This window comes from Struthio camelus, chromosome 1 (genome assembly GCF_040807025.1).
Source record: "Struthio camelus isolate bStrCam1 chromosome 1, bStrCam1.hap1, whole genome shotgun sequence".
In the NCBI taxonomy this organism is placed as follows: domain Eukaryota; kingdom Metazoa; phylum Chordata; class Aves; order Struthioniformes; family Struthionidae; genus Struthio; species Struthio camelus.
Genome location: NC_090942.1, coordinates 80,124,333 through 80,268,511, shown reverse-complemented (window position 1 = coordinate 80,268,511; position 144,179 = coordinate 80,124,333). Strand labels below are relative to the sequence as shown.

The 144,179-nt window shown below is 42.5% G+C and overlaps 1 protein-coding gene and 1 long non-coding RNA gene across 4 annotated transcripts; one reads left to right on the top strand and one right to left on the bottom strand.

Moving 5' to 3' along the window:
- Positions 1-29,397: 29,397 nt before the first annotated feature.
- Positions 29,398-130,813, bottom strand: LOC104146623 (uncharacterized). Its single transcript, XR_011142514.1, has 20 exons — positions 130,007-130,813; positions 118,054-118,254; positions 117,161-117,216; positions 115,379-115,522; positions 107,225-107,345; positions 102,077-102,189; positions 101,197-101,289; positions 93,862-94,014; positions 88,039-88,237; positions 84,176-87,385; positions 83,413-83,577; positions 81,971-82,949; positions 81,037-81,220; positions 73,301-73,551; positions 71,856-72,047; positions 42,206-42,942; positions 41,966-42,114; positions 37,127-37,223; positions 30,790-30,822; positions 29,398-30,565 (listed from the first exon to the last, which is right to left on the bottom strand). It is a non-coding gene; the product is annotated as an uncharacterized lncRNA (long non-coding RNA).
- WNT7B (Wnt family member 7B) lies at positions 31,493-123,524 on the top strand. Of its 3 annotated transcripts, none has more exons than XM_009678730.2 (4): positions 31,493-32,074; positions 80,061-80,287; positions 108,771-109,042; positions 120,235-123,524. In XM_009678730.2, exons 1-4 carry the CDS (start codon positions 31,992-31,994, stop codon positions 120,712-120,714), a joined length of 1,062 nt encoding a protein of 353 aa, XP_009677025.1. In that variant the 5' UTR covers positions 31,493-31,991; the 3' UTR covers positions 120,715-123,524. The 3 variants fall into 3 exon arrangements, with proteins under 3 accessions (XP_009677025.1, XP_068808304.1, XP_009677026.1); XM_068952203.1 differs by lacking the exon at positions 31,493-32,074 and adding an exon at positions 32,288-32,331; XM_009678731.2 differs by lacking the exon at positions 31,493-32,074 and adding an exon at positions 35,315-35,335.
- Positions 130,814-144,179: the final 13,366 nt, after the last annotated feature.

Sequence of the window (144,179 nt, the reverse complement as noted above, 5' to 3'; positions counted from 1 at the left end):
ACCTCTCCCTCTGTTAAAAATTTTGCCCACGCAGCATTAATACCGATAGGCTGCTCTTGCACCTTTGGGGCACAAACGTGAGCAACGCAGGTGTTAAAGCGAAAGCGCTTGGAACATTTTACTTGCTTATTCCTTCGGTGTCGTGCTTCAATGTTATTCTCTTTAAAGAGCCCTAAGTGACCCTTTAAGCTTAAGCACAGCCAGACAAACCTTTAGCCCAGACGATTATGAGGGAAAACACGGTAATGTCACGCAAACGTGATCCAGTGCCTTAATGAGAACCAAGTCAGCAGAGACAGAGAGAAGCTGTAAATCTCCCGAGACTCCTTTTGGGGCTGCTGCAGGAGGCTTGAAGCCCTCGCAGCACTGTGAAAGCTCGCCACACAAGGGTGGCACAATAAAATAAAATAAAATGATTTTTAAAGAGGGCTTTCAGCGAAAAGCTGTTCGAATAGCGGCGGTATATTTTCAAAGGAGAAGTATATTTTTCACGGAAGCGTGAAAAAGCCACCAGGGCGAGAAACCAAAGAGTTAATTTCCAGCAACACTTGAAAGCACAAACGCCAGACACGCAGCAGACACCAGCCTGGGAAGGAGCCCGGCGCCCTCTGGTGCGAAAGAGCAGCAGCAGTGGAAATTTCCTTCAGAAACCAGCTTTGTTGGGAAGTTCAGGCAGATTAAAACGACTCTTAAACGTGCCGCGGGGACGAGGGTTCACCGCGCCGAGGGAGCTCGCCGGTCCGCCGGGGCCGCAGCGCCTGGCGCGGCGGTGATGGGCACCCAGCCCCCCCCCCCCCCCCCCCGCGCAAGGGGCGACTGGCAGGGGGCTGCCGGGGGGAGGGGTGCTGCTTTTTTTTTCTCTCTCTCCCTTTGTTTTTGTTTGTTTGTTTGATTTCTGCTCCTGAGTCTCCAGTTGATAGGAGAAGAGGAGCCGTAGGAAAAAAAAAAAAAAACAGGCAGCGCACGAAAACATCGCAGGCTGCTCGGAATAATGGTTGCAGCGCGACAAACATCTCAAAGCCGTGCCCGCCTGCTTCCCTCCGCTCTGCAGTTTCAAGGGGAAACCTAAACGCGCCCAGAGCAGAAATATGCTCCGTCTGCATGGCGTTAATACTAAACGGGAAGGCTCTAAAACAGGCATTACCGAATTCGAGCACCATCGACCAGTTCTGCCTAATTCCAGGTGGTACCCTTATTTTGACTGCCGTGAGAGCGAGAGGGTCTCTCCGCTACCAGGCTGAGAACCCGTATTTTTCCATCTTTAAAACGAAAGCCGGAGCGGATAAAAGCAAGTGAGCTGGAGCTACTTTTCAGAAACAAACACATACATACACACACAAAAAAAAGCCTACCTACGAACGATAAAGGGCGGAGAGAACAAAACGAGAGAGCAAACCGCAGGATTATTCCTCTAGGTACCTCATAAGGAAACGCACCCTGGTTTTAACAAAAAAAAAAGGAGGGGGGGAGTGGAAGAAGAGCGGGAGCGCATGGAGACAGTTTTCCCCGCTCCTCTTTCCCAGCTGTTTCTCGTTCACTCCCAATGCCGGGGAACAACCCATTTTTCCGCGGATGCACCCTCCACTCCTCAGCAGACCTGGCAAAAAGCAGGTAGCGCTTTTCCACGGGGGCGGCCCCCCCATAGCAGCCAGGCTGTTGGGGAGGGGGGGGCGGCTGCGGGCCCGCCCCCGCGGAGCCACCCGCGGAGCTGCGCGGCGCCCGTCGGTCCCCGCCGCACCTGGGGACTGGTGATGCTGCTAACGGAGGTTTTCAGCTCGCCGCTGTTCGCATTTCTTCCCCTCCTCACGCTTAGTTTCTCCTTCGGTTAGGGACAAATTTGCCTTTAAAAGGGGGGCTTTTAAACAAGCGCTTTCACCTTCTCTTCTGATACCGCTCGAGGAAGTTTGGGGGGAAAACAGGCACCAAGTCCCTTACGGCCACTCTGCTTTTTGCATACCCTGCATCACGTTTCCTGCGAAAAAGCGGGGTTTCTCTAAGGAAAACCAGCAGGCTCCTGCTGGCAGCGTGCGGAGGATGCTCCGCACCTCACCTGCTTGGTAGGCGTACGCGCAATGGCTCTTCTGCCCCCATCGGACTGCCTCAGAAGGGGAAAGAGATTTTTTTAATTAACGGACCCATTTTGCAGCCAGCAGTAAGTCAAAGCAAACTGTCACCGAATATATGTAGGAAGGGTCATGTGAAAGTAAATTTGTCCTATTAATAGGACACAGGAAAAGACGGGAGAACAAACGCCTGCCCTGGAGACAATGTGGGGTGTTATTTGGGGTAACGGATTAAGGACAGGCTTCGGAGAGCACCGCTTAGTGGATGCGCAAACACGTCGATATTTCGTGTTAAGTAGCATTTTAGAACCAGCTACGTCGGCTTTGCTGGAAGGAAGCGGGGTTATTTGGAGGCAGTAATAAAATGGGGGGGGGGGGGCGAATCCGACAGCTCCCTGTTGGGAAGCTAATCAATATTATAGATTGTAAACTATCAAGGGCTGCTTTGCCACAATTAGTTTTAAATCATGAACATATGAATACAGGAACTGAATACAAGACCACATCGGAGTTTTATCTAAAAATGACTAGGAAGTAAAAGTGGCTGTATCTTACAGTGAACCCTGTTGATACTAAATGGTCGACTACAAAAAAATGTGTGGAGGGGAGAAACTAATGTCCCCAGGCTTACTGCGCAACACCTCATACGTTTCTAAAAACGCCGATCGGCTAACTGGTATTTTTTTCTAGTTAAATGTTACAAAATAGAGATTGAAATTGCAGATGTTAAAGATCTGCCAGTAACACGTTACTGTAGATGCAAAAGAACATTTAAAATACCACCTCAGCAGATCAAGAAGTAAACATTTTACACAGGAAGACCACGCTAGCTATTCATTTTCCCTAATTGGAAATAATTGATTTTTAATGAAATGTTCTTACAACAGAGACTTCACAAAACAAGATTTCAGTATTTTGGCTTAGAAGTATTTTTTCGAACTCCGGCTCCTACTGTTTTTCCTTAGTGCCCACTTTGTGTTCGTGTTTATTGCTACTTGCAAGAATTTCTGGAAGGGAAAAAAATTGTACAAGAGGACGAGGGGCCCGACCGTACTCCTTTACTGAAGCCAAAGACAAAATTTCTATAGACTTAAATGGGAACAGAATGAAGCCCCCCCCCCCCCGAGAATTATTGCTGGATGTCCCCTGTTAAAGAGCTGCGTTTATTTCCCCTTCTCACTTCAGCCTTGAGCGAACAGACTGACGGCCAAGCCACATACATATTACCTGCCTCTTCCATGCGGGTGCATTATTACTATCGTTTGCAGCTTGGAGGCGATGACACCTTTCCAAGGAAAGAGCTGTTACACCGGCGAGAAGTGCCGCTCGTTTCCGGATCTGGGCGACCCAGTCCGAAAAATGAGCGTGATCTTTCCCTACCTTCTCCGCAAGCATCTTTGGCTTGTGCGGTCCTGGGGGAGCGGAGCGGGGGGCACGCGAGGCAGCTGCCCGCTGCAGCGTTTGTCACCTCCGTGTGCACGGAGCATAGCGTGATCCCCTGACAGCCGGACCGACGGACACGTGTGTCAGCAGGCTCACACACCTGCCTGCTCACTGGTTTCTTACTAAGCGAGTGTTTCCATACAGGGGAAACAAGCTAGTTGCTTTGCAACTGTTCTCACCAAGCCGGAGTTAAAAGAAACTTAAACTGAATTAGCAAGTACCCCGAAATATTTTGCTTCCATTCGTGTTTCTGATAATTTTGTTAACGACCCATTAACTGTTTTAATGATCCATATAATTTCCTCACCATTGCTCCGTGAAAATTATTATTCATCTGAAACTTCATCGCAATTTCCAGTCACTCTCCACTTACCGGGGGTATAATGTATTCTGTAAGGAATGCAAGAGTGCTCACAAACAGAAAAACCCAGAGTGGGTCCAAACATATTGAAAGACGAACACCACACTTACACTCTCAGTTCCGTTTATACTGTACAAACAAAAAGTATTTTCCTACTTGCTGAGCACTCACTACTCCATGTTTATCTCAGCAGGAGCTGCTGTGTACTCACCTCTTACGAAAAAACAGGCCACCTCTCAATAAAGGCCTAACTATGGATTTAAACAGCCTAACTTTAAGTACCTACATTAACAAACAAGAAACCCTAACGACTTCATTTCAATCCCCAATTCACTGTACCACGCTCCGAAGATGACATAAACAGATGTGAGCACTGTAGAAACAGTGTGCGAAAGTGGAAGTGTAAAGAAGTAGGCTATCACATACGATAAATGATTTTAGGGGATGTTAGCACAGTGACAGCTGCACTTTATAGTAAGATCTGCAAACCCCTTCATTCCCTTTTTAAACACTGGGAGTCTATCCCTAGAGTGGCTCTAAAAATATATATTCAGCGTGTTGAATGCGTTTGCAAATCGCTACAGAATCGGGACCTACCTGCGGGCGGGGGACTTACAGAATAAGGGGCATCAACTAAGTATCGCACGGAAAAACTGCTGGGGGCCGAGAATCAAGTAATGCCGGCCGACACCGACAATTTCTTTCCGTGCGGGTCTGGCCTTTGCAACGGATCGGATTTTTGCTCCAAGGCGGGGCATAAATAAAACCTCGGTCTCCAAACGCTTAACTGTGATGTGTCTGGAATCCAGTCCTGAGCCTAGCCTGCGTCTTTCAAATGCAGTAAAACAAACTAAGCTCCCGCGGGCAGTGCAGAAAGCACAGCCCGAACCGCTTTGCAGGGTAACATCGAGAGCTGCCCGCGCTCCCCGCGCCTCCTGCCTCCGCTCGTGTCGGTGCGGCTGCGCCAAATCGCAGGATCGGGCCCGGCCACTTTGTTTCCTGACTGTTAAACTAGCAACACAAATAGTTAAAAAAAAGGAGACGAGACCTAAAGAGAAAAGAATTACTCCTGTTACGATCCCAGGAAATAAAAAAGGGGAAAAAGAAAGAAAGAAAGAAAAAAGATTAGGACCAGAGAACAGCAACACAATACTGCATGATTAATTAGTAATCACCTAATTACCGCCCTGAACTGTTGCTTCTCTTTTCTTCCACTACGTTCCCACCACAGAGGGAACGAACCTTTGCTCGCCTTTTTTCTGCAATTGCTGTTAAATTCCCTACACGAGGCAGGAATCACATAGCCCTGTGCTAGGCCTCTTACAACGTCCTAAAATAGTTCAATGTTTAAATAACGGGTACACCGAGGATTGAGATATTTTGACTGACATTTATGTGATTAAAATTGCATCTTGCTCAATATATCGGGACAAATTAGTCCCGGGGCAATGCAAAATCAGTAACAGAAGAAGTTTTTCTAGGCAGACACTGTCTTATTTCTGGTATGTACAGTGCTTAGTAAAATGCATTAAACACAGAGATCCCTCAGCGAATCTGAGCCATATGATAAAGTACAGTGATAAAATATGACTGTACTATTCCTCACATACTACCTCCAAACTCTTTTATAATGGTGCATTCCTTAGTTATTAAGTATTTTCATGACTAACGACTGCAAGGTTGGCAGAATTAAAATGCACGGCCTAACCGAGGAAAAGTTTTAGATTGTGATAGAGAAAAATCCCAGTAATGACCTACCTCTTCCAAAACATGCAAAGCTTAAGAGATTTACACATCGTCCCCTCTACCAACGAGCTCTGAAAAAAATTGCAACATGGCAGCAATATACGTGCTTTTAAACGATATCATTTTAGCAACCTTGTCTTTAAAACATTCTTCAAGGGTCCCTGAAGACTTGGGAGGTAAAGGGCAGGTAGCACCACTCTGAATGCTGGTACTTTTGTAATTTGTTAGAATTAACGAGCTAAAAAAGGGAAAGAGGTAAAGAAACGGGGGAAAAAAGGGAGTCCTTCCACACAAGCAGCCGGAAGGCATCCTTGCAATTTTAAGACAGTTCACGCGTAGGCCCGGCTTCTGCATTTCCTGCACGCTGAAAACAGTAATATTCACAGCGGCGGGTATGACTACAGCAGCTAGCAACGAAAGCATTAATTCTGGCGTTTCGAAGGAGCCCAGTAACGACTAAGGCGGCGACGCGACTTCTTCGCGCTGCCTCCTGCCTGCCTTGGCCGCGTTTAGCGAGAGCGGGGCGCAGGCCTCGGCCCTGGCCCTGAGCAGCCGGCCGCGGGCGCGCAGGTTGCGCCGGGGCGAGGCGGCTCGGGGGCCGGCGGCGCCCGCGCAACGGCCGCCGCGGCGGGCGGCCAACGCCCCTGCCGGCGGGATGAAGGCGGGTGATGCCGCACAGCAGTTTCTGTCACGCGGCGCCTCGGTAACCACGAGTGGCCGCGAAGGAGGAGAGAAGGGGGATGTAACTGTCTTTTCTACGCGCGCGGAAAGACACTCATGGCTCGGCTCCCCCCCCCCCCGCCTTCAGCGCAAGCTTTCCACACGAGCGCTGGAGTTTCAAAGCGCGGAAAATTACTTCCCCCCCCCCAAAAAAAAAAAAAAAAAAAAACGAAGGCAGGAAATCGACCCGCTCACGTCTTCACTCCAGAGAGCAGCCCTGACAAGAAAAGGAGGCTGTCACCTAACCTGGCGGAGGGGGAGGGAGGGTAAGAAAGTGAGGAGAGCGACAATAAAGATGTCTGCGTTGTTGCTTCGGATCGCCCAAGCGGCGCGGAGGGTTTGTGGGGTTGGGCGCCGCGGCTGCTTTGGATGGCCACGGGGTGTTTGTGTGGTGGTGGTGGAGGACAGACAGACCCGCGACAGCTCCGCACCGCTCAACCGCTATCCCCCTCCCCGCCCCCCCTTCAAGGTGCCCGCCTCCCCTCGGCGCGTTGGCGGCCGCCGCCCCGCTGCTCCGCGCCGAGCAGGTGGTCCGTTATGCGCCGGGTGGCGCGCGCTAACGGCAGCGCGAGGCGCCTCGCGCTTGCGGCGGCGGCGGCGGGGGGGAGGGCACCTGCCCGCTGCCCGGCACCCGGCGGGCCCCGCCGCCCTCCCGGTGCCTGCCCTGACGCCCCTCTCAGCCCTCCACCGCCCCCCCCCCCACCCGAGAGAAAGGGCGGGCTCGGCGCGGCCGCGTCCTCCCCTCTGTGCGTGCGTGCGGCTGGGGCAGACATCTGCCTGCTCGCTGCAGCTTTCGCCGACACGCAGGGAGCGGGGAAGGCAGGGCAACGCAAAGGTCGAGGAAAGCCCCGAGCAGGCGAGGGGTGGGGAAAAGAAAATGGAGGAAGGCGAAAAGAAGGCGGGCCGGGGGCCGGCTGCGAGCCTGGCGGCGGCGGTGGCGGCAGCTGCGCCAGGTCCTGCAGCTGCATGGCGGCGGGCAGCGCGGCACCGGGGAGAGCAGTGGCGGAGCCGGGGAGAAAAAGGGCGGCACCGTCGCCCACCGTTTCTTTTCCGCCTCCTGAGGAGAACCGGGGGGGGGGGGGGTCCAGCTGGCAGCGAAGCGATCGCTGCTTCGTGCCAAGCGGAGAGATGATGGAGCCTCCTCCCCCCCGCCCGCCTACCCGCGCTACTCACACGCTCCCCCACGCAACTGGTTTTCGGGCTGAGCTTACAACGTCGTAGCAACATCCCTCCACTCCCCCCCCCCCGCCGCGCTGCGCTGGGGGTGGGGATGGATGGGGGGGGGGAAGCTCGGGGCTGGCTCTGTGTGACCCCCCGATCACCCGCGGGGGACGGGGCACAGGTGGAGGCAGCACACGGGCGGCGGTGCCTCCCCGCTTCCGCGGGTGCGGGCCGGCAGAGAGCAGGCGGCGCGCCCTAAGCCCGGCCCGATACGGTTAAACCTTCCTCCACCCCCCCCCCCCCCGCGGGGAACGCACTCTGGGACGGGCAAAGTAAACAGCCGCTTCCAGAATATTCTCTGCGCGCTGACTGACAGGCGCCGGCAACGTGCGGCGGGCGCCGCGCGCCCTCTGCCGGTCGCCGCGCTGCCGCACCGGCCTCGCCCGCCGCTCCCCGCACGGGTCGGGGCCGTGGGCCGTGGGCCGTGGGCCGGCCCGGCCCCCGTGGGCGGCGGCGGCGAGGACGCTGTGCCCGGGAGTCCTGCCTGCCGCTGCCCGGGGCCCGTGCGACCGGGGGGCCGGGCAGGCATGCTGGCTGAGGGGAAAACGACCGTTAAAAAAAGCCCTCACAGTTTGGGGGTTGGGGACAAGAAAATACACAGCTATTAAGGCTGATTAGGTGAGTTCTTCCCCCCACCCCCACCCCAACTCCCCTCACTGGCCGTTCCTGTAATTTTTCTCAACATGGAAACAGGTTGGCCTTTTACCTTCTTTCCTTTTCCAACCGGGGCATTTTAAGACAAAAACGCTGAATTTCTGGCTGAGGAAGCTAAAACTAGGCCGATGAGAAAAAATCAGTTTAGAATTTTATGTTCTTCTTAAAAATACATACCCAGTTTATCAAGTCTTTCTGGGCTGTTCGTAGTTCCTTTGAAAGGGCTTTGATTATGTCAGGTTGCAAATACCAAAAACATGTAAATTCAGCCTGTCTAGTCCATAATTTAAGATTTTGTTATGATGTCACAAAATTATGGCTTATAAAATGTTTTCATTTAATTAGAAAGTACTAAGGATTTCATCAAGGAAAAAATTGAGGAAACTCGGTTTGAATTATTTATGTGCTGTGAACTACCATGATTTCTGCAGAGGCTTTTCAAGTATGAAAATGCAGGCTTTACTCGGTTTTAATTTTTAGGCCCTAAAAATTATTTGGGCATGCAAATTCATGTGGACAAGTATTAATTATGCAGGTTATCAGGGTTTTATTTCAGGATTACTCTGCAAAGCTTATTTGATACTATGTATATTATTCCTAAAACTTTCCTATGCACAAGCTCAGTAAATAGTATTTTAAAGTACATATTGTTTTGGAATCACAGGAAAGCAAAAAGGGGTTTGTGTGAATTTGCACCCTTCATAAACTAAAGAACACAGTTTCAGTATCACTATGGTCAGTTAGAAAAACACTTCTCCACAACAGATAGTAACAACCGCAGTCTGGATATAGTACTCATTATTCACTCCTTTTTGCAGTGATGTGTACAAAAAGATGTACCACATCTTATGCCATGAAAAATGCTGGAAGGTCAGCGCTGTTCTAGACTGCGGAGAGCTAGGAGGAAGACCCTTAATTCCGAATATTTTGAAAGCTGAGCTGACCTCTATCTTTGGATGCCATCCAATACTTTCAGAATCTATCTCCTGCAAAAAGGACTTATTGCACAGCACCGTAGCACTTTATTTTGCTACCCTGTTCCCTCGTACTTCACTAGCACTCAGAAACTGAAATAGCCTTACGAATCCCCATTTAGGAGCCAAAGCACAGAAATCTAGCAGTTTTGCAGCTGTAATCATAATCATATCCTGCGATGAGCAATCCCTTACTCAAAAGTTACACCAGTATAGTTTCCAGATACAGAAGTGTCACTGTGTCTATAGTATGACTTATTCCAGTAGAGCTACATAACAAATGGTTTTCTCCCGACCCTCAGACTAATATATTTTAATGTAGAGCTCAGCTCAAGTCCCTTAAAATAGTAAGAATTAGAAGAGTAAGTGGTGGAAACCTCACAACTTCCAGTATGTATTGCACAGCTTTCCAAAATTCTTGCTTCGGGTAATCTGCAGCGCCACCTTGTGTGAAAGGATGGACAAGTTACTATTACCTATTTTGATGATTGCCTGTGTCACTTGCAAGCTGTCAATCACTTCAGTGTTTCTGGCTTTAAGATATGATAAGTTATAAAATCAGCATGTATGAATTGACATATTTTGAATACTGCTTAATCATCAGCCCCTTCAATAAGTTAAGGAAATAAAACCACACTACAAAAGAATGCTTTTTTGTAGTAGGAGAAAGGGAATTGTTGTATGTCACTGTCAGAAGAATTGGATTTGAAGAATAAGGAGTAACGCTACTTTATTCGTGGTCCAAGGAGAAGTAAATCACTTTTTACAATACCAAATGAATATTTTAAAATGTTATGACAAGAGTTAGAGACCTGTGAAATTAGTAGTCCTAGTAGAGTTCTTTGGAGGCTTGGTGAATCTTTCATTTTCCTTCCCCCACTGAATTTTAGTACCATTCCAATTGTTACAGACAGCCTTCAGGCAACAGGGAGTGGTCCATGCCATTAAAAATTCAGACTGACAAAAACGTACCCCATCAACGAGTCTCATGGCACATACAGCAACGAAGAAAATCTTTTAGCTCCTTTCTACCAAAGTAACTTCTTCAAGTCTCCCGCAACGGCCACTCCTTAAAGCAGAAAATACAAACAAACAAACCAACCCCCAAAGCACCTTTCCCACACCAACCGGTGCTGGCAGATATCCGAAAGGAGAAATGGACCTCCCACTTTGAGGTTTTAGTCTCTTAACTCACTAACAAGACTGATAGTTTAGCAGCATTTAGAGCGTGTCAGTATTAGAAGGAAAAGACACCATAGGGGCTACTGGAACAGCAGGGAAAAAGTCTAAGCATTTTCTACACTTAATCAAATTCAGTTAGAAGAACATTGTAAAGCAATTAATAATTGAGGTTTCATTGTTAGGGGCCTAGGCAGCCATAACTTCTCAAAAGCATAGAAATAGCACTTTTAGTACTAACTAGTTTCTGCTTAGTAGTTTTTAGGCAGCTTATAATATGGAAGTTTTCCTTTGGAAAAACTTCCAAGATATCCTGTTATGAACAGAACATACAAGGCCAAGTTCATTCTTTGGTCTAAAGATAATTTTTGCAGTCTCGGAAAAAGTGCCCAGAAAACGAACGTTATTAAAAGAAGTCACCACTAGAGAACCTGCACACTTGCATCTTCTGGTGACGTTTTCTTGAGATATGAAAGGAAGGGGAGAATGAAGAAGAAGGAGATTAAGCCTGCTAAAGAAAGTCTGATTCAACACATTATTTGTGAAAAGAGATGAAATGATAGAAAATACACACAAAATAACAAAACATCAGTATTTCATTCCCTTTGCTTCACTGCAAGGGGAAGGTATCATATACTATCCTGCTTTTAGGACAGTTTACAGATGATTTATAGAATGCAGACACTTTGGTCTTGCAAGCCCTAGGGCTGGATGCTGTGCTGCAGTTAAATCAACATAGCCACCATGGTGTAAATCCCATGTAGATATGTATGTAGTATGTGACTTCTAAATAAACTTCCTGTCTAGGGAGAAAAGAGGGGGACCAGACATCCCTTCTTCCTCACATGGTATTCAGTTTATACGCATTATTTTTCCTGCCCCAGGGCTGCAAGCCAATGCCAGCCAAGGATCTGACCTTCGATTGTATAGAGTGAACAGCAACAGATGGAGAAGCAGGAGACAAATGAATTGTTCCTTCCCTTCCCTTTCTGGATCCTTTTCTGGATTTAATTATCAAGGCAGTTTGTAGCTGTCAACTGATGGATGTGCAATATACAAGTGCCTGCTGGCTAATCCACTTTTAGGATGTATTAGATTGGCTGAAAAAAAGATTAGACCAGGTTGGATTAAGTAATTGGATTAATTAATTGGATTAGAATAATATTCTTCTGTAACATAAAACAATAGCGGCAGAATGAGGAAGGCTATGGAAGAAGTACTAAAATTATTATTTTAGTATCCAGTCTTTGTGAAGGGAGTAGAAATGGCCACTGAACGTTGAGGCCTTGTACTTCCACAAAATTCCCTGCCAACAGTGATTCAGGGAATCTCAGCACATCTCCAAAGCATATATGGGGTCTTCAGCAAGGCTCATCTTGTTTCTGTCTCTAGAGGGAAACAGTAATTTTTCCCCATTTGACCCATATCGGTAATTATACAGATAAAGAAAGATACTGCTTAGGTCAGTATGTGAGAATATCCGCAGCAGCATTCTCCTCCTTTCCCTATAAAGAGCTGCAATTGTTGCGGTCACCAGCACGTAGAGATGGCTTCTTCAGGAGCGCCCTCGTTGCAAGTTGCCTAAGACTGGCCAATACCTTGCCCTTTATCTAGGAAAGCATTAATAATCTTGTCAGTAATAACATCAAAACATCCCTGCTGTTCTTTGCAAGCCATGAAGACAGAGTTCACAGCTCACAGTTTTGGCAAAACCGTCAAACATCAAATGTTCAGCAAAACCATCTCAAACATCCAAAGATGGTATATTTATATCCTTTGGCTTTGTTATTGCTCCTTTTATATCAACCAAATCTACTGGACCCATTTAGGTTTTTCACAGCTAATGATACCGCCGCTGTCTTTCGTTGCCCTATTTATGAGCAGATTGGAAAGCATGTAGAGAAGGAACTAGCATCAGCATCCTCAACTGCTAGCTGAGGCAGGAGGCGGTGATGGAAATAACTCTCATGAAATCATTCAGGAGGCCAGTGATTCAGTGAAGAGCAGCACTGGGCATGTCAAAGTCAGTACAGTGCCCCTTCTTTCCAGAGAAGATTTCATTAATGTCATGACCAAGGATATGAGCAATGATTAGTTGAGGTAACCTGTGAGGAAGAAATGTGAGGTAGAAGACACCCACTTGCCAGTCTTTTGCGGTCTGTGAGTAAGGGAAGTATTATTTCACGACATTCTCAGCGGAAAAGTCTGAGAGACAAAGAAGGTAATACATTTAAAACAACTGCAACTGAGTTGGTCTACCAGCATCTACAAGATGACCATTAGAAAAAGCCACACCAGTCTGAAGGAGAGGTGACAGATTCTGATTTCAGAAAGGGAGCTAGCTATGGAAAATTATCACTGGAAACAGGGCCTTCTAGGACTACTGAATTTGCTATAGGATTACACTCTCGAACCTAAGCTTTCACTTTTATTTATTAAAAACGATTGAGCTATTGAGTTAAAAATAAATTCCTAGAAATACCAAAGAAGTGCCTTATTTCTTGTGTATTTTTAATATAGCGGTTCTTTTTACCAGAGTGCTTCTCTTCCAAAAATCTATCTTTCCTTCACTCCCATTCCAAGTAACACATCTATTTTCTTTTCATTGCTTGGCGACTCTATTCTCCACTGCGTTTTGCTATTGTATCACTGTTCTTTCCTCGTTTCTCCGAAAATTATTATCTTACATTTTCTGCTCTTACAGTCTTTTTTGTCAATCAGTAAGTAGGTAGAAAGCCCTTTGAATACTTATTGCCCTATATCAAATTCTTCCAAAGCATATACTTATGCTACATATAGAAAACAGATTGCTCTGTATTACGCCACCAAAAAGTACAATTTATTAATAGTGCAATCTCTACAAGAGCTGACACAATTCACTTCTAAGGATTGACAGACGATTAAGATTAGGCTTCCACATTACAAAGGAGAAGCACCCATAAGACAATAGGAAAGTTGAAGATAAAGTTCTAGAAAATTGCATGTCATTAAAAGTAAATGGACACCTACAGCTGTCAGCCCAAAGCAGGTTTTTTTTTTTCCTCTACCTTTATGCCCTGTTGATTGTGAGAGACATTGTCTGTAGACAAAGCGGAACATTGCCTTTACAATCAAACCAAGTTACAACTTTCTAAAATAAGGAAAAAGGAGTGAAAAATTCTGATAAGCGGAGATTCAGCCAAGACTCTCTGTTCAGTAAAAGCAATAAAAGAATTTTAATTTATGGCTCATGGAGCATCAATAAACAATAGACAGCGTAACAATCAGTTCTGGTATGGAAGATGCCTATTATGCCAAGCAAAGAGCAAAAGGCAAAAGACAATATTAGCTCCGGCATGCACACAGACAATATAAGCCCGTAATGATACTGTGAATGAAGCTTTATATCACTTGGGAGAGAACAATTTACCCAACCTAAGGCTCCCCTGCCTGCAGAGACTGTGCAGAGCAAACGTGAAGTCGGTGAGGAACGTTTTGCAGTGCAGCTCCAGCCTCCTGGGCCCCCTGCGCGGTCTAGAAGGAGAGAGGGAACTCATCACCTGTGCCTGAGAACCAGCACTCCTCTATTCGGGTGCCAGTTCGGGGGGGAGGAGGAGGAGGAGGAGGAGGAGACAGGATTCCTAAATTCTTGCCTGCAGTTGTTCTGTCTGCCCCAGACAATAAAGAACCGTAAAGAAAAAGGAAGAATTAACAATGGCTTACATGTATTTGCATATATGCAGAGACTGTATCAAACCATTTCCTAGCATGAGTTACGTTAGATTCATATTGATCAGTTTTCTTTGTTTAGGGCCCAGTAAACAAGTATAACTACTTCATAGCTATTCTTTTTTATATAAGAAATCTCCATGGACAGATGATATTGTCTCATCATTTTGTTACCAGTATATATGAGCAACAGAATCAGTAGCATTCCTTATTTATATATATATATATATAAAAAATAGTATCATGTAAAAGTCACAAAGAATTTAGTCTCCTATTTGCTAGCCCTTGTTTGAACATGTAGAAAAACTCATTGCCTGCACTCAAAAAACAGGGAAAGAATTTTGTTTATCTCTTGGTATGAAACCTGTCTGTCCTCCACTTTCTCCAAAGATCCTGTAATTCTTGACTTTTCTGGAGGCACACGTGGCAGGTGCACAGGCACAAGCACAGAGGCGACTACGCTTGTTTTGCCCTCTCTGTTAAAAAAGCAAAAAGAAGCCTTGATTCTAGACACCACAGAGAGCAGAAGGCTTCGTGGTTAGGCAGAGTCTTGGCGACCTTGTTTGCGGAATTCGTTAAATAACCGATACCTGCTCAGTATTTACGTCTTTCCCCATCATGGTATCACGGGAGCCCATTCTGAAGGCAAACCTGGGTAGCACATGAGTGCTTTCCCCAGCACCTGCCAGCCCAGTGGCTTACAGGATTTGTTTTGCATGCTCCCATAGGTCATCTGCTGCCCGGCTTTGCAGCTTTCAGGTGGGCACATCATGTGGGCAATGGAGGCAGGGCCGCACAACGAATTCATATAACCCTGGAGTGCAAGTGTCGTGCCAGACAGGCAGAATGTGGGAGCTGCTGCCCTTTTGGGCCTCTGCCCAGTAAATCCATGCCAGGTTTGGAAATAATTTTTTTCACGTTTTTCGTAATGCCTGTAAGGTATGTTAGGGCCGCATTCAAAAAGAAGAAGCTTCAGCTCCAGTGAAGGTGATGAAAGAGTAGAGGCAGTCAACACCACTTAGGATTTAAACCCAGGTCTCTACAGAAATCTTGTACTAAGATTAATCAGACACTGGATCCAAGCAAAGAGTTAAACCTGAAAGCTCAAGTGTGCACTTTTAAATGTCTCATAAATTGCTTATAACTGCACAAAGTACTGCAGGGTGCGTATGAGCACCCCCACATGTAGCTGAACTGCAGCCAGATAAAATATCCTGCAGCCTTTGCTGATAAAACTGATGAAAGAGATGCCTATTGTAAGAGAAAGAAGATGTAGGAAAGATTTGTAGAGAAGTGATCATTATAATTCAGTGACCTTAAATTGGATGCCTGTTGTGGGGGGAGGGTATATAACACAGACACAATTATCTGATGAATCGTTTAAAACTTAAGGAAAGAGTGGCAAACCTTTCCAGATTGTTTCCAAAACGGTCGTTTCTATATAGCTAAGTTAATAGATGTGATACGGTTATATGACAGAACTACAGTGCGACAACACAGCTAGGTTAGTAAAACTAAGAACTGATACACAGAGGCAAAGATTAAAACGTCAATGCAAAAGGGAACAAAAGTTTTGGAAAAGAGACACAAGGACGAGTAAAAGTAAAAAAAAAACTGCGTTGGACACGGCTTTGTAAAACAGTACTCACAAGACATTGTCTTCATCCAGAAACCTGTTTGATGGGACAGACTTTTTACGTTTAAGACACTGGAAACAGACTGATGTCTCAAGAAGTAGACTAATGAAGTGTGCCTCTGTACTGTCATTACGGTACCTTTAAATTAAATGCCCTTCTTTCTAGGTAGGAGCAGTAGATGGCCCTTGATGATGGCTGAGTGGAAGAGACAGGAAACAAAACAGAGGAATAGTCTCAGGTTTTAGGTTGACAGCATTAGTATCATCAGTCCTATGCTTTCAAAAATAATGCCTGGACTCTCCTTCCTCCCAGTCCCATTATTAGATTTACTTATAAAAATCAGGATAATTAAACAAAAAATTGATATGCGCTTTCTTTTCTTAGAGGGCCGTAGTTTCTGAGAGGAGGGGAAAAAAAATCACATTTGGTAGTTTTTCTTGGCAACGCACATCTAGGAAAAAAAAATTCCAGAGGTTCTCATCTAATCTTTTGTTTAAAAACAGCAAGCATTAAAAGGCATGCAATTGGTTTTTGAAATCTGACAGCAATGTTCTGTCAAGTGTATATTAATATGGGTCATCAGAGTCATTTTTAAAAACAGCATACATAAAACTGAAAGATGACACTTTTATTCCAAACGGGAGGAAACACACTGATACAGATTTACCTCCAAATGATAAGTGATATATAATAAAAAATTAGTAGTTTAAATGTGGGCGTGAATAAAGCTGATAAAGGCCTCTGTTTTTATGCAGAGATGATTATCAGGTCCTTTAATTAGCCATTCTCAGGAAAAAAAAATGTTTAAAAGCACAGTTGCAAGGTATATAATATGATCCAAACATATGGCTGCTGTTACAAAACTTCTTACTGATTGCTGAAACTTGGTGAATATTTACTTGATGTGAGAGAAAAAAGATGCTTGTTATATGTTTTCCTGTACTGAATGTGCTCCTCAGAATAGCTGCCTGATGCAAAACTGCACCTGACAGCTTTCCTATGAGAGAGCTGTGCACTTTGACTCTAGACTTGAGCTTTCTGGGAAATGTAGTTTAGAGATCAGAAAGAAAAAAAGGCAGCTCCTGATACGCTCGTTTGCAATTACTTAAATTACAACATTTTTGTATGCTTAAATTCAATGATGACTTCCATAATGATTTACTTATCTGCTTGCAATTCCACAGGGAGCTGACAGAAAAGCATTTATCAGTTTATCCGGGAGATTATGGATAATGTCTTGGAAAGCAATGAGATGAACTGCTAAGGAGTATTCACATGATTAAGCTGTAGCACCAGCAGTATATTCATAGATAAATGGGGTAAACTCATCTGGTTTGTGAATGAAAAGGCCAATGAAAAGTGAGTAAGCTTTGTATTGCTCACTTTACGAATGGTACGTTCTGCTTGTCCTTTCACGATCTAGCAGTGGGAAAAGGGACATAAATGGGAAGAGATAAGGCAAGGTGGAAACATCACTGCACCCTGGAGCTCCAAATGTTGAAATCTGATCCACTTGAAGAAGAGTGCCTTACAATGAGCGGTACTGTTTTATTTATCGCCATTGCTTTCTTTTTTTTTTTTTTTTTGCCCCTACATTTCTCTTGTTTATTTTTAAGTGAGTATTCCTACCGTATGCCTTTCACGATTTGTACTAAGATGCCTCTTATGATGAAAAGTACCTCCTTAGTGCGCTACCTTGGGAGGGAATCTAAAAGGCCTGCAGCTCTAGATTCAGAGCCTAACCACGTGTAACAGGGATGAAGCTAACACTGCATGAGGGCACAGCTGCAGTGGCAGAAAGAATTTAGTAGCAACCACTGTTTTCCATTCAGGAACTTAAGGAGAAGAATATTTCTCTCATATTTCTGCAAGGAAACAGAATTTCCCCTTAGAAGTGGTTGAAAGGTGCTGCGTTCCCATCCACAGTGTCATCCTTTCTCTCGCCACCGCGGGCCCCCTGGCCTTATCTACACCGGGATGCTGCCCCATTTATGCGCACTGTACATGTCTCCCTGGACCTGCACCGAGGCAAACATACTGTTTGCCTTAGTGAGGTTTCTTGTGATGCAAACAGTAATTTCTAAGCCATATTTGAAACTTACAGTAATGCAATTTCACTGGGTCAAGAAATCAGACCAAATACCCAGCAAATGGCTCTAGTCTTCAGAGGTGGACTGGCAATACTTACTTGTGTGTAACTCTTAGGAGCCAGGAAGAATTTTGCATGAGATGGAGTAGGGCTACACCAGAAGAAGATCAGTTAGGAAAACAAACTTGCTCCTATAGATTGCTTAAAAATTTGTAGTTTTCTTTTTATTGTTATAAAATCTCCAAGACAGCATACTCAAGAAAAAATAGCTTAATATATCATTCAGCTGTCATAAAACTATTTATCCAGTCACCTTGTTTTTGAAAATAGCATTTTAAGTACAATCTAAAAAGAACATAACATCTTTTGTCCTCCTCTTTTGAAAACATAGATGAATTAAAAAGATGTTTGCCCATCTGGACATTTCTGAGAATATGACTAGAAAACTTACCTGGAGCGTGTCAATCACAACAAAATTTACCCCCGAGTCTTGATTTTCCTAGGCTGCATCATAGGTAATTGCTGAGCTAGAGACCCACAATAGTTCCTAGAAGAAGGAAAGAGAAAGATTTCCTCTTTAAATAACATGAAAACAATGGTAGAAGGTTGTGGTGACTGCAGATTAGAATACTGGACTGAATTTATTTTATCTTGATTCCAGTATAATCCTTGCTAAACTCCATATTCTGCTTTGCATTCAGGTTGGCTGCCTTCGGCAGACAGTAGATTGGGTCAATGAAGTTGCCTCGCTGTAATGCATTACTTGAAATAGGGAAGAAAAATTGTCCATAAAGTTTCAAAAGTTTCAAAACCTGGAATTTCAACCCCTAAATCTCTGAACTGCTGACCCAATTAAAAATGTGCAAGGACTCCTTTTATTAGACATTTTCTGTGTGAGGACCAGTGAGAGCACTTCTTGCTGCAGTATTTGGATGAAATAGTTCACTTCGTGAAACACGCTTTAGAGACACCCACTCGGATACAAACTACATCTCTTTTGGCCAAGCTAGATACTTTCTGGAACTCTTCCAGGATAAGTCAGGCAGGCATGTTTCACATCTTGCCATGCCTTATGAAAGAGAATAGAATTTTCTCAGCACAGTGGTTGAAAACAGTCATATAATCATAGGCGCTATGGCTAAACGGGCCCTTGAGGCTTGTAGCTTGAGGCAGGATCTTATACTGCAAAACAATTTCTTGTAGATGTTTGCCTAACCTGATCTAAAAAGCAATCAGTAATAAAACTTCTATAGCTTCTTTCCTCAAGCTATCATATCCTTATTTAACTTTTATTGTTGGGAAGATTTTTCCTAATTTTTAAGCTAATTTTATCTAACTGCAGCTTAAATCCATTTATCCATTTAAATCCATCCCCACCCCCCCACCCCACAGCAATGTATTATCTTACCATCTCTGCAGTATGTTTTTACACATCTGAAGACTTACTATTCTCTCTCAGCTCAGTCTCCTTTTCTGTAAAATAAACACAGCTGATTCAGCTTTTCTTCATGGGTCATGTCTCCTGCATATCTTCCTGTTGTTCACCTCTGGGCCATCTCCAGTTGATCTGTATCTTTCTCGAAGCGTGCTGCCCAGAAGGAGACACAGTCCACCAGCCTAGGCTTACCACTGCTGCAAAGAATAAAAGGATACTCACATACAACATGCCAGTTTATTCAGACCAGTTGGATTTAATTTTTTTGACACTATATAGCATTGCTTATTCATGTTTCAGTTTAACAACTGAATCTTCTGCAGAAAATCTTTTAGACTGACATAGTCAATGTAGATAAGGAGACAGTCATGAAGAACAGAAGAAAGGAGCTAAAATTACATTAAGCCCAGTGCAACAAAGCCTGTAAATATCCATCTCGGAAGGGAGGGGTTAGTGAGAAATTCTGTTAAGTCCATGTGGTGCTAGTGCTTCACACCCGTGCAATGTACCCAATTATACATTCCTGTGGTTTGAGCAGTGTCTCTCAGCTTTGATGAAAAAGAAAATAGACACAAATTTTCAAAGCAGGAATAACCTGAGAATGCAAAATATGTGCAGTGACTGAGCATGGACACCTGTGATCATTATTAATCTAATTTGGTGTCTGCTAAACTGATGAAATGTTAGCAGCCTTAGGTATTATGGGAGGACAGACACCTTGAGAGGTAGAATATACTGCAAGTAAGGAGGTATAAAAGGGAGAAAAGGAGAGAGGTAGAAATAGGGAAAAGCAAAACAGGACAGAAAAAGAAACAAAGGCCAGTAGTAACCAAGGCCGAAGAGTTTAACTTGCCCCCTGCCATCAAATGAGTTTCATACCCTTCTGATGAATCAAAGCTCAAGGACTTTGATCCGGAATTGGATTCAGCATCAGACGCTCGATGCAGTGGCAGATAGTGGGGTTGATGGTCTCACAGGAAGTATGGCCATCTTAGACCTAGGGACCAGTTGGGTAAATGGGAGAGAATCATCAAGCAAAAGACTTGGTGTGCAAAGGCCTGGCAACATTCCTATAAAATACTAAGGAGTAGTGGTAAATACATATAATCAACATATACATTTGTTAAGAACTCATGCAAATTGCATAGTTTAAGGTCATCAGGTAGAAGATACCTCTCCTTCTTGGAGGTTTCTTATTTTCATTTTTCTTCTTTTAGTTCTTTTCCTCTCTTTCATTTTCAACCCCATATTCTCTGTATATTTTTCCTGAGGAGCATTTTCACACGTTTTTGTTTTCTTAGATGGTTTTTCATCTGCCACTGTGTGGAGCAACAGTGCCAGCCAGTGGCTGGCTGGGATAAAGCGCCCTTTGGGAGCCGTGACAAGCATACTGGTTACCTGTGATTGCTCTGAGAAGTAAGGAAAAGAAGAGGACGGCATGTAAAGAAGGTGTTGCAGAGTACTCACTCCTCTTGCCTGCATTCCCTGGGAATTTCACAGGATTTGTCCTGTTTTTGAACACTATACTTGGAAACTAGCTCCGCAGCAAATAATGTGAACTGTGACTGATGGTTTGCAATTCCCTTTCCCCAGCCACACTGCTCATTTGTCTAGTCATAGAGCTGGGGTATATGAAAAACTTGTACGTGAGCTGATTTGGGTCCCAGCGGGCTCTTCCCTCCTTGTACTCTGAGGATCCCACCTCATCGCAAGGCAGAGTCTTCCCCCTGTAAGGCCCTGCAGGCATGGTGGTTGAGGCCAGATCAACAGTACTGTGTCCTCTGTGGCACAGCATGCTTGATGCGCAGTCTGGAATAAAATGAGACCAGTGTCCATGCAAGTGAATCTCGCTCCTGGCATCTCCTTTTTATTTAGATTGGGTAACTGAGCACCCAGCTGAGTAACTGAGTTAGCTACTGTTAAACTAAGCTCCGGACAAACTCGCAGGCTGACTGAATGTGTGCTGGCTTCTGAAGGTTACTGGGGGTCCTGCACTTGTGTGCAGGAAAAGCCTCTCCAGCTGGAGGGAATCTGGGTACACGCATTTGTAATAGATTGTGAAAGCTGAAGTCCAACGGGCCTTTGAAATATTTTACCACTGGAACCATGTTATCAAGAAGCCGTGGGGAAGCATGGGGAGCAGACACCAGTGTGCTATGGATGACCTTTCCTTCTGTGGGTTTGCAGGAGCAAATATCAAGCTTTGTCAGCAGAGGGTAAATGGGCAGAAAAAAATGAATTGCTGGCTTTTCAGTCCCCTGTGTGGATGTAATGGGCCATGCCCCTTATTTTGGGAGAGTAATAAATAATAATCGTGCACCACAAGAGAATTCGTCAAATGTTTTCAATCCATTTCTACCAATTATTTTGTGTTTATGTATATTACCTTACTTTCAAGAAGTCTTCTAACACTACTGAATTGAGGTTTGTTTAATATAGTTCAACAAGCTTTGCATGCTTTGCCTATAAAGTTAAAGTAACTGTGACTTTCTGAATACTAACGTGAGAATTACCTATTTTAATATTCTAGCGATTTTTTTTTATTTATAGAATTATTCAGCTTCATGAAATGTTGCTGTCCTCAGCCTAAGCTTTCGCCTATATTTAAACTGCTATTTAAAGGAAGGAATTCTATCATTTTCCCCCAGTCCAGTGTCTGCAAATCAATTAACCAGAGATAAGAGTGGAGTAAGGGGTCAGGAATAAAAAAGATTTTGCCCTGAAAACGTGGTTATCTCCAAGCTACTTCAGACACAATCTCGTTTAGTTTCGTCTGTTGACACTTTGGTTTGCACAGGAACCTGAAAAAGACTCACCAGTTCAAAGAAGTAAGTGGGAGGCTTTAGCCTGATGATGAGGACCCCTTTGTTTGAGGGGACGGAGGTAATCGGAATTCCAGTCCTACTTCCACAGATTGTTTCTGTATTTTGTGGAGAAAAAGAACAAAAATAAAAATAAAAATAAAAGTATGAGATTACATGTGAGAAACAATCTTTAGAGAGGAAATCTAACTGTTAATCATTCTGCTACTGAACCCCTCACTCCTTCTTAATCCCCTTGACCCAACGAGTGTCTAATTCCCATAAACAAAACGGAACGGCAAAAAGAAAAGAGCGAGAGAGGACCTTCCTGCGCCTTTTCAAACCCTTCCCCTCATTTCCGTGCTGGTGCGGGAGGCTGCAGAGGCCAGGGAGGCAGCTCGCCGTGCAGACCCGCTCTTACCACCCTGGCAAGATGTTGCCCTGCACCAGCAGCCCGGCAGGGCTCGGGCGGCTGCCGGGCTCGGGCTTAGGCACCTCGGCGGTGTCCAAACCCGCCCGGGGAGGGCTCCGGCCCCCGCCGGGGACACCTCGACGGCCGCCCGGCGCGGGGAAGGCGGCGCGGCGGGGCCGCGGCCCGCCCCTGGGTGGCGGTGTTACCCCGCGGGACGGGACGGCACGGCACGGCACGGCACGGCACGGCACGGCACGGCACGGGACGCTGCCCCTCGCCTCGGGCTCGGCCTTTGGTGCCGCGGTGGTGGGCGAGGGCGCCGGGGCGAGACCTCGCCTGCCAAAGCCGACGGGAAAAGGAGGGAAAGAGGGTGGTGGTGGTGTGGGAGTCAGCTGCCTCTCGAATAACCTGTGGGTGGGGGGGGGGTGAAGACTCGGGATGGGGGAGCTCTGGGTGAAGATAAGGAGACTGGAGAAATGGTGTTGCCCTTCGGAGTTTTCCGAAGGAGAAAGATGGCCTCTCTTGCAAAAAAAAAAAAAAAAAAAAAAAAAGTGAAAATAGTGAGGATGGAAACAGTGGTATTGTGTCCGAGAAAAAAAAAAAAAAGGGAATAAAGAACATTCAAAAGGAGAAAGCAGGAAGGAGAAACCTCAACATTTTAAAAAGAGAAATTATCCATAATTAAGCGTTAGGAAAAACGTAGCAGAAGCGGTCTGGAGAAGGGCTGGTTGCCTGCGAGAGCCAGAGCGGTGATTATTGAAGACTAAAACGTGAGAGCGCTGCGGGCTGCTGGGGAGCGGGTAGCCTCGGCCGTGCCTGCCTTGCCTGCCTGTCACACAAGGGACTCCAGCTTCTCCCCTGGCTCCGCATGAGTTACCCCAAATCAGGGCCATTCTTTTTTTCCTCGTCGCTTCTGCTTCCCTTTCCCAGGGAACAGCTCAGGATCTCTTCACTGGGCTCCGAGGAGACCCTGTTTTCGGGAGCTGGTGGGTGATGACAGGGCGCTCGCGGCGCTGACTAGAGGAGTCATCTCAAAACGACCTGCAATTTCACACTGCATCTCTTCAACCACGGCAGGCTGATGGGGCTTTAAAAAAAATCCTTTGTTTTCTCAGTCAAGATAGATACCTTACGACGAAATTCTGTGTTCAGCCTCTTTTGCTTGCTTGTCACTGCCTGCTTTCCTTTCAACCTTTATTGGTGTGTATTTAGCTGTTTCTCTTTAAGAGATGCCTAGAGCTATCTATATTTATTGTTATTACATGTATATGACGGTAAGTGTGTAAGTGGGCATAGGTGCACAGGTTTGTGCATCCGTATCTTTATAACTTACCACAGTTCACAAGCGTTATGTGAGTGCTATTTAAACGTGCATATTCTTGCAAATCTATGCCTCCAGACAGGCACACATTGTGTAGCAGACTGGAAGAGATAATTCCCCAGACCGTAGGAATAAACTGAACAGCTCTAAAATTAGTGAAAAGAAAAAGAAAAAAGAAAAAAGCCTTATAAACAGGCTTGCCTGTTAGTATCGGACCACGAAGTGAGGAATTTTCGTCTCGCCGATTAATCTCCCTAGGAACACTAAACTCAGTAGGCTAAACTTGCGTTGAAAGCCGTGTATATCTGTTTCTTAAAGGAGGAAGAATATTTTCTTACTCTGGAAAATGAAACAATTCGGTTTAGTGACAGGCGTTTGTAAGTGTACAACAGCGTCGGAATGACCAGACAGTCTAGACACTCACACAGACACACAGACACACACACACACACAGACACACACACGCACACGGTGTCTCATTTTAGGATACGGAGCTACTAGGAAACAGGGGTTAACGCCTGCCTCTTTTCGATTAAATAGAAGGTGGGGGGGAACCACTCCGAACAATCTTTTTTTGCGAAGTCAATGCGTTACACATCCAGCCGCGTTCCCGTACTAGAGGAAATGAAAAAATGCTTCGGTCTGAGACGACTAGTCCTTTATTTCCCTTATTGGATACGTTTCATGTGTTTTCCTAAACACTCAGGCTTAAGGACATGCCTTCTGAAACACAGATACACTCATAACTCGCACACGCACATGCACACGGACAGATAAGATATGTGTTAGATCCTGACACATACCGGGTGGGGGGAAGAGCAGGAGAGAGAGCGAGAGGGAGAGAGAGAGAGAGAGCGAGAGAGAGAGAGATCCTCCTACCTGGAGCCACAGATTGCAAGATACGTAGTGTTACCTGGGGAAGTCAGAACAAGTAAAAACACATTGAACTTCAGGGCTCTATGAGGCAGTTGATCAAGATCAGTGCTTGCTCATTTTCTCCCTCAGACTGTCTGTCTTGGGTTTTTGTTTTACCGTTTTGAGCAGCTCTTTCCATTTTCTTCCCTCTTTAGCTTTAATATCAGAGCCGCCTTTGGTCACCATGGCTCTGGGAAGAGCTGCTTATCTGCCCGTTGTCGATTTTTTACAGTTCGGCCGGCTTTGCTTCTGGGTAGCTTCAGAAATGCTCTTGCCTGGGATTTAACCGACAGGATCAGTTCAACTTTTTGTGCGATTCTTTTTTTTATGGCTCAGTCCATTCTCTAGATCATGCACAGAAACTTTCGGAAGTGGATTTTCTACGTGTTTCTATGCTTTGGAGTCATCTATGTCAAATTAGGGTAAGTCCTTGTGCACGACAAATCTCCTTTAAAAAGTCTTTTGGGTCACGTTATTACAGAGTTGCGAACAAATCTGTTGCAAAGGAAGAAAAAAAATAGGAAAAGAACCAAAAAAAAAAAGGAAGACAAAAAAAAGAGAAAGAGGTCTTATTTCGCTGTCCGCCGTGTGTCCGAGGGAGGCAGCCCCGCGGAGGGCTGCGCTGCTGGCGAGGCGGCGGGCAGAGCCGCCCGGCGAGCGGGCGCTGCCGCCGCCGCGCTCAGCCTGGAGGGAGCCGGTCGCGGGTGATGACGGATCCTTTTATTTGGGACTGCTTAAGCGAACTTAAATATTATCTCTGGCGTACAGTACCCTCGGAAAAAAAAAAAAAAAAAAAAGGCCTGACAGAGTTAACTCAGCCGCTGCTGAGGAGACAATAGAGCAGAGCTTAAGTATTAAAAAAAGGAGCAGGGGGGCGGGAGGAGGGGAATCCCTGCTCTGAACCTGCGCTCGGGGATTTGTTTTATGCAGGCCTAGACACAATTTGCGCTTGTATCCATCACACGGACGTGTTGAAATTAGCTTGACAACTGGTCCGGCTGCCTCGGCGGTAAAGCAGCCGGGCACCGGGCCGGCTCCGGGCCGCCCGGCCGGGCCCGGCCGCAGGGACCCGCTGCGAGGGCCCATAGCGAGGGCTACGGCCAAGCCCGGCGTTTGCTCCGCGTTAGTTGGTCACAGCCATCTCGATCGCTCTGATATTTCAGTTGCCAAGTTTCTCCCTCTGTCTCTCCCCCCCTTACCTGTATGCCCTTATTAATATTGCTCGTCGCAGTAGGCTGACTTGAGTTGAATTTCCACATTCCTGAGCCCCAGCCGAGTCCTTACCTGTCGAGCTACAAACTCTTTAAAGATCCTGTCTTTGCATAGCTGCGGGATTTTTTTTTTTTAATGATCAAGAATGCATAAGGTGAGTTGCAATCTCAAAACGCTTCCTTCCCGCCTTGAAATCAATGCGGCGATGTATGGGGGGAGGACGACACGAAAGGGCAGCTCGCCGAGACGAGGAGCGATGCCCGGGAGGGCCAGGCAGGCCTGCCAGCGGCGCAGCACCCCGTCCGGGGCAGGGGCCGGGGCAGGGGCGGCGGCGGGGACGAGCGCGGAGCTGCCGGGGGCGCAGCCCCGGGCCCGGGGGGCGGCGAGGAGGGCGCTGGAGGGGGCAGGGAGGGAACCTGCGGGCTGAGGGGGGTGGGAAGCGCCCAGGAGCCCAGGGATAAGGTTGCACCGTCGGTGAAAGCTGCCCTCCGCAGGGTCCCCAGCAGGTTGCTCGGCGGGCACCAGCTGGCCTTTATTTACATTTATTTCTTCGCTTGATTTTTCTTGGCGCGGCCTTGAGCGCGCCCCGAGGGCCGCAGGTGCCGGTGCGGGGGCTGGCGGCGCACGGCCACCCGCGGCGGCTGCGCGGCTGCGGGAGCGGGCGGCGCCCTCCGCGCTGCCCGGCGCCCTGCCCCGCTGCGGAGCCCGTGTGTCCCCCCTCCCCGGGCCGGGCGCGGCCCTGGGGGGTGGCCTGGGCTCCCGTAACATGCCTGCTGCAGACAGGAGGGTGTTTCGGGGTGTCTCCGCCGGGCTTCATACCCGCTCTGCCTTGGGCTGCGACCAGCGAGGGCCGGCTCTGTCCCCCTCCAAGCTCAGGTCTGCAGGCGTTTAAATGCGGAGCGAGTTTGATGAGGCTGCGTGCGCGTAGATTAAGTGCCACGCTGACGAGGGCACCCCATCCTCTTGGGCAGCTGGAGGACTGCATGCAGCACATCCCTGGCGGAGGGGCAGAGCAGCTCCGAGAAAATGGTTTGCAAAATAAGGGTATTGCTATTCGCTTTCCCTGCGGTTTTATTTTTAAAGGGAACAGAAGTTTGGGCACATGCTACAGTCTGGAAGGCAGATTTCTTTTCGAAATTGAGTGTGGCTATTCTAGAAGGGGACTCAGAGCAAAAAATCACAAGAATGTTGTTGAACTGAGCCTGGCAGTAAAACCGAGTGGACAGCAGAAACAGTGAAAGCCCTTACAGAAACCCCATCAGATCCATCACCATGCCTGTAAGGCGATGAGGATACTTCACTTTCTCTGAACAATAAGAGAGAAATTTCCTCTGAGATCCAGGGCTACTTCTAGGCTAGACATGTGGGATGCAATTATTTCCTCTTTCATCAGCCACTGGAACTACCATTTTGTTGAAACCATATCCTTTGAGTGTAATGATACCTTTTCTAGTGCGCTCTTTGCATAGAAAAGAGCGGGGGAGAGATGAAGTGAGATAAAATGTAGTTTGTCTTCCAGTGCATTAGCCTTAATTTGCAGGCTGAAGGAGAGAGCCATTGTGTCAGCAATAGCGAAGACTTCAGATTTTGCAGTTATTTTCCGTGCTACGGAGGACATGTTCATAAAAACGTGGCGAAAGCTCCACTTTCTGGCTGGACAGTGGCGAACACGAGCCTGAGGGCAGAGAAAATAAAGCAGTACACAAGTGTGCACCCAGCTGTTGAACGGGGACATGGTGTGACACGATAGGGTCCCAGTGTCAGCTTAGCATAAAGAAGCTGCTATTTCCAATTAGGAGGTGAGAGTAAGCCCCCGATTAGCTAGTCCTCCCTCGCACCAAATTCCCATTATTCTCATTTCTATTTTGTATCCTGAGGGGGGAGCCTTGCCAGAGAGGGAGAGAGAGAGAGAGAGAGGCAGGAGGCGGAGAGGCAGGAGGCATCTCCTAATATTTCCCTCGGTGATGAGTCTGTCCCCATGCTGTCTAACCCAAAGGAGGGGACACGGGGGACAGCTGCGGTACTCTCCGCGTTGTATTTTAAACGTTATTGCCTTCTGATGGTGTCCAGCAGCAGAAAAGACGCCCCCACGGAGCAGACTTTGACTAGCAATTTACGTCCAGGCACTGAAACGTAAAGCGCCTGCGACCTTGCTAGCTCCGAATATCTCCTCGCGAAAATAGATTAAATCAAATACTGACCTCGGCCAGCAGCAGGATTGAAACAGAAATGTTCCCTGCGAAGATTGCGGAGCAGACAGCTCCAGTTTGATTAATAAATATCTCAGACGTTAAAAATCACAGCTGCACCACAGATGCAAATCACAGCGGATGCTCTGAGGCTGACTGATGTGACCACTGGAAAGATGGCTGTGCCCAGAGCAGGGCTCTGGGGCAAAACACACCGTTTTCCTTCTTTTCTGGAGGAGGGAAAGAAGGGGGGGAATTAGACCACGCTGGGGCTGGGGGGGCGGCGGAGAGGACTGACTGCTGAGGGCAGGTCAAGGTGCTGCTCGAGCGATGCTCGAGGGATGCCGGAGGTGGGAGCTGGCACTTCCCAAGGAAGCAACGAAAGGCACTTGGGTCTCTTTTTGGGGGGGGGAGGGGGGAGGCGCCTTAACTTTTGCCGCATTTGCCGCAAACGCCAACGAAATCCCGCTGCTCTTGCGCCCCGCCGGGGCCGCCGCCGCGAGGAGCCCGGGCTCCCGGCCCCGGCGGGTGACCCCCAGCCTTGCCCGAAGTCACCGGGGGGCCCGGCCCGACCCGATCCGGCCCAATCCGGTCCGACCCATCGGGGCAGAGCAGCCGCCGGGCCGGAGCGGCGCCGGGCCGGGGGGGGACGGGCGGGCTCTCCTCGACGGCGGCCCCACGTGGCGAGCGGGGCCGGCGGGGCCCGGGGCGAGCTGAGCTCAGCCCCGTGCTGCCTCCAGCCTCCCCGGCCGGGGACCCTCTCCCCAGCCCCTGCCAGCGCTGCAGCCCACCCCCCCTCTCCCCTCTCCCGGCCAAACCCGTTGCGCAGCCCCCCGCGTCCTCACGTTTCTCGCCAGCCAGCCGCCCGCTCGTCTAAGCGGCTCTTCTTCTCGCCCTCCTGCTTGTCCCTTGCACTAGACTTCGCACTCTGCGAAGCCACGATATATCTCGATATACCTGGTGACGACCAGGCAGGGGCCCGGAGCGTCGCGCCCTGGACGTGCCGAGGTGCTCTTCTGCCGGCCACCCCGCAGGTCTGGGGCAAGACAGAAGCCGTAGCTGGGAATGGACAGATAAAAGAAAAAGGGAAATACTTTCTTCGGCTTCACCTGCCGTCTATCGCGCCGTGTCGGCAACCATTTCACTGCCGCTCTGCCTGTTTTATCCAGGATTTATGTGCTGGCGGAAGAAGAAACGACAGATGCTGAAATGGCCATATTAGGTGTTACTGATCGTACAGGCGCCTACAGTGCCACACCGTTTTCCTCACGGGAGTACATTCAAATGAAAACACGACAACAAGTGCATTTCTCGCTGTCTCACACTGCCATACAGATGGAAAGAAGCTGTATGAAATTTAATAACGTTATTAACATTCTTATTATTGATTTCCAACGTAAACACTGGCCCGTGTCTTTAGAGTAAAATTTAATTTCCCCAGAGCAAACGGCACGATTGGTTTATTTTCTGCAATTTTACTCCCTCTACATAGTTAAGCTGTGGGTAAAATCAGCTTCGTTCCGAAGCCATGGAGAATGGCAAACCGTGTTCGTTTCAGCTAGACCAAGTCAAACTCTACCAGCCTCATTTCGAGGTTTTCCAGCTCCAGCATTTACTTTTCATTTTGAGAATTCATTTTTTTTTCCCCGCCAGGCACATCTTTAAAAGCGGATGCACATTTTAAAATATATCTGAAGCCAAACAAATGCCAGAAATGAAACACCAAAAATTGTTACCAGTTCTTCTAGTTCGTGTTCAACACAGCTGCCCCAACCGCATTCTACATATCTGAGAGGGAGAACGGGCGTTAGAGGAGATACTCACCCACATATATATATACACATATATATACAGTATATCTAACTATCTGTCTATCGCTACATAAACACACACGTACACACTGAAGGAAGTATAAAGAAATACGACGATTATAGGATCGCAAAGAAGAATAAAGAAATAGGACGTTGCTAGGATCTAAATAATCACAACAAGCCTTAAACCTCCATCCCTTGTTAATCAAGATTAACGTTTTCCAAAATGACGTCCGCTGAACAAGCGTGCGCTCCTCGACTTGCAGATGAAAGGCATTCAATGAAACAAAACCCAGTAAAGACTCTTATCGTACAGTCAGGGGGAGACAACATTTTTACACGAATTCTATAATTTCAATTCCATCTGAAGGGATATTTCGTTACAGCGCAGAGACAGCTGCGCCCGTGCCATGGGAATGGTTAAGCAGAGGAGGTGTTCCCAAGATGCTTGGCCGAGAAAACTCCTTCGGTCATTAGGCAAATAACCTGAGACGAACATTTACTAACCCTACGGAGCGAGAAGACTTCGGAGACCGCTGCTGGCTGGTGGCACTCGCCTTAAATTGTCCACCGCGCACATTGCTCTTTCGCTGTCGTTGAGTCGTTGTCAAACCCTAACCCCTGGCAGCCGAAGTGCGCGGCTTTCCGACAGCTCTCCCATCTCTCCAACTTTTCTTCCGGAAAAAACAAACAAAGAAACAAACAAAAAAAACTGAAATACGCAACGAGGCGAAGAGGAAGAGCGAATCTCTCCTACCCGGTTTCGCTGCGGCATCGTTTGCGGCTCCACTGGGTGAAGCGGCCCCGGGCCAGCGCCTCCCGCCCGGCCCCTCACCGCGGCCCCGGGGCGGCAACCGCCCGGAGCGGAGGAAAGGCACAGACAGGAGTGAGAACTAACCTTCAGGGAAACGTCTCTTCAGCTTTGCGTCTTCTAGGGAAAAAGAAAATAAAAAGAGGGAGAGAAAAAGAGAAAAGAGAAGAGAAAGCGGCTCTGCCCCCGAGAGCAGCGCGGTGCGGGGACCCGGGAGAGGCTCCCGCCGGCGAGGCGCTGCGCCCCCCGCTCGCACCGATACCCCCGCTCCTTCACACCAGCCCTTTTCCACCCCTTCTCTCTCGCGACATCCAACCCCGCCAGGAAGCTACGCGTGTGCATAGGTCTTTATTTCTCACTCCGGCGGGCTACGACAACATATACGTCTTTTTGTTTTTTTTTCTTTCTTTCTTGGAAAGGACCCCCCTGAAACCAGAGCTTAATTTTTCAACACCAGGCGCAACCGCAGCCAAAGCCCCGGCCGAGCGCGGAGCCCTTCAGGGGAACTGGGGCAGCCTCCCATAATAAAGCCATTAACCGAGACTGGGGCTGGGAGCTGCCAGCTCCCTTTAGGATGTCTCCCAAGGCGAGCCGAAGGGTGCCAGCCCACACGCCCGCGGCGAGCAGCCCGCCGAGCGCAGGGGCAGCACTTTAAAAATGCACCATGAAGCGGGCGAGGATTGCTCGCAGAGCGGGACGTACAGAGAGGGCTCGGCCAGGGAGCACGGCTTCATTGCAGCCCGGGCTAGATCAGTGTCTTTCCATTGTCATCCTCCCCTTTAAAAAAAAAAAAAAAAAAGCGAGAGAGCGAGAGCGAGCGAGAGAGAGAGCGAAAAAAAGTAGGCGGATTGCAGTGACTGACTGCCCAATGGCAGCCCCGAGTCTCAGGAGAGTTACAGAGAGAGGGAGAGAGAGAGAGAGAGAGCGAGGCACTTTCTGCCATCCAAATCCCTTAAACCATCCTCATTCCAACACGAGAACCCACTGTAACAACTTCCAACCACTGAGACATGACAGGCAGGAGCCCAGAGGCAGCAGCAGCAGCGAGAGCAGCAGCAGCAGCACATACTCTGCACAGGGAGCAGCATTAGCACCAGGGGAATCCTAGACCCAACAATACAAACAAACAAACAAACAAACAGACAAAGCCCCCCCAAGCCCAAGGGACTGGATTCCAACTCAGATTCAAGCCACAGCTGACACCAAAAAGGGTGGGGAATTACGACCAGGGGGGGCCAGAAAGGAATAACCAAGGAAGCGAACTCCACGAGTGTAAACGGGATTCAGCCATGATCCTTTTTTCATCTCGCAGTGTGTTACTCTCAGTGTATTACCCTCAGATTTTCCTCATCCTTACCAGTGGGAGTTACCTGTAAGTGATCCAGTTTTTTTTTTTTTTTTTTTTTGGTTCTCAAATACTGTTTGAAATGACCCCGCTAGCTACCTAGGGGCAAACTGGCAAAGCAAAGCAGAGGGAGCCGGGACCAGCCAGCACGGGCGGCAGCTCCGTGCGATGCGCGGTGGTGAGGATGGATGGATGGATGGATGGATGGATGAATGGATGGATGGCGGCGGCGGCGGCGGCGGAGGCGCTGGTCGGACCCTGCCAGGGGACGGGGGCACCGCCAGGTAACTGCCGGGGCTGCCCCGCGGGCGGGCGGGCGGGCGGGCGGGCGGGCGGCGTCGGCGGGGCCGGGGCCGGGGCTGGAGCCGGGGCGCGGAGCCGCCCGCCCGCGGGGCCCGGCGCGCCCGCAGCGGGGCGGCGGCGGCGGGCAGCGGGGCGAGGGGCGGCCGGCGGCTCCCCGGGGGGACCGCGGCCCCGGCTCCTCCTCCTCCTCGCCCAGCCGGACACCGCGGCGGCTTTGCCGCTCGCTGGGGCAAAGCGCGTTTCCGCGCCCAGCTGCCGGGCGGCGGCAGCGCCGGCTCGCAGCCCCGGAGCCGCGGGCGGGCCGGGCCGGGCCGGGCCGGGCGGCGGCGGCGGCGGCAGCGGCGGCGGCGGCGGCGGAGACGCTTGCGAGCCGGGTGCTTTGCTCAGGAAGGGCTCGACACTCCGGCAGTTAGAGCTGGCTCCAGGAGCTTTTCCTTGTGAGGAAGGGGGTGGAGGTAGGGGTGGGGGAAATGAGAGTCGGTGGGTGGGACTGCAAGGAGTTTCGGGCTCTTTTTTTAATATCTATATCTGTATCTAACGTTGCGGTGCACAAGTAGCGTCTGCGATGCCGCGCGGGCTGTGGAGAGGGTGTCCGCCGTGGCGCTGCCGCGGGCTCCCCCGGCAGGTCCCCGTGCCCGTGCCCGTCCCCGCCGGGCGCCGCCGAGCCCGGCTGCCCCGCGGCGCTGCGCGGAGGGGCTGCGCGGGAGCTGTCAAGCGCTTCTCGCAGTCCAGGCAAGGCGTGAGCACGTTTTGGGGCAGCCGTGGGGACAGGAGGGCGCTGGGGCAGCAGTTCCCGGGCTTGCGGAGCTGGGTTAAAGCCTACTCCCGGCTCCCTCCCTCGAGCATCCTTCCCCCCCTCCCTGCCCCGTGCTCCGTGGCCGTGGGAACTGGCGTGTCCCTCCACGCAGGGCCCGGGAGCAGGGCTGGGAAGGGCAGCGGGAGGGTCCGATGGGCGCTTCGGGGTCTGCCTGGCCAGAGGGGCTCAGCTCTGCTGCATCAGAGGACTGTGATGGGAAAAACCGGCTTCACTACCATTGGCCTCGCCTTCACCTCGTCTTTGGGGTCCGCACGGATTTCTCTTCTTTTCCACCCTCATGGCGAGCGCACACTTTTTTTTTCCCCCCTCGGAGGGTGCAAAATTTAAGCTCCTACCCTTGAGCTGGATGTGGCTGTATATAAATATATATATATATACATATACGTACCTTTTCTCTCCGTATGCATGCATGTGAGCACATGCACACGCACATAAACAAGCACGCGTGCTCCTCTGTGTGTGTGCGTATGTGTATTTTTTTTGCGGGCTACGGAAAAATATAGCCTACCGCTAGGCAAGAAGAGTAGGCATAAACACACCCATAAAAAGAAACTTAAACGCCTATTTCTACATTCTTAATTCTTAATGAAATGCACATGCCTGGGCTACTGATTTTTAAAGGCGCTCGATTTATGGAACCATGTTAAGTTTAATTTAGTGGGATGCTATTGATTAAACCAAATAGCCAGAGCCGTCTGTTTCTATTCATAGGCGGGATACGTCTGCTGGTAGGTGACCACTTGTCTGCAAAAAAGTTGCAATGCTATCTTCTTTTTTAAGTAGGGGGAAAGAGTTGTAATAAATAAATAAATATACCCTTTTAATATAAACGCAGCCATATTTTTCTCAAAACCGTAGGAAATTACTATCCTACAAAGTTTTCCTTCTATAAATAGTTCGAATCTTGAAACAAAAGTTTTAAACCGCACACCAGATGCTGGGATGCTAGCGGTTTCCCTTGCTGTGTGACATAATTATAAGGTCCGAAAGCAAAAGCTATAGAAGTATAATAATAATACTAAGGCGACTGCTGAGGGGGGAAATACAAGGGAAGCAATGCCTGCTTTATTTAGAGCTAACTGCTCGGAGAGCTTTGGAGCGCCGGTCGGCGACAACGCGACTTTGTCGCGGGTAAAGAGCGCCTTTCCCTGTGCCAGGGCCAGCGCATCCCGCCGCGGGCAGGTCGCTGCGAGCCGGGCTGGCGGGGCCGGAGCCGGAGCCGGAGCCGGAGCTGGAGCCGGAGCCGGAGCCGGAGCCGGAGCCGGCAGGGCCATGGCAGCCCAGCAGAGCAGAAAGCAAAGGGATCAGGGCGTGAAGCGGCACAAAGCGGAGCCCGAAACCAGCAGCGCGGCGGCCCGGAGCCGGGCACCTCCCCGAGGGAGGCAGCCGCCAGCCCGGGCCCGGCGGGGGCACCCGCCGCCGCCGCCCTCCCTCCCTCCTCCGCGCCCCTCCGCGGGCCTCGGGGCCGGGGCTCGCTGCGGCTCAGCCCTCGCCCTCCGCCAAACGCGGAGCCGTCAGGCAGCGAGAGCTGGGCACGCCGCGCTGCTGCGCCTTCCTCGCGTTTCAAAGTTAAAAGAGAGAAGTTATTTCAGTGCTTAATGGATAGTAGCCTAGCGAACTTGTGGTGTTTATCTTGTGGGTAAATATACTTCTCTGGCTTACTAATGGTAGCTTTTGAAGATTAAAGCATAGTAGAGCCGGTTCGAGTATTATCTTCTGGTGTCTGTTTCTGCTAGCCCTCGCTCTCTGGAGGGGAGGATGCTTCCCAAGCTGCTGTTTAGTCAACTCTCAGGGACCGTCAATGGCTACGCTAATCTTGCCCGAGATCTCGATCGTCTTTTGGCTCTGCGAACAACTCCTCATCTTCGGAGCTGCTGGTACTTTAGTGATAAAAAAGCTAAACCAAACCGGGGAATTTGCAGTGGACGCGCAAACGGAGCGCGGGGTTTCCGTGCGCCGCCTGCGCCGGTGCGTGTGAGCGGCGGGGAACGGCTCGTTTATTCTGCTGAAAAAGCTGGAAAACAAAAATCCCTTCGTCGGAATGAAAAAAGCACCGGGGCCTCAGTGTTTTGCGTGCGACAGCCGGGTAGAAAGTGAAATTATAATAGACAACCCCCCCAGAATTAATTTCAAGAAACACACTCCTTTACAAAATCGGTTTCTATACTGTAAGTACGCTATCTGGAAAAGTCATCTTTTTCGGTGCGCTTGCCTACTAACCTTTGGCCCTCTGAGCCACTGTAAACATTTTTACAACTAGAAGCAATTAGTCTATGACTTTTTGAAAAAGAAAACTGACTACAGATAAAATAGCTGGTTGTAGGATGATTGATGCGTTTTAATGCTCTGGACATATTTTGGTAATCCAATTACATATTTGAAGTATAAAACTGACATTTAATAATATCGATGTAATTAGTATAAAGGTCTAAAAAACAGGATTATACATAATACAGTTTGGCACCATTTCTTGCAGTGCATGTTCGAGTGTGCATGTGTCTATACACATATATAGATATATATTTAGCTTCTTCTAAAGAAGATGGTGCTACTCTAACTTTCCATTTGTGTACGCCTTTCACTGTTCATCTTCCGTAGGGTTGGATGCATTCACTAGCAACATGAGATTCCGTTCTTAAGAAGCTTATTTGGGGGATTATCCACTGGTATATAGACAGAGTTAATTCATTTATTTGCTAAAAAGTGATTGGGAATAACCCGTAGAAGAGAGAGCCTGTGTGTACATAGCAATAGCAGCACAACTCTTCAAAGCAACTACATATTCTAGCACAAAAATATAGTAAATAATGTGAATTAAGGAGCAGACTGTCTGTACCAGCTGGTTACAAAAATGCAGAGGGAGAAAAATGCATCTCTGTTTTGGATTTGTTCTGTTGATGCTCTCATGTCTGTACTAAATCCACCTTACAAGAGGGGCTTCTCCACACTCGTGGGAAGTGGGTTAGAAGGAATATGTGTTTTTCATGTGCCTTCAGGAAAATACTCTTGCTTAATCCCTAAAGATTAGGGCTGCTGGAGGCAGTCCCTGAACCTTGTCTTTCGATCTGTGCAGGGCAGAAGGGAGGGAGCCGCACAAACAGAGAAGGGACAGCATGCTCCTAAGTGCAGCCCCCTCAAGAGGACGGTGGGCTCTTTACAGCATCCCCTTTAACACCAATCCGTGTGACGGACGCAACAGTAGTCATGGCTACACCATCTGGCCCACTCTTCCCATCCCTGTTAGATCAGGGCTATCTCCACCTCTGTGACAAAATTGGCTGGTTTTGGGACTGGCCTTGGCCCTGGCTCTGTCACTGGACTGCAGTGTAACTCCCGCCAAGCTGCTTCACCTCGTTTCCTTGCTCTCACACCTTGTTCAGCTCATCAGCTGAAGCTGTGTGCTCTTTAGGGCAAGCTGTCTCTCTCTTCAGCCCTATTTGTGCAGTGTCCAGGGCACAAGGAGAACTCTGTTGGGATCTCTACTGTTTCTACGTGAAACTATAATAATAAGCATTTATAAGAGGATTTGGAATAGGACTTCAACTCTAGTGTCCCCCAGAGATGTGTTGGCTTAGAGACAGAACAGGTGAAACTCATAAGCATATGGACTATTTCCAGGATAACCTAAAATTAAGGCTTTTTCTCAGGGGGAACAAAAAGGATGAAGAAGACTTGCACATTGGGCTGTCAAAGTCGTCGTGAGCTTGGCTCATCTGTCTGACACAGGCTCTTCGCATGCATCAAAGCTACCCCACAGTAGAGTGATGGTGACAGAGATATGGCTTCTAGGTAGCTTTAAAGGTTATGTCCATTATTTCTCTGAGACGTAGGCCCGAAACAAAACTCCCTGTCCAAAACCTTAGAGCTTTTGTTCAGCTCAGACCTCACGGTTTGTATCCCGACTATAAACATCTGATGGGCAGGCCCTCTCCCTAGTGTGGTCTAGGCCAAATACTCACATTCTGAATATCCTTGAATTCAAACGCATCTGGACGTAGCTGCCTTTCTCCTTCCTTTGTGGCGAGCAGATTTGGGTGGTTAGATTTCTAGTACACCCTAAAAAAAAAAGTAAAAAGTAAAAAGTCATGATTTAAGTAATTACTAATAAAGGCGGCATGCAGAATCCAGAATTGGTAGGATGACAACTTGCAATTATTACATATGTTGCTTTACTAACGTAACATTACAAATGGGTGTAAAGTAACATTAAATATTCAGATGAATGGGTAAGATGAATTGCAGATATGCTAGCATATTAAACAAAGAACAAGGCTAATCCCCCAGAAGAAAATCTTTCAAAGGAGGTGTTAAAGCGCTAAACAAAGCAAGCTGCAATTATACAGTTAGACTGACAAATACATTTTATGCAACTGGAAAGATATGCCACGCATACCTGGCAATATGGCTTTCTAAAGGGAGAATGATTCCAAGTGTTTTCTCAGTCCGTAGGGCTGCATAATTTAGACTGAAACACTGTCGGAAAGATTCCTAACCCCCAAAATACAGTCTAACCTCTTAGTCCTCCCAGGTCACTGCAAGCAACAGAAAACTGGGAAGAGCTATAGATCAAAGGCGTTTGCAGATGCGCTGACACCCTGCATTACAGAACGGGTCAATGTTGCGAGCCCAATTTCTTCAGCTCATAACCTTTTGCACGTCATTTCACCCTCAGTGGACTCTCACCAGTGTATCTTCCACACATGCTCGCCAAACACCTCTACTTGCACCTGACAGGTGGCTTTTTGCACCTCAAGGTCCGTCTGTCTGCTTGATTCTTTTCATTCTTTTTGTTCTTCCTTCCTCCTTGACGCTTCACGAGCCGTCTCTGCAACACTACCCCGACCTGCCTGAGTTCAAGCATATACCTTTCCTAGTGTTATGTTAGCAATTGTCATGGAAGAGCTATGGAAAAAACCCAAAAAGCAACAACAACAAAACCCCACCCAGACTCCTTCTCTGCAGTCTTAGAATGGGACTGGGCACTAGCCAGGCCTTTAGTCATGAGAACGGTGGATCCCAGAATATCCACGCCAAAGAAAAATATCCATGGCTTCTGGGCTCTGGGGTTTTGCTGTGCACATGTGAATACGTTGGCAAGGAGCTGAACAAACGCGTCACTGGCTGCTGCAGATTTACAAGCCCAGAATCACTTGGGAGGCTCAGAAAGATCGAGAGCTCAGGGGCAGAAGCGCTGTGGAAGGAAAGCCAGGGATGGCGGCCTCCCAGAGAGTCTTTTTCAGTCCTTTAAGGGCTATTAGCGCTCTCTCTCTTTTACTCTCAGTTCAATCCTCCCCAAAAGGTAAAAGGATACATTTCCCCCCAACTGTGGAGAACTGCATAGCACTTGGTGGCTACTTCTCGTCAAGACAGCTCCTATGCATTTGCTCTTGCCAAAATCATGCAGTGGGAGCATTACAAATACTTTGATTTATGCAAATGTGAAGAAATTCAAGATACAGGAGGTCCAAGTATTTTCTTAGGATAGTTGTCTGCCCGTATGCAATATAGTTCTGCGACTTCTGTTACTGTCTAAAAGTTGTTCGGATCAATCTTCATACAAAGCCCGAAATGATCTTTTCCATACGTTTCTCTTAGGCTTTATCGCCCCTTCTAGAAGGCAGTTTTCTTGACACTGCAATGAAGCTGAAAGTTAGCTACCTCACTCAGCTCTAACCAAGTATAGACAGCTTTCTAAAATTAAGCCAGCTAAGGCCAAAGTAGTTGCTCTCATCATTAGAAACAAACAACAAAAAAAGTTATTCCACTAGGATTTGACAGCAAGGCAATTATCACCTATTAATTATTTTACAGCAAAATCGTACCTTCTTTAGGCAATCTGAAGACAGGCTAAATTAGAGAGTTATTGTATCTTTTTCTGGAAATAATAGTACATACAGTTTGTACCCATGTAGTAGCTACAGTTGTGAATATTTATTTTCTTTTCAGCCTATGCCTGTGGATCAGATTTCCTTGGTGGCAGAAACCCACAAAGGATAAAATTCACGTTTATGCAAAAATCCCACTTAATCATCGCAGTCTTTGTTCCAGCTCTTTGTCCAAGGTCAAATTTCACCCTGAGTTCCTAAGTAATTAGGAAAAAGGACAACCAGTGGTATTGCAAGTGTGCAGCTGAGGGCAAGAGCTAGCCTCATATGTTTAAAATGTGGCATAGGAACTTTCCTCTGTGAAGTGCCACCAAGTCCACTGGTGACCGTACTGTGTCTCCCAAACTGTTTGTTTGCGATATAGCCACCCTGCTGCTAATCAGTGGCATCATTTTCAAAACTGCATGAACTCCAGGCACTTCACTGGCAGATTTGTGGTTTCAGTACGGAGAGATGCAAAATGCAACGATGACACTGATGATTTGCTTCTTCCATCTGGACGTATCTGGAGTGCATCACAAAGTCATTCACAAATATTTTCTTCTGGAAAGCCATCGCTTTAAATTTGTGCAGTATTTTGGGCACGTTCTTATACCTTGCCTTTTCAGGCCCGAAGGCGCCTCTCACTGAGGGTTACTTCCACAGTCCAGTAAGCTACTAAAGCGGGAGCGACTCTGCTGAAGTCAACAGAGTAACTCTGGTGCAAGCGAGAGGAGAGTCAAACATGAAGCCAGCACAAGTCTTGTTCTTCCAGTATCCATTCTAGTAGAGCCTTGGCACAGGCTACCATATTACGCAATTTAAAGGGAATGTGGCCATATTTCCCAAGAAAATACAGCGAAAGCAATATTAATAGGAGGCTATTCCTCCATGTCAGACAAAACCCAAAATCAGTTCTATGGGCTATTGAAAGAATCATTATGGCCTCTGGTGCCAGTAAGAGCTGACATAAAAACAAAACATTATTTATTTTTTGAGGGGAGAAGCACTTCAAAAGCGCTGCGGCATTTGCTTGTTATGTGCAAGGCATTGTGGGGCAGCCCAGCTTTCAAATCTGGAAGTAAGCATAAGCCATAAAGATAGAAACCACTGCCTGCCTGCAAGTAGGGCCTGGAAAACAGTTTGAGGTGTATTTAATTTAAAATTGTTTAAGCACAGCAGTTCTGGAACCGGATATCATACCCATCCTCCTAATCTGGCCGAAGTGAGACATAACTATAAAATGTGACTACTATTTAATAATAGCGTCTTTCATTCAGGGATGGTAAGTGAATTAATCCTCCCAACGTTCAGGTGAACCGGGCAAGGATCATTTCACTCACCACTGGGGTGGATTGCAGCAGCTGCCTAATGGCGCGCAGCAGAGCTGTGTGTGCACACAGGACCAGAGCTGCTCCTGGCAGCCCCAGCAGCCGCCCGAGGAAGCACCTGGCGAAGCCCACGTCCGTCTCTAATTGAGCTGGAGCCTGGCCAGGGCAGCGGGATAGCCCCTCTACAGGTTACGCTTTTCGGGGGCGAGTTTTGTTGTGCAGTGAAGACAGGCAAGCTTTGAGATTGAATGGATGCCTCCGACGCTGAACAGCACTAGCTTAACTTTTGCTCGCCTCAGTTTCCCACAGCTCTAATGGGGCAATAACAAGGACGGCATAGCTGGCATAGCTTGGGAACAGGGGAGGGGCTGGGGAACGAAAGCTGCCGCAGCACTTTGCGAGCAGAAAATGCAGCCTAAGTGCCGCGTAATGACTTTCAGCGACTCTTTTCTGACCGCGAGCAGCAGAGACGACATGACTGCGTCTCATCTGAAACATGGCATTGCTACCAGCCACCGTGCCAGCCTGGCCGGTGTGGCCGTCTGGCCTCAGAGAGCAGGCAGGGGGGAAGGAGCCACGTACCAAAGTCGTAAGCGACTTTGTGTTAGGGCCTCCTCCTTCCACGGACTATCCATCCGTCCACCCGTGGGCACTGTCAGGTGGAGCTTGGCAGAGGAGAGCCGCTGGCATCGGGCTGCGAGGTGGCTGGTAGCAGCCAGGGCAGCAGGCAGGACACGGTTAAGGGAGCGTGGAGGGGAATGGCAGCATCTCTCATGACTCCTTTGGCTGCCCGCCAAGGAGCCATGTGACTGGTTGGTTAAAAGAGTCCTCTCAACCATGAGATACTTTTTTTCCCCCCTCTGGTTGTACCTTTTCTTTTCTGAACTTAAAAGAAAACAAAACATACCCACAAAACTTTCCACATTCAAGTTATACTGTAGACTGATGACTCAGGGTGAGAAATTCAAGGGGAATGAAGAGTAAGGGGAACATTTCTGAATCAGACCTGTTGTGCTGAGCCTTAAAGGAGAGGAGGATTTGCTGGATGGAGAACAGCACTGCTGTACAGCACAGTGAACAGGGAAAAAAGAACGGGGCTTAAATCTATTCCCTGCTGCTGGGGGCTAAATCTGTCAGGGTAACTTCATATACAGTGGACTTAGATGCTATCATAAGGGCCAAAGGTTAGGGTGCAAATAAACAGGGCTTCTTCTGATTCATAGCAAAACCCTTTTTCTCCACTCCCATGGCCTAAAGGGTACATCATCTAGCTTTACAGTTTGGAGTTGTTTTCTTTAATTGGCACCTCTCATCACAGTATCTGAGCACCGCCCATAATAATGAGATTGGCACATCCCTAGTAGACTTCCTGGAGTCTTTTGTTCTTTCCTCCTCTGTCTTGGGGAAGCTCTGTTGAGGGTAGGTGCTTTTGAGGGGAGGGCTGGGGTCAAGTTATTGTTGTTAATGTCATTCTGGTTATGTTGCAAAAGATATATCAAAGAGGAAGTTCTTGCACTGTGACCTAAGGTCATCAGAGTCTGGATTAGTCTAATCTCTGAAAGTTTGTTCCCCAGACAGATCCTTTCGACCGAGAGTAACTTACCTCTGGGCTCAGAGCTTTGTCTTGTGTTTTACGATCTTCGTTGCTCCAGAGAAGCTCAACAGGCTTGGCAGAGGCAGAGGTTTGGTCTTCCTGCTGTTGCCGGGCCATGATCTGCTAACTGCTGTAGAGGTTAGGCCTCATGCCTTGAACTGGGGATGAAAGAGAAGGGGAGAGGTGGGAAGGACTTGCATGCAGAGACATCATGCACAGAGTAACCTAACCTGGACACATGCCACCTACCTTGAAGTCTATGTGCTGTTTTCATGGTCAGACCACTTTGGTACTCATAAAGCCTGTGTCTCACTTTGCCTTTGTCCTCTTTTGGGAGGAAAGGGCAAAACATTTTGAAAATTGCCAGCAGGGAGTTCATCCACCTCCTTGGAGCCTCTTGTAGACTGCACCGAGTGGTTGGAAAAACTATGGCTGGAGAGTGACAACTTCAGGGTCGCTGTGGCTGATGTAATGATCCCCAGTAACACACAATGCAACCTGCACTGAGGATGTGAGGGGTGCAGGACAGGATCTAGAAACAACATTTTGCTCCTCTGTAACTCCCAAGCACAGCTAGGCTTCTGAGCTGAACCAAGACACCATCGCCGTGTAAATACTTGATGTTAAGGAATGCACTTGGGATAAGTGTATATGCTGGCCCTGGTGTGCTCGTCTCCCCACCCCAAGCTTGCAGTGTGCCAGAGCCAGTTCCTCAGCAACAAGACTTGGCAGGTGGCCCCTGATGAGATAATCATGCCCCTGGGGCATGAGGAGGCATGAGGTGCAGCCAGGTGCTCCTAATCTGTCCATGGGTGTGATTTTCTGTGGTAACCACACCCTCAAGTGTTGTCTTACTGCAATTAGGAAATTTGTTCAGTTTAGGTCAAGTACTCATATTAGGGTGCTCTTCACATCTGACATGTGTTGGCACAGCAGGAGCGTGTGGATGTCCCTGGTCAGGCAATGCATGGTGCTAGGCTGCATACCTGCAAAGAACAGAGAAAACATTCCAATTCTCATCCCTTTGTTCTGTGCTTATTTCCAAACCTGGACCTTCCCTTTCTGTTTCCTCTCATGAAGACCCACCAATCCGAGCAGTCAGGCACAAATAAACAAATGGGAATGGATCCCTGGGACCAGACACTCCATCTAAGGCGTGCCACGGACGAGTAACCTTTCAAGAGTTTGAGACTTTTGCTTCCCAGAATTTCCACTTTACAGGGAATGCCTTAGAAAACCAAAATGCACAAACACTGCACTGCAATGAAGACCAAATGGCCGTGCCTTCTTGTAGGCAGGAAATGCGTTGCTTGCGTAGGCTGGCTTCCATTTCAGTCTCACTATAGGCAGGCATAGAAGCTATGTGTTGCAATCAGTCAGGCAGGGAAAAACAGTAGACAGATATTCACACAGGTTCCTATCTTCTTATTAAAGACTTGGTGTTATAAACCCTCCAAGGTGATGAGGTTTCCTGGCTACCACTGAGGTGAATAGGAAGCAGGGAGCAGCTGCTTGCAGAGTTGCTTCCCCATGTCTTTTCTTGGGCAGAGCTGCTTGCCACATCTCCTGTAGTATGGAAAGATGTATAAAGGAGAAACAGCTCAGACCTGGCTTTGAATTCCAGTGCTGCCGAGGTCCCTCGCAACGTCTTTGGAGAAATCTTTCACCCTGCGCGGTGCGGTTCCTACTCCAACCTTGCCTGCTTAGGCTGCGAGAAGGGGATGATCTCTCGTTATACCTTTGTACAGAGAAACATGTGCAAAGTTTGTGCGATTTGCCCTCTACTCAGCCGGTTAAGTGCTGCCCCATACACATAATTGTAAATTTTGGCTCTGTTCAAACTTTGCCTGAGTGACTGCAGGATTTGGCTTGCAGCACTTTGCTAAGACACTGCTATTTATTGGAAAGCAATGATATAAGTCCATCAGCTCACTGGGGAAGATCTCCCCTGTTGGGTAAGGATAAACAGAGAGTATTTTACCGCTCTGAAAATAGAAACACTTTCAGTGGTAACAAAAGTCCTCAGTTTGCTTTTCTTCATACGGCATAAATATGTTTTCTGAGGTGTATCAGATCTTTGCTTACATGCTAGTTTCTATTGTACAGAAATCACCTCTAGCTTTCTGACAATAGCTGGCATAGATTATGTTCACTCTAAGACATCTTGTGAGATAATTATAGCGATGACTGACAACACGGCACAGTGAAAGGAATGTGTCTCAAAGTGGAGCCACTTTTACAGGTTGCTTGTACATATTTTGTTAAATGCAACCCCAGTATAACTACCCTGACTTTGATGAATTCCCCAGGAATGAATGTAGCCCCTTGTGTTTTTGAGAGCTAATCCTGTAAATCTCTCCGTTTCTGATTCCTTTTCAAATTCGTGTTTAAACACATGTACATGAATATAGCGTTCACGAAGGGTGCCTGAATCACAGCCCTGGAAAATGAATTCCTCTCCTTAGCCACAAAACCAGTACAGCACAAGCAGAGGGTGTGTGAGCTTCCCCACTCCACCCCATCGTTGTGTCTCATCCATGACCTAGAGGGGCAACCTCTAGCTAGGCAAAAGCGGGTGGCTCAGTCTCTGTACTTATTTAATCCTTGGCCAGCCTGCTAAGACTGCCAACAAGGGTGCCAATTGTGGTGGTGGTTTCTGTGATGTGGATAGTTGTCCACTGGGAACTGGATTAAGACCATCAACTCATTTCAAATACTCTAGGCCACAAAGGATCTGCCAAACGGTAACCATTTTTTTGGTCACTACTGACTTGGGTCATGTTTGGATCAGCGATGAAAGGCTCCATATCCCAATACCAATCCCCTGAGCCATACAGTTTCCCGGAATAATTTTTTTTTAAAGAAGGAAAACATTATTTATTGTCCTAAATTCCCCTTTGATCTGCTGTTTCTCAGTGTGCAGATTAGCCCTTTAAGGTGTATAATCTTTACTACCTCATTACAGGCAATTCAGGCACAGGGAGAGATTTTGGGAAGATGGCAGGTGGCAGATCCATGCATTATGTTACAAAATGAGCTCTCAAAGATAGGAGAGACGCACTCCAGTTGGCTATATCTGATCTTACACCTCCACACTTACTGAACAGTCCTTCAGCAGGGAAACTATCGTTAAACTGAAGATCTCACTTCTTCCTTCTTTGCTCCTATTCTTTCCAAGATACTTAGACATCTGTGTCAGATCTATGGCATCAGCTAACTTTGCTGGTAGATCTTCCAGCTATTGCTTATATTGTCTGTGGTGCCTCTGACTACAGTCTCTGAGCGCATTACAAGATTTAGCACCACAGGTTGTAGTGAAATGCCTTGTTTCACAGATACTGAAGTGCAGGAGGCAGAGACTCATTGAGCATTTGGCTCAAATCACGCAGGCCAGCAGGCTAGGGAACTGGAGTGGAGTTTTCCTGATTGCAGCCTAACCCCCAAGCCATTATGGGGTCTTTCTCCTTAGCATACCTGAAAGCAGAGCTAGGGCCAGTAGAAATTCTTAATTTCATTGGCAGTGAGTATTATTGCCTCCTTTAGCTGCATGTGGATGCTCAAAAGAGACTTCATCTGAGAAAATGTCTAGGGTAAGAACCACACGGTCAGCACGCCGCAGAAATGTCATTCTGACCCTTCTTGCCTAGTATGAAGCTGTATACAGTATTGCCACCACCTCCCCTGAGCTGAAGTAAACCTGAAGAGGTGACTGCTTTTGTTTTTGTTTTTTGTTTTTTTTCCTAGGGAGTAATTTACACTTATGCTAGAGCTAGGGCACTGCTTTGCTTGCATTAGTTATTCAGAACAATGAGTCACCTACCATCTTCCCTATACTATGTGGAAGTTAAGCATACTGCCATATCAAAGGAGTGACTGTTAGGATAGAAAATCCTGGGTTGAACCATTACAGCTATGCATGATCAGATGCAGGACTCAGAGGAAAAAAAATGATAAGCTGTATTAGGCATGGAGTTAACTGCGAGGCCCTGGTAGAATCTGCTTTCTATCACACAAGAAAAGTGCCAGGAACATATGTGTAGATATCTCACAGTGGTTTATTGCTATTAGACTGTGAAACTTATATTTTAGACTTCCTTTTATTTTGTTTAAAACAATACGCAAAAAATCATTTTATTCAATGTATCCTTCCACTGCAAAAAGTTGTTTCTATTAAGAGAAATAAAAGAAGCTGGAAGGAGAAGGGAAAAGATTAGGTTTGAAAGATTATAGACAGAGATATAGATATGTATGGAATACATAATTCTTTAATTAAAAAAAAAATAAATGTATCACTAAAAGGCCCTCTCCTTTTAGGTTTCTCTGCTTATTTGGAGTCCTTTTATCATCAGTTTCTATTTTCAGAACAGAAACTTCCCTTTCAATAGCAGCTGAGGCTCAAATTCAGGAAAGCACATGGAGAAATCTAAGCATGCTAGCTTAAGAGAACTTGTAGTTACAGGCATGCATTTAGGCAGACCACTACCCAAATCTAGAAAACATAGGATGTATGCAGTGCCCAGCACCCTTGTATGCTCTTCCCTGAATACAAAGGGATTTCAACACATGATTAACCCCTTACTAAACTAGGTCTTAAACACAGGTGGTAGCTCTCAGTTTCACTTTTCCACTAGCAAACACACACACATGAAAAATGAGCTAAAAGAGCTGAAAGCAAACAGTATTAGTGAAATTTCAGCTTGGATCTATATGAGTTTATATATGGCAGTTTTTTCCTTTCAGCCTTTTGGCTGTGTACAAAGGACCAAACTTAGTGTCTCAAGAGCTTAGGCATGGCGTGAGAGGGGAGTGAGGGATAGCAAGCCCAGGGATAACAAGGGCCGGGGACCAGCATATTCCCTGTGTGGAAGACGGAACGGAGAGAAGTGTGGGGTGGAAAGCAGCGTGAGTGAGCAAATTAGAAAAAAAAAGGAAAGGAGACAAAGTGCAATAGCAGAAAGGAAGAAAATTGGAAATCGGGAAACTATGAAAACCAGAAAAGACAGAGCTGGAGAATGAAATGGGCTTTAGGATGGCTGCCAGAGACGGAGAGGCAATTCTTGGGAAGTTCGGCTTCTAGCCTAATCATCGTTTAACCTGTGTATTGGCCAAAGCCACGGCCCTGTTAATTGATCTGAAGTTTAACTACCTGGGAGCACATTTTTGCTACTCAGCATCAGGATCGTAGCCTGGAAAGGAGCATAGTCTGGAACCAGGAGACAAGCACAGAGCTAGGAAATACAAGCAGAAAGCAGGAGCAGAGCAGCTCAAGAAACTGATCTCATCCAAGAGACGCTTGGCTCCGCCGCTGCCGCTGAATCGTCCCTCAGGAGGGATGTGACTGACCATCGCTGGGGAGCAAGAGAAACAACAAAGGCCAGAGCAGACTACTTAGAGGGCTAATTTCAGTAAGCAAAGGATGATCCCCTTTCGTGGAGGGAGGGAGGGGGCAGAGGTGCAGGAGAGGGAATGTAAAAGAGGTGAGAGACAAAGCACAGTTTACATCAATAAGAGAATTTGGCTTTGGAAGAAGATTTTCTGCGTGGCTGCTCCACATAAATTGTGCTTAGCTCTATGGTTGCAGGATTTGGGGGTCTCTGAAAGGCTCTTGAATATAAACTCTCAAGGACAATTTTACCATTTAGCATCCCAATACCCTATCACCCACTAAACCGAAAGTCTCAGTGTCTTACAAAGGTGCACTTTGAAGTTTAGAAATGCAGTAATGATACAATTATAATAGGGGCATGGATTAAAGACCGTTTACAAGATTTCATTTGTGAGTATCGGGGTACTAGGGAGAAAATGCAGTTTTTAAGCTGAGATTCCAGAAATGTCGTGCATAATGTGAATACATACTGTCACAATTCTTCAGGCACAGCAAGCACTGTGTAATACTGGTGTGCGAGCGTGAACTCAGACAGTCTGAGGGATGCTCCGTGTTTCCTTCTTCTAGGGCGTGAATTCACTACACAAACCAAGCTTTCAGAGGGTATAGCATTGTTTGTGCGCAGCCAAACCATGATTTCTTCTCAAATTAAAGTCAGCTCCTTTCTTCCCATCTCTAGAATTCTCTTGAATATTTCAGCTGACTAGGTTCCAGTTTTTTAAATATATATAAGAGTTATTGCTTGGCACACGACAGAGACCTTGGCTTTTAGTTTAGTCTCTTACTTCTTAAAGTCTTTTGGGGTATACCTTTATTTATATAAAACTAAGTTCAGTACCATGCATCTTTCACAACTTTTTCTTCTTTTCTGTTGCTTTCCTGATGGACACAGATATATATAAGGGGTTTAGAAGCTACAGAAAGACTCAGAAGAAGGCATTTTATTAATTGGAGTGATTTTTGGATATTCTTGTTTGCCTTGTTTAAAATTCTCCTTCCAAAGTTTCATCCAGTTTTAGCTGAAATGGATGCCTCATGCACGCATGTATTATTTCAATATATGCCTTACAAGTCTGATTCTCAAGATTTCACTCAGCAGTTTTCACTAAGGACTTATATGCACACACCTAAAACCAGGCAGATGTGAATGTAAGCTGGCTATTTTATCTCATCCTTTTGAGGAGCTTAAATTAAAGTCCTTGAGATGAACAGAGCCAGGTTGTCATCTGAAGCAAACTATTTCACCAAAGCTAATCTCAGTGTAGCTATGCCAGTTTGAATCTCGTCCCCTATCATAAAAATCACAAAACTGCATTTTTCTCTTTCCTTCTCCTCTCCATCCCCTCCATCATTTTTTCTAAAATAAAACGATTAAGGAAGGAGGTACCTGACAGAGAGCCACCCAGAGCTGAAATGAGGCTCAGAAACCACCTACAATCCATATCAGTGGATTCTGCTCTTTTGGATAAACCTGAAGTCATCCACTCTCACTTAGACGTGAATGCAGAGCTATGCTTCCCAGAGACTAGGAAGCACAGTCTAAATACCTAGAGAGAGACTCACGCACACGTCCAGCAACACACGCTTGCACACACGTGCAGTCACCCAAGCAGAAGAGTAAATGCTAGCTCCAGTGCTTCCAAGCTGAGAACACATATCTGGGCAAACATAGGTTATTATAACTCTGGACAGCAAACCACAAAGGCATTCAAAGAATCACCACCACAACATTTTGCAGAATATTATTACAACTGTCACCAGTAGTTCTATCAAAAATCTGAAAATTGCAAAGGACAAAATTTAACTACTGAGAGGCAAGGAATTTTCAAAAATTGCCTGGTGGTAGGCGGGCACATTTCAGACCAGATAGATAGAAAAATGCTGGGCTTTGCTGCTAACCACCCTGCAAAGCACAAAGGCATAACTAATATCAAAATGATACTCGTCTGCAGCTCTTTCTTTAAGACGCTGTCTATACACAGTCTCATTAGTATTTATATGTCTGCTTTCTCTCTCCCTCTGTATTGCACCACCTCTGGAGTTGGACTAGCTCCAAGGACTAACTCTAACACAGCCCTTTGTCAAAATCTCCAGTCTCACTAGAGCTGTAACTTTGGAAACAGGTTTGAATTTTATGAGAGAGGAAATAATGGCGTGGATAGGCTCATCTGGCCTATACTTGCAGCAGCACAGGGAGGTTGCAGTTGCCTGTAAATACATCCCAGTATCAGTGGTACATTGCAGGTAAACTCCATAAGAGACCTAGCTGTATACGGCCTCTTAGGCGATTAAAAGGCTTATTTTGTGAATTTATAGATTCTCTATTATAGATATATAAATTACACACTATTTTGTGTTGCTCTAGATTTTCATTATGCAATATTAACCTTTTCCCTTGTCTCCCTAATGTGAGACGGTGTCAGAGGACAAGTAGAGGTTTGGACATAGGGATATAGAAGTTGGAGCTTCAGGAATCTGGGAAGCTTCCCCAGGAAATGTTTTTGGTGGCTCAAACCTTTTGGACACCTCCTAGAGAGGAGGTGGAGCCCGGCTGTTGCACAAAGGTGCAGAACTTGAATCCTTTCTTTCAATCCCACAACCAGCCACAGTGCTAAGGAACCTCCCCATTCTGCACCCATTTTAGCTGCTACTTCAACCAAACATGATCTAGAAGCACATTGTCTAAAAGTTTCTGATTATATTATTAGGAGTGAAATGCTTAAGCGCACCAATTGCCATTTTTCAGGACAAGCAGATTTAAAAACAAACTAGGAGGCTCCCGTTTCTCTGAGTGCGATTGTTTCAGCCTCTTTGCAGACTTGAAGTACAGGCGAGGTTACAGTATTTTGAAGGGCTAATGAAATAAATATATTCAGGATCAGAATGGCATTGCAGTTCCCAAATAATGAGCAAGGGCACATCAATGTAGGTGGCCCCAATCACTGCCTATGTGAGAACCTGCCAATGTATGTGCACAGTATTGCTGGGTGTGTGTAAGCTTTTGCCAGCAAAGCCTTGTTGCCATTATCTGTACGTGTTGCAGGGATGCCTTTCCTGGAGCCCCGCATATGGGCATGAGCAGATACAGGAGTATCCTGTATCCTGCGACGGGATTGTAGCCTGACAGTGCCTGATACCGTGGCTGGGTCTGCCCTCTGCATGATGCCTTGCACAGAGAGGGATTTATCCCAGAATTATCCGAGAGATTTATAAAATATATTCTTTTTACTACTGGCCATGAACTGTTTTTTTGTTTTTGTTTTTGTTTTTTAATATCATGAATTCAGGTACTTTTCTGTACTCCAGCACTGGCATTGTGTTTGAATCCAATTCAGAGAAATTCATTCAGCTGACACTACCCTGACAACATGGCAATTAGCGCAGATCAGGAAAGTGAAGTTCAGCTTCACATCATCCCACCTTCTGGTGAGATGCCACACAATGTGCGATGTGATATTTTGTTATCTAGTGTAATTGTTGGCAACCACACTAAAATGCAATTAGCTTTTTGTATGGGTAAACAAGCTCTTACTGCACAGGGCAGAGCAAGAATGAAAAGATGTCATTAACAGGAGAACTCCTCTTGAGGCAATCTAAGAGAGCTACCTCTACAAAGCCCAGAAATAACGATGTATAAAGGCCTAGAAACGGCCAGAAGAAAAATCCTAGCTCCTTGGGGGTAAAACACACCGATTTCTAGTGGTAATGACTTATAAGATATTACATATCAAGCCTGTCAATGGTCCAAGGCTGACTGTTGCATCTCTGACGTGGGAAATGCCATATCTATCTATCTGGGGGAAACATGTTTATTTATGTGCCAGTGGTTTTATAACTGTTGCTTAGGTTAGGAATTTTAGAAGTTGCTCCAGCAAGCCTGCATTAATGGACTGAAAGTATGAGAGGTGCAGGATAAATAATGCATAAGGTAGTTCTGCAGCTTAGCAGTTGATATCGCCGCAGCGTAAGTGATATCAATGTGTGTGCTGAACAAAGTAATCTTTATATCAGGTTCCCGCCTAGCTCAGTTCTGCAGGAGGCCGACGTTTTGTGGCCTAATTTCAGCAAAGTACTTAAACCTGGGAGTATCCCCTTGACCCTGATTTGAACTCAGTGGGAACACATACATGTTTAAAATTTTCCACACACTCTTAAGAGCATGTCTAAAGTCCATACCTAGTGTGCTCCATGGGGCAAGAATCAAAAATCTGAGGGTCGTCAGCAACCACTGGTGACGTGTGTGCTTCAGTCACAGCGCACTCCCCAGGGCGGGCTGTTGCTTCACCAGACTGTTTTCAGTTACATTTTTTTCTTCTGACCAAGACCAGTCAGTTTGTCCCTTTGCTCTCAGACCTTTGCTTGGACAGTTTGGGTCATATATTTAAGAGCTGCAGGGGTTCAGACCTCTTTGGCAAATCTGCCTGCAATTATCAAAACGGAATGGGACAGACCTGAATGTGCAATATTCGGAATATGTAACATTACTCAGATGCCAAAGTGAGATATGAGCTCTTTAGGAACTCAGATTGCTCTTGTGCTGGAAATCTGGCTTTCAACTCTTTGGCAAATCTGGGTGATAGACAGACTTCCTTTTAATAATCTCTCTCTGCTATCATCCCTGGCACTGTCAAAAGCTTAATGAAGGTAATCATTTTCACTGAAAGCCTGGAGAATATTCATTCACTCATGTGTGTGTGCTACTGTCTGTACATCTAGCTGAAGATGTATGCAGTTCCTGGCTACGCTTTATAGTGCTGTCTCCGTTGCCAGTGCCTCATCTGACAGAGATGCATCCATCTCATCACACCATTAAATTTGGCTTCGCCCTTTATTTTCTGTCCTCTCCAGCTCTGCTCGAGGGAAAGTCACTCCTTCTCCTCCCTATTGCGAGTTCCCAAAAGCTGGAACCGTTCATTGTCATTCTAGCATTTGGTATTTCTTTATTTTTAAGCTGGACCTCTGCTACGTGACCACCCAGGCAAAGTAACTTCCAGCAGGGCTAATCACTAGCACCAGTGAAGTTCATCATCTGCAACCCAACTGCTTGCTGATCTAGCACAGAAGGAAAGGGAAAAACGTGCACACAGGCACGGTGCTGTGCAGGACAGGGATACTAAGACAACCTCAGTGAGAGCTGATACTGACCTCAGTTTCCTATATACATATTGCCAGGCAACTACTGCAAGGAGGACAGTCATTTCTTTGGAGTCCTCAGAGACTCCTGTAGACTTAAAAAGACTTTGGATAAGGCCACATTTGTTTGATACAATCATTTGCTTTAATGGGGTGAGTCAAATTACTCCAGTTCCCTCCCAGTTTGAGACACAGCTGATTGATGTGGAGGGTGGGGAGGTTGCAGAGGGAGGGAGAGAGAGGGAATAGTCTCCTTTGAAAGCAAATAAATGCTACCACTTCTGCTAATTGCATAAAAGTCAAAAGCTAAGCCATAAATGGTAGTGCAAGTCTGAGATTACTCGACAGCCCTGTTATTCAAATGCAGAATGCTGTATGAGGCAGATATAGAAGAGCTTAGTGCTAGAAAAGGCTCTTATCTTCACTTGTTAAACCACTCATGTGTTATGACAAGTCATCCCCAGCCTAACAAATGAAGATTAGCGCACCAAAAGCAGCCTTAAAAAGTAGAGATACTAGAAAGTGCAACAGCGGGCCCAAATGGCCCCTGATCTTTGGGGAGCTGACACCTCAATCCAGTCTTGGCTCAGGCTCCTTTCTCATGGAAAGTCTGAAATCCACCTGTCTGTCATGTACTGATGAACATGCAAAGTAATTTTTTGATACGAGAACTGACCCCCCAGTCCAATTAACCTAGTGAAAAGACTCCCGCTGATTTCAATAGGCTTTGGACCAAGCCCAGGAGTGGCTGATAATGTGCACAGAGCATTAACATGCCCCAGAAGGATGGCAGATATCACAGCTTCTGCTCATATTTGGTAGCTCCTATTAAAGCAGGCGGCCCAGGCATTCCAGAGAGGCTCCTCAGAAATGACTTGCTGTGGAGCGGCAGAAAATTGGCCTCAGTGTTAATATCCGGAGCTGTTTTCAAAAGTGAACTGGAATACATATTTGTGTGTGTAGGATTTTTCCTTTGAAAAATTCAATATATGGAAACCACAATTACTCCATGATAAGAGGTTAACAAAGAGAAGAACAAAAGGAGCTATCAAAGGCAGCTGTGTCTTGCAATCCATTTGAAAGTTTATCTGTAGTGACATGCAGAGGTGGATTCATACAACCAAATTGAGGCAACTAAGCGAGGCATTCAAGGTAGGAGCCTGGTCTTCCTGGGTACCTTGTGTAGTTAATAGAGAAACAGACAGGTCCGGGGGTGGGGGTCGGGGTAATTCAGTCCACCTCTGTTCTGAATCACCCCAGGAAGTGGCTAACTCTTTCCTTCGTGGCAGAGGGAACCTAGGGCACCCGGTTGCCTAACTCAGACATCACCGGCAGCATTGTGGACAGCACAGAAAATGGGGCTCAATACAAGGCCACCAAATATCTTTGTTAAATTCCTGTTGAAATGAATCCGACCCACCTGGCATGGTGAGATGCAAGAGAGCCAGAAGGCAGCAAATAGGAAGCTACAGAGGCAGAGGCCCACGCTCTGCTCTGTGCCCCTGTAGAGATTCAGGACAGCACATGGATGCCAGGCAATGGAGGCAAAATGCTGCACTGACAGTCTTGTGCTGCCTGGATTTTTGCATTGATAAACAGGAGACCCAGCATAAATTACAGTAGTTCTGCTGTGCTGCTCCAGCGGCACCCTTCTTTAGGCTATTGGGCAGAGGAGAGTGTTGATGGTGTTAAAAAGCAACATTTCTTGGAAGGCGGGATAGTGAAGACCCACTTATACCAGTCCATATATAGTCTTCCTGAAGCAAAGCGATTTCTCAGTATTTGTTACAGGTTACCAACACCAGGGTCAATGTACAGTTGAGGAGGAGGCAGAACAAACTTGTTCTCTAATTAAGGTTAAAGGATTTGGCAGCAATACGGGGAGAGAGAACACAATCCCTAGAGCTGCCTAAGTACGCTTGGGACTTCCATGCAACAAGACTGAGTCACAGGGTGGGACAGGGAGAGAGAAAGAGAAGCAAGCTCAGATTGGGAAGGTGGAGAGTGGGTGGAAGGCAAATATCATGGACGAGCAGAAAGCTGCTGTATGAGTCAACTGAATCCTATAGATACTAATATTTATCATAAATACCAAAGAGGTTTTAGAAACCATTAACCCAGTAAGTAGTAAATCACAACTGTTTCTTGTGGTTAGAAGAACAAGAGAGGAGGACGTGAGTGAAGGAAAAAGAGATAACAGGACTGCGAACATAAGGGAAAGGGTATTGTGGAAGATGACATAATGGAATATAGATTAGCAGCAATTATGTGGCATGGACAATAAGATCAAATGATTAGCCTTTCCAGAAAGATGCTGTGCTGTTTTTTCTGGTAATCCTTTCTTAAAAGGGTGCTAGAATGCATGAACAACACAAGAAAAATACTTCTTATTGTAGTGGCTTTTCTTTCCATAACTCCGTTAAGTTTTTCATATAAAGCGTTGCATTGCAGGATACTTTTTTAAAAGTGCTATTTCATGCTAGTATGATGTTGCTTCCTTGTTTTGCCTTTTACATGGCACTGAAAATGAGGCTTACAATCTATGCAGAAACACTTTAAATCTAAAAGTTGCTTTGGGGGAGCTCTGTCAATGTGGTGATCATGGTTTACTATTTTTTACTTCACAGCAACATAACTCTTAAAAGAGGTAAGGTATTTTTTTGAAGAATTCACTGCAGTGAATTTCAAATATAATTATCAGTGCTGGACTCCAAACTTTCTCAGGTAGTTTCACCAAAATCTACAGGTTTAGAGTACTATTCCAAAGGGATATAGGGGTGAGAATCTGGGCCATAATTGCTATCAGTTAGTACAATACATACGAGCTAATGGAGAGAGGGATAATTTTTACTTGAAGTTATAGGAGGGGCTGTTACTCTGGCTGAACTTCAACCAGTTGTGTTGGAACGATTCCTCTTATGTGATTGCCTCCCCAATTTCAGACAAGACAGTTCAGAATAATCTCAGAAAAAGGCTACAGAAAAGAATACTGCATTCACCTTTGTGTTGACTTGTCTTCACCACTGTTTCTTTCATAAACCCTAGAGTGCTCTTGAACAGGTATTCGCAATTGGAATCAGGGTTATGCCCAACCTGGCATTTAAAAGCTCCAAGATTAGGAGCTAAATTTTCCAGAGAGCTGCCTACGAATCCTCAGTGTGGTTTCTGTCTGAGTGTACATTAGCATATCGTCTTTAATTTCATGGCTGCATTTTTCTACAGGATCCCTGCCTCAGCAGCGTACACTCTGGGGAGTTTACTGAAAGTGCCTTTGGGTGTGTAGGACCTCCTTCATGGGTTGCTGAAAAGGAGAGGTGTGTTGGATGAGCGCAGGATTGTGGGAGGGGAGAGGGAAGGTCTTGGGAGTGAATGGTTTGAAGGTTGCTGCTGGGAGCTCCTTTCTTTTCCTTCCCCTATCCTGACTCTCCATGTATTGCTAGTCCTGTCATTTAGACATTGTTTTTCAGTTAAGAGTAGTAGCTGTTCCCCATATTTGAGTGCTTAATTTGGATTCCTAGGATGTGATGTGCTGAAGTGGGGAGCAATCACAGCTGCAGCTGAAGCCAGCAAGATCAGTATTTCAGACAAAGAAGAATTCCCCAAACTGGCATCCTAAGATATGTTTAATTGAGCTCCTTGAATCAGTGAATGCTTTGTAGCTAAATCTTACTAAAGCTATAAGGTGGGAATAATCCTATCTCCTCAACTCAGAAGGATATTGTGAATAGATTTTTTTGGGCATTCTCTCAGACGTTGTATTGATCAGCACCATACAAAAGCCAAGGTGAAGCTTAGAATTCATCAATAAAATGGAGTTTGAAGCACCAATAAGCTCCGGGGTGTGCCCAGTGAACAACACCAAGAAAGTGAAAGAGAGCAATTGCTCATCAAAGGAGTCCCATCCATCCCGAGCACTAAGTGCAGAAGTGGTCCTGTTGTGTTCCTATTGAATTGAAGGCTGTGTCATTGTGCACATATAGAAGACAGACAAATTAAAGTTTCACTGGCAGTCTCCGTTCTGGCATTTCCTAACATTCAAGGGCTTGACCTCATAACCTTAAAATGTTATTTTGCAGTACTTTTCTATCAGTTGCTATTATATAATGCTTAGAGTGGTTAAAACGGAAAGATTGATAGAATGACCGAGAACAACAAACCAATGTAAATTGTCCTTCATTTGCATTTTAGTGCAAAAGTGCTGTTCATATTTGATTTTCTGAGGCTTCATATATATGACTTATCACAATATATTGGCTCAGTCACTCTTAAATTAACAAGCTGATTGAAGTCTGCTAAATCCTAAAACTTAACAGTTTTGGATTTTAGAAGCATTGCCCAAATTCATCCCTTATATTCCTCTAATGACTTTGGTATTTGGCTTATTGCACCCCTTTCATTTTGGAAGGTTAATCCTGCTAGCCTTACTCACAATGGAGAGATACATAGACTTGGCCTATTACACTGTACTTCTTTGTACCAACAACTCAGTAAACGAAGAGACATATTTGGATGCCTTTGCATGGTGAAAAAGAACTACTTTGTGTCTCGCAGAAGAAACAGCAGCTTTCACAGAGCAAATCAAAGCTTTGCCATAGAGCTGATGGAAAACTGCTAAGTGATTTCACACAGCAGTTTTGAAGACCGCATCATGCTTACAAACTCTTCGTTAAATACAGCATAGCCCTTAAACGATAAGTCTTATTAAAGTAAGGTGTATTTTTAGATAAAGCTATTAGAACATGTTGTAATTTCTATAGGTAGTTACACTGCTGAGAAAGCGTGAGCCGAACCCTGTCCTTTGCAGGAGAAGGAAAGCAAGGTGTGTGGCTAGGTATCTGTGAGTATAGGTATGTGCAGGTGTTTGTAACAAAGGCAGAGTGTTTTGCTTCTCTTTTTTCATTTTTCATTTTCTTTTTTTAAAGAAAAGGCTTGTAAAAGGTGCAGCCTGCAAACCAGCTTGGCTCCGTTAGGCTAGAGGAAATAAAAACGGGCCATAGCAGAAGCAGGATATTGTGGAATATGTCTAATGGAAGAGTGATAGGCTGAGGTTGACCAAAGCTCATGGGACAGAGATCCCTCAGCTTCCTGGTGATCAGTCCAAATTCTGCCTAGAGCAACGTTAGTTGGAAGATGTTATCACATCATGGCTGCTCGGTGGCTGAGGTGAAAATGAATGTGGTGGCTTGACAGCAGTAATTAACACCCCTGTTGCCAGTAGCAGCATGGAGTTCTCCCTCAGAGGGGCCTCAAGGTTGTGGCTAAACTTGTAGAGTGGGCACTGCAGTACTCACCATGCTTTGCCAAAAAGAGAGTGGGCAGCTGGGAAGAACGTAGACCATGGGAAGCAATGCGTTAAATTCACTATCTCACAGTTTAGCTAGCCAGAGGGAAAGCAGTAGGATTAGTTAACGAAGAAGAAGACGACAACTGTATCTTAGGATGCTACTGCTAGGATCATAGGGCAGAATAAAATTTCATGCTGCAGAGGTTTCAGTTTTCTTTTTGACTGTCATTTGCTCTCCTGTGACAAACATTAAGGTCGGAAACCAATGACTGAAAGCTGAAAACCGAACAATTCCATTTTTTTATGACAGCTAATATTTTTTTTTCTAGTAGGAGTGATCAATCACAAGAGCAAACTGCTAAGGAAAGTGTTTGGCCATTCATCTTGGCAAGCGTTCGCAAAAAGTCTGGATGCCTTTCTGGCGTGTGCTTTAGTCCTAGGTTTCTCAAATGAGCAGCTCATGAGCTCTTTGGGATGGGTGAAAAAAAAAGGATTCAGATAGTATTGCAAAGTTTTGCAGGGCAGCATGCAGCCACTGAGTCCACCAGGGATGGAGGAGTGCGAAGCAGCTGCAAGCACTAGCCGCAGGCGGGTGTGCCGGCCACGGCACGGCTGAGTAGCTTCAATTTGTTGGCAAAAGCTCAGCTCCTCCCGACTGCAGGGAGGACTTGCAGCAAGCAAGAAAGGAGAGGAGAGCAAAACAGAAGAGAGGTGGGTTATTGCCAAGTAGAGAGTCAATGCCAATAAACTCATCAAACTTGTGCTGCTTTTATACTTGAGCTGTACCTATGATAAGAATCTGAGATATTGTATATCCAGTATGTCCTCCTTGTCTTTATAAGGAGATAATCAATACACAGGATAATAGTTATTTTTATGTTAGCGTTAGTTTGTTTAACATAGTTTCATTTGAAAAACGTCCTTAAGACGGTATTGCCGAGCCACTTGAAAGAGGAATTTAAAGGTTTGTTACACCTACACAGGTGGACCTTCTTTGGAGCTGGAAAGCACTGACCTATCTTCGGAAAAGGCGAAGAGGATGGCTCGTTTTAGAATTACTACCTTGGTAACAATGTCAGCTCAGCTAGGAAAAAGCATAGAGGCAGCTAGCAAAATAAAACAGAGCCCACTCCAACCTCTCTCTCTCTCAAACAAATGAACAACAGTAACAAAAAAAAAAAAGGATTACTAAGAAGTGTATGAAAAGGATAATTTGGATGGCAGAGGGAAGTACTAAAAATGACGGTACTCTCTAATTCCCTTCTTTGCTGTCAGCTTGTTCATTGTTCATTGGCAGTACGTATGTGGGAGTCGGTTGGTGGGTGACTTCCAATTAATATTTCACTACTAGATTAATGCCTAGCACTGAGACCTTACCATGACAGAGATTACAAGAAGGGGCAAGTCACTGTCCTGGCCCACATACAGTCGAGGAAGACGAAACAGATGAAGGTTAGGAAGCAAGAAAGAAGCGCAAAGCAGTGAAGTGGCTTCCCCAAAGATCCACAGTGGGTCAGAGCCAAAAGCAGAAGTAGGTCTTGTTATTTTGGTCCAGTATCCAAGTCACTAGAGCAGTGGCTCGCCACCTCTCACCTGTGGACCTCCTGGGAGAGCAGGTAAGTAAGGAAAACAAGCCCAGGCTCCTATTCACAACCATGAGACTCTGGATATCCTGCATTTATCTGGTGCCTCCCTCACTAAGCCTGACTAGGCGCTCATGCTGCTCTGTTCACATCCTGAGTATCAGCTCACTTCCCATGTTCACTGCTTTAAAGAGGTCTCCTACTGTGACCTACTCTGTTTAAAGTGCATTTCCCAATGGGGCACGTTGCCTGATTTTATATGAGTCTATGACTCCAGGGGAAATCTCTCAGATTCCTATTACAAACGCTAAACATATGGGATGATCTGGCCTATCATCTCCCAGATATGACATTATAGTGCTAAGATACCTCATTCAGAAAGACAACAGGAAGGTAAATGCGGCAAAATCCCACACTGAGTATGCCAGGGAGACTACCTATGCCATTTAGAAGTTGTAAGTCTCTAAAGCATGGAGGACATTCAGGTAGACAACTAAGAACTTAGTCCAGAGTGCTGTACCTACTTGGATTTGATTGTGTCTAAAGGTGTACATCTATTGGAAACTACAGCTAACAATTTTCTACAAACTGCTGTGTGGGGTTGTGACCCCTTCCTTTTACATCACACAGTAATAGTCAGATTCATTTAACCCAAAAAGGGAGAGGAAAATTCTGCAAATTTCAATAAGCACTGAGGAGCTGAGTAAGAGTTAACTTGACAAAGACACTGGCATTTGAACAAATTTCACTAAGTTAACACAGTAGAGGTCCATTTAAGATATGTCTTCTCCTCCAGTAACAGAAAAAAAACTTTTTCATTAAGGTTCATTCAAAGCTTTGTGAAGTAAAAGATGTTTTGGATGAATTGCCACATTCAAATTCAAAACAAACAGGTTTTTGCATAGTTCTGTGCCTAAGTATTTGCATTTCTAGCAGTTCCACATTCTCATCTATTGTTACTGCTAGGAATGTCCAGGCCCTGATGTTAAAGAGCCTAGACTTTTCTTCATTTCCTGTAGGACAGGTTCTAAAAATTACTTGGTTTGCTTGTATAGTGTTTCATCATGCTCAGAGGGAGATTCAGAATGTGTTGGTGGTTCCCACCGACATAGCCCATGCCATTTAAGAATTGCTCATAGAAAATAACTCACTGCAGCAAGGGTAAGCTTACTGTGGCTGCAGCAACACTAAATTGCTTGATAAAGTTGCCATACAGGAATCACAGATGTTTCAATCCCTGGCTACACAAACTCACAAGATCTTCACAAGGACCTTTTTCTCCATGTTTTTTTCTGTCATCTTTACCAGCGTCAGGTTATGGTTTGGCTGCTTTTTACTTAACTTTCCTTACGACTTAACACAGGCCAGGACAGCTTAAGGTTGCAAGTCAGCAACTTATAATCAAACCCAAGGACCCCAGCTAGTAGGAAGACAGTCTGCCAACAAGAAAAAAAAAAAGACACCCAACAGTATACCATGCTTCAGCGTAAGGGGTATTTAATTCAGGTCCCACTAGCTTGCAAGAAAAACAGTTTGAAAATATTAGTTTATTTCTATGTGAGTTCAAGAGAAATATAGTAGCTTTGAAGCACAGATGATATGGTTTGAATTTACATTTACTGAAGAATTTTAAATCCATAAAGATATAAGGGCATCACAAGGAATCAATGACCAAGAAGATAAGTTGCTAAAGCAAATATAACACAGCTTTTTACTTTTACACCATTGATTTAAGTCCTGATGAAGCTGGTAGTTAAATGGCCAATGTGAATGAGTTTGACCAGTGTTGGGATAATTTCTAGGAGCCCAGAACACCACAGGTGCCATTATCTGCCACTGTCTTGTTGACAGTTTCCACATGGAATCCAAGGACTGGATGGTTATAGAAAAAGAACTACGTTTTCACTTTCAGGGGCATTTTTTCCAGGACAGCACTGAATACTGCAGTAACTGGGCACTGAGAAGAAAATGAGGGAGGGAGAACATCCATTTCTAGAAACTTACCAAAAGGAACAGACCAAATATTTTTTTTCTCTCATGCTCACTCAAAAACAATACACAAACCATGTCTTGGAAGAGCTGAAGGAGAATCTCTTACATAATTGGAAAAAAGCCATCAGGCAAACACCCGTAGCGGAATAATTTTTTTTTTTTCAAAATCTTGGCTATGTAGCATTTTATTTTCCTTTGCAGTTCCTGTACTTGTCATGCTTAGTTACCTGTCTCAGAGACTGTAGGAATCATCTCAATCACATCTGCTATTGCTGCCATGCTCGTACATTGCAACAGCTGGTATAACCAGATCCTGCTTAGTGTAGGTCCAACAGCAGCACAGCCCAAGACTGTGGAGCTTGGTGTGGACTAACCTCCCTAGTACACACACAGCTTCTTTAAACCAGACTGTGTTCCCCTCTGCCAACATTACATTGCTTGGTGGACTAGCTAGTTCAGAAGCATCTCAGATAGCTCTCCTCAGGTTGCAGTCGTAGCAGTGACCACGTTATGGACCTAGCTGACATCCTAACAACGCAGGGCAGCAGGTTTGGTGGAGGAGGTCACCTTCCCCTCAGGGTTCCAGTTGGCTTTGGTCTCTCCTGTCTCACTCCTGGCAGACATTAACATTTCAATCTGGGTTTGTTGCAGACTTCAGTCAGTAGAAGTGACTGTACTGGGCTGCAGTATGTTAGGATCTTGTACCACCCACTTTATTTTATTTCTCTTCTAGATTTATTCAGTTCTAAATGACTGATTTTTATATCATGGGAAACATTTCTTATTGCTGATGCGTTTTTCCTCTGTGTTACAGTTTTATGCTGTGGCAGAGCGTAGACATGGAGGATTCACTGCGCTGAGCACTGGACAGAACTGAGACTAACCCCTTCACTAAGAAACTGACTGTCTGTGTTTATGTCTTTCACTGACATAGTACAAGGGTGGTTTTGAGCTAAAAGACCTAACTGGCTATAGAACTCATCATGACATTTGAATATAAGATATATCTGTCCATTCTGAGGGAGTCCTGAAACACTTCACAACTGCAGGCCTTATTCCTGTCAAGGCTTACACGTGTGCTAATTTTTACACTCACAGGGTTGTCCCACCGGGCCATAAAGATAAATACCAAACCATACCTAAATTCTCAGGTAGAATCATCCAATTCTGAATGGGAAAATATCAAAATGCAAATTTTATTGCATTTATTTGAGTAATCACCAGGTTTTCTGCCCCCAACCTTGCCAGGAAAAACCTGTGCTGGTCATTAGGCACATCTGTTCTCAACTACTAGTAATCTATTGCTCCCTACCAGGGTGTGGCCATTGTATGTGCAAATGCAGAAAAACAGGAAGAGAAGAATATCATATATAGTTAATCCTTGCAAGAATTTTACACAGACCAAATATAATTATCTGATTTTTCATCAGCCCTCTGTTTCTAGAAAAAAACGCCAGAGAATTTTTAACACCACAAGAGATCAGGCCTTCCGCTTCATCTCTGAAAAGGCAACATCAAAATGTAGCACATGCATAATCAGGCACCACCATCTATTCTGAGTATGAATTATATCATAAAGGCATTTGGTATCTCCAGAGGAACTGGATTTTGGGTTAGCATGAAATTGCATTGTTTTGTTCTACAACAAAGGCACTGATTCTTGTGAGCTTTTGGGAGTTGGTTTGTGATGTTTGGATTGTATTATCAGGATAATACACCATATGGGTTAGTTATCAGATCCTTCCTGAAGCTATTTTAACAAAAAAACAAAAGGGGTGATTTTCTTACTCTTCTACTTACGTAAGGCAGAAAGAATGCTGTGGATATATTTTTTTTTCCCTGGGTGAGGGGAAGTTTTAAAGCAGGACAAACAAGATGCTTAAGAAGGATCTAAAGTATACTTTAAGTACTATTTTATAATACCTTTTTTGTGAAAGCTTTTAAAACATTCTCTTTTATTCGTTAACGTTACTTACTAAACAAGTGTGTGTGATGTTCACCCACTGCATCTAGTCTTTTCTTTAAAATAAAGATATTACAGCATTCTGTAAGTATGAGAAGTCGCAATAAAAGCAATCAACTTGGAAAACACTAACCCCCACAGAAGGAGCCTTGCAACGATCCAGTTTGAACAGCATGAACTGTGATTTTGCAGTTTCTGGGGTCTGTGGGGTGGGCTTCCTCACACAGAGAGGCAGCTTCTGTCTCATGGTCAAATTTTCAAAATAAGTGAGATTTCTGTTGACCCTCCGAATGGGTGGCCAACTCATCACAAAGAATTGTCTGTTGACTGAGTAGATTTGTGACAGGGGTGAGTGGTCCTACTTACGGACTGAACCCATGACCTTCTAATCCTATCTCATAGGTAGTGCCTGCTAGACTGTTCAATGGTCATTAGACCTGGGTGAACAATTTGGAGGAAAAATTGAGCCAATCTGGGGATTAAAGATCCCAAGAACCCCAAACCCAGCTCTGAAACTTATTTGTGGCTTTCAGCTTCCGCGTAATTCTGTATTTCAGTGATGTGCTTTCCTGTGCTATATGCTTGCTTTGCCCTGACGGGAAACTTTCATTCTGGATCCTGTAGGCTAAGCTTGGAAAGCTCAAGGATACAGCACAAATCCTTTGTCTCTGAGCTGGTGAAACTAGAGTTTAAGGATTCACTTCGATGCAATAATGTAATGGTAATCCAATAAAATCAGGCAGTTTGCTTTTTTACTAGGGATGAAATGCTTGGAAGTTGAAACAAAAAATGTAAACACTTGTTTAATTGTAGAGCTGTTTGCCTAAAGTGGTATCAGAGAAAAATGTTTATGCCATATTCTGCCGAAAATCCATGAATTACAGCACTTTCAGAAGCATCTAATGATTTGGATGCTTAAATCTAACACCAAATTCCCCTGAGCATATAGACTAGCCTAGAAATTAAGTAAAGAGAGACTGCGTTTCAGCCTGAAATTGAAAGATACTTTTTCACCAGTACATGTCATTTCTTACAACCAAAACAGATTTTTCTTTTACTTTGTTTTGAGCCACAGGAGAAAGTCCCAGTAAGGCTGGAAATGGTGCTACCTCATTTCCCTCAACCATTTGACAAATCTCCAATTAGAGCAATTGTTATCATAGTTATTCTAATTCTCTGATGTGCAATGAAAGCAAAACACATCAAGCCTACTGCTGCTATGACTTACAGGGAAACTTTTCCTCTGCTGTAATTCTAGATATTCAATACTGCAATAAAACTTATTTTAGATTTATCCAGTATTGGTGGGAGCCAGCATTTGCAATATTTCTTAGACTCTTAAAATAGATATTTTTAAAACATGACCTTTTGGATTTTAAGTATTTAGAAAGGATATTTTTACTTGCCAGAGGTTATCCTGACTCAAGCAGTAAAAGCTTTAATGTGAATATCAGGTATAATCTATGCAAATTGTCTTTCTACAATTTTTATCATAATTCCCCCACGTTTTCAAAATCAGAGGCTGCAACTCCCCTTGTTTCCAAATCAAAGGACTGCTGATAATTGCACAACTGCTACTGTTCCATTAATGAAGGGGTGAGACACAAGTTCAAAGAGTCAAAACATTTGTGCAGGGTCAGTTTTACACAGCTACAAGACAGCCTTAACACTGGGTCCACGCAAGAACTGGCAAAGTCAGAAGCAAAGGAAACTCACAGTAAAATACAGAATAGTCACCTTTCTTCAGGTCTCAACCCTATCTCTCTCCTCCATACAGACATACTTGTTTTCAGATTTAGCACTATTTTGCTTTATTTTCCTCTTAGCCTGCTTATGGATGAGGTAGAACTAGAACAAATGCAATGGGAGCAGTGCTGTTGCCATTTCTGCTACATGCCATTTTGGACTGCGGTGTGAAGGAAGGATGAATATTTTGGGATTTGGTTTGCGATGTGGCATAGGCGAGTGAGCAAGGGTAAGAGCGTGATAGATAAGAAATCCACTGGTCACAGTTGTAGCTGAGTATAAGGTCACTGCCTAAATTAGAGCTAACGGGCAGCCCAGGATCAGTGGGCAGCCACTAGCATCCAGAATGGCACGAAATGTATGGAGTAGCAGAATCAGTTATCTTATTTTTGAAGCCCAGTAGGAGGTGGGGAGTGTATTTCTTTCAGTGCCAATCATGATATTCAGTTTAGCTTCTTACGCAAGAAAAACAAGGACCAGGGAACATTGAGAAGAGCTGTAAAAAGGATTAGAAAACGTCTGAGAGGAAAAGTTGAATGAGTTTTGAATGTCTGAGGAAAAGCTGAATGTTTTGCTCTGGAGAAGATTTATCAAAAATGCAAAAGATGGTGCAAGATGTCAGTGGACAAAGCATTCTCTGTCTTGACGGCGTATCAGAACAGAAATATTGAGCTTTAACTGTAGAAATCTAGGTTAGAGTGTAAGGAAAAATAGGTGTTTTAATGGACAGTAAAGTCCTGGAACAGATTGTTTAGGGAAGTTGTGGGATCCCCATTATGGGTAGTTTTTATAAGCAGTGCTAAACAAACATCTGTCAGGAATGAGAAAGGTGCAGCAGATCCTGCCTCACGGAAGGTGGATGGGCTACTAACCTCTCAAGGTCACTTTCCGCTCTATTTACTTGTTTCTGTTGTTAATAATATGCTGTCCCCTTGCCATTCAGAAAGGAGTGATTACCACATTGCTTTCTTACAAAACCCTCTCTGGGGAATGCCTCTCATTCAGTCTCCAGCATTTGTGGTCTTGTAACATCCTAGCGGAAGCCTTTCACTGTGAGCATACAGGAGCCAGTTCTGCACGCTGCTGAGCATACTTATCCCAGTCCAACAGAGTGTGTTGGCATGCACTTAGCTGATGTGCCACGGTGCCAGAGCTGGGCACAGATTCCAGGTGTCTGGGCACTGCATCCAAAGCCACATCATCCAGACAAAAACTACCTTCCAGTACCCACGTCATATCACTGCGAAATTCAGGAGATAATTGAAAAGTGACATAGAGTTTAATGATACCTAAATCATAGGGTTTTGTATCAAGTTAATGAAGCTTCATAGACTTCAATATCATCTGTTATTGTTTGAGTTCTTCTTCTGTAGGATGGTTAAACACAACTCAGACAGAAAAGTTACATTTTTCTATTGAATTCTACTGCTTTTAAGGGTAAACTGGTTAAAATAAAAGCAATCATCAGAGGTAAAAGAATGACAGTACTGGGAAAAAACACACAGAATATTTCTGCCAACCAAGAAGGATTTTCTAAGAGTATGAGGCTGGTAAAAGATGAAGACTAGCGTGTGGCTCAGGGATTACAGTTTTGCCAGTCACTCTGGTTCCTCACCAGGGTCTTTTGGCATTGCTGACTGACACCACCTGGGTATATACCCAGTAGATTGCAGTTATCACATTTTCATGTAGCTGTTTTAGTACCATCTCTGCTGGCTCAGCTGTGAATCCCAAATGATTATTATCACTCACCTCTTTAAATATATTCACCCTTTGGACTACATGGTTATAAAGTGACCTCTTTAAATTATTAGTTACAAGGAGAATCAAAGGAAAAGGCATGCAAAATACAGCATTCAAAGAGGCAAACTATACATAGGAGCCCATAGCCAAACAGCAGTTTCAGTATAAAAACAGGAAGAAGCTAAAGTGGAAGCAATATATACCATAAGAAAAATGCATGTAAATGTAAGGAGGGGGTGTGTGTGTGCGTGCACGCGCGTGTGTGTAGGGAGGGAAGATCTTGGAAGAAGGACTATTCCATCCAGCTGCTTTCACAAGCTTATAGTGATTTACAAAAGAGCCAGTCACCAGGGACCCATCCAACACAGGCCACTGGGATAATAACACAGATGCAGAATTTTTATGCCTGGGTCAGAGAAAGCACACCAAATTTAGAAACGCCCTCTGGAAAAACAAGTCAAAATAGCTTTTGCTAATTCTTCTGAACACCTGAAATAAGTCTAACAAGCTAGGGAACTAGAAAAAATACTGTGTGGTTTACCATGGCTCTTACATCACTCAAAATTAAAAATTTGAAGCAAGCAGCTAAAAGAAACCTTAGAAATTCATGGATAGCTGGTTGGGTGTTACATTGTTTTGTGCCAGTGTTGACAGTTCATATTACACAAAAAACACAGTGTTTCTGTTCACAGAAAGCCCACACACTGAATATAATAACATTTCAAATGTTTTGAATTCTGCATAGGATATATATTTTTTTAAATTCTACATAATTTTGGGGGTTTTTTCCTCCCATTTTTTACCCTCAATGCTTTCTCAAACTAAGCATTTCAGAGTAATGTCCAGCCTCTGGAAACAGATCTGAATGATGAGTCTCATGGTGTAATAACAACTAAATCCTCTGACCAGTGCGAATAGCCTCACATACATAAACGATCTCACAACTTCAGTGGGATAATTCGTGTAATCAAGTTAAGCATAAACTATCTTTCTGATGAATCAGGACTTCACTTTGCACGACTATCAAAAGACAGTGGGAGCTTTGCGAGATGCAGAGAATGCAGGCCTACTCCATAAAAGCAGTAAGCAGTTAGTTATGATGTGGCAGAAGGTTGCAAATGAATTGCTCACTCAGAAATAAAGTTCACCAAACAGACTCTGAAAACAAAAGGCAACATCAGCTAATGCACAAATAGGCTATTAAGAAAACATTTATTTTTTACAAGGGCAATTCAGTTTCATATTTGCTCAAAAATATGTTCCAATTCATTTTTTTCTTTTGTTTTTAGATAAATATTTCTTAAAACTATATAAAAACTGCCTGATGAAATGTTTCTGCACTCTGTAGTTCTTAGGTAACTGCTGTAGAGCAAAGTTTCTATGTCTTAGCTACATTTAGGGATTTGGTGTTTATTATTTTTTATGTAGGGACATATTCTGATACGTTTGCTTAGGCGGACTTGCAGTTTACCAGCAAATTTCCCATGAAATAAATAGGACTTCATGAGAACCAAAGCACGTAGGGTGGCAAATTCAGATCTGGCATACTGAAACTAGTGATAGATCTCTTGTGTTCAATACACCGGTCCTAATAGCACTTTCCTCTTTAAATCTAGGCTTTGCAAGTTATTATCTGAACCGTGCTGGTTGCAAGGGACCTTCACGGCACTTCTGTCTCAGCAGCTTGCTTATGTTGTAGCCAGCTAGTGAGCTCATTTAAAGCCATAGCAAAAAACTCACAGCTGCAAAAGCTGTCGAGAGAGCAGGACAAGCACCCAGGCAATCAGCCCGTGTCGAGCTCCGTTCTGTAGTGGTTCCACTGCAACTTCTGAAAGGTCGTTTAAAGCTAGTTTGGATACGTCTACCTGACGCTGAGCTCACAGCAGGATGATGACGCAGAAAATACCCTAGTCTAAGAGGCAGGTCTGCTGTGTTAACTACGCTGCGCGTGAAGCTTTGTACATCTGCAACACCAGGAACAGGAGGGAAGCTGTATCTGCCACTTCATTTACAATTAAGCAGAAGCTACTCTGCCTTTTAAGCAAGCTTGTGCTTGTGTAATTACGAACTCTCTTTTTGGTTGGGCTAACCTGTCACAAACACATGACACGGCATTTTACTTTCTGGTAGCAACCTGATAGCACTGACCAGAATGTGGGAGTTCTTCGCAATCATTAGAAAAATATCAGAAAGAGATAAAATAGCCTGATTCTAAAACTAGAGTGCCCAGGAGAGACTGTGCTGCAACTAGTTGCTCTGAAAAAGGGCAGAAAACACCTGCTTTCGTACCTGGCTAGGTACATGGTTTATGCTTCTGGGATTTCATGTTTTTCTCCTAGTTTTTTCCACATCTCGGAAACAACTTAAGTGTCTTCACTGTAAATGAGTGTTCCTTGGCCGGTGTAATTTGAAGGAAGGAAGGGAGATGAAGAGAGGAAAGCGGGTCAGTGATCAGGAAAGAGTGCCGGGATCAGGCCTCTGCGATCCAATTGGGAACATGCCAAGAAGCCAATGATCCTCCGGGTGCGTTTGGGCACTAGTAGGGAACTGTCCAGTCCTTGCACCTGCTTCCTTACATCCTCCATACTTACAGAAGAGAGGCTGCTCTGTGCTGTGATCTCAAAGGTTAATACATTGTTCAGAAGAATCAAGAGAAGAGCTTACGCTCTTCATCCCCCGTGCTGACAGACAACAGTCTTGCCTTAAATGGGATAATTAGAACAGTAGTACACAGCAAAAAGTGCCACTGTTTTGAGCAATACACCCATTTCAGCAGTAGAAATATGCCAGTAAGTAAACCTGACAGCATAAAGTATGTGGGTCTTGTTTTCAATTTTGTTTGCTAATGTTATACAATTTGATACTCTTGATATTTTGTGGCTATAGCAAAGATTTACTACCAAATGAAGAGACAGACCATGACTCAAGGTTTATTGGTGCATTCAGTGTGTAAACAAATTAACGTCACTGACAAAAGGAACGTAACTTTTTCTCTTCTGCTACTAATTCAAGACCTCTGTCTTAAAGAGTCGTCCTAGTGCCAGGCAGGCAGCTTGATTTGGGGCCATATATCAGTGCAGAAATAGCAACCTCCGGTGGTCATTTAGTCCAAATTACACGTTGTATGTGAGGTCAGTATGGCCTCTTCACTTTCCTCACTTGCAGGCACCTCTTAGACTACTTTTTATGCCTTCCTAGTTGTAGCTTAAAGCCACATACCTGCATCTTCACACTTTACAGACACTACAACATAGTTTTAAAATTAACATAAAACAGTAAGATTTCCAACAGACTGGCTCATTTGGTGTAAATCAGCACAGGTTCACTGAATTCAATCTCTCTGACTGCCCAGATCTTGGCTATAAAAATGAATTCCTATCTGAACCACCGCAGCAGTAAAGTCGGATTACTTCCTTTTGGAAAGCAGACATCTTCCTTTCCTGCAGATCCAGTATTAGATACATTCCTCTTTCACTTTGCATATCATGCCCTTGGAAGCCCTATGCATGCAAAGTCAAAAAATTAAGCTATGTCCTATACATAACTGTTAAATGGAAAATATAACAAAAACATATATTTTTAATAGGTTTCACCAACAGTTGATTTTTAATATTTAAAAACCACAAGTACATACCTGCTATTGACTAAATGATGCTTTAGAGTGAACTAGCCAAATGGAATAGATGTTTCTGCCCCGCAACACTATACCAGGCTTCAGAGCCACATCATGACTGGGTGCAGTTTCATCAGATCTCACGAATTAAGGAGGGCATAGTCTAGCCAATTCTTGGACTGTGCCTGAAGGACTTCATCTTTATCTTCCCTTCATAACTTTTTCATAGGGGAGAGCAGTCTGACAGACTTTGGACAAAGCCAAACATACACTCCAGTTATGTGTAATTAAGACTTGATGAAGTTGATAAAGTTTGGAAAATGTCTATGTTCAGGCATATTTAATGGAGAGAATTCATTCCTTCATATTTGTTACAAGAAAAATGTAACAAAAGTCTAGAATTTTATGTCTTGAAGTGTGAAATTTTTATTTTCCCCTAATATTGAATTGCTTTGTGTAGGCGCATGTATGGTTTATCTCTTCCAGCCGTTTCGGTATTCCAAAGTAGGACTCCCCCACAGTGGAAATGCAATATCTCACTACTGTTATGCTGCAAGGTAATTTGCTCTCTTCTGTGGTAAATCCCTATTCAGCAAACAACTCCGTAACTTCCTATGAGATATCAGCATGATTCTTTGCAGTGATAAAGGAAAAGAGAAATGGGGTGAAAGGATATAATAATGCTAGACATCAATACCAACTGCAAGTTCTCAGCAGGCACCTCAACATTCAGGAATGGACAATTTTGTTTCTGATGATGGAAGCTGCTCAGTACTTTGCAGGAGTGATAGCATGTAATAGAGGTGTGCGGATGCTTGCAGAACTGAAATGGTAGATCCTGTTAACAGTGTGTTTATATCGCCACAAGAAAAAAATTGCATGAAGCAGAAGTATTTCAGTTTGATTTCTAAATCTGATAAGGTCCCGGGTTTTTAAAAGGAATCAGCTAATTTTAAATCAACACTATTTTTCTTCATAAGAATATATGGATATATAATATATGGATAAGTCCAATTACTTCATGTGCTTCACCATCTTCATCCTGGGAAGACCAAAGTAGGAATAATCCAGCCTTTCACAAATTGCCTTGCGCATTCCAGGACAGCTGTTGCCTTCTCTGCAGCTTCTAACACAGGCCATAGATTGCTAAGACCGATCAGTTTACTCCGGTTTAGCAAATCAAATGCTTTTTGAAACCCATATTGCTTTGGAATCACTGTTTCCCACACTTGAGATATTTTAACATCCTATTTTAATTCTGGGATTTTCATAAATACAAGATGTGGATGTTTTCCAACTTCTAACAAGAACACCCTTAAAATAACGTGAGTATGGACAAAAATGAAAGAGCTAGTTATACGGGAGTTTGCTGTGCAAATTCAGAATGACTATTGTAAGAGAATATCTAAATGTCCAGTTCTTCAGAGTGATTCTATATGATAGGAGATATACATACCTCTGAGGCATTTCCGTCTTCCATGAGTCTTCTCTTGCTGTAAACGTTTTCTTACAGACATCAATGTCGAGGAATGGCTCCTAAATTAGTACATGATCATCAAAGATTACTATCTCCTTGAGATTATTGGGACTTCATATCAGAAAGGCCTGCTTTGGATCAAGTCTTCATGTTGTTCTGCTCTAAACATAACTGAAAAATGAGAAATAAACTCATTACTTTTTTAATAATTCTTTTGGAGAAAACATTAATACTCAGAGGATAAGACCTGTTGGCTCTTGCAAATGAAATCAGTGGCTAATGCATCCTGAAAAAAACCTCTGTAAATTGGTCTCATATATAATGAGCTAGTAGCCTGAAAGGAACTGAATATAAGTAAACTGGAGGTGTAACATGTTTCCAAGATATCCAGTTACATATCAAGTGCTGCCTCACTGAAGGATAATTAAAAATTATTTTAGTGGACTAGCCATGGATCAAATTAGCTATGGATTAATTTACAATCAGACTGGAATGTCATTTTGGGAATAATTCTCAGGGAACATCCTGCCAGAAATACTTCTGAGTCATAGATACTCTTGCTTTCTCTTGCTCTGGCATGATGAGTAAGACTTAACTAAAGGCCAGTGCCAAGCATTAATGGGATCTATGACAGCTAGTGAGTAGGAGAGTCAATTTTTGTCTAACCACTCCCATCCCTCCTATCTTGGCATAATAATACTTAGATCAGGATTAGCTCAGGGGCTAACTGAGCTGCAGCTACCTCGCTTTAGGAAGCAAAATGAGTACTACCTCCCAGTTACCCTTCACTTCAGGCTCAGGACAACTGATATTCTTATGATTTTGCACTCTAACTAAAGACATTCAGTGCAAGCTACAAACTCCTCTTCTTGTAGAAGAAGGTGCTCTGTTGAACCCAGGCTAGGCTACAGTAATGGGGCTTTTACCATGTCCTTTTTGGCTAATAGCATTCACACCTGGTGTAAATTTTCTTTTTGGTAACTCATTCCCCAGAAAACAAATGGGGTAAATGCAACATCAGAAGGCACCGCATAAAAGTGTCATCTCCAAGGAGTTGAAAGTGTCGGGCCCTGAGCCTGCCCCTTGCCAGCACCCGCGCTTGCTGCTGCAGCGCAGGCTGCGAGCCCGGGCCCTCGGCTCAGCACGTAAGCCGTAGCTCCGCACGCACTGCGACCTGGGGACACCTCTCTGCTACCTCTCCTTTCTCTGGAAGCCTAACCCATTTTGGGCTGGCTTCACAGCAGCAATATGGTGCCTCGCAGTTGGCAGCTAGGGAAGGGTATGAACCCACGGCTTTTTTACAGTCTCTCCCATCACTGTCCCATACAAGAATGTAACATGGATCCTTGTTCTCAGTCCTCCCTAGAGCATTTATTTAGTCCAGGGCACAAAGTGCCCTTGGGTGAGTCGTCCGTCAAGCTTACCTATCCTACCACTTCCATTCTTGACTGTGCCATCAGTCACACTATATCTGGATGGCTTTTTCTGACGTCCTCCAAGAAATCTTTGCTTGCCATTTCATGCGAGCGATCGCGTTGCTATCGGTGGCCCACGAGTCCGAAGACTCGGCTTGGAGCTCCAGCGGAGATCAGTGCACCACAGGGCAGTACTGAGCAGGCTTGTTTGATTTCCATTTCAATAACCCATGAACTAAACAATGATTTCTTAAAGCCCACTGCAGAAAACAAAATTGAAAGCATAAACATATGCAGATGGAATTCAGAGCCGGGGAAGCTTCTGCCAATTTCTGCAACTTATGCATGCTCAAAATATTTACTTAGGAATTCTTAATTAAATAAACCATTCAGTAGTGGTGTACTGTTTCAGATGTGTCACAATGTCACCACAAAATATGTCAGTGGTTCCTTTTAACAAAGATTCCATTATAGTGCTTTTTATCAGGCACTGTGGGGTAAGTTTTCAGCACAGTGCACAGAGATTTAAGCCGTGCAGCTCCTCTTCTGCTAATGGGATTCGTGTGGCTAAATCCCTTCATTCCACGCTGAAAACGAACCCCTACTCAACAGCAACTTAAGGTGAATATCGAGTAGCACAGCTAGGGGTGACATCACGGTAACCCTAAGCGCGCTTATTCAAAGGACTTACAGTAAGGCTGTCTCAGCAGCTTGGGGGGAAATGTGTACTGCACTGCTTTGCGGCCAGGAATACAAATTAGCAAGGGTGTCGGAGAAGAAGGTGTAGCTCCTGATGCTGCTTGTGGCCTGTAATAAAACGTTATTTGTGCAAGGAGCAAACACGAATTGAGACGAATTTTTAGGGTAGATTTTTTTTAAATCAATTGGATTAAGTGCTTCATCTGAACGACACGAGCACATAAAAGTTTAACGTCTCTTTTCTATATCTCCTTTTGTTAAATGATTGTTGGAATCAAATTTTAAGGTCTTTGGAGAAATCTCAGTGCATACCTTTGTCTGTATCAGAGCTTGGGGAGAAGTGTGAAGGCTGGTTAGTTACTAGCATTTATCTATAAAAATACTTACTTCCGTGTTATCATTTTGTCAAAATTCAGGTTCTTCTAAAAGAAAACATAAGAATTCTCCTCATATAGTGCATGTGGTGGGACAACTATCCATCACAGGGATTTTATATTTATATATTTTCCGCTTGTCCAAATAATATTCTAAGCCGTTCCAGAACATACTGTTTAAGTGACTACCTTTCTGTCTATGATTTTCATTTGCAGTTGCAAGGGCATAGTAATATTTGAAATCAATGAAATGAGTAATATTTGAAATCAATGAAATGACTGATTTGAAATCAGTTAAACAAACATATGCACTTGTAAAATGTAAAAAAAGGTCTCAAGAAAGCTATTTTTGAATGAGAAATACATTGCTCTTCTGACATGCAATACTGCATTAAATTTTATGTTATTAAAAATCACATGAATTTTAGGCCTCATTGTTTAATTTTTGAAGAATTTTCAGAGATATTTAACTTTTATGAATTGCTTAGAATATACAATTATTCACATTATTGTGATCGTTCCATTATTCCACATAAAGTTGTAAAACATATATATATATATATATATATATACACATATATACACACACTTTTTTTTAATAGCTATGTCACTCCCGCAGAAAAGATACAACCATAATAGGGAATATATTTTGAAGGAGAATTTTCACCTTTTGCAACAATAGTAATCTGCCTTTGCACACTATTTCAGAAAATTAGCCGAAACATCGTCTCCCACTGCCACAAATTTCTGCTTATATCCAGACTGTGACTGCAGATGTAGTTATTTTTTCAAAGAATGATAAACTTGACAGTTCAGAATTGCGATGCAGAAGCCAGGCCTTCCAAAATATCACTGCTCACTTTTAGTTTGTTCTAAGCTTGAACTGCAAGGTCCTATCTAAGCCCAGACCTTTCGGGTTTTTTTTTAACTTGGATTTAACTCGGCTCATAACCATAGCTCGGTTTCAGTGCTGGCATTTCCCTTGGATTAATGATTGATGACTAAGAAAGATGAAGACTCTTCATAAGGCAACCACTACCATTAATTACTTTGGAAATGCAACATGGTCCCACTAATACTGTTGAACTGGATAACTCATGTGGGTGACCCCACGTACAACTCCAAAACGTGCTCAGGCTATCGCAGTGTGGTATGGTCACAATTACAGTAAACTGCACCAGAAATCTTAGCAAAACACTGCGCTCAGGATTTCCTTGCGATAAGAATCAAGGGAATTTGCACCGCAAAGAAAGATTAGATGGGAGAAGACGCCAAAATGTGGCGTGTGGATCTGCCTTTTGACAGTTACAAAGCAAAGCATTCCCCAGCTAGGAACAAATGCAGCCTTCAACCTGCCAAGGGCCAGGAGCGCAGCACAACCCTTCAGCATGTGTGACAGACGCACAAACTGAGGGACGCCACAAGAAATAGCAGAGAGGAAGCTTGAAATGCTGCTGGGTGCATTTCTTTAATATAAATGAAGTTTTTCCAAAACCTCAGTTTCATGATTCAGCATTTCTATTAGCACCAAAACTATAGTAACAATTTAAAAATAGGCTAAACAAGTCTGAGGGAACATGCTGGTAAGTTCAGACCAAAGAGGAGGAAGTCCCTGGAAGTAGTAGTAATAAAAAAACCTGAGAATTCTTCCCCCCCCCCAATAACTATAGTTTAATGCTTTTAATAGGAAATATCTTTGCACACAAGCAGTAATTACAATATCCTCACAATACTGTCTGAGGCAGATATGATCGCACTTGTTTTATGGATGAATAAACTAACTCACCTGCTGTATTAAAATACTTTGACCAAGGCTTGCTGGAAAAACAATGGGAGACCAAAGAATACGCTCTTTAACCCAATTATTAGACAGTAGCAATGTGCATGGAAGAAATAAGCAAACTGAAAATTATATGTGGGATAAATATTGTAGCCAACTCTTCCCTGTTTTCCTTTGTTTTGTAAGTCACAAGTGTTTGCTGTCCAACTTAAGATATAGTTAGCGGGAACTGCTGGGGCTCAGCACTTTTTGGAAAAAAAAAAAAGGCATCTAAAAGCTATCTCAAACTGGTTGCTTAAGAAAAGAAAAACTCACACAATCCTGTTTCCGGCTAATGACAGACAGCCACCACTTGAGCTAAACATGGCCTCGGCAAGTCACTGACGATCTAGCACCCAGTGGACTAGACTTGGATACCGCTTCTTGTGTGCACCAGCAGAACATTGCCTCAAGTTATGAACACTTGTGCATGCCCACTCCTGAGGACCCAAACCTAGATCCCTTCAGGCTTAACTTTTCTAGACGGGTCAGTGACTGAAGCAGTGCACTGCAAAGGGATCCTCTGCTGCAAGGCTGGAGCTGGGGTGGTCCCACAGGCTCACTCATACAACTGCAGCAGGCCTGGGAGCTTGCTCCATCCCAGGGATGCAGTCAAAGCCTCCAGGAGGGCACTGGTTAGTGAAGGGACACAGCCTGGAGAGCTGCTCCATATGCTGAGTCGCTGACAGAGCCTGGGGTTTTGCTGCCAGGGAGCCCTGGCTGCTCTGAAAAAGGACTGTAAAAATTCATCCCTTTTCTCATTTTCTGTGTTTATGTAGAAACATCCTGACACATGTAATGCAAAGTCCTTTCGGACTCCCTCAATCAGAGAAACTGTTGACTAAATTGTAATTACAGAGTCCCACGCAATCCCATCTTCTTCAGGTTACACCTGCGTTTATTGACCATGCTGTCAACTAAATGTGGGAGGGCTGCTCCTGCATCATTTGAAATCCATCAGATTGCAAGGGTAAAACTGATGGCAAGGAGGAGGAGGGAACAGTACTGGGAAGAGAAGTTTTATTTCTGGTGGTAGTGATACGCGAGCCTGAAGAACACAGCTTGACGTTCAAGTCCTGGGATGAATTTGCAGAGCTAGCAGTTAAAAACCTCCTTTTCCTTGTAAGCCCCGTGAATTTGCTTGGGAATCATTAGGACAAATAAGCATGGGATCCGACAACGTCATTTACAACAGGGCGTTTCACTTTCAGAGCACAACTGCATTTGCAAGTTGCCCTCTCCACTGCCTCCCTGTAAATATGCGCTGTGAAATCTTCTGCAGTCTGTTTGTAATTCATCATGTAGAGAGTGTAACTGCATTACTGCAGTTCAAAAAACCACTGCTGAGAATTCAAACTGTAATGTTTTCTTAGTCACCGAGAAGGGCATCCAACTCTTCTCTATTAAAAGGTGTAATGCTGTAGGATATTATGTGGTTTGGATACACTCATACCCTGTACAAAGCATCTTTCCCTCATCATCGCTTGAAAAAGATAAAAGGAGCAGACCTCGGTACTAACATGACTCAAAAAAGGATCCTAGCATTTTAAAGTGATCAAAGAGTGTATATTTGTGAATACGATGCACCAGCTATAAAGGAAACATTTTTCTCCTCTTCGCTCTCTACTGCAACATTTTGAGAACGTACATCCCACATTTGGTGGAGGGTCCCTGAGTCAAAGAGACAAAAGCTCCACAAACTATGAAAGAAAACAACATGCATACTTTTCAGTATTGACAAGAGTCCGATTTTTTTAAAAATCAAATATTGATAATTTTCCCTATGATTTTCAATATACTTTGAAGCCAGCAGTTACCACCTAATGTACCATTGTACAGGTCACAGAGTTTCATTATCTCTGCATCAAATTCATAACGGTTTTTTGAACTTTATCATATCTCTTGGAAAGTCCTGATTTAAAGACATCATCATTTAAATATTTTATACTGTTATTTAAGTAAAGGTGGGCCAAAAGCAAAATCTTAGCTCATAACCTGCATGCATCTTGGCGACTCACTGGTTCCAGTTTATACTCCAACTCTGTTCCTCAGTACCCAGAGGAATATGAATTAAAGCTAGAGGTCTGAGCACTCATATTCCGACCACTGTGAGTGGTCAGAGCTGCAACTACATTTTGTTCTTATTTTTGTTTAATAGGAAGTACCACATGGCATGCATGCTCTGTGTTTGCAATACCTTGTCTCTATATCAATAAAACCTCAAACCATAAATAAAAAAATAGAATTGGTAAATTTTTCATAGATTGTTAGCTTTGGAAAAGATGCACAAATACCTATTAAAGGAGAGTGAATCATCATGGAATTTCCATTCCACAGTAAAACTGGTATTTCATTTTGACCAGGGAAGAGTTCTTGGTTTCACCCTTTTTGCTCCGGCTTTATTGCAGTTTATTGAAATGGCAAAATGAAACACTCTGATTTTGTTGAAATGCAAGATTTCTGTATTTTTTCAGTTACCTTTGAGATGAAGTCGATACATTCTTATAAAACGCTTCAAATTTGTTCAGTCAGCATTTTCGAAAAACAGCATTTTCAGTGGGAAATTTTTAACATTAACATTAGTGGCTTAAGTGAACATTCAAGATGGAGAGAAAGGTAACAGGGAACTTACTTGTTATTCTTTTATTAACCTATACATATGGCAACTTCTCTTATTGGGAAACTTGAGTTAAACCCAAGCGCTGCAGCATGAGCTGGGAAAGCATCTTTACACCTACATTACAGAGGCAGTCAACAACAGCATTTGCTGGGAAAATGCAACTACCCATACATTTCAATATCCAGTTTGGGACAAGCTAAAGCAAGGAGTGGGTTTGTGGAGCTACTTCACTGCAGCCAACAAGGATCAGGCAAGGATGAGAAATTGCATCCACAGGCATCATTATGGAGCAGCACGCCTCAAGCCCGCAGCACTGTGCTGGGCAAGTCCTGTTTTGCTAATGCACCTGTATCGCTCTCTCTGCTTTTGCTAGCTCACTCAGAGGCAGTTCAAGCATCCCTGTGTGGTACTGGGTATATATGACCTGAGGCATTACTAAACGTGTAGCCATATTGTCTTTTTTCCCCAAAATAGTACTACTTAAAACATCACCCGTAAAGATGTTCAAAAATGAGCCCCTAAAGCTGTTGAAAAGTGAGCTGAAAAATGAAATAAATAAATGCTCTAAACTAGAAACATATGGCAGGTGCAAGTTAAATACAAGCTTTATAATTTCTGAAAATATACTTGAAGAATGAGAACTACAAATGTTTCTGGTTTGGATGACACATATTAAGGAACACTTATATGTCCTCCATGATATTTGCCATGTCTGAAAGTAGTGTTATGCTAGTGAACTTCCATTAATTGCTCAGTACTCTGAGCGTAATAATGGGCAAGAGGGTTGGTAGAGTCATTTTCTACATTGCGCTCAGTGGTTTCAAATGAAGGATGGATGAACTGGCTGCAGTAATTAAAATGCTGAGCCTGAATCTAAGTAAGCCAATTTAAAGCAGACCTGAGCTTCAGAGATTCGCAGACCTCAATTATCCCTTATTTTCTGCTTTTAAACACTGCTTGCTTTCCACATCTCGTTAGTTCATGGCTGCGTGTAGGACTGGAAGCCGAAGTGCCAAAAATTCCAGGAGAGAGCCTGTCCGTGTGGTGTTCCTGGCACAAACCAAACCAGGCATTACTGCAGGATTTCCAAACCCATTTGCCAGACCAGAGAGGTTGGGATAAGTCTGCATAATTACAGGAACCAAACTTCCAGCCCTTCCCTGTTTGTCCAGTGCCTTGCCTGCCACACAGCAGTGCGCAGCAAATGCAGTTAATGGTCTCAATTCAATTCTAATGCGTCTTTCCACTTTTCTTCAGAGCTTTGTCATCTGTGGTGGCTTTAGGAGCTAATATAATCTGCAACAAAATCCCAGGCTTGGCCCCTCGACAACGAGCCATCTGCCAGAGCCGCCCCGATGCCATCATTGTGATCGGAGAAGGGGCACAAATGGGAATCAATGAATGCCAGTACCAGTTCCGGTACGGGAGGTGGAATTGCTCTGCGCTGGGGGAGAAAACGGTCTTCGGACAAGAGCTTCGAGTAGGTAAGGGAGTCTCTCATCAGTGCTAAAATGTTGCATGGGGGCTGTGTTGTCTTTTAGCTGTCTTACTGTGGTCCTGCAAAGGTCTATATCCCTCTGGTATTTGCCTGCTGGAGTCAAACAGTGATGCTCCCAGAACAGCGGTCTTTATTTTATCTTTTCACTCACTGAATAATGTTTTGCAAGAGACAAGAAATCTTTAGTGATTTCCAGTTGACGTCTTTCATATCTGTGCAGTTTCATACCCAGTAACGATTTAGATGCCTGCACAGGCACCTAAGGACAAAGCCATCACACTCTATTATAATGTGAGGGGCTGCCATAAGAAGTGTGGTGCATGTTATGGCCTGTCAAAACAGAACTAAGATCAGCTACAAAAAACCTCCAGACTCCCCAAAAGCTTAAGTAGTGGGAGAGTCCCAACTACCTGAGATAAGCATAGTGCACCCATCATTGGCCTTGCAATCAAAAGCAGTGATATGTTTCCATTGTAGCATTACTATCATATTGTAAAGAAAATACTACAAATGATTTGAGGTGGGGAAATATTCCAAGAAAATAATACAGGAACTTGGCCTGACAAACTTTTACCTGGCAGAAGTTAAATGATCACTTTCTACTTACCTCATGTCCTATATTATTTCATAGGGAAGATTATGCAATTTTTTTCCAGCACAGAGAACATTATTTTCCTCATCACCTGGCTCAGTATTCTGACCCCATTCCCAGCCTTCTCCCTCTCCCCCACTTACCCTTATCCACGCTGTATGCTGTTCAGTGTTGGAATACCATTTTGTGCTGTGCGGCTCTCACAAAGATACTCAGAGTGATACAATCCAGTTTCCTCCACGGAGCTGCAATATCTTCATATTGCACCAGATTCTTCTTTGGGGGACACTTCTTTCTTGAATTCAATGGTTCAGGTGAGTCTTGTGCCTGCAGCACAGTTGAACGTAGTCAGACGTAAGCGCTCTTTAAAAATGCATGAAAAGATGGCATAACATTTCATCCCATTTGTGCAAAGAGGAAACAGCTTACACGGTACTTTGGCTGTTACTGGAGATCAAGGCTGTGATTTTTTTCTAACATAGCTGCGAAATGAATGTTAAAAGCTGAGGCATGCTTAAGATAATGCCTGAACTGAGTATTTTTTCAAAGAATACGCAAGTCTGAGAGTCTGACTGAAGTCGGGGCATTTTAAGGACAGAGTAGCTTAGCTGTAAACTGATGTAATTGAGTAAGTCCATTGACATCAGAGGAACTGAGTTAGCCCAGCAGAGAATCCATTTTACAGTCTGCAACCATTACTCCATACCGAATCACAGAAGTGGAGAGGGCTAGAACTAATAATAATCCCATCCCCCCTGCTCCAATCTAATGGCAAAAGAAAATTCTGAACATTTTGAACTTCAGAAAGAGGTTTGTTACAATTTGATTTTGAGGCTGAAAAGCTGGTGGTCAGGAATTTACTAGCCACTCAGTTTTGCTTGCCAGTGTTTCTTTCCACATTTCCCTTAAGATATTTCTAATTCTGTATAGAGAACGCTTCTTGCCCAATTTTTATTTCGTAAAACGACTGTAAGTAGAAGGCATTAAGCATCCTCAAGACACCATATACAGGAAATAACCTAACATTTGACTTTTATCTTCAACTTAAATGAATAATTAAAAAAAAAATGTAGTCACCTGTCTTGGCTATTAGAAACACAGGTCTGGTCCTCCTTGGTTGATTTTATGCTTGTCTGTCTTCAGTTGAAAACCAAACTGATGTTGCTGCCAGAAAATGTATCAGTGCCAAGCATGCTACGATTGTGCTTTTTTATGCTTCGTTGTCTTGATCCGCCAAAGCCTGTAAATATGCCCTAACCATTAGGAAAGCAAGTCCTCCTGACTTCCAGGAGATCATTTACGCTCTTGAAAAGCGATACACTCCGCAGTGCTGGACCATTGTGGACCACTGCTAAACTTTTTGGTGAAAAGGTTTTCACCACTCCTGTTTTCCTCTTTAAGCTGAGAATCTTCTGAAACCTCATCAGCTCCATCCATGCTCATACTCATGAGCAACAACCCTCTTCACTGCTGAGGCAGTCCTTTCGTCCTCAGAAACCTTGCAAGTGAGCAAAGTCGAATGCCTAAAGAACACTAGAGAGTCATGCTTGTATGTTCACTCTGAGTATTTCTATACAACATAAGAGTCACAAGGAACAATAATTATTTGGCATAAGGACAGACCAGCTATCAGGATGGTCACGTTATAGAAGGCTCAAAAACCAGGGTTTCCTTGAGCCATTGTTCTGGTGACGTTTGCCAAAATTTTCACCAGATTCTTGATCTCTTCACTGAACCTGGGTGGTTTCTTGCAATTCTGAAACGACTGATGTGGAATTTGGTGAGTTCTTTTATGACTTAACCCAAACACAGACAAAACTTGGCAATTGCAGCTGAGTTTTCCTTTGACATTTGTTGGGTGTGAAACCACACAGACTATAACCCATGGAAAAAGTCTGCATGACCCCTGCCAGCTGAGCCAGATGATTTCCACGTAGGTCTATAAAGGCTTCCATAATCCACATATCTTTATTTGTTTTATTAGTGGAGTAGCACCCAGAGGCGATGTGGTCAGTATCTGGGGAAAGGACAGGGTTTAGGAAATAGTGGTGTTAAACTGGTGGGGGAAAAAAAAAAAGTGAAAAAAGGGACAAAGTTAAAATATAATATTTAAAAGGTTCAAAAACTTGTAAGCATAAGTATTCACATGTGTAACAAAACACATCTGTATCTGACAGATATAGAAACATTAAACCAGACATTTGGTTCTGGCTGAGCAGAATGAAGAAAGGATTAAGACTAAAGAAAAGGAAAGGCAGTATTTTGATTGCTGTTGTTATTCACTTCCCCCAAGGGAAAGCTCATCTAGCTTCTTCTCAGAACCTCTTAGGGAGATGAATAATCAAGGCAAGTTATTCACGTTGTAGAGAGGACCCTTCTTTAGCTATTGGGGCAAGGCTCTACCACTGCCACTGACTAGTGAAGGTTTAGGAGTACTCTAAAGTATACCTCAATGCAACACCTTCCTCCCACCTCCTCTCCCCCCCCCCCCCCCCCGCCCTGAAAAACCCCAAACTCACCCAACTTGTGGTTCTTCCCTTCCAATAGCTGCGCATCAGATGCAATCTGCCACCTCTTGCATGCCAGTGTGGTCCAAGTGTGCATATCTTGTAGCCACAACCAAGAAGCAACCAGAAGGTGTGACACAAAACCAATTGTCTAGCCTCATGTCTTCCAGGATCCCACTATGCAGAGGAATTCCCCACAAGTTAGCTATGCTGAATTAGACCTGAGCTCTAAGAGGTACTTCAGTGAATGGGTGCTCTATCATCCATTTAATACATGGGGTCTGTATTAAAAACAATGCTAATAGTTTGTTCAGAGGACAAAATAACAGCTGTAGCAATCATGTTGTACACAGGGCATTCATATTTGTGTGAAAGATTAATAGCAGCCAGAGATAAAAAGTGATAGAGAGATCCAAATTAGTAGCATGAACAAAGGATGTGGCATGGGATGAATTAGCTGAGCATTGTGTGTAGGTTTTTTTTGTGTATTTATAGCTGGGAACATTTCCATAGTCATGCTGCCCCCAAAGAAAAGTGTCACTACTACACTCGCTTTACTCACCCTGTCCCTGTACGCACTTGTATTTGACACCTGGCTGCACCAATCTCTAGTGCTCACACTAGCTTCTCACATAAAGGCACTTTTGCACTCTCCACTCACTCCTCTTGCCCCAAGACACCTTCTTTAACCAATGATTTCACAAATCGGTTAATCATGTATCCATTAGTATTATATATTTGATACCCACCATTGAAAGATTAATGTCCTACTTACTTGTTCAAGCAAGGCTCCTGATTTGGATATGTATAGACTCTGGTCCACGCAGGTTATTGATGCAAAAGAGCTTCAGAGCTGAGGACTGGTCTCAATTACCCAAACTGATAGTTGGAGCAATCTCTTGTAACAGTACCTCTAAAATGTATGGATCATTAATAACAGTTGAAAGCAAATAACTCCTTGGCCGCAAATAAGTAGCCAGCGCAGCCTTGGAAACACAGAGTCAGAGTCAACAACAAAAGTGAAATCTATTCGAGTTTGGAAGTGCGTTATCCTGGCTAATCATTTGTGCACTGACCGTTTCCTCTGCAATTCTCCAGACTGAAGCGCTCAAGAACAGACTGCTCTTGGCAGTGTTGAATCCAGGGCAAAAATGAAGTATAGAAGATAAAAGTGTATTTGAAAAGTAGAACTGACAAGATACCCAAAGTAATCTGTAGATGCCTCCTCTGTCAGACTCATGCCAGGGAAAATGATCAGCTTTAGTGGTGTTCAGATGACGGTACTTCACGTACTTCAGGATGTCTCAAAGATAACTTTTCAGACATAGTGTAGGGAAAAATAACTCAAATCATGGAGATAGAAACCTGACAGGGAAAAATCAACAAATTACTGGGCACAAAACAAGAGAGTGCTGAAGGTCTGCAAATCTCTGACCTTGTTATGGATTCTGACATCCTGAAAGGATGCTTCTGCACGGAGGTAAACCCTTACTTGGAGTGAGTGGTTTAAGAGAAGAGCAATATTTTAAGAATCTTTCCATCACGATACATTTGCTCAAATTTTGTTCCACACTTCAGAGAGAAAAGGGGAGGGATGGGAGAGAAAACCACAGTTTTAAGGGCTACTGTAATTGGTGCATGGATTTTATTAACTCACAGTTAAAGACGACCTTACAAACTATTTTGAGAAACACTGTCAGAAAATAAAGTAGAATATCATGTTTATACACACACATTCACTCATGCACATAAAAGCACAAGACAGCTAAGAAGATAAGCATAATTTCAAATGGAAGATTAAGGAAGGGAGGGGAACAACTTCTGAGGGAATGATATTCATAAATAAAGTGGTAATTCGTATATTTACACTGGAAACAGATAGCTAAACCCACATTGGATCCCCATGTTCTAGCTGCAGGCCTAAAGAGAATATTCTCTTGAACGATATGTAAGTGATGGCATGATGGAGAAATGGCTGGCATTTTATCACACATGCCGTGGGGGTGTCAGTCAGTAAATTATTCTTGGTTCAGGCCATATATAGGTTTAATTAAATTTGGATTCAGATTCACATATGAATCTAGTCATTTTTATTCTGGGCTATGATGGTGGTTTAACTGAGATGCCAAATGTTCATAAAAACTTCCTACCAAAAATGGGAGGAGTAGAGAGAACCATTGTTCTCCAAAAATGGAAATTCACATCCAGGCAGATATATTAATCTAGCATAGTAGCGTCTAGTACGGTATGAGTTGGCCAACTCGGAAGGCTTGACTTTCAGTACAAGCAGAAAACTTCCAATACATGAAGACAGGCGGCATTCTTAGGAATGCTTTACAGCCATACTTGTGTTATAATGCTATCAGCAAATCAATGAAGAGAATCATAAATGAATCCAGATAGTTTGCCTAAAGTAAGTACACTTCTCCCTATTTGCCTGTCCTTCCTCCTGCCATTTCTTTCTCTTGGCTACTTTATATTCTCATTTTCCTATTTTCAATCGATTTACATTGTGAGTTGTATATTTATTTATGCTTAATAATATTAATATATCAGGTTGACTCTAAGTTTATTATTTTAACATCTGTGTATTTATTATGAGAAAATCTATCTTTACGGACTTGCGTTAGATCCAATGAAAACAATATGGGGGAAAGAGAGGAATCATACAGCTGGAAACAATTTGGAGGGGGAAAAATGAGTTAGAATTAGATTATTTTAAATGTGATACAGAGCAGGGTAGACCCTTTACCAACGGAAAGGCAGTAATTATCTTTGTCATAGCAGTAGGTGCTATGATTGGTTTAGGCATTTGTCAGTTATTGTGAACCTCAATTGCACAGTGGCCTCTGGGCCTAATGTGGAAAGATTTTTGGACTTTTGCTATTGTCAGAGAGCATGGCCCCACATTACAATGTCCTATTAGCGTTCAAGCAAACGATCACAAAGAAACTTGTTTTCACTGATTCGAGCTGGATGGCTGAGTTGGTGCTAGGATACGATAAAAAGGATTTCAGCGCGAGCGGTGGCTCCTCAGGGGATGGCATCAGCTTTCCACTCCTACTGAAGCAGGCTATTTGCGATGGCAGGAGAGAGGTACACAGGATGTACTCAATCAGCTGCAATCTGTGCTGAGACTTACGCACAACCTATGGAAGACCACATAAGACCGGTACAAACTGGTCCTTTTTTATGGACATGGCTACCTTGGAATGATTGCTGACAACTATTTTACAAACTGACACGTTGAGCCACTACGTTTGCAATACTGCGTTTAGTTAAATTAGTGGATGGTATAAATACCATGGCAAATTTAATGAGCTGTAGCTTATGCAAGTATAGTTATTAACAGAAGCACAACGGTGTACTACAAGATGAATAATCCTTGGTTATTTAGAGGCAGAGCTGTTTCTCATTATTAAGCTGAATTAAAAGAAATAGTGAGACATGCATAGTGAGATACAACCCATATCAGCTGGGTAACTGATAGGTAGGCAGGCAGAGGCAGCCGTTAAAGAGAAGAAAATACAGAACATGAGGAGCAACTCAGTCTGCTCATTTTTTAGGAAGAATATATCGGACTGTCTCAAATACTCATTGCAAAGCCATCTCTTAAATGTCTGAGACAGTGCATTCCTCTTCACAACTAACATGATGTTGCTAGAAGGAGGAACAAAAATATCTTTAATCTTAAGGATATCTAGTATTTAAGTACTAACTTATTAGATGTATTTTACGTGTATTATTATTGCAGAATGATTTCAGTTATGTCAATGATGATCCATTAAGGTGCACTACAAAGACCGAAAGACCATGCTGGACCAGAGCTGGGCTATTGCACCTAAAGAGCTGCATACTTACATAAATCACCCTTTAGGCAGTAAGTTAGTATAAGGTATGAAAATTGTACGCTTTGTACTTACCGGAAAACTTACCATAAGGTATTAGCACAGTTTTCACAGTGTAATTCACTTTGATGGGAGAGCTAAAAAGGCGAGTAAAGCTGTGAGAGTCTAGCTGTTATAAGGTAAGGTAAATGAGAGGGCTGTTGTATTTTGAATTATCGTCTCTGCAGGAAATTAAAGAGCAGATTCAAACAGTTCATACTTTCTGACTGTAAAAGGGTGGATAAATGTTTTACTGTCAGAAGCAGCACAACAAGAAGGTAATCCAAACCTGAATAAGAAAGGAAACCTCTCAGCTGACCGCAGCTGGTATTGGAAAGCGTTGGTGACAAAAGTTATGAAACAACTACTGTGCTAAGAATTGCTATTATTTTTACTGAGGAGACAACCTGTTATGAGAGTGGTAGGTTCAGAGACCTCTTAATTTCAATAGGCTTCTGTCATTTGGAGGCTTTAAAAAAAAAGATAAAAATGTTTACATTCTAAGAAAGTCCCATCTTATTAAAGATATAGCCTATTATGAGAGGAGTAGGTTCAATCTCCTCCTAATTCTGAACGCAGTCATGCGTTATTTCATAATAAATTAAAGGCAATGTCTCACGATTGCTTTGAGAAAACGGAAAATGTGTGATACTAGCGTTAAACCAAATGGGTAGACATAGCCTTCTTTTAGGAAGCATCTTAATTCTAAATATTAAAATTTATAGATTCTGGGTATGGTTTTGCCACTTACCTTTTGTGTGGCTTGGATGACTTTTTTTTTTTTTTTTTTGGAAGACTGTCCATATATCACGGGTCAGTGGTATTTTGGCTGTTCATCCTGAGACTCTTTTTCCTAATCATTCCAAGGGGCTGAATAGTTTTGCTTTCTGCAGAAGTGTGTGTGTCCAGTGGATGGTGTAAGTCCTGCAGTTCTGAAGGTCATCAAGAATCTGAAAAGGGACACTCCAAAATGGAGGTTTCCCAGCTTAATCAATGTAAACATTTGTGGGGGATAACTTCTCTGGGCTTTAACAATTTCCTTAGCACCCCATAATGGCCCAGGAAGTCTTAATTAAAGCTTTCAAAACTCCCTGCAAACCACAGATGAAAAGATAACATGGAAACAGACAGTACCATTTATAAATTATGAATTGCCAGCAGTACCTGTTATTTGACTTTACTAGAAACAATGTCCTTTTGCTACATTAATTTTTATCATCTCTCCTTTTGTCTCCCTATAAACAAAATTTGTCTAGCATACATTATCTGTAGCAAATATAATCATTTTCAACCATTAATATATAATTTTTATATTCTGAAATTTATATTCTCTGCTATCTTTTTGTAAGGTACTACTGTCTAGCTCAACTGTAACTCAATTGTTTTTTTTCTCCCTCAAGGGCCATGACTTTGAGAAAAGAATAAGTTCTCTTAAATTAAAATATTATTGTTGCTATTTAAATATTTACCTCTTTGGCAGAATGCTTGCTTTAAAAGGCAGATATCCTTATTCTAAATACAGCACTAATATATTAATACAATTACTTCATGAACTCCGCATGGCTTGCAGCTGGATGAGAAGTGGTAGATGTTAACCTGAAAGAAATCTGGAATTTCCATCCTGAGGGCAGCGCTAACTTTTAAAACTTTGATTTTATTCCATTTAACATACAAAAGTAAAGTTTTTCTTGGAACAGATGTTTTTCTGTTGACCTTTTCAGACTAAAATGCAGTGATATACCTGACTCCAAACAACGTCATTCTGGTTTATTAGTGCACTTCATTTTACATTAGTTCAGGATTAATTTGCATTGATGAAGGGAATTGTAATTTGGGAAACTCAGACTCTCTGTATCTCATGAGCTTTGTTTTCTCATCCTTCCACATCTATTCTAAGTTAAATGATTCCATAGCACATCACACAGTTTGATAAGGGACATTACTTAGTATAACATACTGCCTTCCTGTGGCCTTGGACCGCAGCCTAAAAAAAGAGGGCATTACCCTCTCAAAGGACAATGCACTAGCCTGGGGATGCAGGTTAATACTTCGTTTCAATGGTTCAAAACAAAATGGACTTGTGTTTTATTAAATGGAATAGTTCCTTCTAATTGTCGATATGGAAAAGTAGTATTTTTTGGAGGGGGGTGGGTAGTTATGGTTCTGGTATTCCGCGATCATCCTGATAAAAGTCTAATGAGCTGTAGTGGAAAATGCTTGCTGTTATGTGTAACGTGGCCTTACAGGCAGAGTCTGTAATGACCTGTAACTCTTTGATCCTGGCATGCTCAACATTGGCCCACATAAAACCCTCATTTTCAGTTGCATTTAAGTTTGTCTTTAGCTGTTCAGGATAAAATTTTCCATGTTACTGGTCTGTCTCGGGATGAGTGAGTCAGAGGTCCTGTGGAGAAGATAGTATGCAAATTCTAGACTATTATTTAATTACATACTATACCATAATTCGGACACAACAGGGCTAACTTCACACAGCAACATTAAGTCTGGCATTTCCTTGCTTTCAAGTGCCTGGCTTGGAACGTTAATGTTCCTTAATGTCATTTTCTCATGTCAATATGTAATAAAATTGCTGGCTACAAATGATCCATAGCATGCTGAGTGAATTAGTTATTTCTAGTGTCCCAGTCCTATTGGTCAATGACTTAGAATGTAATACACACTTAGGAAAATAAGTAACATTTAAAAGTAAGTAAAGTCTAGTGCTGGATGTAATCCAAAATCGCAGGAACCAAATTCTGGTCCTATTTCAGTCAGTAGAGATTTTGCCACTGCTTTCACCAGAGCCAGGATATTACAGCCACTATAAATGTCCCTGGCAGTTGAGTATGATCTTAGAGCTGAATTTCACAGCAGGGACTCATCTAGAAACTAATTGATGAAATGGAAATCAACTATACAACGTTTCATTTTTTACTTACAAAACAACTACGCAAACAGGCAGGCTATGGCAAGTCTTGTCACTATAAGAAAAGTTCTTTACGTAAAATAAAAGTGCAGGATAACAGTTAATATGTTGGTATAACACCCTGTAAATAACCTCAGGTTCTAATGACTTTGAAGATTCCTTGAGCTTTACTAGTGTGGTGACTATGCTGTTAAAGCATCTTTACAGAATTACAGAATTACAGTAAGTAGAATTACAGATGATCGGTCCGGTCATCTAATCCAACCTCCACACCAAGCAGGACAGACTAAACATAACATTAGACCTCCCGGTTACATGTGTAGTAGCATCCCTCCCTGTCCTCTTCTGTTCCTGGGGATACTTTCTGTTCCTAAATTGAAAAGCTGGAAGCACACAGAGAGGCATTTACAGACATTACAAAAGACACAGCAATTGTTGATCAGTACATTTTGGTTTGCTAACAAATATGTTAGCATTCATGCTTAGATCGCTGATCCATGCAGTTTGCCGTCCTGCCTCTAGTCACAAGCAATTCCTTTTTCTAAGGAAGCAGTGGCACATTCCAAATACTACATTTGACAAATGTATTATTTTCTAATTGAGAAAATTTCTTTCATGAGCATCATGCATGGCTTTTTAGCACCAGAGTCAATTGCCCGTGACCACAGTTTATTTCTTACTGGCATATTGTATGCTTTTAACTATGAAGTCTAACAATATTATTAGAGATATAAGAGTCAAATTAATAAGAAAGAAAGAGGACTGTATCATCTATTGTTTGGAGGCTTGAAAAGATGAACTTAGCCTGGTAGTGCTAAAGCTAGCTGTTCTCTCAGGCTTCAAATTAGCTAAGCATGTAAGTTGTGTTCTGTTTACTCAGCACATGCTTAACTTTAAAACCCATGTTTTAACTCTTATTAAAGTAAAAGAGAGTTTGACAGTGCTTCACTTTCAGTGCATGCCCAAGTGGTGTGCAGAATACAGAAGTCACAGCGAATGCGAGCATGCGAGGTCAAGCTGAGGGATGATCCTTCAACTAGTAGGAAGTGCCAAACCTATCCAATTCTCATCAGATTTGGCCTTAGGATTTTAAGTGGATCCAGCAGGCAACCTTTAGCCATAGGTGTAACCAGTTCCTATCTATGACAATCTCTCCAAGGTACACTGGGTCAATCTCAGATTAACGGGGACTGTGAAAGAAAGGTTTCCTAAGACTTAGGCAATATTGGCGTAAAAAGTAGACTCGGATGGCTGAGATGTCTTTAAATAGACCGTTCTCACTCCAGGAAGCCAATAGGTACACTGCACACTGGGCGGGCAGATAAGTCTCCAGATAGTAGCTCAACAAACACGGGTAGGCTTTGATGACGATAGTTAAAAAGACAAATTACTGGAGACTGCAGACTTTGTTCAAGTTACGAAAACAAACTAAGCTTACTCATGGATGATAGCATATAGGATGATAACCTGTTCACTCATTTCCGTATGACAATGTGAAAACTTCTTTTCTGTCTGACTCAGCCTCCCACTATGCTGTTCAGGAAAGATCTCCAGGCAACGTCCCATCTGGCAGGGTCAATGCAATCTTGCAGGTTCAGAGGGGAATGACACAAGAGGTAGCAATGGTTTCTGCCTCTGTTGCTGAACTAAAGGGCTTCAGACAACAGAGGCAGAAAAACGGGGAGTCCCTTCCTCACTTCTTTCCTTTGGCCCAAATTCATATCACATAGGTCCAGGCATTTGAATGAGATGCCTAAGATAGGAACCTAGTCAGCCTGTATTCCTTGTACGGTCAATGAAGAGAGAGAGAGAGAAGCACTTCCAGAGGGTGATTTGGATCTTAATTTCACTGCACGACCGTCTGGAGGTCCTTGTTGACTATCCTGCCAGCTTAGACTCCCTAATTAGGGATCAAGCCTGCTAATGTCTAATTTTGGTTTCTGCCTCTGAAATTTATCCTCCTCCCCACATAAGTTTCTCAGGGGAGCATTTGGACCTTTACTAAAGGCATACCTACTTACCCCACACAACAGACATTCAAACATGCCCTTCATCGAACATTCTGGCTATCCTTGGTACTCATTCACCATTAGTACCTCCAAAAGTTGTCTTAACCAATGACTTTCAGGCAGATAGTGGCAAGGAAATGCTGCAACCACAGGCATACATGCCGCCGCTGCTATTTGGAAATTTAAGAACAAGTGGGAGTCCAAAATTACCACCAGATGGTGCACCTATTTAGCAAGTGACAGAGACATGTTCCAAGAGAAAGGGCAGCCACAGCCTCCAGCAATCCATCAAGTTGCTTCCCCTGCTGCTTATTCTCAGTTACGATATAAATTGAATGTGTTTGAAACATGGACCTGCCAGTCATATTATTCTGTTAAATTTAATATGGAGAATGTTTTCAGTCTCTGCAGTGGAAGCCTTTAAACTGCCTGGCTAGTGGTATGAGGAAGTGGGAAAGACTACAGCAGATCTATGAATCTGTGTTGAGTGAAGAAGAAGAGATGGGCCAGAAGCAGGAAAAATCAGTAATGGGGAACGGCAATGAGAAGGCTCCAAAACCAGAAGTGGTCAGTACAGAGCACTGTGCATTGCTGTTTTTAAAGTGGGGCTAGTTCTGGTTATTAATGGGTAAGTGGCTGGGAGAAGGCTAATGTCAAGGTATTTCTGAAGGATATTCTTGAGGCAAAAGTCAGTATTTTGGAGGATTGCCAATGTCAGTAACTCAGGCAGAAAAAATATGGAATATTTCATAACAAAGATGGTGAACTTGCCTAAACATTGAAGTCTTTTTTTTTCCCCCCTAACTACTTCTCCTCCCCAAACATTTGTGGTACTCCATATTCAGATAAAGATTAGCACAAGTTCATCACTATATATTTTTCTGCTGTATGTCTTACAATGTCACAAGACCGTGTGTATCTTTCACCCTGATTTGATCTAAATCAGTACATTATAATGTGTAGGATTTGACTATGTCTCATCCTACTTTCCTTTTTGCTTTTAAGAAAATTTTAAAGAAGCATATAGGTTACTGGCAATCCTTATTCATGATCATTACAAAGCTGATATAGAAGAAAATATTGTGGTAAGTGGATAGTCTCTCGTTTCTCTGCACAGATGTGTCTTTTACTGCTTTGTTTTGTTTTGGTATGTTTTAAAGGATGTTGTAAACAGAATTTAATACATTGCCAGTGAATGATTAATTAGAAGGGTTATTTTTTAATTACAGTGTGACCAGTAAAGGAAAGTCTGAACTGAAAGTTTCCTCTGAGCAAAGAGTGAAACATTTGCATATTCTGTAACCTGAGAAGTACTCATTCTGAATGGATAAAATAATTTTTCACTCTCTTTGTCCAAGCTGAAATGAAGGTGACATTTAACAAAACTCAATAAAATTCCCACCCTTTCATTTTTCACATACCCTGTGGTTCCTCATTCAATGTGAGAACTATCATTTTATGGTTAAAGCACGGACCAGGAGATAACGGACTTGGATTGTGTTCCCAGCTGTGCCATATATATCTCTTGTGACCTTGGACAAGTTACTTCATGCCTCACTAAGCCATAATTTCCCTGTCTGGAGACTACAGATGACTAATTTCTGTGGGGAATTGAGAAGCTTAATTAATGTGGACTAACCTCAGTAAGGCGATGTAAAGTTGATGAACATTGGTAAAGTACTCTGGTATCCTCAAATGAAAACGGTTTCTGTTAAGGTCGTCTTATTTGACCAAGAAGCAAAGGACAGACATATCATGAAGGGATTTGTTCTTACAGAAAGTAGGTCCAGGCCTGAAAAGAAGACCATACTGAAAAATCCCAGTAGAAGGCCTGTTCTCATAAGATTACTAACCCAGTTTGCATAAGAGGGAAGTTTGAAAACTTTAGGTAGTTATCTACAGAGTGTCTAAATTCAAATTGCACAAAGAGAAAATATTGCATACATACACGTAACATTAAAGAGAGACAGACTACATCCCACAGGAACGCTAACTGTTAGTTACTTATTGTATGCGCTCTGCTCTGTATACTGTGATTCTTGGAGTAAATCTTTTTGTCCAAGACACACTTTTTCTAGCTACTGGTGCACAGTGACATCCTGACATCAGCAATGAGGCTTGAATACTTTCTCTCTCTTTCCCTTTCTTTTTCTCTTTGCTGTCTCCCATTTGCTTTTACTTCAGCACTTCAGTAACGCTGAAACCAAGTTCCCATCTCTTTTGTTTGCTTTTCCCCTGTCCACTGATCAACTATGTTGCTTTATTTCAGACACTGTAATAATAACTACAGCACAAACAGAAGCTCTTAGCAGGAGAGTTAGCTGGGATTCCCCTCCCCTCTTACACAATCATAAGTTTCTGCAGCACCACTTTTCTGTTTGTTTTCAGGGATTAGTGGCAATATTCCACATACTACTGACATAATGAGGCGTAAGCTTCATTCAAAGAATGCAAGACACTGATTTTTAAAAGACCCTGGACTACTGTGTTACTAGATGTGGACATGGAAATTTTGAAAGGCAGTAGACTACCCTCAAGTCTGAGAGCTAGTAAGATTGCTTGTGGGTTTTTACACAGCATGAGGTATTTCCACGAATATTGTGCCCTGCTCAAATTCAAATTCAAAGTGTCTGCTTTGAATATCTTATATAGCAGCATGTGCATGCTGTCACTTTGTGTTAGCCAGAGGAACATTACTTCATGTGATAGACAAAAAGGCTACTTGGTACAATATAGCCTAATCCAAGACTTTTCACGTGAAACATTTGTTTTGGTTTGGTTTTAAGACATTTGCCTTTCAAACTGGTCTGTTTTAATTAGAGCTCAACCTGAACCACAAACGATGGATTTGAACTTTCCCAGAGTTCAGTGGTGTTCAGATCTGGCTTTTGGTTTGGCCCATCACAGAGATAGGGTCAGCTTCAAAGTTCAGATCTGGAAACAAACTTTTACAAAGCATGGGGCTGTAAAGATTATTTAATAAGACCCATAACTCATTTTAATCGTGGATTTGCAACAGAGGCACTTGCTAGCATTTTTAAAAAGTACCTTTATATAAGCACTGTTGGTTTGGAATACCAAACTATCTATTTAAATATTCTTGTATTTAAACATTTGAAAGGGAATTCTCTCTCCTATTCTTGGTCACAAAGCTTAGATCCAGGTCTGAAGTTGGAGTCCCTTCAAGTTCTGCAGTATTTGCTTCTGAGCTTGACTTAAAACTCATCCTTCACTTCTAGGAAGGATCACACCTAAAAACAATAGTAGTTCTTTGCGGACTAGAAATTTGATCTTTTTATCCTCGTAACATTTTGACTTTTCAGCTGAAAGCGTAGTTAATGCAGAGTGCAGGCATCCGCTCATTTGTCCCATCCTCACGTGCGAACCATTGCTGGTGCGCATCATCATCTTAGGATGGGCTTGTACCATTCCTGGCAAAATGTGGGCTCAGTTAATTGATGGTAGCACCATGTAAATAATACATAACAATCACTAACCTAACAGATAAAATAACCTGACTGCTAGGAATAGCCAAACAGTTTCAGATTAGACAGTGATCCAGCATGTTTCATGATGCCTGAGAAGATTAACATAATTGCTCCTTGTTTTTCTGAATCTTGTCACTTCCTAACTCCTGCCAGGACCAGAAGCTCAAGAGCTGAAATACTGTAAAAAAGATTTTGCTCTTGTGATGTTTGCAGACTCATTTTGCAAACCAAAGAGGTTTGGATAAGCATCCAGACTTTGTATATTTATCCAAAACCCTCTGAGCTTTTTACTCTTTTAAATTTCTTTCATATGTATGATTTGTGCCACATCTTGCTTACTGGGGCTACAAACTAGACTACAAGGCAGAGACCTTTCAAACACAAAAAAGGCTGAACATCGTGCTTGAACCTAGCTCTCCTCTCAGAAAGTCCCGTAAGGCAAAGCAAATGTGTCAGAAATGTGAATGCAACCACACAAGCAGTGTAAGAGCACCTGGAAAATATTTAAGCAAATTTGAAAGCAGCTTCACCATTGAGCCCTTTCACCAGAACGTTCTCATTTGCTTTCCACAAAATTTAAGCTCTCGCAGATGATGCCAGCAATTTATGACACGCTTGCCCAGCTATTTACCCTATACCTGCAAGATGCAATCTCTGAAGCAGAATTATCAGAAGGGAAGGCGTGCTCATACTGACGCATGGCAGACCCAGCCTCCCCACTGAAACTGCCAAGGAAGGGCTAGTTTGGGCTGGACCGTGAACTAAAGCAGATGAGACACGGTCCTTCTGCTACCATGGGCAGTAACTGGGGTGTGGTAACATCCTAAACCACCACATCAAGACTCACTGCATCTCACCTGTCAAGCCTGCCTTGGCAAGATTGCACCAGAGAAACACATAAAAGAATTCCCAGCAAGCACAGCCAGAACCTCTCCATTACGTTCCTGTGCACCTTTTACAGAAAGGCAACATTCTAGTTTGCTATTTGCTAAAAATTATTTTTCCATTTTTGTCAAGTGTAGGAAAAGGGCTTTTATCTATGTCTATACAGTTCTTTGAAGAATATCTTGAGGCCCCTTGGAAGGCCAGAGTCACTGTCTGTCCAGAAAAGATGAACACATAATAATTTGTGTGCCTGGACAATACTGTCCCAGGTACACAAGATTTATGTAGCTCTGGCCAGCAGTCTCATACACTTCTCGGACCACCCAGCCTGGCTGTCAGCTTTTCTGAGGATGGGCGGTACTTACTCCGTGTTCATCGCTATTACCACAAAAAGGTATATAGGTCAAAGCATTTTTAATGTCATAGTTATTTCATAACTATGAAATATATGTCATAGTTATTTAATGTCATAGTTATTTCACAGTTAAATAACATATTCCCCTTATCTTGCTATTAGAGCGAAAGCTACAACACTACAGATGGTTATGCCATTTTATGATATTGCTCTGGACTTAGACCTGATATCTGTGACAAATACTTTTAAAAAAACCATTATTTATTAGATCCTATCTAGGCCAAGTAGATGCCTAGTGTATGCTATTCAATCTAAAGATACTACCTCTATTCATAAACAGAATCACAGAACGGTTGAGGTTGGAAGGGACCTCTGGAGATCATCTAGTCCAACCCCCCTGCTCAAGCAGGGTCCTCTAGAGCACATTGCAATCTGGATCGCATCTAGACGGGTTTTGAATATCTCCAGCAAAGGAGACTCCACCACCTCTCTGGGCAGCCTGTTCCAGTGCTCTGTCACTCTCACAGTGAAGAAGTTTTTCCTCATGTTCAGATGGAATTTCCTGTGGTTCAGTTTGTGCCTCTTGCCTCTTGTCCTGTCACTGGGCACCACGGAGAAGAGTTTGGCTCCATCCTCTTGACACCCTCCCTTCAGATACTTGTACGCATTGATGAGATCTCCTCTCAGCCTTCTCTTATCCAGGCTGAACAGGCCCAGCTCTCTCAGCCTTTCTTCATAGGAGAGGACCTTATTTTGCAAATGTAATGACTACGTAGAATTAGTACTTTATTTTATAAAAGTCATTCTAATTCTATACTTGGTAGAATCAGGTAAAACGCCACTCTAAAAAGCAAGATGAATACACTAGAAGAAGTTCTGTTGTGTTCAACAGAGTCTCTATCCTAACCAGTGAGACCAACAAAATCATCTTCTAGCTTTTAATGTAGTGAAATCTTTTTCCCCAAGCAGAATATAGAACAGGATAATGGGCTGACAGTAAAATATTTTAAGGATAGGAACTCCTTTACTAAACACACCATATGCCCTTCAGCAATTACACTTAGATGCCTGCTGGCAGAATAGTCAGACAGGCAGACTGTGCAGGGGAATCTGGCTTAACTCTCTGCTGGGGTGAATTCAGAATCCTTCCCTTTTTTTCTGAATTTTCTATTGCCAATTTTGAGGACTTTCCATATAGCTTGTGAGCTTCTGGAAGGCTTGCTTTTTGGTGTCTAAACGCTCTCAACACTTGGTCAGTAAGGCTAGCCCCACGTCCTGGCCATGTGGAAAACACCAGGCAGCGGAACGCCTAAAAGCCAAGCTGCGGAGCCAACAGCCCGTTGTAGATTTCGCTCTAGCTATCTGGACTGTGCCCTAAAATGTAATCACTTTTGTATATTGTAAATATTGGTGTCTAATCTGAAAGCAGTATCTCATCCTTGCAAAATGTCTAGGACTACACTGGCTTGCTATTGCTCTTGCTTTGCATGCGTTTCGGAAAGGGGGTTTCTAGGTTAATACTTCTATATATCAAACAAATATGTTGGCTTATATGGGATTACAATACAGTAACATGAACTAAAAGTTCATGCTGACACATAGAAGAGGCCAGCTGCTAAGACCCTGCTATGGTTGCAGGTGTCTTACTGATGATCAGGGAACATGGTTAACTATTTCCATATGGGGACACCAAAACATTTAGCATCTCTCTGAGACAGAAGCAAATGCAACCTCAGCAAGACCTCTGGCAAGACAGTTACATTAGGTTTTTTTTTTTCAAATTAGAAGTAAAGGAAGGGCATGGATTTAACTCTGCGCAGGTATGGTCTCTGAAGAGGTGTGAGGAGTACAGGGTGCCAGGAGCAGGCTTTAAATACCATGCACTTCTGCACTGATGGCAGGCAAGATGATGCTGAGCATTGCTGCATCCAAATCCCTCTAAGGCTCTGACAGTAGCTGACATGCTACAATAGGATGTGAAGAGTAGAGAAGAGAATCCCCAGTTCCAGGGAACAACGTGGCATTCATGAAGTTGTCCTGCTCCACCATTTAGCTGCATGGGCATCCTCCCCAAAAACCCTGCTGAATTTGCGTTTCAGATGTGAGATGAGAGCTCTGCAGCTGACCTCCTCTGAGGCCTTCCCATGAAGGGACTCCAACAAGAGAACTTCTTTTTATAATATATTTCCTTTGGCCACAGGGATAAATGCCTTAATCTTCTTGTGCCCCAGCTCATCACCTGGGAAACAGAGCTGAGAAAAGTTCCCGTCTGTTGCCCTCTCCAGTTGAAAGGCTCAGCTGTTTAAGGCATGGACTCTCTCTTGCAAAAACAGACCTGCGTTTAACACCAGTTTCACCTGGGTATCACTCAGCTGTACGTAATTCAAATAATTAGAGCAAAAAGGTACTGGCCCACTAAGAGACTCTGCACAACATACTGAGGTAACGTTCACAATTTAAGTAAACCGCCTCAAGAAATTCTGAAGTGAGAGCTGAAATTTCATCTGTAGCATCCATAGACATTTGCACACACAGATACACACCCACAGACACTCTGGCATGCCCAGATATAAGAGCTTAGTGCTTACAACTACCCATAATTCAGTGAACCCTTTAAAAGGTGTTATTATTTAACATGTTTCTACAGCAAAGCGCAGGTGTGCACAGTGATTTACAAAAGACTACAGACATGACCACTGCCCTCAGGGATTTGCTATCTAGGTTAGAAGTGACATAAGATAATACAGGAAAAGATGACTTCATGCAAATGGCAGTGGAGATTTATTTTTAAAGAACTGTGCTTCTACACAGTGTATTTATAAATCAGGCCACTTAAATGATTGAAAAGAGTTAATTAAAATACCGACCCAGCAGAGTCCATGCAGTAAATTCATTGAGAAGGTCTGATTTTGCAAGGCAATGACTTCTTAATATTAACATGCATGGCAGTGGGGATGACAGAGTATTTGTGAAATTGGGTCCACAGCAAAGTCAAATCAAATCATAGAATCAGCGAGTAATTAAGGTTGGAAGGATCCTCCCTTGGCAGCCAAGGAGAATACCCATTCTGAACTGCTTGATTCACTGAAGGCCTACAAAACCTGCACACATGAAATCCCAGTGACCTAAAAGGTTTGGTAACACCTTTCTCAGCAGTTGCACCCTGCTAAACCGGAGCATAAAGTTGACTTGAAAAGTAATTTCCTTAAAGAATGTAATAATACTGTGCCCCCTCCCTGGCAGAGTTTTTGCTTTTGCTGGGTTTTTTTTTTTTGGTGATGTAGAAAGCATATTTTCTATTTCTTAAATTGGAGTTGACAACCTCTCCCTTGTTGAGTGCCACGCAGATCTCTCAGAAAACTTTAACAGGCCATATTGTAATGCAAGAGCACTATCAATAACAACCTTAAAGAAAAAGGAAAAAGAAAAAGATCTGTCCACACGTTTGTAGATTACTTTCTCTTTTTCTTAAATACTGTTTTACTTCTCCTTGTGAAATGCCCATAAAAATAGGGAGCATGATGCGCAGATAAATCCTGCACATAAAAACTGTTATCATGAATACACTGATGTGACTGAACTATTATAACACCTGTTTTCTCAAAGCTCCATTTCATTTAAGGATATTAGCATATTTTAGTACTCATTTTTTCTGAGGTGCCTTCAAGAGTCCATCTCTACAACAATGGGTGCAAAGAACTTTAAAAAATCCAATACTCTGCAAGATCTCTCCAGCTGAGCATTCAGATATTACAATATATCAAACCACTAGTCATTATTATTTAAAAAAAAAAAAAAGACATGCCAAAGTGTTCAGCAGGGAATCATTAAGTCCCTCAGTGAAACCTCAATAGATTCAGGAACAGAACATAGACAGGAGACTATCTCTCTGCTCCAGTTATTGCTTCCCACATATTGCTGGGATGGTATTAGCAGCAGCATTGTGAAAACACAGCCGACTGTGACACTGCACAGACTTTTCTCAGTGGTACAGGGCATCTGGAAACTTCCCCTCATGCTTTGTGCACCGCCTATTTCTCAAGCCATGGTCCTGTGCATTCTTTAAATGACTGCTTAGCACTATGTTTTGACTAAACCTTGACAAAAACAAACAGTGGTGCTTTGAATCAAAACTCAATTTCCCCATTTTTGTAAGAATGAGACACAGACAGTCTGTTAGCTCTGAGTTGATAAGAACAGTTTGCTACAACAAATACAGGTTTGCAGGTGAGAGCCTACAAATTACCTGTTTCTCCGGGCACTTTAAAAGATCCTCCCAAAGCTCATAGCTAGCTTGCTAAACTCACACGAGCTGTCCTAGAAAACTCCAAAGTACATGCTGCCAAAAGACAGTTGATAACAGAATTATGCTCACTTCAGAACAGTAATGCTGACAATTATTTACAGTTGCCAGGAATTAACTAAATATGTTTATGGGGTAAATTAAGAAAAACAATCCCATAAATTGTTGGAAGCCTTATTACAGAAACCACTGTGGAAAGCATCACCAAGCCTTCAGAAAATGACCATGAAATTGGAAAAGTGCTTGAAAAAATGTGAAAAGCAGAAGCACAGTAAATAGCTTTTTTAAATAGACATGCTTCCAAAAGTACTATAAATAGTGACAGCAAGGAGCTGCAAAGAGGCAAGTGTGAAACAAATCTGGCTCGTGTACAGCCCATTCTAAAAGAAAATTTGACAAACCCACACGAGCAACAGGAAACAATCCAGTTGAGAGAGGATGGCCAAAATTCTGGCACCTCCAACCATAAAAACTTAGTGGCAGCCTAGAAATGAAAAATGCTGAATAACAGAGGACTCTGTGTATAAACTATTATGTCATAACACTACATATTCTCAGTTTTGAAACCTGTATCATTCTCTGTCCCTCCCAAGCGTAACCTATAACTGACATAAGGAACAGTCTACAAAGAAGCTGCTGAAATCATGTTAAACCCCTGATTCTCATTTGTTTACATTCGACATAGATCTACTCTGATTAAGCAGACCTATTTGGATGAAACAAATAAACTCAAACAAAACTCTATTTAAATTAAACAGTAATAAGAAAGAAAAGTTTTAGGCAGGAAACAGGAAAAGAATAAATATTGTAAAGAGAATGTTACCCAACATGGTAACTGGAAGACTCCATGAGATGTCATCAGGAAGTCCAGCCCAGAGTAACAGCTATTCAGTCTACATCAGGTTCTTCATTCATGAACACTTCTGAATGCTGAAGCTACAAGAAGAACCATATGACCGTGACTGACTATATCTTGACCATGATCTGACTATATTTCGACAGCAAGCTACACAGTAATCATTCACTCAATGTTTTGTCAGTGACAAAAAACCCAATGGTCCACTGCTCAGTGTAGCAGACTTCAATGGGGGGTATAAAGAAAGGATAATATCAAGAAGGCCAAAAAATTTTTGCATCAGCCTTCACTGAAAGGGTCAATGGTGAGCAGATGCTTACAGAATAAATATAATCAGCGGAGGAATACAATCTCAGCGTTAGATATAGGGAAGTATTTATCAATGTTTGCTAGTCAGCTGTCCCTTAATGAAGTCCTTTTAGAGCCATTAGTCCTGACAGCCATTAGAGCTGAAAACTTGCGGAGAACTCTAAGAGGAGTTGAAAACACAAATGCATTGCCTTTGTCTAAACGAAAAAAAAGAGAGGAATGACAGGGCCAATCAGCTTAATCTCAGTAAGTGAAAAAATATGGGAACAAAAACCCATTCGTAAACTCATAACTGAAAACAAGGAGATGAGTAACAGTCAACAAAGATCTGTCAAGAACAAATGAAGTCAAACCAATCTAATTTCCTTCTTATGCCACCTCGTTCCTCAGAGGCAGAGAACAAGCAGTTTATATCATATATCCTGGTCTTAAATGAGGCTTTTGACGTTGTCTCATAGGACATTCTCCTAAGAAAACTACGGAAACGGCAACCAAATGGGGACATACTGTCTGGAAATTGTACTTTGAGGATAGCTATCAAAATGGAAGGAAGGAAGGAGGCACTGAATGGGTTTCCTTGTGATCTGTGCTGCATCTGACACTGGTCAGTATTTACCTTCTTGACTTGCATGAAGGAATAAGGAATGCTTACTAAATTTAACAACGATGCCAAGCTGGGAAGAACTGCCAGGAAGCTGGAGATTTCAAAATTGAAAACGATCATGAAAAATTCCAGAAATGGTCTGGAAAAAAGGAAAAAGAAAAGAAAGAGGAAGTAAACAAGAAAGACAAGTAAAAATCTATATGTGGGAATAATCAGTTACACAAAGGCAAGATGGAAAACATCTGGCGTGATAACGCTGCACAGAAGACCACAAACTGAGTAAGAGTCAAAAATGTCCTGCTGCTGTGAAATCACCATACTGGGCATCAGTAAACAGGAGTACAGCTTGCAAGACACGTGAAGTGCTCCTTCTGTTCCACCTAGAACGGGTGATGCCTCAGCTGGAGCGCTCGGGTGCATCTCTGGTGCTGCACTGCAAGAAACGTGCCGACCAGTCTACAGAGTCCAGGCAAGAGCAACAGGAATGATCAGAGGTCCTGAAACTATATCCTAGACTAACTGATTGAACGAGTCTAGAAAGGGGACAAAAGTCTTCAACTGCTTAAAGGCTGCTGTTAGAAGAATGGAAAAATCAGTTCTTTGTACAGGAAGAAGCAGTAGGTTTCCATTCAGTGAGACAGTTTCAGGTTAACAACATTCTGTATAACAACAGAAGTCCTGAGCACTGGAAAAGGCTACGCAGGGGGGCCTGCAGCATCTCCACCACTGATGGTCTTTAAGGGCAGGATAAATAACAAGCTGTTATGAATGACCTGTATTATTAGCCTATGTTGAGGGATGGTTGAGGGGTGGACTAGACAGCCTCGTGAGGTTCTTCCCAGCCCTACTTTTTAATATTTTCTGCTTATACAAAGCAGATTGTAGTGTTCTGTAGTTCTTGCATGTAGCATTGGGTGTAGTAAATTAGAGGGCTGGAAAAATTGTCCTGACCCCTGCATTCAGCTTTTAGATTACACTTCAAGAAGCCTAAAATCAGTTACACTAAAAATGCAAATAGAGAAAAGATCTGCTCCAAACAGTGAGAAAACTCTCACTGATTGCTATTACCCTTGGATCCAACCCAAAGAGAAGCGTCTGTAGTATTTGCTCTGAGAACTGTTAAAGAATATGTTGAATAAAATACAAAGTCGCTAAGCCTGACAGCAAAAATCTTTGCCCATCCCCACCTGGAGTGCTGCTGTTCAATTTTAGCCTATTCATTTAGACGTATCTATTGTTTTCTCCCCATAAGAAATGATTCAATGTGTCCTCAGCTTTCAATTGCAAAAAGAAGACTTGTCCAGAAGGATCAGTTTGGCAAAAAGTCCACCTTCTGCCATAGTTCATTTCCTCTTACCACTGACCTATGTTGTATTTTGTCATATAATCAAAGCTCCACTGGTGTCTACAGACTGTGTAAGTTTGTTTTGTTTAATAGCAGTGTGTAACTTTTTTTCTATCATTGTTGATCCAGGATTTAGCAAATTACTGTCTAAACAGTATATATTCCACAGTCTAATATTTCAAGATAAATTACAGTTCTAATAGCTGACATTCAGCAGCACCCTTATTCATCTGGCTGCAGACAAAGACATTTCTGAATTATGTGTGAAATAGTAATATCCTTGTCTAGTTACTCAGAAAAATAGATGCCTTGCTAATAACTATGAAACAGTTAAATATGTAGAGCTGCACCCATAGCTGAATGATCAAAATACATATTTATCATACACAATTCTCAGCTGATTGTGGTTACATGCTGCTGAATATATGTGTATTAGAATGTAGTAAACTACAGCAATTATGGAACTTGTAATAATTTCCACATCAGACCATATTAAGTTTAGCGCTCTGTTAGCAGTCTAAAAGTTAGTCAGAGATGACGTCTAAATTAGGGATAAAGTATAGGCTGCTCCAAGATGGCAACAATGGATAAATAGACTCCTCTCACCCTATCTGCCAGAAACTGCTCATTGTAGGAAGCAACGATCCAACATCTGTTTGTGTGAGCAAAAACCGCCTACGTTAGTGGGTGTTAGAGCTTGTTTTAAAGGCAACCTGCAGTCAGAATGCAAATGAAGTCAGGCAAACAGCTCCGACTAGCAGACCACATGCAAGAATTCTCTCATGCCCTGTCAGATTGCAAGAAGCAACCTTCACCACTTTTAACAAAAATAAAATAGCTTCATTTCAGTTGGTATAGATGGTCATCTTCTATGGGAGCTATCAGATCACAGAATTTCTGTTTACTATTGTATATTTTGGAAATTAAATCAGAAACGTCATCTTTGACACCAAGGAAGGTATTTCTAACACTGAAATGGATTAATACAATAAGAGCCAAACAGTGTCTTTTCCATCAAAATTAGATCTCACTGGAATTATTCCAGTCTACATGACAGAAAACTTTTTAAAGTTAAATGAGGGATTTTTATTCTGAGACACAGACAGTGAGCAAATATGCTGCCAAATGACTAGGTGATCAGGATATTTACCAGGAAAAGAAAAATCCAGCTTCAAGTTAGTTGGGTCAAATCCCAAATCTGCTGCTATTCGCAATAGCTTTTCCCCTTTTCATGACTGTTTTTGGAAAGTCTTGACTTTGTTTCATTGCGGAACGGGAATATTTTTAAATATTTTTTCTGAATCTCTGAAAATGTCATAAGATAAGGTTGCTGTTCCCCATTCAGGTATCACAGCAATCATTATTTAAATTGTTTTAGCCACCTGACAAAGACTTGCTTAGAAATGATTCCACATGGTGACAGTGACATGTTACGGGGAGGCTCTCTACGCAGCACATACTTTATCTGAGCACAGAGGTTTCCCTTCCTCCTTCATCAGCATTTTCTGATAGACTGTATTGATCCTAGGTGTTTAGAGAACTGCTCAGGTCATGTTTATACCAAAGTTCAAAAGAAGTTTCAGAACACCCTCTAATTAAAAAAAAAACAACCAAAACAACAACAAAAAAACCCAAAATTCAATTTTTAGCAGATTCAATGGGTACAAGTGAATAGCATTTACTAGGACGCCCTAACCTGCAAAAGAAGTCCAATTTTCAATCCAAGTTATATTTCTGAGCTCCTCTTGTTTTATAACTGTATTGAAATACAACAGTGATCTTTTCAGAGAATCAGTATGGTTTCCATCTGGTATTATCCCATGACTTGAGATAATTTCACTACTCCTATAGCTCTTAAGTGGGTGAAAGAAAGATACTTTTCTCTGGTACTGAAGATAATCAGGGGTATCATGGGGAAGAGGGGGAGAGGAATGATAAAGACATAGAGTATTCTTTATTTTACAAAACTGATCAAGGTAAGTGCCTTGCGAAAGCTCCTGGACAGTCACTGACAAAGTGGCCATTATAAAATGCCTTACTTTCTATGCTGGATACATATAGAATATGTTGAACTTTCAAATAAAAATGAAGCGGTATGTCTCTAGTCAATCTCTTGGTAAATCTATTGAACTATAGCTAGCCCTGATAAGAATATGTTCCTGTTCATTTATAAGCTTTTCTGCTTATGTTTCAAAAATGTCTGGACTCCTCAAAAATCTTCATGAGGCGGACTTCACATTCTCGTTTATTCTCATCCTGAAGAGAAAGGAAAACTTAAATTTGTCTAATATCTAGTGTTTACTGTATCTCATATTTCCAGTTTTTCAAATAATAGATTAGGAATTGATATTTTTAAAAGGAAATGAAGAAAGAAATCCTGAAAGTCAACAAGATACACTTTAAAACATGAGTTTCAGCTTGACTTCAGCTGGAGAGTGAAGAAGAAAGGACTGAATATTGATATGCATTTTTAGAGAACACACTAGGAACTAGAACAGAGGTTCCCTAACTTCCCAAACTTTTTTGGATTGCTATCAACCCTCAGAATTTCTTGTGGACCACCAGGCATCATTATCATCAAACTTTTAATTGAAAACACTATTAAAAACACTGTTTAATATGGCTCTGCAGATTAGCTGCAAACCTTTTACCATGGCCTCCTGGACCACCAGTGTTCTGCGGATCATGGTTTGGGAACCACTGAACCAGACTACACACGTAGTACACCCCAACAAAACATTTCTGTGTCTGAAAGCAAAGTCAGTCCTTCTATTGCACAATGTACTCAAATAATACACAAGTGAGTTTAACCTTCTCAATACGTGAAGAACACAACACTCCTTTATTTTTTTCTTACCTTCATTTTCTTTTTTATTGCTTTGGAGAAACAAGCTAATGGTGCCAAAAACCAGTTTACGATTGCTTCTTGTAGGATTTCTCTCAAATCCAGCAGCAGCGTTAACCTTTCAGGAAGCTATCTATGAAAATAAGAAATATAAAACATAAAAAAAAAAACCCATGCAGTGCACAGGTCATTCCAGAACAGTTATGATATCTGTGAATCCTAAAATAAAAATGGAAAAATAGCTTCTAGGGTTATTTCTTTTTTTTTCCCCTTCCCAAATCCATGAACCATGTTAAAGCTCTGTGTGTGGTCATTAAAGCATTTCAGCAACTTTCTGCAAATTCTTTACAGTTATTCTTTGGCTGTGGTACAACAAGATTGACTGTTTATCACCAGATAAATACACAGAAGATGATGATGATAGCACTGAGGAATAGTTTTGTAGGGTAACATTATAAAGGAAAACAGCAAAACATAAAGGGCCATGATCCAGCCCTCAATTAAGTCAATGACAGAACGCAGAGTGGGAAGCAGCTGTAGCGCCCCTTCCAATCATTCTGACGCCGTATCTCGTTGGTTATGTGTCCCAAAGGCGGCTCGGCCAACCAGGGTCTAATCAAGACATGGGTTTATTTGCCTCTCTTCACATACTCAATATCAACAGCTGTAATACGGCATTGGGATCAAGGAACCTTGGCAAGTAGTGGCACCATAAAAAAAGAAAAATTGAACTTTGCATAAGAACAAGCCTATGCTTACGTGACAGTATCTCAGTTGTTTCAGAGAGGAAATAAAGCTGCCACAGCAGTTCTCTATGCCCTGTACGCTCAAGACCTAAGATAAGGCAGAAGTTTGATTCAGAGCATGAGTGGGAAAGAGCAGATACAGCAAAGCTAATATGTAGGAGGAATCAGCAATGGAAAGAGCTGGTCTCTGCTTTACCTTGGAAGAAAAAAAGTGCCTGCCTAAATCTTGTCTTTACAGGCCTCTTTTGCTACACTTGGCAGACAGCATTAGCAAAGGGCACTACTGGAGCACTTATAAGGACGGGCAAATAACCTTCCCCATTTGCGTCCTAGCCCTCTTACATATCTGAAAGGGTCTGGTATTTTTTAAGGTGTCTGAACACTCTTTTTTCCCATGCAGTGCCAACTCTTAAAGCCAGCTATTATCTTCTGGTGAGCATCGCCATCAGTGACGCACCTATTACTTGCCTGAAATACATACAGTTCCATTCAGCTAGCACACCTGACTAGATACTACACAACCAAATTGTGCTGCCTCACCTCACCACTGTCCAAACGCATTGCCCAACGCCTCTCCGTTTAAGGGGGTTAGACGGGACTGCTGTACTGCTGGTGCTTAACTGGGGCAGTAAGCCTCAGTCTCGCCAAGTGTTTAAAATATGTACGTGATTTGTTAAGAATAAGAAATACGCACTGGTAGTGATGATCTCCTTACATTCACACCTGACGACGTTGCCGTACATAACGTGTGTACTTTCTTCAGTAAGTGCTGCCTTTCTGCAAACCCACCAGTTTTTGGCTTCTCTCCACAGGAAGCAGGGAAGCTGCATTCACCTATGCCATTACTGCTGCTGGGGTTGCGCACGCCGTCACGGCTGCCTGCAGCCAGGGCAACCTCAGCAATTGTGGCTGTGACCGAGAGAAACAGGGCTACTACAACCAGGAGGAGGGCTGGAAATGGGGAGGCTGCTCTGCGGATATCAGATACGGCATTGAGTTCTCCCGGAGGTTTGTGGATGCCCGCGAAATCAAAAAGAACGCCCGGAGGCTGATGAACTTGCACAACAACGAGGCTGGAAGAAAGGTATTCTGGAAAGGACGAGGGATGGGGAGACGTGCGTGCTGGAGGAAGGGGGGAGGTTGGTATGGTCTAAAGGGGAATTCCCTGACAATTCACCTCTTTCTCTACTGGTATCCCCCACCTACATCAAGTTATCTGCTAGTGTTTAATGTTTACATTTTGCTGTTGTTCCTCTTTATTCGGAGCTGGCTATGTATTACAGCTCCCATCGCTGTTCCTCTAAATATTTCTGCGTCCTAAGCGTTCTTTCCAGCCCCTCCAATAACTGCCAGAACTTTGCTGGAGCTGTTTGGGATAATGACAAATCTTTGCTTTTCATCTCCTTTGCAAAAATCTAGTGAGAGATGATGGACTTGTGATGGGACAGGACTGGATTGCTGTAACGCTGAACTTCCACAGCACTAGCAGCTATTTATTCTACCCAAAAACAAAACACTTCTTTGACCACAGTTCTAATCAAATACATACTTCACAGCAAACGCACAATTGTCCACTTCTCACTGGAGGGGTACAAACTGCTGCATGATAAGTGTCGCTTCGGAAGAAGGAAAAATTTCATGTCTACAGCCACAACTGAGTTGCTTGCAATTGAAACAATAAACATAATGGAGCTATGCCGATTTATGTCCCTTGAATAACTATCCTCACAGCTCTCAAAGCTTGCCCTTTAAAAAGTAAAATAAATCCTTCTACACCCCAGCCTCAGAAGAGATTTTACTGATCTCCTTCAAAGTGTTTTTAGCCAGGTGAAAAAAAAAGCGCGGCTTCTACCAACTGGTGTGCATATATTGTGTGGTAGGAGACTCCAGTATGCTACTCCTCCCCATGCAGCCCCCAAAGGCAGACTGATATTTTCTTCTCTAAAACAGTCTGTGTTTTTGTTCTACACCAAGCACTAGTTGTTGAGGTCAACCTCAGAGACGGCTGAATTGATGGTGGCAGACGCAGTACAATCATCTTACAGTCTGTATTTTGGAGAACACAGCAAAACTTCCAGGGGATTGCAGTCAGTCGTGCACTGAAACTGAGAGTTTTATACGGGCAGTTATCCACTGGCGTGAAAGGAATACATAAATTCAAAGTGATGAAAGAGAGCAAATATGGTGCGTAACCTAAGCAAATATGGTGCAATAACCTAAGTGAAGAGACAGGGTTCAGATGTGAGGGAAGCAACTGACTCTGGAGAGCACAATAGAAAGCATCCTTAAGAGTGGTGCTCTCTTTTTCCCCAAAACTGCTCTGTCAGGTGGGTAAGAGCACCTAATACAGGAGCATTGCTGCATGGAAGACTTGTCCCAGGCTTGATCAGCTCCCTTAGTCGAGATGTTTCACCTTGGCATCATGCATCGTGTTTGGAAGCAAAACCAGAAGCAAGCCACATGTTAAACTTGCAACGGAGCACTTAGTGGACGGATTAGCACTTGCTAAGATGGATTATGATCCCTACTGAAACTGGCAACCTCTTGTGGTACTGTGGACTCACCTAGAGATGATACACATCCCATTTTGAACATGTTACAGTCTATATGTAAAAGAGGGCCAGAGGAGCAAAAGCGGATGCATAGATGGAGAACAGTGAAGTCCCTTGCCCAAAGGCAGAAAGCAGATCAGTATCTGAGCTAGGCACTGATCCCAGGTCCCCCAGTTCTAAACACAGTCTGGTAACCACCAGACCACACTGCTGATTCTTATTAAGCAAATTATATTTTTACTGTTCATCAGAATTTCATAAACAGGGGGATATACGTAAACCAAAGTGGTGTGTATTTGTATAAATATTTCTGGCAGCAGTATTCATGCAAATGCATTTATCTTAACATTTTTAAGAACTTCGTTTTCTGCAAATGTTCTTGCAAAAGCAAATGATATCACTCACATTAATATTTTTGAGATATGAAGAAAAAGGCTTGTAAATACTGACAAAACAGGCTTCTCCCCCAAATACAGTTCTTTACACTTGGCATTTTGGAATACACCCACTTTTTTGTTATTAGGATATTTCAGTAATCATTTATACCCCTATATTTTCGTTATAGTCATTAACGCATCATATCATTTTGACCGAAACGGTTTGACGAAATTCCCTTTTTTAAAGTACAACCCGTCAAGTCCTGAGGAATATGATCATATAAAAGATGATTTGAGGGTCATGTCTAGAAATAATGTTGGTGTTATGATGTTATGACACACATTTCCAACGAAATAAATATGCAGAGTTGTAGAGCATATTATACTTGGTGATTTTGGTTCATCTGAGATTATCTGGTATTTGCATAAATTAGATATTCTGAATTTGAGGATTGATTGAAACTTAAAGTCAGAGCAAAACGCTGCAAACATGGGTACACTGTGTTTGTTTTCCGGGTTGGAACTTTATGAAGCTACAGAGTTTTAAGCAATCTCAACCCGAAATCACAAGTCTCTTTTAAGAATCTAGATGAACTTTAAACTTCCTACTGTCATCTGATATTTGATAGCTTTGGGGAGCCTAGGTAAGCTTGGATTAGATTGTGAACGTAAAACAAAATCTGAAATGAGGGGCTTTGCTTATATGCAGATGTCATTCTAACATATTCTATATGGTCCTTGTTCACACTCAAGCCAGAAATAACTGCATTTATGGCTGCACAATTGCTTAAGTGTAACACTGAATTTACATTTTTCTCTTTTCCTCTTCCAAAATCTCAACACAACCTTAGGGTGGGACTGACAAGACAGTAAACAAAACACATGCTTTTGTCGGTTCCTACAGAGAGAACCTACAATGAGAACGGTTCTGTCAGTCATTAATATGTTCCTTAGTTACAGTCCAATCTTACCAAAATTGGCATTGAGGGAAAAAAAAAACCCACAACAACTTGAATATGAACTTTAGTCAATTCATCAAGGTCTTATATTCCACAGGACTTCCGCTACGTAAAAAAAACCATTTACATCTATAATACTAAAGCTTGCCAGCCCTTATTCAGTCCCTGATCACATTGAACTGACTTTTTCAGTTGGGTAAGATAAACAATAGATAGTCCATAAATTTACTATTTTTATTTTAGCCTTCGCTTTAAATCTCAAAGCTGCCTAATACAGAAACATGAGGAATGAAAGGATGCAGAAAGCCCCCAGCACCACCTAAAGTTATTTCCAACTTGCTCTGAAGTCAGTGGAAGGTCCTCAATGACTTCATTAGACTGTTATCAGGTGTCGAGAAAACCATTACCAGAAGCATTATGCAGGAGTCTGGTCAGCGTTTTCAACCCTAAGGCAATTATTTGGATACAGCATTAAACCACTACAAGGAAAGCTTCATGGACTGTGGCAGAAACGTTGCCTGCACTCAGCCTCTCCCAATGCCCGTCCTAGAATTGCCACTTCTCCTCTCAGATATGCCTAGGACTCAGAAACATTTGTAACTATAGCAGAGACTGCAATGTTTTGCTATCATAGGGATGTTCTCAAAAGCTGGCCTGCTGGTATTTCACTGTTGTTAAAAATAGAGTACTGAGGAATTTCTTTTTGAGGAAAAAACAGCATGCTGTATAAATAATTACAAAAACATTGGAAAATAGATGAGGGGGAATATAGTTTTGGAGGCTGTTTAATTTGATTCTGGAGCAGGGATGCTCCGCACAACGTTCTAATAAAGTACCTCCTTGAAAAAAGAACAGATAGTTAGCCTTTTCAGGGAATTTCTGGTGACTGTGGAAACACCAAATCCCCTAATTGCTCTGCATTGCATTTCTAAGACTTCCTAAGTTTGCAAAGTTTCTAATACCATTGCAATGAATAGCACCAATGATAAAATAACAAACTTGTCATCAGTGCCATTTGGAAGAAATAAAGGCTCAGGGACTCCTGGTGACATGAGGTGCTACCGATGGAAGATTTATGCTTTGCAACAAAACAGCGCCACGCTGTGTGAGAGAGTGAGGTACCTAACTGCACCATCATTTTTTAAATGTCTGCTATGATTCAGAAGGGAAAGTACAAATATGGTAAACTAAGCCTCCCCCCCCCCACCCCGCCCCATGGAGGACTAGCCTAAGTCTAATGCAAATGTTATTGTGAAAAGGGGAAAGAATGGTTTGTTGCAAATCTGAAGGGTTATAAAGAGAGCTGTGGGCAAAACTTTGATAGAGCAATGAAAAATTAAATACCAACAAACCCAAGTAAGCTTTGATGCTGTTTTATGAGACAGCTTTCCACCATGTATTTTTAGCAACAAGTATCTTTATTCTGGGATAAGTGAACTTAGAAAGAGTAACATCTGGGAACGTATGCCATTAATCTTAACTTTTTGTTGAAAGCTTCAAAACAATGACCTGCTCCCATGGGAAATCTCAATTAGAGAAACAGGGTTTTTGTTTGTTTGTTTGTTTGTAAGGGGGGAAACTAAAAGAACAAGCTGACAAATTGGTAGCAGATCACAGCTTTTATCAAAAAGAAGAGAATAAATGTTTCCAACAGTTTATCAATCAATTAGCCTCTTAACTATAGACAATGCCTGTGGTTATGCAGAGAAAAAGCTGGCCTGTTTTTTTCTCTTCCAGAAACACACCCATAACACCGACTGCCAGAAACTCAGCCTGGTACCATCCCAATATTTATTCCTTTGTTATGTCAATGGGTTTTTCTTGTTGTTTTTTTGGAATGCCTGGAAGATGACAACATCTTATTTTACATTTGAAACAATAAGAGTGTGGGGACAAAAAAATTTTCAGACTCTCTTTAAATGAGATTATTCAATTACTTGGGATAACATTTCCATCTAAGACATGACTAGTTCTCACAGTTCCTGGCGCCACAGAACTGTGGTACTGGGAAGGGTTTTTGCTGACATGCTCTGGTGGTAGAACAGCTAATGAGGTGATTTGTTGGTCACCATTCATTTTTTTAAATACATATATATATACACACACACACACACACACGCATGTGTGCATACATATATATATATTTATAGTGTGTGTACATAATTATATATATTTATTTTTATATGTTGTCTGTGTGTGCATAAAACATGTAAGGAAATGTTAGCTCAGTTCACCCCAAGTGAAATATTTAAATTTAAAAGCTCACTTCTGCAAGATGCTCACCTAGCGGGAGATACAGGTTAGACATAATCCCCCAAAAGAAAGTCTGGATGAAATGCACCAAAGCTGCAGTGGAGGCTGAATTGCAGTTTCAAAGTGAAAGCTAAATGATTTCACTTAGCTTGGAAATGTTCTTCAAAATGTGACTTTGGCTCCTAAGACATTTCAGTGATTTAAAGAATGTAACTTTCCAGGTTTTATAGCCCTGGTCCCATCATTTGCTGAAAGTTTCATTCTGTAAATAGAAATGAACTATTTCACTGCACATCCATTGTGAAAATACTCATGAAAGAAAAACGATAGTTGTGCTTGATGGCATGCTTTCTGCTTTCCCACTTAAATTGATCTGCAGACAGATATAAATCCAGCTTCAAAAAGTTTAGTGTTACAGCTTGGGTGGGTTAGATGGATAGCTAATGCTTATCCATATGTCCTGCGTATGCAAGCTTTGGCTCAAAATCTCATGAGGATAGTTCTCCTGCTTCCAGTTGGGCTGGATTTAGTAGCCTATTTTTTTTCTTCCAGAAACACACCCTTAACATTGACTGCCAGAAGCTACATCTGGTACTATCCCAACATTTTGGACATTTTGCTTGAAAATTAGAGGGGGAAAATAGCCAAATATTTTAGAACTTGCTAAACGGTCTAGAATAAAAATTCTAGAAATGGGCATGCCCATGCATACCATGCAATGTCTGCAGGACACACATAACATTCATATAGCAAAATATTACTGCACAACCCCTCCCCCCCCCCCCCCCCAAGCTTGACATCTCTATATTGCTTGACCCTATAAAAACAACATGAAATATTTTCATCCCTTTAAGATGATATTTAAAATTTTATCTGCAAGCTTTACCGCAAGTTCCATAGAAAAGATAGTGAAATATTGCAGTCACACTTGAGTTTGGGATGATTTAAAGGGTGCTTCTCAAGATTTTTGCTTTTGACATTTCACTGAAAAAATGAAGTTCAGAAAGTTTTGATCCAATGCAGCAATTTATTGCTTAAAGTTAATTCCAATCTTTAGAAACTATTTCCTCTCTAATAAAGTAGGAAAGAGGTGTTCTGGGTAAGGCTTTATAGCCCATCCTCCTAACAGTAATGACCTTTATCTGATGGGCAGCAGGTCCCAAAATCCCAGGCTTATTTTCCTGGTAGCCAAGAAGAGAATTTGGGTGAAGAGAGAAATGGGCCTTCTTCAGTATTTTACATGCATTCAGCGGGGATACTGTGGAAGTGGGTGCCTTACCTCGAAAGGTAGGAAAAGGGCAGGAGGAGTTGAATGCAGGCTCCTCAGTACTGCTGAAGTCTGGCCTGTCACGGGGGAAAGCAGTCTTGCCTTGTGGCTAGCTCCAGTCCTGCTGCACAGCAGTGGCTCCACACTCCTTTAGAGCTAAACAGTAAGAAAAACAGGGGTGTAACATGAGAGAAGTAAACACAGTAAGTCAGTGCCTCATCTCCTACCCTGCAAAATATAAATACTGTTTTGATGCTAGATGGCATGGCTTCTGCCTGGAACATGCAAGAGAAAAATATGTAGCTGAAGCACCCGTATTCCTCTCTTGCTGGCTCTGTGCCTGGCTCACAGTGTCAGCCTTTCCTGCACAGGGCTGGGTACAAGCCAATGAGATGTGACATGAGAGTCCTCTATTTTGGGTTCTCTGCTATCCTATTAATGAGGATATTTTAAGGATATTTGTATTAGAGGATTAGCATTACATTCTACTAATATTAGAACCTCTATTTATTTGAGCTAAAAAAACAAAACAAAACCCAATTTTGTTTCCCAGATGAGTCCTTAAGATCTGCATTTTGACAGCAGTGCTGGACCCCAAGCTACACTGACACTAAAGTTAGACAGTGCCCATGTATAATCGATAAAACAGAGGCTCTCATGGCCACAGCTGCTAGGGCATCAAAGGCAATGATGATATCCTAACACCAGAATCCCTCTCTCTTGATACTGGTATTCCTCAAGGCAAAAGTTGATCGCTACCATATTTGATGGGGGAGAACTCCTAAAGTTTTCTATTTCTTTTTGATACTGCAGTCAAAAAGTAATATGGATTCTGTTACATTCAACATCTGGTCCAAAAATGTGCATTTCCACTAAGGAAAACACAAACCAGAAAAGTCAAGCCAAAACAAACACACATAAAATGTTACTATTGTTTTTGCATATTTTATCCAGATAGGATTTTTAATAAGTGCAGAAACTGTATCTGATGTTATGCAGTGGGGTCTAGATATGAAACTTTTAAAATGAATTTCTTTTCATGCATATCATTCTGTCTTATTCAGTCTTTGCGAGGTTTTTCTACTTAACCGGCAGCGGACAACCCTCAAATTGCATTTTCAGTGTATGATTTATATAGGTATAAAAATATGTGGAATAAAAAAGTTTGAACATTGTATTTCACAATTCATTTAACAAAGCAGCAGTAGTAGTTAGAAAATTTTACTTGGCAAGATCATACTGGAGTGGGAGTGGGCCTGTATGTGGAAAACGGACCTAAAGAATGTTCCTACCATTAGTCTGAGGCAGCACAGTCCAGTGATGGGAATTCGCTTTGGGAAGTAGATCTTGCTGTAAACTATTCAAGATTAGATATGAGGCACTGACATATGACAAATGAAACTGCTGAAAGAGTGGGTCATACGAGCTAATGATTTTCAATCTTTAATCAGGTACCTAACTCAGCAAAATATATTAGATTTGAGTAAATAAGTACCTTTAAGCTCAGGGTCAAAGCTTTGACAGGAATTTTGCTGAGGAAAACTAAGCTGGAGGGACTTTTAGGAAGGAAATGTTAGTTACTCTTCAGTCATACCATTAAGCGTACAGGGTCAAATTCTACCATCTCGGCCAGGCTGATTGGCCTCTCATTTGCAAGGAGGAAGCTCCCTGAAATACTCAAGCAATAAGGTGCTGCTTACCATATAAATGGTAAGCTACAAAAGAGTAGCACAGCATGAGTAGCATATATTCAGGGATCTCCGCACAATACCTCATTGGGCTTCACAGACATACCTCCGAGAAAGCTGGAGGGCACCAGCTTGTCAGCAAAAAGAAACGTTCAGCAGCATCTGTGGGGAAAGAGAAAACATCTTTCTCTGAATCTGCTTAGTTTGGGCCTTCTGTTCCCTGACCTCCAAGTTTTTGGGCAAAATTTTATACCCACAGCTGACTGTGGGCACACAAATTATAGCATTTAGGTACTTAACTACCTGATGATTGGGCCTGCACTCAGTGTTGTAACCCCAAGCATTCCAAAATCATGAGAGAAGGCTCAAAAAAACAACAAAAAAAAACCTGTGAGATTGGCTTCACTATCATGAATTAATACATTTTGAATTCTTCAGGGTTTTTTGAGCCTATAGGGCTTGCATTTTTAACTTTTTCCACAATCATAAGTGTTAGGAACGTTTCAAAGCATACAGTAAAGAAATCAGATTTCTGTATCTATACAATAAAATGAGCCATGAAACAGGACTTTCAGAAAAGAAAAGAAAAAAATCAATCAAGACAGGATAAATTGCTGGAGACTGTACTACAGTGTGTATCAGGCTGTGCATAATGACAGCATCTCAACCAAATACATCACACACACACAAACACATATCTGCACGTGCATATATAAATATACATATATAAAGATATCAGCTAGGACACCACAACGGGTAATACTTTTGTTTTCAGGAACAACGCAACCTTCTGTAGCAGAAGGGAAGCACATCAACGAGAGATACTGAGGCTCCTTGGAACAATGTCCAGGGTGTTGAGCCCACACAAGAATTAAGGAGTCTTGCAAGCTTCACCTCTTCCTACTCGTGGAGCAAGTTACCGACTTGGCCCTTTCCATCTAAAAAATAGACATTACAACCCCATCCAGAACCTGACAAAACACACACTAAACCACAAACCTGCTCTTCACCACGACTTCTTACTTGGGGAGAAGAAGAACTCAGATCAGGAGTGACAGGATTGGTCCCATTGCTAAGGCTTTCCTGGAAGTCCTCGGATCCTGTGGTGCTCTACGGTGAAGGTGTAGAGATGGTTGCCTCTATCCACTTCTTGCTATAACTTTTGCTGCAGCTGCATGTTGGCTAGCGGTTGAAAGAGAGCTGTAGAAATAGGCTAGTTTAGGAAACCACACTTCAGAATTATCAAGCAATGCTTATCAGCATTTTTGTAAGCATACATGCACATCTAAACACCAATAGATTATTTTCACATAAATTTGTGGAAAAGGAGTGGAATCTTGTTTGGAGGTCTTTGAAAAATCACATCCTCATGCACAGGCACAAAGTAGAGACAGAAGAACCTTGAAAGACCCCAGAATATTTTATAAAACCTCCCACTACTCATGGCCGGTGAAACGCTGCTGCCTCTGCGGCTCAACGCGGCAAGTATTCTGCCTTTTCTTTTTTTTCCATAGGGAATTCAGAGATGACATGGTTCTTTAGAGAGCAGTGGCCTTACCAGCATCCACAGAAAACAGCTCATAGCCCCCTCGATTTGCTTTTTAGAGTAGCTGCAGCTATAAGTGTGCCTTCCCTAAGCCAGTAAACCTTGGGAATCACCTGTTTCTGCCTCTGAACACCAAAACGCTAGCTTCATCTTGACCCAGTGACAGCCTGCAGGTCCAAAAAGTCTAAGGTATTTTTGAACTGGATGCTCAGCTGTCTTATACTTGCTACTGTATGTTGGCAACGGAGAACCAAAACTAAATATTCCCTTTAATACTGAAACCCCAGAAATTTGGGAAAAAACAAAACATACAATTTAAGTGAAACTCAAACAACTCAGGAGGGTGCCCTCTATTTGCAGGGATAACCAAAGCTGTACAGCTTTTATTTTAAGGCCAGATTCTTAAGCAGTAAGCATTTTTTACTTCCCTTCTACTTCATTATGCCATTGTACTCAGATTTCTGCCCTTTTATCCCTTGCCCATTTCAGTCATGTTCTGGGATTTGCAACGAAACCACTACAGGAGATGGCCTGCAGCATCAGTAATGCTTCAAGACAAGCTCGGTGGCTCATATTTCTTTGTTAGCATCCCGTTGCAAAGGAGAAAGATCAATCTGCTTTGTTCTTCGGCCTTGCTTTTCACAAGCTAACAATGACCGCGGGTGCAATGGTGGTCAGGCTTAAGTGGGAGTGCAAGGGCAGAAAACTCGAGAGTAGCTTCTGTGAGGCAATTTCCCCCTCCACCTCCCATGAGAAGTAAGAGGCATCTGCCAGCACTCCCCCCGGCTGCACGCCAGCGCGAGGAAGGGAGCCGCGTGCCAGCTGCGGCGCAGCTGAGGTGCAGAAGAGGCTGAAGCTAGGACACAGCAGCTGAGCTCCCGCCAGCGCTCAGATCCCTCCTAGGGCTCATCTGACACTACAGTAACCTTTTGTGGTGGCAAAACTGCTACTGAGCCCTGAAATAGGTCTGCCATGGGACCGAGTCTTTAGGCATTACTGCAGCAGTGGATTTTATTTCCTCTATTGTTGCACCATCAGGGCCCTGGTGCAAAAAATATATGGCTGTGCATTTGCTTGATATTGGGCCAGACACTGCAAAAAGTCCTGCTTTTAAAGGCGGTAGCATGCCCTGTGGGTTGAACAGTTAATAGGTGTGCTGCTACTGCCACACAATATACATGAAAATTAATGCTGGCAAAAATATTTTAAACATTAATTGAACATTATTTAAAGGAATTAAGGTTAAATATTCTGGGTTTTTTTAACCTTATTTTTTTCCATTTTCAAAATAAAGGTGCTTTGAAATTTTTTTTTACCTCACTGGAGTCCCATGAATAACTCTATGTTTCTAAAAACATATCTTCAGAAATTTAAGTAAATCTTTTCCATTATTTGAAAACTGAATGCAAATATTTTCTTACAGAATGACAAAACACTGCCTTTCTGACAAAGCATCCTGTAAAACAACATGCGTCATGTCCATTATGGTAGGAAGCAAGAATATTTGTAAGCACGCATTTGAAAAATTTCAACCAGCGTTAATGAATGTTGACATGAACTAACAGATTGAGATTTAGGCACTCTTGCAATGTCTTTTTTGTCCAGTAACAATATGCAAATGTCTGTACATGTAGGTCCTCGAGGAGAGAATGAAACTGGAATGCAAGTGTCACGGAGTTTCAGGTTCCTGCACAACTAAGACCTGCTGGACCACACTTCCTAAATTCAGAGAGATTGGATATATTTTGAAAGAGAAATACAATGCTGCAGTGCAAGTGGAGGTGGTACGAGCCAGCAGACTAAGACAGCCAACTTTCCTGAAGATTAAGCAGATTAAGAGTTATCAGAAACCAATGGAAACAGATTTAGTGTATATTGAAAAGTCACCCAACTACTGTGAGGAAGATGCTTCCACAGGCAGTGTTGGTACCCAGGGACGGCTCTGTAACCGTACATCTCCCAACGCAGACGGGTGCGACATGATGTGCTGCGGAAGAGGTTATAACACACACCAGTACACCAAAGTGTGGCAATGCAATTGCAAATTCCACTGGTGCTGCTTTGTGAAGTGCAACACATGTAGCGAGCGGACAGAGGTGTTCACCTGCAAATAACGGCATCGTGTTTCAATGAACAGAACAAATCGCCACAAGTGAAGAAAGTGGAGTACAACAAACAACTACAGCATCATTTTGCACATCGAATATTCTTCGGGAAAAAAAAAAAAAGCAACCAATCCCTCCCCACTACTTACACTTCTAAGGATGGTGCATTTTGGCTGGCTGGCTGCTGTAACTGCTTTGGAAATAAGGGCAACAGGATTAAGGTGACGTTGACAACCAGGCGAAACTATTTCTCTCATTTGGGTGTTGCAGAGTTCTCCTAGTCAGCGTTTAAGTTATACAAATCAGAAAAGCTGAGTGCATTGCAGCTCCCATGAAATTTAAAAGAAAAGACACTCTCATACTTTACAACAACAACAAACACCAAGCCTGTGCAAATAAAGACTTTTTTAAGGAAGTGAAATCTTCATTGACTACAACACAGCAGTCTCGCTGCAAAAACCTGAATTTCTAAGAAAGCAGGTAGAGAGAAAAATACAACTGATAGGAAGACAAAATCTGGGGCGGAAATACTCCACTATCAGTTTGAAAAAATAAAGTTCACAAAATTACATCAGCTGCCAGTGACACTGGAACTCTTTGAATGAACATTAAAAATAATTATTTATGTTTTTAATAGTATCAAAAAATTCTAAGCACTAACGGGTAGCTATGTCTTAATTCTGTACTAAATGTAAACTTATTGGAACTCTGACTTTATGATTTTTGTATTTGGTTCTCCCTAAGTTCTTCAATGCTACTGATCTGTTGTCACTCCACTATTAGAGAGTTCAATTACTGTAGGCCTTAAGCAATTATCAGAACTGAGCAAAAAAGATCATGCAAAACTGTGGTTACAAATGCTTGATAAAGACTCTTCCTGCTTGCCTCCTGAATAAGAATGACTCTTTTAGATTCAGGCTCAAGGCATGGCACACCTACCCTCAGCTCACTGTGGGGAGTTTTAGGACACAAAGACGTGCTTCGACAAATCTCAAAGGCTTTGCTTTGCAGTCAAATGCACTGGCAGGATCTTCCAAGCATTACATTTCCCCTTTGACAGTTAAAGCTCATTAATTATTACCAAGAGCCTGAACTGAGAAGGTGATAAAAATACGGTAGCTGAACTCTAGGTTGCTGCACCCTATGAGCTGCGATGGCTTCATGAGCAGAAGCAAGCTAAAATTTGGGGTAGTTTGTGTCACCATTATTCTAAGGCTGGCCGTAACATACCCACCAGTAAATACATGAATATTGAGAAAGAAGTCAAATTTTTACACCAGCGTGCAATTCTAATTCACATACATTTTCCCTATGAGAGATTAAAAAAAAAAAACCTCCAACATTTTACTACTGTAAAATCTAGCGCTTTTAACCCCAAGAGCCAGATATACTCACTTACAATACAACACATTTGTAAACAACACATTTGAAAACTTCCATTAAAAATTTCCTCATGTCTGCATATCTGCATATCTAGATTTGTTTCATTTTATTACTTTTAATAAGACACAGCCACGAGGCCTCCCTATGTGATGCGGGAGCACTTGCCACACCACAAAGCGCTCTTGGGGCAAGGAGGTGGTGGAGCTACAGCTCCACCACTTCCCACGCTGAGCATGTGAATAATCTAGGATAACCTGCCTAATTTCTGGGCCTGTATTATCAAAAGTAACTAACGATGTGGGGACCTTGGTTGGAACGCTCATGAGGACCTGCCTTTCTGACTGCAAGCACTTACCCTCCGAAAATCAGACCCCCTTAATGAGTCTCCCACGGAGCAACCCCAAATCAAAGCACTCATTTCTTTGTTTTTGCTGCTGGTTTCTAAATATCAGCTAGAGGTTCAAACTCAGCCTTGGTGTGAATGAGTGCAACTCCACAGAAATCAACAGTGCCCCCCTAAAATGCTAGAGTCACTCCACAAAATTTCAAGTTCCCTGGATTTATGGGTATTGTTGTTGACTAATAGCGATATACTGTACTTTCACTTCATTCTTGACAGGAAGCAAACAAAGCTCCCAAGCACGGTAATGCACAGTCTTATGGTACTAGATACTGTAAATATATTAGAATAGTATTTGTTAAGTACAATTGAGGAATCCAATTAAGTTATATTATTGTATATCGTTTAAATGTCTATAGAGTATTTTAAGTTATTGTGAACTACACTGCGTTAAAAAAAGAAAAAAAGTTATATATTATAACATCAGCCACTCTGAGGTGGACCAAAGTGACACTTTCTTTAAAAACAAAAAACAAAGAAAACCTACACACCCCTGTTTCAAATAGCTGTCTCAGCTGTTCTTCATTGTAACAGTCCTACTATTGGACTAGCTGTAGTCTAGTCTATATTCTAGACTCTATTCTAGTCTAGAATAGAATGTTTCAGAGCATCATACAAACATTTTGCCCATGTGGGGGTGTAGCATTCAGAGAGGTACTATATGGCACAAAGCAGGGACTGATCACAGAAATGCATGGACTTTGACCTATGTCCCAAGAAAAAGCAGGTTAGGTCAGAAAACTCCATTACCACTATTGTACAGAAACTTAAAAAACAAAAAACAGGATATCCTTTTAACAAAGGTGTCTATGAACAGAAATAACTTACAAACAACTTTATTAAAAAAAAAAAAAAAAAAAGAAAAAGTAGTTTGGTGTCAAAGAACTGACGACAGGTTTGAATGCCACCAGCAACACAGCATGGTTTAACCATACTTAGCCATGACAAAGCTCAAAACACTGTATGTTATTAAAGAACATAAGAGCAAAGATCAATTTGTTTACTATGTTAATGTTTTATGACAAGCAGAAAACAAAGGATGAAATGTGTTTCTATTAAAACTTAATTTTTTCCCCTTACAGCCCCCTTTTCTTTTGTTTGTTATTTATTTAAAAAAAAGAAAAAAGGTAACAGTGCCTTATGCAAAGGTCATTTGTGTACAGCCTTCTTGGGAGGAGAAATGATATACAATCTCCAAGTCTACAGCAGCTCTTACGTTTGCAAGAAACAGTAACGGGAGGTCCTGCACTAGATATCAAACTCCAAAATCATCAGCCTTCACCAGGGATACAGCGAAACTCCTACTTGTGACAATCTTGATACTACCAGAGACTTCTGTTGGCTCAAACGAGAACAGAAATGAGAAATTTCTATCTTTTTTGATAGAAATCTGGCAATAGGCTCCAAAATGGCTCTCTGTCGTGCACCTCACACTGAACAGAAAGGGAAGAAGCGTATGGGAGAGGCCTGAAGGCCCTGACTGAACAGGGCCCTGACTGAACAGGATGCTTCAGCACTCACGTATGCTCCCGTTAATTCAAGCAAGTTACAGACACATCTAAACACCTAGCTGAATTGGGACCTAAAAGATCTTATACCTTTTACTTCGGTCAGTATAGTAGCAATCATCTCCTTGATACTGAGAACATTATCTTCCTACATGAAATCTAAAGAAAATGCACAGCCTTTGTTATATTTGCTCCTCAGGGCAGATATCCAGCTATAGATAAAGGTATAGCCAAATTCCACGTGAACTAAATCCAGAGTAACTTCATTAAAATGAACTGAGTTGCCCTGGGTTTATACCAGTATAAGTATGCACAGAATTTTACCCACAGATGCCAAAGAAAACACTGCACCTTCTTTCTAATTACATCATGGGAAACTTGTTAATAGAGCTGCAGGAAGTTTTTATAGCAAATGGCAATATCACAGTCATTTCTACCATGACATCTGGAAAGTCAATGAATCTCATCATAAGGTTTGCAAATCTTTTAACAAATCTAAAGCATGCTGGGAGTAGGTCACTAATGTTTCAAACACGTATTTCCACAGATTTCCTTCTTCGTTTATTTAAGCTTAAAAACCAAAAGCAATGTTAAACGTAACGAATCAAGACCTTCCCTTATACCAGCTTTCCCACATGAATAACTTGATATGCCTTTCACTATTGAAAGAAAGGGTATCTCTCTCCCACTTCTTGTGAACAAAACCTTAGGGCTCACCAGACAACACTTTCTGTAAAGCTAGGGATAATTTGCATTCGTGGCAGTTGTCATAACTGGCTGGAATGACTGCTCATTTCCTTCCCAAGCTGCAAGAGATATTGTTGCAGTGACAGTTCCCACAGCAAAGGCAGTACAGTAGAGAGTACAGTAAAGACCCAACAGCCTTTTCTCAGAGTGACAGCACCAACGAGAGGCAGGCTATATACAAATAAAACTCTATCTAAGGAAAAACACCGAAGGGGAAAAGCAGAGAAAGTTGTAAGCAATTTCAGTTTGCGATACTGGCTTTGTAAGAAACCTCCTGCAGCTGGAAGAGATCACATCGTATGCTGAACTTCACACACCAACTTTCTTCCCTTTAAATTCCAAGTCCCCGCCTGCATCTCTGCAAATTCCGAATAATTTGTGGGAAAATAAGTACGCACGAAGGTTGGCAAATATTCTCCTTTCAGTGTTTTTACTGCTGTCAGGAAGTTGTAGGGGTCACTTTCTGACAAATAAGACAGTGTTTCAAATTTAAAATTTGCATTTCACTTTTTAAATGAAGATCTATTTTTCCCTGCACATTCCTCCAGTACAGAGATAGATGCTCTAAAAAAATTGTTTGATGGAGGGTAAAGATAATATATGGCATTCCACAGAATACTGAAGCAGAAGAAATAATACTGCTGTAAATTTAAGAGCTTTAGTTGTGTTTTTTTTTTTTTTTTAGTGAGAGCAATATACTAAATATTACGTATAGGACAGTCCTTTTCATAACTTGGTACTCCAAAGGGTCCTAAAAATGCTAATAATAAAATTTACTTTTGGTTCTTATTCTCACTGTAAATGGACCTTAAGATAAAGGAGGAATCCAGCTTTAGGGCATTTAAACTTGTGCATCGATATTAAAGCCAATTAAAATATTACTTTTATAGGTGATCCCAACCAAATGCCACCACACTAGATATTGGAAATGCTTGCATCTAAAGCCAGCTGTGTGATTATCCTCTGCACTCATTTGCCCAGCAATTCAGGGAAAACCAGAATTTTAGATCCACATTCTATAATTGCATTCATACAGCTAAAAGGAATTCCCAAGGAGATTACAAGATTTTGACCTTATTGTTTAATTCCAGTGGCTGAGAATGAAAAGAAGCATTCCCTAAATCTTTGGGTAAAGGGAAACCCAAAGGCATTTTGAAGACTATTCACACCACTCAACTTAAAAGGCTGGCTAAGCGAGCTGACAGTCTCCCTGGACTCCCTCCATAATAGTGAGAGCAAAGTTGCTCCAGGGGAGGAGTTAGTTCAGCCTTCTGTTCTGACAGACCCTATCCTTCGCCTTCTTAAACCAAGAAAAACCCTAGGGAGACAAGCTAGCTAATTTATTGGTTCAAATTAAGCACCAAAAATTGTGTTGTGTGAATGAACTCTCATTTCCCCCTCTATTGTTTGCCTCGACTGCTCTCGGGCACTAATTATATTTTCCGTGCCTTTTTTTTTTGCATGAGCTTTATTATCTTACAAGTTATGGAACAGATACTGTGTTACGTCAGTAACGCTGGCTTTGCCTTCCTTTTTTTACTGTTACACTGTTCTCATCCCTTCCACCTGATCTCTCATTTCAGATATGCATGAACTATTTCCCCACAGAAATGATTTCAAAGGTGACTCTAAAAGCTAGATCAGTATCCAATGCTTTGATGAGGCCAATTCTTATAAGGCAGTTTGCTTACCATTTTGATTTCCTGTTAAGAATTGTGCCGTGTGGATAACTTTAATCCAAGGGCTGAACATTTATTGGCGTTATGGTACTTGTTCTGAACGATCCTAGCAGGCATGCGTTGTAACGCTTTCCTGCTTACTGTATCGGAGTATATCCATGCTGCTTTCTCTACTCTTAAGCACATCAGGCTATGCCGAAAGGCTCCCACAGCAGCTGCCTCCCAATTACCTGCATTGATTGCAGCCTGCCATTAGAGCTGAGTTCAGCCTACAGCTTAGACTTGTCATAATGACAGTGAAACTTAATTGTCACATATTGTTAGTAATGCTAGCCATCATGCAGAATACAGTTATGTGCCTCAACGCCTTTTTGCGTATTATAAGTATTTAGTATTATACCTTTTAAGGACAAAGAAATATATACATACCAGTACTTACAAAGGATTAGCCTACCCAGGGATAAGGAAAAAGGCACTTCTCAAACTGCAGTGTTTATCCCAAATGAGAAACCTAACGTACACACACATAATACATGGTATTTCCATACACACACATATAAGCATACATGGGTGTGTGTACGCGCATGCACACATGTGCATATTTGGAAAATACACATGGCAGAGATTCGGAGTAATTTCTGTAAGATCCTTCTTCAGTTTTTCATTTTTTAAACGAACTGCACTTTGTGGTCTCTGATTCAACTACAGGGATGCAAATTATACACATTCCCATGTAGATATGTCATCAGCATCACTGTAACGCCTGAGAGCACCACTTCCTTTTATTTGTGGGTCTTTTTGTTTGTAGATGTCAAGGAAAAGCAAGTAACTCATTCTGCAGTCAGAGAAAACGAAGACGAGAGAAGCTTGCGTGAAACTTCTCCCCCACTCACCTACTCAGGAGGAGGAGGAAGCGCAACTTAGTTCCAAATCGCTTGCCTAAGGCCCCAGCAAAAATTAACAGTTAGGGCTGCAACTCAGAGGTCCCGGTTTTCAGTCCTGGGCTCTGATTACCAGCCCTACCTGCTGTGGTTACTGGAATGCTGGAGCGCGTCAGTCGTGATGTACAGATATTGGCAAGCACATCACAACCCGTCTCCTTTATCTTTCTCTTTAAAAGATAAGCTACTTAATATTTCCCCTAGCTGGTATCAACAAACCTTGTGTCATGATATGCACTTACTTCGCACCCATGTTAACCTTTTGAGCAGATGCAGGCACTTCCAGTCAGAAAATCATCACCACTGTGTACATTTACAGTAATGAGTCAGATAAATGCTTTCTCTTTTTGAAAGGCTAGAAGCAATGCAGCAGGACAGGTTTGTCCACCCACTGCGTTTTGTTCCAGCAATTCTGGCACTGAGCTGCATCTGGTATCAAATAGTCTTAGGAAGCCACGATGCAAAGCTCAAACAGTAGGTTAATGTAAATATATAATGGTGTGGGAAAAAGTCTCTTGTTTGTTAACATTAGGGTGATACAGAGTGTCTGTTGTTCAGGACAAGGAGCCAGGGAGTTTTTGGGTTTTGCTCAGCAATGCTCTGTTGCCTTTTTTCATTGCACGGGTTGTTTTCTTCTCTGTATGCTTGTGCGTGTGCGTTAACGAACTTGGGAAGCATTTCACTAAGTCCATGAGTTAACAAACTTTTCATTTCATGAAAGGGGGGAGAAAAAAAAAAAAAAGATTAATAACCTCCTCAGTGGGAACCTAAGCAAGAAATACCTGGGGATGGCTCCCAGCAGCATGGTAAGAAAATATGTGCTTTGGAAATTTCTGCTGACTACCTAATCCAAACCACTCCTGAAGGAAGGAGCAAGAATGAGGAAGTCAGTCTGCGGTCACTAACTTCTCTGCCTGTGATATCCAGTACATAATTATTACAGGGCTACGGTTCAGCCAACTTTTGACAAATGAACTACCAAGAGTTTTCTCTGCATGTTTTCTATTCAAGTGTGCTTAGTCATAAATATTTCGCTCTAATGGCCTTTTCTTAGTCAAACAGAGCCACTCCTAAGCGTTAATAATACATTTTATTCTTACTATAAGCCTCTGGACAAGATTCTTTTATTCTGGTTGAGGTCTCTTTACAGAAGTCGAGTATCCTAGATTTTCTCCACCCACAATAATTTTGACTAATTATATCCCTAGCACTCTTCACCTCCAAACCCTTTGCAACATTACATATATTCTCTGCTGAAACATTTCCATGAAGTAGAAATGATCCCTCCGTTAACAGTAAAACTATCATCTCCATTTTATAACTGGAGAAGTAAAAACAAACGCACACAGACAGCAGGTTAGAGAACACAAGTTCCTCATTCCCAGAGCCTTTGCTCATACTCAGCTTCCCTGTTCTTAAGGTTCGTAAAGCGACAATTTCTAACTGCGTGTAACGATCCCACAAATTTATATCTAGAGCTATCATCATTTTACAGGTATCTCTAAATATCAACTTTTTAAAATGAAGGGCAGTACTCAACATATTTTTTTGCAAGCAGAGAATAGGAAGTCATATGCCCCTTTGAAGGCCACCCTAAGCATAACGAAGACTTAATAAGTTAGATGCTCTCTATTAGTGTTTGGACACGTTTTATAGTCTTTGACTTTGTATGAGCATCTCAATACGTATATGTAAAAAGCATCTAGCAAAAGTATGAGCACTATTTTTGTCCTCAGGAATTCCTCTTTTCTTTTTCTCCCTACCCATAATCCGCCCTCCCAGTAAAGAGAACAAAGGAAAATCAAATTTTTTGGAAAACCAGCCAAATGGGTGCTTTTCCAAGGACCTCCATTTGTTTTCCTTTAAAAACAGTACCCTCAGTTTTCTGTTTGAAACCTTTTCATTCAAGAGATGCCTCTTTTCCCTAGATGGGTACACTTGAGCTTCTTTCTCCACTTCAGCTTTTTAGTTCCACTCCCTCACAATCTGATGCCTGTTAAAATGTCTCTACTCAAGCTGAGAGAGATCCAAAAAGTACTTGTAATGGGTGTTGGCCACAGTCCTGAAAGCCTCTCTGCTGGCACTTCAGAGCAGTGAAGTGTTTGCCTGCTTCCCATCATCTCCAATTGAGAGAGGAGGGAACTGAACTTACCTTTCAACCATGGATGCCTGCAAGGTAAGCCCAATCGATTTAATGATTAATAAATCAAACTGGGCCTTGCTCAAATTCTTGACCGGAAACTTGCCAGAGGTGACAGGTGTCACCAAATTCTGCTTAAATTCTACATCCAGCAGGGACGGACTAGAGGATGCAATGAATGAAATGAGAAGGTTTTCTAAACCCTGCTTCAAAAGCGCGTAGATTTCTCTGACTGTCACTTTTGAAAACCTTACCCTAAATATTCCTTTCAGATTTTTAAAACTTCAAAACAGTTTTTGCTTAAAAACATTATATGTTAGTGTAATTCCCACATTCTCTTCTGTAACTCAGCTACAGATGACGACCTCTAACCATGAGATTTTCAGGATTAGCATCAAAAGAAAATGAACCATAGACCTCTCCCCCCACCACCCCTTAACAGAAGCACTATAAAGGGGGGAGGAACCCCACTCTATTTGTAAAAGTAGTTACATGAAACTTACAAAATTGAAACAACTGAAAAGATGAAGTCTGTGCAGAACAGTAATGACGACGCTGAACCTGCTCAGGATATAGTCACGACAGTTATGCAGCCAACAGGGTTGCACACATTCATCTGTTCCGTAACATATTCACAGATTTACCTTAGAAAAAGAGAAGAAGAAGAAAAGGCTGTTCAGGTGAGTGCATAAGAGGAGAGACACAGCATTATAAAGGATGGATTCCTTCTTGAAATGTCCTTTCCATACAATGTAGTTCTCAAATTCCAGACCATGACACTCAAGTTTCATAGCTCCTCTCCAGTACCCATGTCTAAACAGCCAAACCAATTGCCTGGGATGAGCAGAGACACATGTCAGAGAAAATTCGGGCGGGGGGGTGCGGGACGGGGGACACAACCCTGTCAGAGTTTCAGAGAAAAAAAATTTTTTCTGGCTAAAAAATGATTAATCAAGACCAAAATAAGGTTGAGTTGGGATAAATCTTACGAACTGAAAAAAACTAGCAATTTCTGACATCATAAAAATGGAAGACTTGCAAATGAGAAAATATTTGAGATTAGGCTTCCTCTCTATTTTTCCTTTTCTGTTTAATGTTTATTTTAACTATTTCTTTTTAATAAGTTTAAGCTAAAAGTTCAAAAAAGGAAGAGGAACAAGATAAACAAATATTCCACAATTGTTACAATGAAATACGTTGACTGGTCCAAATCAGGCCCTATCCTAGATTCAGAAATCCTAGAATTATGGACTTTCATGCCCACTTGGAAAGAGCATGGCTTTCAGGACTCTTTAAGAGGTGCATGTGTATGCGCGCGCATGAGAGAGAAAGACGGGAAAATCATTTTACTCACAGTTTAAGAAATCTTTCTGAATATCAAAGAGATTCCTTATTCTTTCTCACCCACCTATTTTGGAACAAATCTGATCACATGATATTTGTACAGTTTTGTATTTCAGATCCTAAAGACAATCCCTCTCAGATATATAAACATATGTTATCAAATATCTTTCTTCCAATTTCAGGCACCCAAACCAAATACATCTGGAACACAGAGTCACCTTAGAGTCACCTTCATCTTGGAGAGAGAGAGAGAGAGAGAGATATGTAAAGTCAAAACATATCAATAACATTTTCTTTAAAGGTAGCAGGAATTTACAGCAAAACAAGAAAAGGTAGAAGCCTAGTATTAAAACAAATCCAGCCTGTCATATTCTCTCACAATTTTGAAATAAACACAAGTGATTAAGCATGAGCTTATAGGCCAAACCTGAGATTTCATTTTGAAATATTGTCCAATAACCACATAGCTTACCCTTTCCTCCTTTGGAAAATCCTGGTAAAGCTCTGTCCTGAGGTCAGATGCAACAGAGAACGCTTTAGGAGACTAACTTATTCCTGGGGAGCCTATAGTCTATAGACTGTCATGGCTTTTCAGCATCTTCACAGCTGTCTGTGAGGTACAAAAATGGCCATACGTGTAGACATTCATCGCTACAGTTACTTTCAGCCACGACTAGGACCTAACTAAAAATGCTTTTCTTCTTCACACCTTCAGGTGTTGACTATTTCTGCATCCTCTGTGAGCAAAGAGGGCAGAACACACGTCTGCTAGTCTTGTTTGGGGAGCTACGGGCAAACATCTGAAAAAATACAGCTCCAGTATCAATGTGGTCGTTTCTGCTTGTTGTGGCACTGGTTCACCAGGACACCTGGTAGCCTGCAACGGAGTGATTGTTTAACAGAGTGCAATGAAATGCAGTAGGTTCCCCACCAGCACAGAGCCCTTCTGAAGGGACATTACACTCATGCCGTAATGTTAACAGCTGCCCTACTGAATCCCACAATGTTAGTTTCCATTAATTTGGAAAGTGTTGGTTCCTATTTGTTTTCTTTGTGCGTACCCAAAAGTACGCACAAAGTTTCTGGCAAACTTTTTTTGGCAAAAAGTTTATTTCTTGTCAAGACCAGGGACAAATCAAAGCGAAATAACCAGGCTGTGATGAGAGCACTTTGTCACACATCTTCCACAGAATTACTCCCAGTTTGGATATGGTAAACAAACAAACAACTCCCCCCTCCCCAGCTAACAAAGTAAATATTCTATTCACGTCATCTTGCCAATGACATGCATCAGGAAATCAAAGGCACAAGGGGAATCCATCCACTCGTTTCAACCAAAAGGGATTTCTCCCCTTGGAAGGCTGCCTCGATGGAAACAAACAGCCACAGTTCAGATCGAGGCACCAGAGAGGCGTAAGCCCTAACTTTCAGCACACCTCGCTCTGTAGCTGTACTACAGCTCACGCCAAAGAGATCATGTTTGCATACTCAGGGCATGAAGAAAGAAGAATTTTTCCAAACTATTTTAATGTAAATACAGGGGCGTCCACAGCTAACCAGCATGGCAGTTTGACTGGGATGACTGCCAAGGAACAAATTTAATGCAATGTATTTCATTTACTCCTAACAATGGATAAATGGCACTCTCTTTCTGTTTAAATGGCATACCCACTGCTGTCTACGTGTCTGCCCACAGGTGTTATGCAGTATGAACACTTACATTTGTTAACATAAATTTGTTCGCTTGTGTTTGCTTCCCTTTTTTAGCGTAGCTGCTAAGCCAATCAAACTTACAAAACTAAACAAGTACAAACACTTCTTGCAAAGTGTGTGCAGCAATTAAAGCACACCGGAGTAGGGTGCAGAGCTTTAATCACGCTGGCTGCTGGCCAAGGAGTTGTAGAAGTGAACTGGGCTTCCCCGCGCCAGGGGAAGGAAGGAGGAGGAATTGCCTTCATGCCTCTAGCAGAGAGAGACGAGTTTCTGTCTACAGCGCTCCCTCACGTTAGAGCTATACCCTTGTCCAGACATTTGTACCTGCCAGTGGATATTCACATGAGTAGTCTTAGTATTTGCTTTCATCATAAGTATTCTTGGAACCATATTAAAGAGTAGTAATAGCCTCATTTTTTCTGACCATTATTTGTGTCTAGCAAACGAGTTCTGTCGAGGTGAATTTATCACCTTATTTGAGTAAATGCTGACAGCTCTCTTTTTTTTTTTTTTTTGTCATATTCATGAAACTTCAGGGCCAAAAACAAATAGAGAAAATATTTTGCTATTATACAATAACAGGGAAAAAATCGTAATCTTAAAACACCAAACTAAGATGTTTTATCAGACTACAGGCTTAAAAATACACATGTACAGAGAATGTTTGCTGAATTGTGACCATAATGCTCTGTACCTTCTGCGACCAAACCTCAGCATAGTAATGAAGATGGGTAGCACAAAAAACCAAACCAAAACAAAAAAACCTATGCATTCTGTGATTTCTTATTCCAAGCATCTTTTCAGCCGTTCAGCATATATCATATGATAAGGAAGTAAACTCAGCTCATGCAGTTTTTCCTTTCGTTGTAATGTGGAAAAAACAAACAAACCAACCATCACACAGCTCACTGCAGCGCTCCCAAAACTTTCAGATTTCCACTTGGTTTCCTATTGCTATCAAATAACTAGAAGTGCACCCCAGACATTAGCATACAAATAGCCACACTGAATTGTTTATAAACATCAAACGTTATTTATATCTCACACACACACATCACCATGGAAACAAAGTAATCCTCATACTATTAGGATGCAATTTCTTTGCACAGTAAGGGTGAATGGCAATTTATCTTCATCTGGGTGGTTTCACATTACTGTTTGTTGTCATAGATCTCCCTCCCCTCCCAAGCACCTTTTGGATCTGAAATTACTTTTGATTGCTTAATAAAATTGTCTCAGTCTTATATTGATCTAATCTTTTGGAACAAAAAAACACACTTAACAATACTGTTTTACTGCACAGGGGTGATGTGAACTATGCAGTGACGGTGATTCAAGACAGACAAACTGAGGAATTACTAACCCAAAACAGGGTCACATGTAGGCCAGTTTCCAACCTTGCCATTGCCAATAGTCAGTTGTTGTTAACCATCTGCTTGGTGGTTCGTAGCATAAATGAAGTAGTATTGATTTCAGATTCCAAACATGTAAAAAATTAGCATGAGGAGACACCCTGCTTTATAATCCTTCTGGTAAGGTCAAGGATCGAATGGCCGAAATAAATATTTCTCTCCTCAGAGAAGACAGAGTATACGCAGTACAAATATTTAAAGGTAAAGAAAGCTTAATCAAAAGAATATAGAGATAGAGTTTCTAAAGCATATATAGGCCTACAGTTACAGACAGGCATCTACAGAGATTTTCTTTTTAATATATCTAAGAAAGTAAGGCATTAAGACCATTGTCACCTGACACTTGGAAAGGAGGCTATGAACCAAAGTAACACGGTCCTAACCACAACAGTGTTAATGACAACATTATCACACCTTGGCAATAATAGCTTCCTACTTGGTTATCCCTGCCTCATAGGGGCCCTCTAAAAGAGTTAATAGACAATGGATGATAACAGATCACAGCATCACAGACTGCAATAAACCATGGCTGCAATTAATCATATATGTTTTAATGCAAGAAAATATAACAAAAATCTCAACTGAAATTAATAGTCTTCTCAGTCAAGATGCGTGAGAATGGGCTGACAGTATCCTTGAAATTTTAAGGAAAAGTTCACACTTTTCACAATTTAGCAATAGTACTGCAGGCAAAACTCCCAAAGACGTTTTGCCTGTGTCAGAATTGCGAGCTTACTTCAAAAAGCTTGCATGGACAAACACCCACTATTACGTGAATTTAGTTTTATCTCCCAGCTAGATTTCATATGAGTTGACCCACATTCTTGTCTCATTAAAAAGTGCCCCTGAATTCAGAACGGTGAATTCCTTTGTGCAATCAGTGCTAATAACACTGAAAGCAGAATGGCTTCTACATTTCTGACAGAGGCTCTTTTTCAGAAGGGAAAAAAAGAGTCTTCTCTCTCCTTGCAGATGTAAATGCTGCAAAGTACTTTGGGAGCCTGCAGGATAAAAACTGCTCGAGTAAACACAGGGTATAATTATCATCATCTGTCATCTCCATGAATCCATACATTTTATATTCCACTTAAAACAGAAAAAAAATCCTCAATGGGATGTCTTCCAGTGAACCAATTTAGCTAATGAGAGTGAATATCAATGACTGCTGGCTAATCAGAATGGTATTAGCATAAATTTTACTTAATGAGGACATATTTGGCTGGTGCCAGGAGCAAAATGGTATTGAGTTAGAGTGTAAAACGCAAAGGATGGGTAAATTTCAACTGAAAAACAGTAAGAACAAATACACAGAAATGTATCTGAGGTCACTGTTATACTAGTAGTTTTTAAGCAACCCAGTATTTTAACCTCACTTGAGGCTTTTCAAACTTTATTACTATTACAGAATCTTATCAATCCTTTAACTGTGATGAATAAAACACCCTAGGGAACAGCTTGACAAGAGATTCAGTTGAACTCTCTTAACCTCATGTTGGTACGTAGATCACCAAGGGAACTTGTTTTCGTTTTAATTTAAGGCATGCAATACATGCACTCTGCTGCACAGCGAAAGTATATTTTTCCTTTGTGGATTGTATAAGACTCTTTTCTGAAAGATGCCCAAATATTCCTGCCAGCTTCAAAACGAGCAATGCTACATTGCCCTCTGCCTGCCTGTGAGCAATCTCCGATGGAAAATTCCCTTCTGCTGCTATTGTCTTGAAGGAGTTAACTTCTAACAGCATCCCACTGCTGTTATGCATAGTGCAATTTCCTCTTCTTTATATATGATCCACATTAGACAGTCTGAAAAGCCTGCAGGAACATTATGAAGGATTTTTGTCTACAGTAACATAAAGGGGTTAAAGTTCAATGCTCTTACAAAATATTTAATCTTGTGAAATGCTATTTGTAGTGTCATTCTTGTATATACCTGCTTTGAAATTCCTAACCTTAGATTCTTCTATGTAAAGGAATATAGGGCACAAGTGTTCTTACCTTTGATATGCTATAGGATCTAACAATATTTAACTGGTGAAGTCATTTTTGTTTCCAAACCTGTGTCTCAAATATGCTTGGGAACGTGGAAACTCACAATGCCCTTATTCATGACATCAAAATCAGTTCCATGGTAACACATTGTGATGACAAAATACACAGATTGCAAGGTCACAAGTCACACTTAAGAACAGGCAGGGGAGAAATTGTTAGTTTAATGAATAACATTAGCCAATTCCAATAGGAATAAAAATAAAGGAAAAATAAAGTGCCTAAAGTAAACGCCCTTAAATGCACTTCAGAACCATTTCACCTTAAGTAGTTCTTCAAAGGCAGAAGGTTTCCATACGTTTCACCTCTGCAGCAAACAGAAACACACGTTAAAAATAAAAGAAAGTGGCTGTACAGTAATAATCGCACCAGTGACGCTTTCCCAGTATATACATAGAGAGAAACAACTACTGCAGGGAGGAAATTTCAACAGAAAGAAGGAATCAGCCTTAGAAATTTTCCCGCTTTGATTCCAAGACAAATTCTGCAAAGCAACTAATGATTCTTCCACTTTACAAGGACTTGGTTTTCACACACAAACTAGCCACTTTCAAACATAATTCTTGTATTTCCTTGGTTTATAGTCAGGTATTTGAAATATTTGCACTCAAGTAGTCAGCAACAGCAACATTATTATAGCTTCTTGAAATGTATTTGAAGTGATTTCTTCACTGCTTATTTACTAAGCCCTGTAAAAACAATTCAAATACAGAAACATACAAAAGTTTAGCCTGCATAGGCTTACTTGCAGATAAAACTGCGAGCCCAAGACCCAAACAACTGTCAAACAAATTAAAAAAAAGCGATATTGCCATCAGATTTGCTTGTAACTTCTCAGGACAATTGTAAGAAAAGTCTGGAGTACTTAAAAACACAACAAACCAAAAAACAACCTGTACTTGTAGTTAAGGGAACGTTCTTGGATGTGGAATATAGCTTAAGTGTTAGATGATTCTTCCATGAAGTTATTGTACAAAAAGTAACAAGAATATATTTGAATTGATATTTCTTTCTAACTCTTAGGGTCAAAAGCGTCTTTGAAATCTCAACTAGAATATAGCATAAATAATCTGTTTGATGTGTCTGTGTCATATAATTGGCGCTACATGTTCTACGCTTACCGCAGTTTGAAAGGTCAAAGGAGAAGATGGATTTCCTTTAACCTCTTGTTTAAATAGCATCTTATTTTTATTAGAAAGAGGTTATTTTTTTTTTACAGTGTCATGGCAGACAGCCCTATCCCAATACATCCTTACATAAACAGTGACTGAACAGCCAAAAAACAAATTGCAACTTTAAATCTACAAGGAGAACCTCAGATTAGTTTTCTTTCCATATATCAGAACAAAATACTTGAAAGGCTGGAACATTTCAAAATAGATTGGGAACAATATATTTTATTTTACATAAATGGCGTAAAATTAGTGGATTATTCAAAAATAATGACGCATGGTTTGGTAAGACATTAACATTTGCAAAATATTATTGTACTCTGGCAACGAAGGAGATGGTAAAATTCCCTCTATGCTATAAAAAACGGCTTGACAGTTACATACATACTTACCACAGGTGGGGGGTTCTTCTTAAATTGGTGTCTATCATGTGATGCTTCATAAGCAAAGAATAGCAGGCCATGCTGCTTCATTCAATTGGGTTATGCTTTTACTCTTTCTTCCTGCATGTGAAAAGCATAACAGAGAACTAGCAGAGCAGAAGTAAGATGTGTTTTGTTAGTTGTCTGAAGCCCTGGGGCCCGGAACCGGATAAGTCCTGATATTATACCCTGGATTGAGCAGAATAAATCCATTTTGTTTCCTACAAACATGTAGCCATTAAAAAAAAATATGAGATAGAAAAACAGACTTTGCTGTCTGCATGCCTTCTTGTAAAGCTTGTATTGTGGAAGTGTCAGAATCATTAGCTCATTGGCATATATTTTGCAAGCTAATGCTTCTACTTTAATTCTCACTGGGGACGGCATGTCTGCTTTTCAAATAAAACCCAGACTGAAGAAGGTGAAGAGGGTTTACAATGATGCTGTTAACACTCTGTGATGGCTGATAACGCTTCCAGATATAACTGATTGTGAACTATCAGCCAAGGTTGACAAAACTATAGCTTTTAAAGTACCTACTCTAATACCAAGCCCCACAAAAGTAATTGGAAAGTGATAAAATTGCCTCAAAAGTGTTTGTGGTTCCTTTTAAATGCACAGAGGAACGTGACTGGAAAAGTTTTAAAATAAATGCAGCACAAGAAACAAATTCAAAATGTAAAATTTTGTTCACAGCACCAGAAGCGTGGATGGTTTTATTTCCAAGACGACAAGGGGATGAATTTACACCCGAAAGAGAGAGAGAAGAAGCGGTCACAGAAATGTAAGCCCCACACTAAAACATTTACTCCTCTCTCAAATATATATTGCTGATCAATTTGGCACGTGTTGAAGTAAGAGGTTAACAGTAACAGCGATTATATTATAAGTAGAAAGATTCTCAACTCACAAGTCTAGAATAAGCCTTGAACTCGCAGCAATAATTCCTCTGCTTGAATACCTATTCTCCAAATCAGCTTTTCAGATCTCTCTCTTACAGAAACACACATGCCCTCCTGCACTGAAGAACGGAAGTTCTTTACTGCTACACTTCTAAAAGAAAGATGGATTTCCTCACTTGTAATCAGGCCTTTGCAGACGCCGACCTGTCACAACTATGCGGTTCTTGTAGCATTGCCACAGGCTCCCCTTTAGGGAGAGGAATGGGGCAGGGTTGCCCCATTCCCCAGACTTCAATTTTTAGTTTGGGGCTCTAAAACTCAAAATATCCTTTCAAAACTTAGCCAAAACCACCAAGTGCTACCTGGTCTACTAGCATAGCCAGTTTCAACTCTATGAAACCACGAGTTTAGGTGATTTATAACGCAGTATCAAAATCAAGCCAGGTTTATTTAAAAATGAATTTAGAGGCAGTAGACAAGTTACTGAACTTGAACAAACCTTAGGGTGAATGCAGTTTTTATTCTGAATTTCTAAACAAATCCTCAAACTAAACAAATCTTGTGCTGTTTCTGTTTTCATTGTGGACATCTTGCACAGCTCTAACTATTTGCAGATTTCTGGGCTGTTTTTACATTTCTGATCCATATTTCATGGTTGCATGCTCCATAAGAATCCTACCGGATATATCCTGACTGACTTTCACAGGAACTTCATGTACTGTGACACACTGTTACATAGCTCCAAAACACAAGGAAATCGGCTGTAAACACTGAAAGATGCCATTTCACCTGGCATTCTTCAAGCTAATCCATTTATTCTCTGTAGGATAGGGATCGTGCTCACTAATTTTTTAATAAAACAAAAGTTTTCCGTAAATTTCTTTAAAGACAATATGGGAGACCCAAACAGAGCACTGACACCACAGAAGAATAGGTCTGTAGCACCAGAGCTCAGATACATTCTAAAAACCTGAACCATGTTCCCATTCAGAAAACTTAAGGTTTGGCTGATCTCTTTCCTCAACCCTGTTCTCATTCGTATTTATTTTACTTAAAAAAAAGTCTGGTTCTACAATCTATGGTGTGTATTACAGATAAGTATATGAAAATTGTTCTGTGTCGTTCTTCCAGAACTAGAGGAATGACAGCTGCATTTCTCCTCTACCCTTTCTGTTCTGCAAGTAGTTAGAGAGATCATTAGTAAATAATTCATTAGAAATGGAAAATTTAGTTTCACTTAATTCTGTTTGTGATGCATCCTTATTCTTGTTCAGCTAAAACTTGAGCAGTTCAAAGCTTACTAGCAAAATGTGATTTCCCAAAAGCTCGAGTACTAAAATAAAATAATTGTCAAAATCAACGCCTAAAGAATATTCAAAATATATGCTGTGCCATGTAAATAATCCTGTCAAAACAGCAGCCTATGATTAACAACAGAACGGTCAGTCTTAAGTACCAGTTCTTTCAGTGAAATATTTGTGGACTATTTAGAGAGGAACCGTGAATAATCTGAATCAACTCAGTTTCTTTGAAATACTGTGGAAGTATGGAAATAGTTACAAAGAACAAATACATGTTTGACCATTAGCTTTGCAAATTATCTCTGATTATTGGCTTAGCAGTATATCTGTGTGTTTTTTTTTTTTTAAAACTGTTATACACAAAAAGTTTGCCAAGTATTAGCGTCCTGTACTTCCTCTCCAGCTCAAGCACAAGAGTAATTGGAACATGATTAAAAAAAAGAGCATGTTATTGCTCCTGAGAGAAAGATGGTTTTTGTGGACTAGAGAAAAAGATGACACATGCTGGAAGAGAATTAGCCCTTTGAAAGCAATCAAACATTTTCATTTTATCCTGTTTTTAGAGTTAGTTGACTTAGGGGAGAGCCCCCTCTGCCTCTGTTTCTCATAAATTCTTTCTTCTAATAGGTTATTAGTTTGCTTATTCTATAAAAGACTTGCTGTAGTTTATAAGTTCCAGCGCAAACTTCTCACCACAGCGATGCTCACTCATGAGCTTTACCTGTACCATAAATTTGGAGTCAGAAGGCTGTCTGCAGAACTTGAGGAAAAGAAAAGAGTGGTAAATGCGGAACATGCAAAAGCTAATGTCAGTCACACAGCTGCACCAAGAAATGTGGCAGACAGCCAGACAAGGTTCAAGCAATATTTTCCTCTCCATGAAGACAATGAGTAGTGAGAAGATAAAAGTGGCTCTTATTTTGAACAATAACAAGTCAGAAGCACTAAATTTATTTAATGGAGAAAAGTAAACCAGTTGCCATTCAAAATTACAGCTATCACAATGATACCATTTTAGGAAAAATGAAGCTACTGCGATTGAAGCTTCCTGTGAGAGCTAAAAAGATGGATAGACTTTTGACACGTTTGTAACAAGCTTTTGACCACTGACTCAATTATCCGCACTCTGAATCCTTAAATTTGTAATCAGATTTTAACGCGGATCACAGACCCAAAAGAAGAGGAAGACTGATTTGATTTTGACATAAAAAGGAGGCCCACAGAAGGTGGAAGCCAGGGCAGGCTACCCAGGAGGAATACAGAGATGCTGCTTGAGCGTGCAGATTTAGGAAAGCCAAAACTCAGCTGGAGCTGGAACTAGCAAGGGATGCTAAGGACAACAAGAAAGGTTTCTACAAGTACGTCGTCAGCAAAACGAAGGTTAAGGGACAGCAAAGGCTGCATTACTCAATAGGGACCATAGAGGCAAGCGATAGGGAAAAGGCTGAGGTACTCGGTGCCTTTTCTGCTAGGGTTTGCTCTCAGGCCTCCCTGGTCGCCGAGTCTCCTAGCAGAGTCTGTGGGCATGACGCAGAACCCACAGTAGAGGAGTATGAAGGTAGGGATCACTTAACCCAGTTGGACACATGCAACTCCACAGACCAGAGCAGATGCATCCAAAGGTACTGAAGGAGCTGGCTGATGGTATTGTGAGGCCACTCTATCATCTTCAAGAGGTCATGGCAGCTGGAGGAAGTTCCTGATGACTGGAAAAAGACAAACGTCACACCCATCTTCAAAAAGGGCAAACAGGATCCAGGTCTGTCAGCCTTACCTTGGTCCCTGGGAAGGTTATGGAACAAATCCTCTTGCAAGCCATTTCCAGGCATGTGAAGGACAAGAAGGTGACGGGGAGCAGCCAGCATGCATTTACTAAGAGCAAAGCATGTCTGATCAACCTCATTTCTTTCTGTGACAAAGTGACTTCTGGTATGGGAAAGAGGAAGGCAGTGGATGATATGTACCTTGGCTTTAGGGAGCTGTAACTAAAAAGAAACAAAGTAAACATGCCTATACTGTGAAGTAAAAGAGAGGAAGACTTTGTGAGACTCTTTAAAAAAAAAAGACAGCTACAACCAGTAACTGAAATACCGCATTTTTTATAGGTTAGACTTTGGAGCACAAGTTACTCTCCTATCTAGACAGTGCATACAGGTTACTAGCTGGTTGAAGTTAAAATAAAAGATTTAAAGAAAAAAAAACTATTTATCATGAAAACAGGTTAATAAAAAGCTTTCTTTGATCACACTAGTGTGAAATCAAACCATGATGTGTGGATATGAACTCCGCGTGAAAATATAACAAAATCTTGAAGAAATAACATTTATAATTGTTTTCTTATAAAACACTTTCAGGAAAGGGAATACTTACTCAAGGGGTGAAAATGCCAGATATTAGGTTGTTAAGAAAGTGACTACAGTAGAAGGATAGGAGCCACCAAAAATTAGAAAATATATTCTCAAATGTTTTTAATGGCATAGAAAAGCTATCAACAGAATATAAAATGCAGCTAACAGAACCCAATTTCCCTGTTAGACATGTGCCAACACATACCTAGAAGTGTACTTAGACAAAAACTTAAAGAACAAATTAGAAGTCTTACTCAGAGAATACTGAAGCACCTTTAGAAGGAGTCTCCTCTCTAGCAGCTCCAGAAGAGAAGGGAGAAACTCTTTACCTACACCTACAGCCTAAATAGCTAAGCACATGCATATGTACACAATTCCACATACCTACTAGGGAAAATATTTCTTAATAAATGGTTTGTCCCAGATACCCGTCTCCCCCTCATTCCACGCTCGGTACTTTGCCTAGGTTGTAGAAAGTTTCTTTAGAAAGAGGGTTCATGTCTGTGATATTTTAACTTATTGCCTGCAATACACTGCTTTACTGTAAATGTATTTTACCAAAGATTCATTTTAGGCTATACTCTGCACCTGTATCACTTCACAAACAGATATCCAAGTATTTGATGATACTGAAGGCAACAGAGTTTACAGATGATAGTTTGCTGTGAGCATAAACAACACAGCAGCATTACTGGACACAGAGCTTATGGTTCAAGCTTGAAACTTGACAGACAGAAATGTAAATTTAGGGGTAAATAATTAACCAAGCTAGGAAAAATATGACTGATCTGAGGGCCCTGCTAGACCTTGGTGGGTTACAGATAATTATCTGTATTTCTCTACTTACAGAGAATGAAAGCATTTTAAAAAAAATAAAGCGAGAGAGAGCGCGCGCACGAAAAACTTGGCTGAAAAATTTATATTAATCTAGCTGCCAAAAATATTGATCTAAAAACTTTAACCTATGAAAACGGATGGTATAGGCAAGATGCTACACAGCAGGTAGCATTAAAACAGTTTATAAAGAAGGCATGGATTCTGTAACGTAATTGTTATCCAAAATTTTCAACCAATCCTTCTATGCAAGGCCTTGCAACAACACTTTTTTGCAAAAACGGGGACAACCAGAGACTGCAGTTAATGCTGCAGAAAATCTAATTTAAGCTGAATGCCAGTAAACACGGGCAGAAAAACAAGAAGGCTCCTGTGCTTATGATGCATGCACCAAAAATAAGGCTCCTCTATGGAATGACAGTACTAACAGAAGCAGACTGCAAACCATTTATGACAATGGCGGAAGGGAAGAGAACTTAGATGGAAAAGGTTATTCTTTCAATTGCAGTTGGATGATTTATAGCTAGAACATAAACCTCGAAAAGACCTTATGCTATTAGCAGATACTCTGTCTGAGCTTTCAGTAAAAGAGGAGTATTACAATAGTTTCATGTCGTCCATGTAAATACGTTCAAGAAAATGTTCTCAGTCTCAGACAGGATGCCGTCTGTCACTGCAAGAGACCGTAACGCAAAATGAGACTTTGCAAAAGGTAATAAGAGTGATTAAGGCTGGCTAGCCTTCAGAATATAAACCTACTCCTTTAACAACCTTGGAGGAAAAATTTGGGGTGTAGATGTTACCTTACTCAAAGGTTCTAGATTGGCTGTGTGTAAAATTTTGAATTGGCAAATACAAATTTGGATACATAAAAGATATCTGCATACCAGAAGAGGAGAAGACTGGTTATAAATACATGCTATTTGCCCCCAAATTTGAGCAGATACAGGGGAAACCACCACCACAAATCTAAAAAATAGAAGTATTCAGAAATTGTGAGGAAAAAAACCCCAATTTGTGATTGCAATTTTAGACAGGGTTAGACTTATAGTCCACATTTGGCATAGATATGTTTAGGTATGCAGTTGGATAACTATTCATGTTTTGGTTTTGGACTATATTCCTAATTTCCAGAATAGCACCATTAAAGAATGCAAGCACTAAAGAGGTACTCTCAAG

What these genes read in the sequence shown, in the direction of transcription:
- WNT7B (XM_009678730.2), top strand. Translation starts at nt 31,992, where the DNA reads ATGATCCTTTTTTCATCTCGCAGTGTGTTACTCTCAGTGTATTACCCT. An exon ending in CGGACAAGAGCTTCGAGTAG is followed by an intron (nt 80,288 to 108,770) that starts GTAAGGGAGTCT and finishes TTCTCTCCACAG; the next exon opens with GAAGCAGGGAAGCTGCATTC. An exon ending in ACAACGAGGCTGGAAGAAAG is followed by an intron (nt 109,043 to 120,234) that starts GTATTCTGGAAA and finishes CTGTACATGTAG; the next exon opens with GTCCTCGAGGAGAGAATGAA.